Source organism: Pagrus pagrus (genome assembly GCF_965226575.1).
Source record: "Pagrus pagrus genome assembly, chromosome: 21".
NCBI lineage: Eukaryota > Metazoa > Chordata > Actinopteri > Spariformes > Sparidae > Pagrus > Pagrus pagrus.
In genome coordinates, this window is record NC_140208.1 from 20,242,805 (window position 1) to 20,360,812 (window position 118,008).

Sequence of the window (118,008 nt, forward strand, 5' to 3'; positions counted from 1 at the left end):
CTTTACATGTGTAACCTAAGTTACATACAACTGTCATTTTAAGTAACTTAAGTTGCATTATATACGTGACATACAGTAAGTCGACTGTTAGTAAATTAAAATAACTCAGTGTCAACTTTGGTTTCACACTGGACATGAACAGCAGTGTCCTGGGTGAAGGTCCTGTGATTGTTTCACTCGCCTATCCACCACATCTGCTTCCCTATGCATGCTTTGTTCGTCTTTATACTACTTCACAGCCTCTATACGGCTTTGCTGCGGTCATGATAAATACCACCTAACAAGAAATATCAATATGGGTCGTAATAAGACCCTTGCAAATAGTCTAGTGTGAGGTAATATCTCTAATGAGGGTGGGCTGGTTTGATGGATCAGCACAAAACATTTGTGTTTTCCTATGTTTACTGGAAAAAGTGTAAGTTAACGATGACAATTTAATTACGCCCTAGATGGACAAATATTTTGTCTTGTGATATGTATACAACCGCAAAGTTAAATGTATGATTAAGGCGAGCTCAAACTGATAAAATTCACCCAATGGGGTGATTGCAGACGATGACAACACCACCCTGTGTCCATCTCTAGATTTCTTTCAAAGACAATGACACAAAGAGAGTTTGAACAAGGTGTTGTTACTTTGGTGTGAAAATGGTTTAGGCTGTACTCTCTAATTGAAAATGTATCACAAAAGCAAAAAGGCAGCTCTCTTTTTTCGTTTCACTTCTGCATGGCGAGAGGGAAGTGGTGACTCATCATCCATCTTTATATACAATCTATGGCTGCCATGAATCTGTTGTCATGGTTGGTGCAGAGAAAGCAACAAGTGATGTAAGAGTTTGATGCTGCAGTTACATCCATCCAAACAAAATAAAGCTTTTAGGTAAATAAAGGAAGAGGAGAGGTGAAAAGGTAGGAAGAGACGTGGAAGCACTCTAACTACAGTCTGCAAGTTCTGCTATAGGACAGGAAAGCCTAAAAATGTCACACTCAACACATTTCAGATGTCAGCTATAGATCTACATTTTCTCTGCCTTTTGTCTTGTTTTCTCCTATGGAGCGCATTAAAGTTTCATGCTACTGTACTATATTTTTTACTTTTGCATGCCATCTATGCAGCACCAGCACCTGAGGGCATCTATACTCACATACAAATTAAGCTCTGTATCACATCTTGTAAATATTCTATGTCTGCAGATGAAAGACAGCTCCTCCTGAGATGGTTTAGTCCGTCAGAGGAAACCGCCTATGTGATTGGTTTCTTTTTTTAAGCACAAAGAACACGTTTCTTCCATCTTTCCTCTGTTGCCCGCAGGATGTCCTTTGTGTGTGTGTGTGTGTGTGTGTGTGTGTGTGTAAATGTCAGAAACAGCAGGTGAGCAGTTAACAGCAAAGGAAGAATGAGGAATTGAAAAGTAAAAGGATTTTATTTCAGTCACTACTCTGACTGAATGGCAACCTAACATTACACACTGCTTCAACACACACACACACACACATACACACTGGTAGGCTTGTCTGAGACCGCTGTTTGTGTATTATTCCAATTACATCGTGCCTATCACCAGCAAATGCTGCGACCCTCGGTGCTCTACTCTGAGTCACTTGGCACATAAGTCAGCACACATAGACAGACAGCTAGAAACACAATGGCTGTATGTAATGTAATCTCAGCTTGACATCAGACAGAAATCAATGACACCTCTCTCTCTCCCACTAACACACATGTTCGGCCACCCTATGGGCCAGTTTAACACATCAAGTGGATTCCACACTGCGGTTGGGTCTTTAACAAGTCAGTGGGGTCCAGAACAATGATTCCCAGCAGCTTCCCCCGGTGCTTCATCTCTTTGTTCTTACTCCGTTACCTCAGAGCACTCAGCCTCTAAATCTTGGAAGAAAAGTTTTCTTAATAAGACTCTGTAGACCAGTCTGCCAGTGACAAAGTTGTCACACAGTTGTTACTTACTGCTATTGCATAGGTTACAAGTAAATAAGTCCATTGTATGACTAAAAGAAACACACCAATGCCAAATATCCATCTTTAACAATCAATGATATGATTTTCATTCATTAGAAAAACAGTTTCAAGTTTAGGTAAAATAAATGGCTATATACTGTAGCTATTGCTGACTGTATTTCCCTGGTGTAATTTAGGTCCACTTATTTGAAAATTGGCCCCTAAAAAACATAGAAGACAGCATATCACCACAGTAACCAACAACTGCTGCTCTTTCCTAGCTATCGTTAGTTAATTCACTCATGGCTCAGTTACCCATAACGCCAGTGGCCCGGGAGCAGTGTTTCTCAACAGGGGCTGTACTGCCCAACAGGGGGCATTGGGAGAAGGCTGTTATCAGTGTGCTGTGTGCATACAAACAGACCTCCTCTGATGACAGTGCACTCAAAAGGCTGCTTTAACGTTACTAAAGCTGAAGCAGACAATGCTCGTTGTCTTCTGCACACAAGAAACACAAGAACTCTTTCTATATCCATTTCTTTCTTTTTTCTGGATCTAGCCAAGGTAGTATATAATACATAGTTTTTAGGCTACAGCTGTTATGATATTGAGTAAAATCAATTAAAAAGACAACAATATAATACGAATACAAATAAATATATAGATAAACGAATAAATAAATGAATAATTTTAGTTAAAGTTAATATGATTAATAATATAAATAATAGCAACAGTCATAATCATGATAACAATCCTAATTATTAACAGATTAATCATCAACATTCAGGGAAGACAATTAGCCTACATTTTATTTGATGGGGGTGGTAATGGAAACTGGATAATGGATTGGGGGTCCCTGGCCCCAAAAAAGTTGAGAACCACTGCCCAGTTTGTCTGGACCAAGACCTCGAAACACAGAGAAGACACCTTTAGCGACGGGGCTCAGCTCAATCAGATAAGGCAGCCTGATGTGAGTAAACATCCCTAAAACTAGGACTGAACACAGTCCTAGATTTAGGGATTGAAGTATGAAGGTGATTTACAGCTGCTGTGCTGGAGTATGAGAAGACAGATTGCCCCTTACGTCATAAGATTGAGTAAAACATACGCATGTATGTGAAGTGACTTGAATGCATGCAAGTTAAAGTGTCCTTAGGCAAGACATTGAATCTCAATTTGCTTCCTATGGTTGTTCTATTGGTGTGAGTGGTTGTGTAAATGGTTCAGCATATACAGTAAATATCATGGGGTGCTTTGGTTAGGGAGCACTGTATCACTTCCCATCAGCAGGTCAACACCTTGGCACACATACTGTATCAGATTCCACGGACATCCATTTTCATCATTTTATTTCTTTATCCCCCATTGTCTCCCCCTGGCAGACTTTGAGTTTCCTGTACAGTCACTTCTAAAGAAAGGTTAGGTTTAAGTACAGACCCACACCTCAATAACACCTTTCAAGCCCTATTATACAAGCCAATTTCTCAAGTTTATAGGCATTTTTGTTGATCCACACTCTTCATCCACACCCCTTCCTTCCAAACCTTTCCATCCCTTCTTTAATCTTCTCCATCCTTTCATTCAATCGTGTGCATACCTCTCCCATTACTTCCTTTTTAAGGCAACATCTGGTGCTCCAAGTTGGTGTGTGTGAAACGGCCAAGGAGAGATTTGCCTACAGTGAGTTTCTTCTTTCATCTGCACTAGACCACACTAAAAGTGTCTATTCATTGTATTTTCAAAACAAATGAGTTTGTATGACAGGCTGCCAAAAAGGCAAAAGTGTTCACAGCCTATAGTTGTGGAGAGAGGCAAGAATATGGTTCAAATTGGGATACGCTTCAGGACAAACTCTTCTTGGTGTTTTACTCAGTTTTACAAAAGAAAAGTGATGCAGGTTTTTTCTGTAAATGCAATGTCTGAATTAGGTAGGTGTAATGTTGGAATGTCAATTTCAGAAAATGTAAGAAACAGTCCCCCCAAGGTGTGTGTGTCTGTGTGTGTGTGTTTCTGCTGCTGTCAGATACTGTCTGACAAGCACTTTGAAGCATACTGACACCTTCATCGCCCCTTTTTCACCCATGCTCAACAATATTCAGCTACTATTGTGTCGTGGCTCCTTTATATTATCTCTATTACTGTATACATGTAAGTTACTCTTGTGTGATATTGTATTGACCAAAATCAGATGTCAGAAGGGACCAAAATGTACGTAATTTATACTTTTTATTTTACAGTCACTACAAAAGGAACAAGTGAAAGCAAGGCAAACCAGCGGAACAATCTTGTACCAAGAAAATCCATCTGTATCTCACCCCTGTGCCATTTTTCTTCTCTCAGGGCAAATACATTTTTACAACATAGAAAGATAAGATGACTTGATTGATCTTTGTGGATTTTTTTCTTTATCACATCACTCCCTGGCTACCTTTAGCCAGAAAATTCCTAGTCTGTATTTTTTGTTGCTGCCTTTACGGAATTCATAACAGAATTCATCATGTTTAAGTTTTGATCTCTGACATGTGGCAAGATTGGGCTCAGACTGCACAGATTGTTTGATAGAGATTTGATAGCAATGTGAGAAATATATGATTTGCTTTTGCCCCTGGATCATCTCTGAATTCGGCGCAGCATTATGGGATGATATGAGCCGCACTGACAGGACATGAAATAGGGGTAACGATGAATGTATACCCTGTGCATTATGACTTTCTCTGACTCCACATTACAGCGGAGCCTCCTGCTGTTCTACTCTGTGGAAGAGTAATGAATTGCATTGTGATGAGCTGCAGTTGTGCGTCCAAACCCACCCGAGAACAAAAAATACGTTGAGTTTAACTCAGATCCCCTTTCAAGCTGGAGGAATGATTTATGCACACACACACAATGAGCTGACAGCATTGCTTTTAGGTAAGTGTGTGTGTGTGTGTGTGTGTGTGTGTGTGTGTGTGTGTGTGTACAGGATGACGCAGAGGCACATCTTTATTGACACTGATCCAGGTGAGAGGCCTGACTGTGATTGTCTGTCAGTGTGATGAATGAACTGTGACGGCTGTCTTTACTGGCAAACCAACACTTGCATAACTCCACCTCTCATCTTTCGTGAGAAGGTATCCTCCTCTTTTTGTTCAGACAGCAGCTTTGGTGTGGCCAATAAGTCAGATCCAGTAATAAAGCTCTTGGCTTTATTCACACTGGGAGAAAGCCTTATTATGCTACGTATAATAACCCACCCACACAGTGAAGTGGACCGGGCTAAAGTGGAGTCAGGCTTTCCATCCACAGAAAAATAAGAAAGAATGCTCAAGTCTCACTGTAAGAGAAGTGTAACTTATACTACTCATAATACCAGTAATAATAAAGTGGTGGCTGATGCTGTCTGTCAAGTTTTACCAAATATTAGCAATGTATAAAGTACTTTTAAAGGGTACTTGTTCTTTCCATTTTGTGCTACTGCACTCTACCACATGTTTGACTGAAATGTTGTAATTACTCCACTCCATTTATCTGACAGCTATAGTCCCCTCAGCTAAACCCCGTGAGACAACGTGCCCTCAGCTAGTGCCATTTTCCAGCATCAAGGGAAAAAGGAAAAGTTATGGGAAAAAATGCAGAGCTGTCAACTAAAGTCCATTAATTCCAAAAAAAAAAAAAAAGCCTCAAGAGACCTGCCTTGTTTCTACAATCCCAACTCCAAAAGAGTGGGGATGCTGTGTAAACCATAGGAAGAAACAGATTGCGATGTCAGAGTGCCAATTCTTTTTACTCTGCTGTAACACATGCAGAACGCGGCCCTCAATAAAGACTTTGCCTGGATGGCAGCATATGTTCCTTTATGATTAAAGGCTGCGAGGCAGCTGGATTTGCAAGATCATGGCCTCATTGGTGGCAGGGTCCGCCTTTCCCTTGTTGGATTCAAATTTCCTAGCTATTAACAACAGAATTCATAGTAAATTATGCAGGCACGTACTTGAAATGATTGAGTAAACAAAGGACAGCGGACGTATTTGGGAGATTACAGATAATACGTGAGACAGCTGTCATTAATGACTGGAATCATTTTGTAGTTAGTATTTGGTATGCGATGCTGTTGCCTGTCCTTCTTAATGGATCAATGTGACATCAGACTTCGGTGGACTATAACTGGATTATGGTTACATTACAGAGCTGAATAGGCAACAAGTCAGCCTTGCCGGAGATATTTACATAACTCATGACAGCACACCTCTGACTGCAAATTAGTTTTTACTTACTTTTGTATTATACATGTTTAAATGATAAAGGTTTTACATTTAAAATGACCTAGATCGTTATTTAAATTAAATACTAAGAATATAGACACTCCAAAGTGGTAGAAAGTAAATATAGAGTAGTAGATTGAAAATAAGGTGTGATTCACTCATGGTTCGAGGTGGCACAGTATTCATTCCAGTATAAAAGCTGACCACAGGGCGCGAATAGTTTACCATATGGCTTTTTGAGATTTTCCATTTGACATTTTAATCAAACTCGCACCACAACCACCTCACTGTTCCTTGGGGCTGGATTAAACACACCTGCTGTTACCACGACCAGTATCACATGGTGTCACCAAATCAAACAAGTCTCTGTGAAACAGGAGCTAAAACATCTTTATTTTCAGTAATGTTACGCTTTTCTGGTTAAGTTGCTAGAGAGATTTAAATCCTAATTGTAAAAATGTTAAACTTATATTGAAGCATTATTTTGTGGAAAAGCATTTTTGAATTGTGTATTGTACTTTCACATTATGATCCTTCTCCTTTTGTTAAAAGCAACACTTTGTAGAAATTGGCATTTTGTGCGATTTGGCACCCCCCACGGTTTCTATTAAAAGACACTGTACCAACAAAATGATTTTGAAGCTGTTATTTCTGAGGATAAAAGGTACATAATGTTCCTTTGAGACAATGATCTGACGTCCCCCCAGGCAGGAAACAAAAGAACATCCCATCAATATTATTGCTCTCAATGTTCTTTTCCTTTTCATTTTTGGGATTCTGATCTGCCTTGGCTGTGTTTTAAAATTACTTTCATGTGCTTTCATTTTGAATTCCTTCCGCCTTATTTGTATTCCCCCATTATTCTATCATTCCTTCTCTTCTACTCCTCTCTGTCTGCTACATTGACAAACTTCATCCTTTCATCCACTGAACAAATGAAGAGCAGACAGCAGTCAACTCTGCTCTGCTGTTCATCGCATCGGAGGGGGGGATGCATTATGCATGTTGTACAACTTCAAATGGTACACAGACACGCACACCTGTCATTGAACTCTCTCTCTCTCACACACACACACAGACTCACACACGCCATCATGAACGCATTTAGGCATTCAGTCAAATAGCTATTTACCAAAGGCTGATTGATGCAGCTGCCCCATAGCCACGCGCCTAGCATTGAGTATGCTAAAGGAGGGTAAACATGCCGACACGTGCAGTCGCAAATATGCAGCAGAGCTGCCACTTTCTGCATTTGTGATTTTTTTATGTGTCTTGCGCGTTTGGCATGTGTGAATGTGTATGTGCGATGGCTAATGAGGCGGAGGTGGGTGTCATCCTGTAAAGCGATTGTAGAAATCTGTGACAGGCGGTTGCACTGCATCATTTACTGTGTAAGCACCAGCAGTTATCCAGTCCTGATCTAGTTACAATGGCTGCTCATCAGTGCTCCCCTAATCCCTTTACAAATAGTCTCTAATTTTATGAGGCTGACCTCTAAACACAAACACATACACACCATGAAGGAGCAATGTGACCCCTGCTGTGATAAGATCCCACAGACAACCCTTGTAAACTCTGACTACATTCCACGTAAATCCTCAGACACACACACACACCTTCCTGCAGAAGAAGAGTATTACATAACAGCTGATAATTTATTTTCAATAGTCTGTAAATAATGCACAGGAGAGGCTTGTTTGCTTTTCGACTGACATGTTTACATCTTGTTACACCTGCTGGACCCTGATAGGAACTCTTTGACATTAATTCAGTCATAAAAGTAAATGCATGTTGTCAGGAGGATTTGTGTCTCTCTCGTGCATCCCAAGTGTCTTTTCCAGCAGCCATTTATCATCTCAGTCCTGCTACCAATACGCATTTGCTGTAGTTTCATGGATACAACATTAGGGGTTTGGAAAACAACAGCTGTGTATAGGCTAAATGTATTGACTGCAACAAAGAGAGGCTCTATTGTTATAAATGGAATTCTGACCTGTGAGGTGAAAAGGTTAGAGCAGTAAATACAGGAGCATAAAAGGCCTTCAACAGAGTGTCTGTTTCTGCGTAAAATCAGTCTGCCTGGAGGTCATCTCTGATTAGATAAGTGCCAAATGACAGACTGAATGGGGGATAACGCTGCAGTCAGTTCAGCCTGTTATTGTTAGCCGCCCACTGGGAAAGACCATTCATATTACCCTCCTACTGGTACAGTAATAATAAATTGGAGCATGTGTGGATGGGATTTCCTGCCACTTGGCAAACGTTTTGGTGTTGTTTTTTTTAAATAGCAGTCTAATAATAATCACATTATGATGACAAAAACAAAAAACAACAGTTACTTTCACACCGGGAGAGTCGACTTTTACCTGCAAATACTGAGATGTGTCTGCTGCAGTTTATTTGTGGTTGATTTTAGACTAACAACAACGAAAAGAAGAAGGTGTTAGCCTCCGATTCTAACAAATGAGAACACAACACTCTGTCGGCCCCTGGAAAAAGTCTGGCTGCACCAGTATACCAATGCAATGCCTGTTCAAAACATGCTGTTCAAAGGGGCCAATAGGTTGGTCTGTAGTACTGCTGATGGCAGCATTCGACAAAAAGCTCACAGAGCTACAATTGACGCTGCTTCCTTGGGTACTGAGCAATATACCTGCAATGACGTCTGCTGCAGATGTAGGGTTAGGGTTAGACTTAGGTCAAGCTGGGTTCATGCTACAGGAGTTTAGGGATCATTAGATTCTGATTCACCCCTCCCAACAATCTGAGGAGAAATCTGGTCCGGGTCCTAAATGTGTACCGGTGTTTGGCACAGATGCGCTCTGTACTTTCAGAGCCGGACCACAACAACCACAGGGAGAGGCATCCTCGAGCAGCTCAGGAGAAGCTGAAAGTGCTGCCAAGCAACATTTAACACTCAAGCCCTTGAGGCTAACGTTAGCCAGCATACTACTGTTACCAGAAACTTAAAGTCTCACCTCCATTTATCACGGAAGAATATAAAACCTGTGTTGACCGTATCTCCCAGCTCATCCAGACTTATTTAACCATATGCTTCTGTTTTTCTCTCACTGCAACACGTTACTACAGCAAGTTGTTGCCCCGTGCTAATCCTCATTTTGTTTACGTCTGCTTCCCCATGATATCACATGAGAAGGATCACATGTGAGACCAGCTTCGGTCTGCAGAGGCATGAAGCCACAGCACTGAAACCATGAACCTGCTGCTGCACAGAGCGCTGTCTGTTTCAAAATGTTTGGATGTTTAATATGTCGCATGTTCAGATTGCATCAATTTTAACACTGCAATTTATTGGGTCCTCAGCAACAAACCTGCCAAGTGTGAAGTAGATCAGATGAGCGATTCTCTGGATATGCAAATTACATTCAGACAGACAGGAAGAGTAGTAGAACTGCAATGACTATTCACCAACTACTTTGATAATTCATTATTTCAGTCATTTTCAAGCAAAAATGTGAAACATTTGCCGGCTCCGAGTTCTTAAAGGGCAAGTTTGCCCAAAAACAAAAAAATACAATCATTAGCTACTCACTCTCACACATTGCTAGCTGCACCTGGCTAGCAACGTATGCTGTGTTTAAGGACAGTTTAGCAACTGACGAATCAAATTTTGCAGGAGGTCTAGTTCTTCCTGTTATTCCTTTCCAGACTCCTGTTTTTCTGTGTGTGTTTATGTGCATGGAGTCATTAAGCCTTGGGATATGCACTAATGACAGACACTGTTAGCTTCATTAGTCATAATCATTATAATCCTTGTAGTTGTAGCTCATGCTGATTCGGCTAAATGTGTGGTTACCTGGATAACACTAAGAATGTCTTAATTATTTACACAAGTCTGAGGGTTTTGTTCAAAGTGGAAACGGGAACTTGTGTATCTGTTTACTTTGCATGACGTACATGATGTACAATGTGAATGTAATGTGATGTGTGTTTGTTTGTTTTTTTGAGTGTTGTGCATGCGCCATGCCTCATCTCCTGTGAATCCCATTTACATGTGCAACATGGGTGTATTAAAGAGCACTGGACACAGTAAAAAAAGACGGTGCCCCATCCAAGGTGCTCACTGGGTGCATATGCTGCTTCCTTGCACCGGCCACTGCACCAAAATCACTTCACAGCCAAGCTTCCATGGGTTTGATGTGGACGCCATTTGAATTCAGCACAGGAATGGACTCCACCATTGATGATGCAACCCACCTCACAGAGAGGTAACTAGTCAGTGTAAATACGTTAAATGGCTATAGGAAAAGTTAAAACATTTTCAGTTCACCTCAGTTATTCTCTTTGCACCGCCCATCATTAATTTGTATGAACAGACATCTGCTCAATTATTTTCATATGCAATCATTTTGCCACCAAAATTGGCTTCACGCTCAGTATTAACCCACCTTGAAAAACATTTTTTAAGAGTTATTCTTATACTTATGATTTTGTTTTTAACACCGATTCATTGTTTTATTACTTTCCCCCATTTCATTTAAAAGGCAGTGTCAACTACCAAGGGCACACCCGAAAGCATAACGCAAACAATTTCATAAATGCATTGTCCCTTTGTAACCTGTATGAGCAGCGACAGAAGGCCAAAGGCATTGTTTAGCTTCGTCCCCTCCTGCAGTGGATGATGTTTGATGACTGTGCATAGGTGAATTGCTGCAGCGGTAAGTGACATTGACCATCTTTAAAATAATGGATACTGGATATTCCACACTGGAACAAATGGGAATTGTTGGCTGTCTTTTTAGCTATTGATTTATCCTGCATGCGTGTCAGCAGGGTTATTCTGTCAGTTTGTAATGTGCCTCAAGTGTGGCACATGCCCCCATTGCATGAAAATAGATGGCACAGGGGTTAGAGTCGAGAGAGAGGGACAGAGAGAGAGAGAGAGCAGAGCGCATTTCCTGCATACCTCTCTCTTGCCCGTTCTCTCCGTCTTCTCCCTCCCACTTCTGAGGGCTTCTGAGCGAGAGTGCCTCACCAGCAGAGCGCTCCTCTCTCTCTCTCTCTCTCTCTCTCCCTCTCTCTCTCCCCTCTCTCGCTCTGTACCTCTGGTACTCTCTCTCTTACTCTCTCTCAGTCAAAGGGGGGTATTCTCCGTAACCAGCTGTAGCTTAATGTGATCCTCACTTCTCATCACCATTTCATTGATGTTCTCTTTTTTTCCTGTTTTTTCTCTCCTGAATTAAATGACTCTGCTGCCTATGTCACAGCTGACATCCAGTGTCCGGATGCTACCAAGGTGCACAAAGGGTAGAGGGAATGGAAAGGAACTTTTAAGGCTGCAATCAGAGCACCTTTCTCTTGAACCTAGACTCACTGGATTGGTTCATGTGTTGTTGAGACACAAGTCAACAATGGCAGGATTTCTGTTGTAGTGGATGACTCATTTAGGTTATTTTCCCCCTCGAGACTGCTGGATATAGATTTTTCTTCTTTTGTTCCACCTGCGTATTTCCCCTCTCAGATACTCTGTATAATCTGTGGGACTCTTATGGAGTGTGAAATTTCTACAGCAAGTGCAAAGTTTGGAGGAGCAAAGTGATACGAAGCATGGCTGATGTCACTGCGGTTGCGTGTTGAAGTCTTTGGTCCAGGGAGGCAGACCAGGTAAGTCTCTGTGTGTTCTTATCCATTCATTTATTCTGTTGTGCTTAAGATGTAATGTTAATCACGTCTGACTTCATCTCTGCATGCATTTCAAACAGCATGTGTGGCAAAGGTAGAATACTTTCCTCAGTATTTCTGTCTGAATCTTGACAGCTCAGCAACAGACTGGATAAAGGGAGGTGTCTGTGAACAAGTAAAAAGTTCTCTGTGTGCCTTCAACAGTTGCATCAACTCTGATACATTTGGCTGTTTATTAAATATAAGTCCTGGGTACTTGCATCAAAAAAAAATGCATTGGTTTGCCTGCCTACTCTGCTTAGAGTGTAAGACAGAGCATTTCGTCATCAGCCTGCTGAAATTCTGCTGACGCAAATCATACTCAGATTATCACCCAGTGTGTATAGCTCTCATTTCTAGTAGAATTCCACTGTAAGATTTGCTAAATTTATCAGCATTGTGTGATCAAAATGCAACATTCAGAACAGTTTGCTGTCATTTTGTTTCTTAAATGCTTTCCTTTGATTCAGACTGTGTTCATATTCAGTCCAGACAGTTGCAGTTTATTACCCAAGTACTGCACTGAAGTACAATTTCAAGGTTCTTTAACTGGAGTATTTATATTATATGCTGTTTTACACTTCAACAGTCCTACATTCTGGAGTAAAATGTAGTTCTCTTTACTACAGTATATTTATTTGATAGCTTTAGTAACCAGTTACTTTAAAAAAAAACATGATTCATCTAATAAATTATATTGTTATTATAGGTTAGGCAACAGCAGTACATATACTGTATATATTTAAATATGCTAGATCCAGATTTTCATCAAGATCCGTATCAAAAAGTATGCCATCTAAATATGCCTGATTTTTTCATCAAGATCCATGCATTATTCCATGAGGAATTAATTAAAAAGTAGAAAAAAGTCACTTTATCTGGATCCCTAACTTAATCTAGATCTGCACTAAAACTTATTGGGGTCTATTCTGGGCCAAGACCCATCCTCCATCCAAGTTTTGTTGAAATCTTTTCTTAAGTTTTTTGTAATCCTGCTGACAAACCAACTAACAAACTCTCATTGGTGAAGACATAACCTTCCTAACAGAGGTAATTATAAACCACTAATTCTGCAAATAAGTACTTTGATTTTGATAATATATTTTAATGCTTATACTATGTTATTTTAAGGCAAAAGGTTAAGGGAAGCAAGTTTCCAGGGTCGCTGCTTCAATCCCCAGTAGGATAAATCTGGGTGGGAATGTGAAAAGCACCATTTGCCCTTCCCACATACATTGCCACCACACAGGTGCCCTTGAGCAAGGCCCTTAACACCAACTGCTCTAGAGCATCTGCTGAGTAGATTAGACTGTGGTTGTACCGAGCAGCTTCCTGGTGTGAATGTGTAACTGTGTGAATGGGGTCAGGGCATTCCTGAAAAGAAGAGCATTGCCCTCAGTGAACACTCTCTGAATAAACTTTAAGAAAAAGTTATATTTTGAATGTAGGACTTGCAGGATGCAGGACTGACTTGAAACAGAAATTTCACACTCTAGTCTTGCTACTTTTACTTCCGTAAAAAATCTGAGTACTTCTTTCACTACTGGACCAATGTGAAATGTGCCATCGAATAACCCTGAGATCAGAATCAAAGATACAGACACTTGAAATCCTATTCCAACATCTCATTTTATGACCGATTTAGGAAAACTTGAGTAACCTTGCAAGAACATGGTGTTTGATATTACAATTATAAACATTTAGTTTAAGTGACATAAAAGCTTGAAGCTGTTTCCAGGCCTGCTTTCCAAGCGATGACTGAAATGAGGGGTTTCATTTTCCTCAATATGAGTGAGTGCCAGCAGTCAGAGGCACTTCAACTGAAAGACGAAGATTTTACAACTGACTATTAGCGATGGAGCCTGAAAAGGAGCTTTGCATGGGTCGCAAGCTCATTAAGTACTTCCATGATGACTTCTGCTTCTCTCACAAATGGAGATTATAAATCAAATCAAACAGGCCAGTTTCTCCCTTGAAACGGTATGTAAGCGCTTTAATAGTCCAAGAATCAGGCCAAGTTAGAAGATAAGGGTTGATTATCAAATGCCACTTTTCTGTACAGTTAACACCCTCACCCCTTACATTTCTGTTCCCATGCATCCAGATATGACCACAGTATCCATGGAGCCTGTAGGAGTCCTCGTGGAAAGGGGCACCAATGCCACCGACCCCCCTCTGAACGCACATGAGGACACAGCCGCCACCTTTACCATCGGCACCATTCTCTCCATCATGTGCCTCGTTGGAGTCTCAGGGAACATCTACACCCTGGTGGTCATGTGCCACTCCATGAGGACTGCAGCCTCTATGTACATCTACATCATAAACTTAGCTCTGGCAGATCTGTTGTATCTTCTAACCATACCCTTTGTAGTCTGCACACACTTCCTAAAGGGATGGTACTTTGGGGACGCAGGGTGTCGCATTCTGATCAGCATGGACTTCCTGACCATGCATGCCAGTATCTTCACACTGACAATCATGAGCACGGAGCGATACTTTGCTGTGCTCAAGCCACTCGACACAGTCAAACGGTCTAAAAGTTACCGGAAAGCCATCGCTCTGCTGGTCTGGGTTGCCTCTCTCATCCTCACCCTACCGATGATTGTAAGCATTCAGCTAATGACACTGGGCAACAAGGCTATGTGCCAGTCCACCTTGTCAGCACTCTCCTACAAAGTTTACATCTCCTTCCTGTTTTGCACTAGCATTGTTGCTCCAGGACTGATCATTGGCTATCTCTACATCCAGCTTGCACGCACTTATTGGGTTTCACAGACGGAGACCTTCAAACAGACCAAGAAACTTCCCAATCAAAAGGTCAGTGCATCACGAGATAGTGTTTCTGTCTCACTTGAAGGGATAAAAGTGGTTCTATTTCACACAAGCCTGCTTTCTAATGGTGCTTTTGGGGCTTTCCAGAGAAGTCTTCAAATATTTCTGTAGATGTACATGACAACCTTATACTAAATCCTCCAAGTCCTCCAAGTAAGACAATATAAAATGTGATATGTTGTCCTCCAGAAGGACAAGTTATGCAGGGTGACCTGATGTGTCAGTGCCTACTGAAACTATTACAAATCTAGGTTACCTCTATGGTAAAGATTTGGTTAGGTTAAAAGTGCAATGAGTAAGATTGGTTGATTCCTGCCCCAACCTACCACAGAGACAACGTGGGAAACCCAAAGTGCCGCTGTTCGACAATCTGGGAATAAGACTCAACAATCCCGTCTTTTTCCACAATCACTTGATTAGGGTAAAGGAAACATCATGTTTGGGTAAAAATAACTGGTAATGACTAAAAAATAATGGTGACTTTCAGTGAGAGCCAGGAAATTAACAGTGGTCTCCAGTGTAAAAGTTTGACCTTTTGTTGACCCACCCATTTACCCTAATCTCCTTTCCTTGTGGACTTTCTGAAGGGAGGATAGTCTCTCCTAACCAATCTCAGGCCCTGTTCTGGGTAATTCCTTTTTTGGTGGGCAGCATCACCCTAAACGCTGTCCCTTCAACTCACCTAGGAATCTCATCAGGTAGATTCATCAGGTAGAACCTGATGAATAGCCAGAAAATTAGGCAAGCAATAAGGCAAACAAACTAGCAGCTCAGGCAATCCACTCATCAACTTAGTTTTTGATTTAGTCATACTCCTCCTGGAGACTGTACAAACTCCTGAGAGAGGGGTCCTATCTTGTAGCTCAGAGGCTTGTGACATTCTGTCCCACAGCTATTGTATGACCTCCTGTTTGGGCAAACTCTATCATCACAAAAGACAAACAGTTGCTATGTAAAGGGAGCCAGGGGGAACCAGCGACCTTCCATTTTCTAGACGACCCGCTCTGCCTTCTGAGCTACAGCCACCCAAATTTGATTGTAATATATATATATATATACATATATATATTTGTGTGTACTATCACCTTAAAAATAAGAATTGGCATGTTTTCATACCACAAACTGATCTTTTTATATCTACAGCGAGTGGGGGTTCTCTTCCACTGAGTCCGCCAAGTTGCTCTGCAATATTTCTACAGCAGCCCAGAGCAGACAAACCAAACACTGACTTCAGGGAGGGCCTTTGACACTATTAGAATCCATCGTAGGTTCTCCTATACACTTGGAACAGAAGGGTGAAGGGAAGGGTGTTCAGTAGATGCCACTAGATGCCATTAAATCCCACACACCAGACCTTTAACAGTAGATGACTGCAGCAGTACCAGATTGTCTCTCTGCAAAAACATCCAGTTATCTGTCCTCTAGCTGCTACTGCTGGTTTTCAATTTTCCATTCCCCCTTTTGCTTTCCGCAAATACACGCTGAGACAAAACCGTTTCCAATTTGCTTCATAGCAGGGCTGAAGATAGCTTCATTGTGTTTTATCAGTGTGATAAATAATGTGAGGAACGCTGCCTCAGTTGCTTTCAATCTCTTCATAGAATTTACTCGGACCCTAGAGCTTGAGAGAATGGAGACTGCCCAACTTTTAAAAGCACAGCTGCTTGCTACAGGAATAATTAATCTCTCTGTCCCTACCAATACTGAGAATCACTGTGATCACGCTGGGGCAGAGAGGCAGGGTGTGATAAGACATAATTTTCATTCACTGTTCATATAATAACATTTTTTGTTGAATTTGACATTGATGTACCACTATCCAATGCATTAATGATTCTCCTTCATGGTAAATCTCTGTGGTCTTATATCCCTGAAGGTGCTGTACCTGATCTTCACTATTGTGCTCCTTTTCTGGGCATGTTTCCTGCCCTTCTGGATCTGGCAGCTGCTGGGTCAGTTCCACCCCTCACTGTCCCTGTCCACCAAAGCCAAACGCAACATCAACTACCTTACCACGTGTCTGACATATTCCAACAGCTGCATCAACCCTTTTCTGTACACGCTGCTCACCAAGAACTACAAGGAGTACCTGAGGAAGCACAAGCGGTCCTGGTCAGCTGGCAGCTACTTCAACAGGAGGAGTCGCTTTCAGCGCTCGCCACGCAGGTCACCATCTTCAAGCAGTCAACAGTGCACCGAGAGCTTTATGCTAACGCACACAGCCTCACTGCGAGCACATAACAGCAGTTTGTAAGGTAGGGGCAGATTTTTTCTCGCTAACATTTGTAATTTTGTGAGCTGCTTAGCTGTAACAAAAGATAATCTCTAAAATACAGTACAAGACTGCCTAAATTCAGCTCAGTGCTGCAAATTCCAGTCTTTTTTCCCCATCTTTCTACTAACAATTATGCATCAACATTGTGGGAGCCAGTAAAAGCTTCAGACTTGGTGGCTTTGTTGGAGTTCTATCAGAGGAAAGTCTTGTTCTGATGGGTTATGGGATTTCAGATGGCATTGATTTCTGGCCTTGTGAAGAGGTCTGTTTAGGATTCCTACTTCCTGGTATGTAGTGTAAACATGGCCAAGTGGGACAACTGGTGCCTCTTGATGTTTATGTATGGAACTGGGTGAGCCAGTGAAATATGTTGGGCAACAATAAATATTCCATTGCATTGAAATTCACAAAGTTCAGGACACCAATGGGTTTCATTTGAAAAACTTTTTGTTTCATTGGGTTTCGGAGAACTGTCTCGGTCCTTAGGGGGCACAAAGTATGAATGAGTCATACAAGTCGTGAGACGATGTTAGGAGCATTACTCTGTTTGAGGAATATCAAAAATATAAATCAAATCTTTTTTTTTTATCATTCCTGATGTCATGATGGCAGTATGTCGGTACTGTATAAGGCACTATACAGCTGCTGTTTGACCATAGATTAAACTGTGTAATTCTATCTCAGTTGTCCTCCTGGATCCACATTCTTCACTTATATTTTACATAATCTACTTGTATTAGATAATCTGTCACTGAAATCTGTACACTGTACACTGGTCTTTTTTTTGCATGTCTGTCCATCCTTGGATCCCTCCTCTGTGGCTCTTCCTGAGGATTTTTCCATGTTTTTTCCCTGTTGCAAGGGTTTCTTTTACTATGGGAAGTTTTCCCTCTTTTGAATCAAAGTACAGAGGATGTTGATCACTGTACAGATTTTAAAGCCCACTGAGGCAATGCGATCATGATTTTGGGCTATATAAATGAAATTGGTTTGATTTATCAAAGTAAAAAGGTCTTTTCAGGGCTTACAAATGATCTCACTGTCTTATTTGAAGACTACATGGAGTAGTCGGTGGATTTCAGGGCTGACAATTATTTGTTTTTATGTCAAAAAATGCAATTTGAAATGTATTCAGCTTTCGTTAATTTGCATTATTTGCAAGTGGTAAACACTGGTTATCTACTGTATGTCAGTCATCTCAATCCTCTCCCTCCCTAAAGTTGAAGTTGGAGTGACAAGGGAAATCCTGATGCAAAGCACATAAAACACACTGGTAAAATTGTCAAAGCCTAATACATTTCATTGGCATTTGGAAAAACACAAACTTGACACAACTGGCAAATTTACTCAGAAGCTGACTTTCCTCTAATTCATTATAAGCAAAGGAATTCTGGGAGAACCTCAACAACTATATTGCATTATTTCATCTGATTCCATTCATGTAGAGGTTTGTAAATATGTTTTGTATGGCACTTTTATTACATTATTCATAAAACAAAACTTCATTCTACAGGCGCAGTCCCAAAATTTACAACATTCAATATAATGTGGAAATTCGTTTTTCCAGCTCGACTTTATACAGTAGTTGTGCTGGGTATTACCCATGGAATTTCTATTACCTCAAGAAAGCTATAAAGTTACTCCTGAAATATTATCCAATGAAGTTATTTTATATTGCCTCAAGTTTTCTGTCCCTATTCATTTAATAATAGGCTATACATTCTTGCCGGATGCTGCCTTATTTTAATTTTTAACAGACAGAAGTGCCTCTTTTAACAATCCTATTACTGTATTCAGTGACTGGATGATAGGTCTTGTTTGTAATTTGTATTAAATCTGATTATTTATTGGCTTTCCCCAGGTCTTGCAATACATAAATATTTTGCGTGTACTTAAGTACAGTATGTGTCCGTCAGTCTGTATGATTGCATCATACATTAAACAGGTTTTAGATGGTCCAACATGTTCCTTGCGGTGAAGGCTTGGGGACTGAATCCCTGTGCAGTAGAGGGAAACGGAGGATGAAGAGCAGGGAATGGGGAGAAGTGGGTAGGGTGGGGTGGAGTGGCAACACACACACACACACACACAAACCTCACACTTGCCACTAACTTGCCACTTGAGTTTTGTAGCACAGCCATATTTCTGTCATGCTGTGAAGAAGCCAGCTGAAACACAGCACAGAACCCTTTTGCTCTTTTGCAGATCATGGCATCTGCTAAAATGAATATGGATCCTAACTAAATCCAGATTGACACAGTAGGATATAATGGCTGAGCGTTTACATTTTTCCCCCCATAACATCTCCAATAAATTATTTTATGTTACAAAGCAATATCGCCATTTTTCCTAATTCATCCCACAAGAGGAAAAAGAGGGAAAATCCAATATTTACCAGCCTGTTCATGACATTGCACCCAGCTAATATATTGGTAGTGCTTTACCCTTGATTGCTGGTTGGTGTGTGTCCAGGCTGCCTGCAGAGAGAAAGGAGCAGCGAGTCATATATTACTACTCTCTGCCCTGGAATACAATGTGCCGAGTGACATCTACCATAATTCACAAGGGCAGAGAATATGGCTCCATATTTGTTCCAGCACACACAGAAACACACGTGTGTGCAGGTTTTCGCCAATAAACTACGTCCAGTGTGTGCGTATGTTATACTGACACACATTCTTTTCAGTGCTGGGCAGTGACGCATTACTTACTAGCACATTAAAGTAATGTGATTTTTCCAGTAACACGTAGTTGGCTTTCTCTGCTGTCTCACCTGGAAGTTGATGAAAGCTGATATAAATTTCCATTCCTGTGTTACAGACTGCTCTACGACACGTCAGCTTAACGTGGGTGCTAGTGTTGTGGTAGGCAGCTAACGGCAGCTAGCAAAAGAGGAGAAATGTGACTCCTGCGAATGAGCAATACACCTCCCCATAGTTCCAATGTGTTTTCTTAGCTGGCTTGCTAAAGCCACCAGTTAGCCTGCATTTAGGAATCAGCCTGGTTTTGGTTAACTGTAAAGGGAACTTCTTTTGAGCTAGGTTGATGGCTTTTAAAACCATATTTTCTAGTTTTTTTCCTTTGTTTTCTATAGCTGATGTAATGTGTGGGTATGAAGGCATTGGGCTTTTTAAAGGCACCTTTAACTGATCTTTGTTGCATACCTATGGGTGCATTGCTGAATAGTCACCATGAGTGCCACAGCTCACTCTGACACAAAAAGGACTGTTGGTAAATTTGCAGTGCATTTGGAATATACTGTTCAGTTATTCAGAGAGCCACACTCCTGGAGTGGCAGAGCGCAAAGAGCAGTCATTGTTTGATGAACACTTGAAATGGCAGTTTGGGTTAATACAGTAACTGTGGGCTAATGGGGTGAAAAGCGAGGTGTTTGTGTGTTTAACGATAGCTAACTGCTAACCGCCTGTGTTGCTAAAAGTTATTTTTATAGGCATATTGTTACAGTAGTATTTCTAATCTCTAAGTTCTTGCACTTACATTTTGTATTAAAGTACAAAGTTTACACAGTATTGGAACGTAACTAAGTACATTTACTTAGGTAGTATGCTAAAGTATAATTTTGAGGTACATGTACTTTGAGTGCATTTTCAGCTACTTTATACTTTCACTACATTTTGGAGGAAATGATTGTACTTTTTGCTACACTACATTTATTTAATGACTTTGCTTACTCATTGCTTAGCAGATTGTATGATTGTATGCCATATTTTAAGATTAATTTATCCTACTTGCAGTTCAATAAATAAAACACTAAATCCAATAATCGGCTAATATAATTGGTTGACACATAGTGTACAGTACGTAAATACATGTATAATTAAATTTTACTTGTATTTTTGACACTTAAGTACGCTTATTGCCAGAAAATTACTTTTGATACTTAGGCTACGTAGGCTACATTAATAGCCTTTTAATTATTCATACGGGTGACTTTCACTTTTATCAAAGTAATAATGTAACACAATATCATTACTTTTACTACTTTTAAGTATGGCATCTGGTTACTTTTTACAATACTGATTTACACAAGTACAAGTTTTTCTTTCATCTGTTTTTTGATGGTTGACCCACTCTGTAGTTCATACAGAAAGCCAATGTCTACAACTTGAAACAGCCAGGCTCTCACTTTAGTGTAGAGCCTCAGATTAGATTTATAAATGCACACTAAAGTAATGCAACGAGTAATGTATTACCTTTGCTGTTGAGTAAAGAGTCAAGTAACATAAATACTTTATCAATACGTAAATCGCAATATGCATTTGATTACATTTTTCAGTTGACTTCTCCAGTACTGTTAATTTCATCACATATAAACTAAATTTGCAGAATTACTGCAGCGGCACTCATACAATAGAAGCCCTGTTATGTACAGATCATAAAACATTTTGAAGGTTGTTGCTCAGCCCAGTCTCTCTTCCATTACAATAATTACAGTCCAGTCTTATGTGCTTTGATTTAAACCAGTGAGGGGATAACATTAAATTGCTGGTTTAATTTACCAGCAACAATATACAGCATACATTTTTAATTATAATGACATATAAACAGTTTATGTGCCCTGGAGAAAAAGTGTGATTTTGTAGCTATTACAGACATGACAACCCACCAGCTGGAAAATCTGCTCATTTGCTTTTATGGTGAGGGACATGAGAGGCAGAACAAGGAAGCCATAATATCAAACTGAGTCTGTGGATTGATTTTATATCGTTCTACAGTGGAATCACTGCCACTGCAGTTAAACTGCCTGAACAGACAGCAGCAAAGATAAGACTGGAGTCTGTGAGCATGAAGCAATAATATAATTTGCTCTATGTGCGCAATGAAAAGATGTCTTTTCTCTGTGTAATAGATAAAAGTTTTGCTGTCTGAGAAAAATGTATAAAACCTTTTCACATTTGGGTCTGCTGACTATTGGTGACTATTGGAAAATTGTGCATACAAAGGCCGGTTAAAGAGATTTTATCACAGCGCCTTTGGAAAATCAGTTTCGGAATAAATGAGCTACTGGGTCATGAAAATGGAGTTATGCGTTTTACTTCAAGTCTACTCTCTTTAAAGTATTTAAAATGTGCACGTTTCTTTCTTTTTATTGGTTTCCATCACATATGTATCATTGCCCTAAGTGGATTTTTGTAAAAGAGCCCCTTGACAATTCATCAGTGCTGGCTTATACGATTCTGTGCTAAATTCTAAAATGACCCATAAATGTTTCCTCAATGAAAAGTTTCAGGCTAAACTCATGATTTACATGGTGACAGCTGCTTGGCAGGCTATGTGGAAGTGCCCCAACTCCTCTGCAGGCTGATAACATCACATTTTTTATTGTAGCACAGGCCACACCAGGAAGCAGCCAGTGGACGTAGGAAACGGTAGGAACCATACATTTTTAGCAGGCGCTGTGGAAAACATGTACTGTATAGCCTAGTTTTAATGGGTTGTGGTTTAATAATCACTGCAGCAGCAAGGGCATATGGAATCTCCCCTTCACAAGCATAATTATTCCTTATAGAGGATACATATTTCCCACACACACAGGACTGAGACTACCCTGAAATGGGTTTCCCTGGGATAAAATGTGATGAGGACATTTGTTTAGTTGCTTTGGCATTACCTGTTTCTATCCATGGCAACTCTGTGCACTGGTATCAATTATCTACATAATAACAGTGTCTGCATAAAAACCACAGCCTGGGGTGTTAAAGCATAGAGAGGTATTTACATAATCTGTGCCTTCATGCACGTATATGATTATGAATAACCATTTGTGTATGACGTAGCACATTCACAAAACACAGTAATATATCTGATATTCTTATTGTCTTAGTGACAGGTCTAAACGCTTGCCCTTTTCCTCAGAGATAAGCAGAGGAAATTAGTCAGCAAAGGAAGTGGGAATTTAAATAAAAGAACTGATTCTCCAACAATATTTTTCTCGGTGTGTCAGCTGTGTTTGAATAGAACAGGTGAATAATTCATACAAGACACTAAACAAATCTGGAGTTTGTTGCTGGTCATTGCTTATTCAGGGGTTTTGCAGGATTGTCATGATTGCAGTGTTTTTATTGCTGTTTTGATGATTGTTCTTGTTTGTTGATGTAGTGCTCCTGAGCTTATGTTATTTTAATGTTTGTTTCTTTTTATGTCGTGCTCTATGCTGCAAAAAAAAACACTTGAACATACCCATAGGCCTATATTTTATTCATCAACTTATTACGTATTTAAATATAAATATTATATTATATTTAATATATTTCAGTGTTTTTGTAGCAATAAATGGTGATTTTTCTCTCAGGAAGAATCCTTTGCAGCATGTGGGCTATTAAGAAAAAGGAAATAATTATTAAAAAATGTTTGAGGTGCAAACTGTCTGTTGTTCACTCCCATTCACTGCCATTTTGGTCTGGACTAAAATATCTCAAAAACTGTGAGAGTAACATTTTGTACAGACATTCACCATGAATGTCTGTACAAAATGTTACTCTCACAGCTAGGGGGGACCATCTGGGGATGGTCCCCCCTCTGGGGACCATCCCCAGGGGGGGACCATGAAAATATCTCATTGTTGGACCATCACAATGACTCCTGAGACTGACGTGACACAATCCAAAAGATCACTTAACTAGAGAATATGTATCACTCTGTTGTTTGAACTGAAACACTCAATCCACTTGCAGTTCCAGTCAATCCACAACAGCTGCAGAGAGCACTTTAACCAGACGGCATTATGGCCTGTTTTGAAGTTACTCTCGACATTAACATTAATTAGTCACAGCTGCAATGATGTGCCTGCAGTGATGTTTGTCATTTTAACTGACAAAACCAATGGTCATCACCACTTAGAGGGAGATGATGCCAGCTGAAAGTTTTGCAGTGCAGACACACTAACATCTGAGGTGGACAGACACAGTAGAGTTCAGTAAAGAAAGGATCTGATATTGATCAGCTTTGTTTTAACTGATACTGGTCCATTAAAATATGTCAGAAACTTCTTTACATTAACACAATTTTCATTTGCTCTCAGAACAAATATATAAAATGGCTTCGATTCAAATTTCTCATTGAAAACTGGCTTAAAATGTCCAATTTAGAGATCCACACTACCACAACTGGTGACATTCCCATCCACAACGGCAGTACTTTGTTTCAATTGCTTATTACTGCAAAACATCAGCATGTTAGCATGCTGACCTTAGCATTCAACTCAAAATATTGTGGTTAATTACAACCTCACTGATTCTAGAATAGGTGTAGACTCTACTGGTTGATTTGATAAGTATATTTGTTTGGTTGTTAGCATTTATCAGCAAGGCTATCAAATGCCACAGCTTCATAAATGTTCTGTGCCTACTTGCAGCTGTGCACAAATCTTGCCCCATAAAGATCAAACCAGAGAAGCCTTGACCGCTATTAGAGCTGGCCATGAAATAATCATTCCCTTACAGACCAGACATGCTCCATCTTTAATTATAATTGCTTTAATCCCATGTCTAGAGCTGTACATGTCAGCCCCACTTTAAAGCCATCCTCATCTATCACAGGCTGTGCCGGAGCATGTTATAGAAATATTGATAGAGGACTCATTACTTGTAGCTTTCTCCTCATACAGCTTCCATCTCAGCTGCCAAATGAAATGGCACTTGGACAGAGGGTCTGTTGGCAAAATCAAGCAGAGTTCACCTCTGCAAAGGTCATCCAGAGACACACACTAACTCATTCTCTTTCACTCATGATGGTGAAAGGACTATTGATCGCCCGGCCAAATATATGAAAGCTGATTACATTGACTTGGCTCATTTTGGGAATTGGAAATGGGAATTGCTATTCTCTTCTCCTATGTGATAGGAAGCTTTGCCTGTCATACCTATAGGCTGCATTGTCTGGAAAAGTCCCCGGTGTGATCGATAAGCGCTCTGACTCACCCTCCACTGCTGTTCTACAAGATTATATAGGGGCTGGGATTGATCGAGTGGCCCCTTATGTTAGCAGGGTGCACGTTAATGCTCCAACCCTCATTTAGAAAAGTCTTAAGCTGATGAAACATTCTTTGATGATTTGATGCACATAAATGTATTACATATACTCTTTTTTCCTGGGTCACACTGTACTCTCATTAGATAAGAGCACGTGCATTTTAAAGGAGCTCATGCATCATGTTTCTGTTCCTTCACAGATTCCTGGCAGACAGCTCGTGCGAATTGGGAATGAAATGACAGTTTGTGCAGAGTTCAGCAATGTAAGCAGGCAGGAGGCGATGATAGGATATTCAAGTGGGTGACAGCATTTTATTTTCAGCTTTGTTTTGTGCTCTTCAACATTTTTGAAATATCTGCACTTTTCACATTTAAATGATAGGCAATACGTCAGAGTTATGAAATGCATAAACAGCGATTTCCTGCATCTTGCTGTGTATATATTTGGTTTCCGATTTCAATCTGTGGCCCCAATGAGATCCAGCAGAAAATATTTTCCTAGTACCATCTGAGTGTGCCCGTGGCTATATTAACCTTTAAGGGGAGGCTACGGGCATTTTGTTGTTGTTGTGCCCTCCTCAGTGTCACCTCAGATTGAGTGCAGTGCATACTATACACGGATGCTTACTGTAGTTGTTACCCGACCCAGGAACCAACTGATGCTCGTACTTGCTTGGCTCCAGGTTAATTTGTTAGTCAGTTTAATTAAACACAAATGTATTTTGAAATATGTACAATATGTACATATTGTTTTAGCATCCCAACATATGCTAATTAGTGCCAAAGGCAATGTGTAGCTGAGACTGATGGGAATGTCATTAATTTTGCAGGTGTTTGGATTGTCACAACCCAGTGTGAGTAACCGATTTGTTAAGCGCATGCAGGAGTGCATCTGCCATCTCAGGCAATTCGATACAGCAGCAACACACAACTAGGACAGCTGTGCGTGGTTGCCTGTTGTAGCGTAGTATATTTTTCTATATCCATATTGCTGTTATTGTTCTCTATCCAAATATTTGGACAACTTGTAGCCAATGCTCTTATGATGTGGCACCATTGTTCCTATATTCCCTAAAAAAAGCCTTCAATTTGAATTGAATTGGGGATAAAATGCTTTGCCATGACAGGCACCACGTGATACCGTCCAAAATAATCATTAGCAAATGTAACTATATCATAAATTAACTCAACAAATCTCTGATTTACTGCAGTCATATGGTTTGTCAAAGATGGTTCACACACTTGCGAATGTGTTACTCAGATCGGGCACCACCTCACATCAGGTAGGGACATGGCCCCTTGAGATTGGTCCCTCGGACATTGTCTCGTGGGATATTTCTTGTTCATTTTGATTTAGCTCTGGAGTGTAAAACTTTAGTTTAGGGTATTTAAAAAGCTTTAGGAGGCTCTTGCTGCTTGCCCCATTATATTTTTTTAAACAGTCGTGTTTACCGAACCCCTTTAACTGAGGTGGTAAGTGTAACAGAGAAGAAGATCCATGCTGAAAACGTATTGAAATTTTCCTTCAAAACGAAACAGCACTCCTCCTGCTGTAGTTGATACTGCACTTTACTGGTGCTAAGTCTTTACTTAATTTGCATTTAAAGAGGGATATATGTAAGAATTTTTGTGAAAAATATTTTAAAAATAACTGAAATTATAAACAGAATGTGGAGAAATAGCAATTTGATATTATGATGTCTATGTATTGAGAAATCTGCTGAAGCTTACAAGCTAACTTGCTAACCAGCTAACCCATCCTGGTCCACAGCGCCTGTGCTAGCAGTGCAAACACAAACATGAGCTCCGAGTTCCAACCGCTAGCTGCATGACTAACTGGGCTAACTAGCTAACCCCAGCTACAGTTAGCAGCAGTTAGCGGTGACTCTGGTGATATGCTACCCCTTATGTATTATTTGTTTGACAGGTGGCCAATATTTACATAATGCAGCTTTAATCGAATTACATGCAACTTATTGACACACACTATACCTTTTGGGATCCCTAAGGGCCCAGGGGCAGTTGCCTTCTTTGCCCAGTTGGTATTCCAGCCTTAGCAATCAGATAAGGCTGCTGAATAAGCCCACTTGCCTCTACCCAGACCATATTAAACCTTAATGGAAAAACTTACTGCACTGTGACCGCATGGGCACAGTAAAGCACATGAATGCAGGGGAAAATCAGACCTCTAGCCACTGACTCTTTCCTGACAAAAAGAGGGCTTTTGGACATGGTAGCTAAAGTGACAGCAAACCATGTTTTTCTTTTGGTAGCTTCTACAAGGGTTTAGAGGTTCTGCAATATGGACAAAGGCAAAATGAAGGAAGAGTGAGAAGAGGAAAGATAGAGAGGGTGTGTGTGTGTGTGTGTGTGTGTGTGTGTGTGTGTGTGTGTGTGTGTGTTACATATTTTAACAGAAGGATGAGCGCAGGTGAACTCTTTTCATTTGTTCTGCTGTCATGAAAAAGAATGATGTAAAATGAATGGAGAAGGCAAAAAATAGATTCAGTGAGAAGACAAGAAAATAGATTATGTGTGTCAGTGAGGAACAGAAACGCTGGCATGCTATACATAGATGACGCTTCTGAGTGATGAAACTAAGGAGAACATGGATTAGGATTGAGTAAAAGTATCGATGTGTGTGTGTTGAGCAATGTGACTGAACCATGACAGCTGTGTGTGTTTATAGTCCTCAGGTCCTCGGCTGCACACATGCTTGTAAATACTTATCCTCTGACCCTGAACAAAAGTGTCTGGCATCTGCAAACAATTTGGCATCCTGGTCTGGGGGGGGGGGCGGTCATTAAACCACTTACACAAGCAACACAAGACATTAAAAATCAGTCCTGTGCTAATTCATGTTAATCCATGTCTACTGTATTGAACACCTCTAAATCCTGCAGCGCCTCCTGCTCCCCTTTGTGCTCCTGTCCTGTTATAATAATGGAAATGTTTGTGCATTTGTCACAGAGGAGGAGGATGATACAGTTCACCATGTTCCAATGCACAGAGCCGTGACAGAAATTTAGCATTTTAAGAGCTATCTAGTTTCCCTTTGCTTTTTCTAAACAGAACTTGTGAGATGAACTGTGAAGATTCTCGCTGCAGCGGTGTCAATCAATATGAATTATTGTTGCACTTCACAACAGCAGGTAATGGAACTGCAGAGCCATCATTTTTCTATGTTCAGGCTGGCCTGCTGGGATGGATGCCGACCTTGTGAAATGAGCTATATACCTTTTAAAACAACTGGACTGGATTGATTGGGCAGTAGCACCACTGATGGTAAACGTTTGTAGCATCCGGTTTCTTCTCTTACACAACCCTCGCTAATATAGCCACTTCCAATCGAGAATATGTCTGATAAAAAGCTGCAAATGGCACTGGCAAAGAGAGAAAAATAAGAAGAAACTGCACTAAAGGGGTGAAATCATAGATATCACACTGACAGACTCAAGAGGCTTTTGTTTTTTGTTTTTTTCCTTCTCTTTTCTGCACTGATCCGCTTACCTGAACAGCCAATCAGAGTGATTTCTCTCGCCGACAAGCTGCTGTCGATTGTACATGCTGAATTGGCTAGAGCTAGAGACTAGAGCTTCCTCCTGACAAAGCTTGACACGATTTACACAAAACAGTACATCAGAGCTTATATATAAATATATGATATCCTTGAGGTGAAGTCACAAAAATAAGTCTATAAAGCTTGTTCGTTGATATTAGACAGAGCTATAATTAGAGAAGAAGTGCAATCTTTGCAACTTCCCGACAGCCCCCTGGGGAGCAGCCTCATCGTTAGAAAACTTCTGCTTAACTATAAAGTTTTTTTGTTTTAGGGGGAACAATAAACAGGTGCAATGAATTTCATTTTGGCTCTCAGCCATAGTTGGGCCCCGGAATTGGCACACCTTAATTTACACATGAAACACATAATTTTTGATATTCTTAGTTACACCTGAGCTTTCCCTGCTGTGACAATCAAAAAAGCCATGACGTCTTTGTCCTTGAAAGTAAATACTTGTACAGTATTGTCCAGCAGGAACATTTCCAAGGGAATCCTGGCAGCTTTACCCTGAGGTATCACATGGTTCGCACAAGTCCAAGATTTTTTAGTTTCATGTCAAAATGAATGCATTATTTATCATGGATAAAGGATTCTTCTGAATTAAGTGCATTCTGCTGTAATGGCCTCCCCAGGGCCAGGCAGGGTGAAGACCTGATACCTACATCCCTCAGCAGACTTTTCCCGGCTGCAGGAGCACGTTTGATCTTGAGGCCGGGAGGGCTCAAAATGAGGAAGATGCATTATTTAAACCATCCTGAAACAAAGTACTCCCTGTTTCCTTCTCCAGACTCTACCAAGGTCTTTTCACCCTCAGCTGTGCCTGTTTTGAATCACATTTACTGTTTCTCAATCTGTTCACAATCGGTCCATGTCACTATCCTCCTTTCGGCTCAGCTGCCTGTCTTGTGCGTCTCCGTCTCCTGGGGCAAACACGCAGAATCAATCGGAGTCGTTAAAGGACAGGTTGAACAGGGATACTAAGAAGCTATACTCAAATGTTTTAGTTCCTTTCATAATCACTTGTGGAAGAATGAACAGGTATCCATGGGAACAAAGAGGTCTTCTATTTCAGGAAACCAAAATGTATTTGCATATGTTTGCTGAGGGATCCACACTCCGCGTGGGCTAATCTGGTGCAATAAATCACAGCCATCTAGCAGTCATAAAAAGCTGATACAATCAATAGGATGTCTGGATGTGTGCTCACAGAACACCCTGTGAGCGTAATCTAACTATACAGCTTTCTCTCTCTCTGAACACGTACACTACATGGCCAAAAGTATGTGGACAGAAAGGTACACGCTAAAAGTCACATTTCTATTATTGGGAAAAATCAACTTTTCCCTTGCTTCAGCAAAACTTAGCGAATCCTGAAAACCTTCCAAGTTCACTCCATGGTTTATTTTTACCAAACACCTGATGTAAAACACTGTAAAATGTCATAATCAATAAAATAAATATACTCTCAAGTCAGTGTAATTACATGTTTTATATTACTATCTTGTTGTCACAATCAGAATTGTTTCAGAATTTAACAACCCCATCACGTCAATCTGAATAAATCTTTGCAATGTACCTTTCTGCAAAAAATGCATATGTTTAAACTTTACATATCTTTATGTTGCAACATTTACATTACTTCAGGTTCAGTTTTCAGTTTTTCATTGTGAAACCGCTGTACTTATGGTCAGGGTAGGTTTAGGCACAAAAAAATTAGAAAAGGGTTAGATAAAGATCTGTTTTTTACTAACCTGGATCTGTTGCTACTGCTGGAAATTGTCCCAGTGCCTCATTAAAAATATCCTGTTTTGTTGCCACAAACACGGCTGTTAAATGACCTGACGTCTTATTAAAAATATCCAGTGGTTTAGCACTGATCAAATGTTGAAACGCTGCCTTGAACAGTGGTCTCTGGCTTGGCAGCCTTGTCACCTAGCTGTGATATGACACGTATACTTGTGAATGTGATATGACAGGTATTGCAGAAATGTTGATATGTTATGTTTGACACATACAAATTTGAACCTCTCTGTGATTTGCAGAAACCAGTTTGTCGACTGGTCTGGAATTGCTTCATGACTTCAGCCTTGTAAAGATTTAACAGTGTTGTAAAAATGCTTTTGTAAGAATTTGTTGGAATTTTGTTAGAGTCAGTAAGGCTTATATCAATGAGATAAATTACAAAAAGTAACGCTGTATTACATGCATGCATTGTTTCTGTTCCTGTGAATCCCTTGATCTAGGAAGGCAATTTGAATCTGGCACAGAGAAGGTGGAAAACTAACAATACAGAAAGGTGATCAAAGAATTGATATACAGTGCATAGCTATTACTGAAAAAGACAGACCATAAATAAATAGGCTGTGATTCCATGAAAATCTCATGTATGATTTCATTTATAGAAGTTTTATTTATAGAAGTTTTCAAATTGAGTTGTTTACATACAGTATACAAGTTTGAAAACAGTAACATGATGGAAAATTGTAATGTGTCTTTATATGTTTCTCAGCGGGGCTAATCTTTTGATTAAAATTAAAACAAGTCAAATGACGAAATGACACAGATGAGTATCCACTTCAGCCATACAAAGGTGTCGGATGGAGTTGAGGTCCAGGTCTGTGGGCTTCAGTCAAGTTCTTCCACACCAAACTTGGAAGACAATTCTTTGTTGACCTGGCTTGTACATGGGAGCATTGCCATGTGGAAACAGGAAGGGGCCTTCCCAGAAATGTTGCCACACAGTTGGACCAACACCATCTATGTCTAAAATGTATCATTAAAATGTTCCTTTATTAGAACGAGGGGGCTCACTCAAACCATGAGAAACAGTCCTACATGAAAAGCAAACCATTCTGTGTGTTCACAAATGAAAGTTAATTAAATATTAGAACTTCCTTGAATTTTCCATTCTAGCATTACAAAACTGGCTCCCTGGCTCCATTCTTTTAAAAGTTGCGTGTTACTCAAATTACTAATGTCCTAATCCCAGCAAAGCTGTTGCAACGCCTGATTACTCGTGAGATAGTTTCAAAATTGTTGTTGAGTGTTCTCACTGTAGAGGCTGCAGTAACTCTGAATGCACAGACATGGTGCTGAAACAAAGATTGCACCCATGGATAAAATAAGCTAGACAGAAAATAGTGTTAACCAAAAATAAGAACATACGTGTCCTTTACTGGAAAAAAATGTGAATGACATAAAAGTAATAAATTGGAGTGCATGTCAAGTTAGAGACACAGTTTATTTAATATGAAGAAATAGACTTACTGGGCATACAAAAAATTATCTGCCTGAACAAATACTGTATTTTTCAGTAACACACTGCAGCATAGTGAAGCTAATGGTCAACATCAAAATGTTATCACAAAAGAGTCTGCTGTTGACAGTATTTGCTGAAATCCAAAACAATACACCTATATTTATGTTATATATAAATAACATTGTAATATATTTGAAACCTTACCTTGGCTGTTGCAATGACTGCTGGAAAATATATGTAAAGCTGCCATCCATAAGATTTTTAGGAAATCAAACCCCAGTTTTCACAGAAAAGAAGTTGCAGTAGCCCCCTCCAAAATCTGAAAATAATATGTGTGGATCCACCATTAATAACTTAAAGAGGCAAAGATAAAGAGTTTAGCATGGTACACTCAAACCTTAGCGCTTCACAAGGTTTTTTTTATTTATGCATTCACACACACATTCACACCCTGAAGACAGCAAGCTACCATGCAGGGTACTGGCCTGACCACTAGGAGCAATTTTGGGATCAGGGTCTTGCCGAAAGACACTTTGATCTGTGGACAGGAGGAGGTTAATCACATAACCTGTAATCAGTAAATGACATGCTCTCTTGAGTCACTGGCACCTCAATAGTTATATTATTTCGGTATTTGATGTTTTTAGTTTTTACAACAATGGGACATTTACATTAAATATAAATGGGGCGAGAAAAATAATGTTCATACTGTCCCTTACCAAAGTGAGAATAAATTACAAGTTACGTGTCTGTCCTCTGTCTCGCCATTTATTTATTTATTTTTTTTGTAACATTTTGCATTTATATATTTCCTCGCTCTATCTCTGTCCTTTTCCATCCCTCTCTTACTGACCTCCTTCAAATCATGTTGCTATCTACAATATTTTGCTATGCAGTAATCCTCCAGTTCAGTCATGTGTTTACACCTCTGAGACAGAATACAAATAAATCATTGCCCGTGTCACTTTAAGTAAGCAAATATAGGGATCAAGTGATCCATCACCTGGAAATATCCACGTTTTTCCTCACTCAAATTGAGGGTCTGAGGACAGAGGATGTTGTTTACTGTACAGATTGTAAAGCCCACTGAGCCAATGTGATTGTGATTTTGGGCTATATCAATAAAATTGATTTGATTTGAAATATCCAATATTATCAGTATTGAGCATAAAACGGAAACACTTAGATTTTCGTTTATCAATCTAGATTTAAGAAATGCCCTTGAGACTTAGTGAGATGCTGCTGCTTTTATTTAAAGCACTCTGTTAAATGTCTCTGTGTGTGTGTGTGTGTGTGTGTGTGTGTGTGTGTGTGTGTGTGTGTGTGTGTACAGCCCATATAATTCATTGCGCTATTGGTCCTGAGCCATATCACGGACAACTACTAACAAGTGTGCTTTGTTAGTATTAGTATTACGTGCAACAGATTTTTTACACTAACCTTGACACGTTGAGGCGTACAGGTACTGGAACTGAAACACAGAGTCCTTGTGCCATGTTGACTCAGTAGTATCATGCAGCTTTTGTTGACAATACAGGCAACATCCTGGTGTCATTTCAAAAGGCGTTTCATGGTTTCAAATCTAGGGACAAAACTGGAGTTTCAGTCATGTTCCTGAGCCAGCGCGACAACATAATCCTGCTGGAGGTCTCCATTTGTAAAGAATTGCCAGGGACATTTTCTCTGAGTCTTTTCTACAAATAATCAAAGCAGCCTTCCTTCGTTTTTTATTCATTTCTGATTTGAGCCCTCCACTATGAAATCTGTGGCTATGTGACTAAAATGAGACTATTATCACCATCAGCTGGCCTACAATAAAGCAATCACAAGGCTACCCTCGACACATAGTGTGGGATTTATTTGCACTCATTTTAAGTCTGTGAACGTGGTTTAACTTGAAAATTATTATATTTTTATCTTTGTCTACAGATATTGCAAAATAGGATAATGGTTACTCAGGTTACTGGCTTGATCACCCTTACTATAAATCTGAAACAGAACTCTTTATTACTATTATTTTTTCATAACATTTCCATACAACTTTAATTAACTTCTATCAAAAGACTTTCATTACAACACTGAAAAATAAATCACAAGCAAGGATCACAAATACAACACAAGGATAATTATCATTGTTTTATAGCTATTCATTTATGTGTTTTAGAACATTTAAGATCAATCATATTGCCACTGTCCGTTGAAAATCATGTATCTGGATAAAATTTTGTGATTTATAATTTTTCTTGTGAACTGAATTTTTTCATTGTGTTCCCACAATGAAAGTTTTCCCATCCGGGTTGAGAAAAGTCCCCTCCCTCTTATCCCAATTAAACTGACAAATCTGAGAAAGGCCTGTTTTTATTTTAAGCCAAACCACTACGTTTTCTTACAACTTACCAAGTACTTTAAGCGCCGAAACCTAACCAGATTGCGATTCTATGACAAGGTTAGGTTTAGGACCTATAGGTCACGTTGTTTAGCGAATCACTGACAATTGACCTATTAAGTTGTTTAGATATGAGAATGTGTTGGCTATTACATACAACTTATTGAAATTCCAACTGCATTCTGAATGTTCCTTCCGTTTCAAGTACGTCTTCTTCTCTCTATTCTGTAAAATCATTCCTAAACTTTAAAGTTTAAGTGAGAGTCGGCTCCTCAGGCTTTTCAGAGGAAATGGAAACAGACAGAAGAGAGGGAATTTGATGAGTTGCATGCTGAACTACTTTGCACATCACCTGTGTGCCGAAATGTTGTTGTTGAATAGTTGTTGCCTGAATCCTACCATTCTTTCAGCACTGTCATCAGCAAGGTATTTTGGCAACAGGGTTGCAGCTAAGTCCACAGACCCATTAGGACAATTTCAACGTGACCTGAGTATTTTTGCATTTTTCAGCTTGTCAGTGTTAATTACGATCACAATTCCAATGCTTTATTACTGATATAATCAATGAAGATATCATATTAAATCCATGCTTATTTTGCAGGATTGCATAAGTTCCAACATTACCTGATGATTCAGCAGGATTTTCTTTTATATCATTAAAATACTGCTTGCGTGTTTTACTTGCCCCCCTAATAGTCATATGTGCAGATTTGCAGTTGAGAGAACCAGTATACTTTGGCAAAATCACTGAAGATTTCAGGTTGTATGGTATCCTTACATTGCACTTTACTGCACCTCTCCATCCTGCATGCATCATTCATACTCGTGCCTTATTTTTGCATGAGTCACTGTCTGAGCATTTGAGCTGTTTGAATACATTTGTAGATGTAACTAATTAGTGGAGGGTGAGTCTACTGTAGCCTATAGTGTCTCTGTACTCTTTGGCCCATGGCAACATCAACAGTGTCACTGAGGTTAAAGCAGTGTGAGAATGTGAGGACATGTTAATCATTTATATTACTCATTCACTCAGAAAAATCGCTCCAAAAATTTCTAGTTTAAAAGATGTTGCATTTTAAACTAGAAAAAAAAACAACATTAGACATTTGCAGCACTTTAATTAGCATGAATACAGTAGCCTATGGAATAAATAAATGTAACTCAAATGGCATTCAGCAGTCCTCTTTTGCACTCACTCATAGATAGCAGCCACCTAAATACACCTATTATCTACACCCCTTAATATACACCCCTTATACCCCCCTATCTGGATCCACACCATAAGTTAATGGGGTCTATTCTGGGCCATCCTCCATCCAAGTTTTGTGGAAATGTGTTCAGTAGATTTTGTGTAACCCTGCAGACAAACCAACAAACAGACAGGTAATAATGGTAGTGGTTTCCATGCTGCCAAACTCACAATGACAATGCCAACACGCTGATGTTCGGCAGGTATAATGTTAACAAAGTTCACCATCTTGGTTTAATGTGTTAACATCCTAACATTTGCTAATTAGTACTAAACATATATCACTGTTCCCAAAACGACAGGACTGTGACAGACGTCATCCTTCGTCGAACAGTCGCAGTTTGACTAAGTTTAGGCAACAAAACTATTGGGTTAGGTTTAGGAAAAGATCATGGTTTAAAATGAGTATGTTATGTAACATGCTTACCTATCTATGGTATGTACGTAACTAAAGTTACATTAATATATATTACATTATAAAGTTAAAATAACTCAGTCTCCTGGGTGAAAGTCCTGTGTTTGTTTGAGCCACCCAAACCTAATCCTAATGCAGACTTTGTCGCTCTTTATACTACTTTGTCTTACTTTCTCCTTTGCAGCTTTAATAATTACTATGACCATTAGGGGTCGCCACCTAAAAATAAGCTTAAATATAGGTCGTAATAAGCTGCTTCCACAGTATGGTTGTTTTTTGATAAGGACAAGCTTTTTTAAATGCTCCGTAGAGTTGGAGGGAACTGCAGAATTGGGTAATAATTTTCTGTGGGTTCATCTTTATATATGACCCTTTTCAGATTACACATAGCCAGTATACCCGACTTTGATATAAAAACATTGGTTAGTGCAGCTTTTAACCAGATGATGGGGCTAGATAAAAAGTCAGATCATGAAAGCCAATACAGTACACATGTTCTACTAAATTAAATGACAATCCACCTATTATTTGAGATATTTCTGTTTGAACCGCAGTGGACCAACCCACCAACTGATATTCAAATCCCTAGAGTCCTAAAAAGTAACAAAAAAGTTCAAACTTCTATCTAGGTGACTATGAGTATATTAAGGCCTATATAGCAGTAAGAGTTGGTGAATTCAACACCATTTATGTTGGTTATGTAAGGAAAACAAGGCTAAGGGGGGTTCCAGTAGCTTTAGAGGGCAGAGCAGCGAGTTCAAAACAGGGCTGGAAAGCTCAGGGTCTGCTGTTGTGTTTCTCTCCTGAGGCACCTGAACCAATCCCAAGGTTGCTTGTGCTGTCAGAGGGCAGCAGACTCAAACAGGCTCTTTCTCTTTCACACACTCAAGTGTTTTTGCCATTAGGGGCCCCAGATAGACAACGAATGATAGCTGGAGCTTTAGCCAATGGTGAGGACAAATGATGTCTGAGCAGACTGCAGCCCCTTGTGCAGAACTTTTAACCTCATAAAACACTCTCACACACAAGCTGGCCAGCAAAGTGGGGAGTGAAAGGCAGATAGAGATGGGGGGAGAGGGAGAGTAATCAAGACATTTGAAGTGGTGAGGGATAGAAATTAGAATATTTGGCAGAGAGTACAGAACCTGTAACTTGAGAAATAAATGTCTCAGACAACTAATGAAAGTCAAGAGGGAGCACTCACTGGGTTTGATCTGGATGATTAATAATGCTGAATATTTTAATGTTCATCCGTCAGAGGCTGAGATTAAATGTCTCTTACTGATGGTTCTCACAGACTAATTGTGCTGTGAGACTCATTTCCTCAGAGAAGGCCACAACTTAATTTAGTATGCCACAACTACAAATACAAATAGAAGGCTTTACAGGGACAAGAGTATAAATGTTTTTTACGGTCATGAACTCTTTGTCTCCCACAGGCACACACACACACACACACACACACACACACACACACACACACACACACACACACACACTCATCAGAATCAGAAATCCCAAATGCATTCAAACTAATCTCGAATTCCTCTGTCATTATTCCATTTGAATAACATGAAAACAAGGAATAACAGCTTAGACTCACATCCTGGAGGGATGGAAACTATTCACCTCATTTTTAATCTTGAATCTCTGATTGTTTTTATTCAGAAAATTCAAAAATGTGCCAACAGGCTTTGAAACCTTCACTTATTTTAAGCACAAATCAGACACGTGACATAGATTTTTAGATAGACTTTTTTTGTCATTTAAAGAAACATATTTTGTGTTTCCCTAATGGAAATAAAAACATACCAGTCTGTGAGAATGTGGCCTCAGTGTACTGTCAATCTGGAATTTCAATCAAACCCCACAAGCAGCATTCCCAGCACATTCATATAAGTAAAGCTTCATGTGAGTTTTTCTTTGTAATTAAAGGTCCCATTTGTAAAATATTTGATTGTTGAGTCTCATTGCCAAGTCGTCAACTGATCTTTTTGATTGATGGACGACCTGGCCTATCAGCCCAATGCATTGGTAAGTGATGACTTGGGAATGAGACTCAACAATCAACTGTCTTACAAATCGACCGTGAAGTACAGTTTACTTGTTCCCTATTTAGGATCGGGATGCTTTGGAACCCAAATGTTTAAACAATATTTAAACTCAGTAATTCTGTGTAAATTTATGTTTTATCATCAACAGGGACAGAAGAAGAAATTCACTACAGTATCACCAGGATCTAGGTCAAATAATACCAACTTCTCCTTCCGCCTGTCATAGTCATATGCTAATAACAGCTCTAGATGCCATCTACAGCTCAGGTAGAGCCTTTTCAGTTTTCAGAACAGCAAGAACACTATGTGATATGGAATGAGGAATTGGAGTTAAGGAGGCAACACCACTAACTTAAGCCTCTGAAATGTAATCACAATACAGAACATGATGAGATTTATGCAGTGGTGGTCTAAAGAAGAGGAGAAGAGAGGTGCCTTCAGTCCTATTTTAATGGCAGACTATTATCCAGGTACAGCATGAGAGACAGTATTGCTTTTGCTGTCAAAGTGATTCACTATCAGTATCTTATTGGTATCAGTGATACCAGCCTGGGTTTTACTTGGTATTGGATCGGAGAGGAAATCAGTGGTACATCACTACTAATAGACTTACCTCTGTCCGAATCTGGACCCGGAGCTGTAACTGATCAATACAGAGTGCTTGATTTGTAAGAGCTTTTTTAGCTCACTACCTTGTATAGTGCATGTAGAGATCACTGTGACATTGCGGTAACAACAGTTACTTCCGAGTACAAAACTGGCCGTGCTCTGCCTTATCTGACATTTCTTTTGCCAGCTTCATGCTTTGCTAGCTTCTTTGATATCTAAACAGCAGAAATCTCAGACTAACTGCTAGTTCTGGGTAAACTCAAGCTGTCATTTTCTTTAATCTGTGGCCAAACAGTTAAATTAGGTCTCCAACATAACGTCTGTGAAAGTTTTGTTAGTATTAAGATATGACAGCATCAAACATGCATTTTAGATTGGATTAGAAGTATACACTTTGAGATAGCATCATTAAAAAAAAGCATGACGCAGGGCTTTTCTACCCAGGCGTTATTCTCAATCCCACACACACCGTCCTGCTGCTGGAAATACTCATGAATGCACCAAAGCCATGGCTGACAATGGGCTCTAATACATTTCATCCTGTTTGATTAATTTGCTAAAAAAAAACTACAATGACCAGCCATTTCAGAAAATAATTGTGCACTTTTATTCATTAAAAGTATACATTTGTGAGCTCTTCAGTTCGATTTATGTCTTCATTAATGGGTTTGGGGCTGAGTGCCAGATAACTGGTCATAAACCAAAGTGTTGGGCACAATGAAATTTTGACCCTCTTCTGGGACAACAAGATAATGTATCCTCTGTAGGGACCTTGAATATTTGCTGCACACTTTTGAACAATCCATGAAACGGTTTTTCAAGTTTTCACTCTGGGCAAAGTGGCAAACAGACAGACCAACCAAAATTGCCCCTCATTTAACCACACTGCTAGCATTGCTAAAGATACTAGATACTATAGTTCTTCTGCTCTGGGTGTGAACATTGTTGGAAACATTTGAGATAATGCAAGCACACAACTAAAAATATATAACAAAAGTCAAGTCATTTTAAGACATTTTAATGTAAAAATGTTACATATAATATATTCAAGTCTTTTGTTTTACAAGATGAATGTGAGTTATTGTAGCTACCATAGATCTCCTATGTTGCTGTTTCATGTGGATTGGATTCAGTTTATGAATAAAGTAACAGCTTTAGTGACTCTACTGGATTCTCCTTATGATGGTCTCAACTCCAAGGTCCATTTGGTCCAAACCAAGGACGTTTGTTTACTCTTAGCTGAGTTTAAAGGCACTTTCACCCAACATGATATTGACTCTGATGTTGTGTTTTGGCAAAGAAGTCATTCATCTCTCAGCAGCTTATTTTAATTCTAATAAGATCCATTTAACTGGAGTCACCACATTAAGATGAAAGCCTTGTTTTGATGTGAGCCAAAGCCAAAATAAATACAAAAAATTAAACCCTCACTCAAAAAAACGAAGATCAACAAATACAGAAAGGCACAGAGGACAGAAATGTAATGGGTAGTGGCTGTTAACATGCACTTGACTCAGGAGCTCTGTAATCAGAAAATTGGTCATAATCTAGATGGTAAAAATGTAAAGCTTTATTACGTATTTGTCTAACTGCAAGCATCTCAGCCTTCTGCTGCTTTATTAGATAGCATACAACAGCAAGTGACAAGGAGGGAGAATGACATTGAATGCAAAGTGTGAGCAATAAGTGAAAGGACATTTTGAGTACATCCTGCAAACCTTCACCTGCTGAGCCAGCACGGCCCCTCATAGTTCAAGCCCTTTGGAGATTAAAAGTCTACAGCAACAACCTGACACTGCGGATTATTCTGAATCAGACCCCTACACCTGCATCAGAAAATGTTGCATATAGGCACCTATAAATCTGTTTACACGCAGCGTGTTGCATCTCAATTATGGCAGTGCAGATGCTGCATAATAACTAAACATTCTCCTTGTGAACCCAGGCATGATGAAATCTCATAAACATCCTGCCAGTCTTCATCTCGCCCAGGTAAATAGATTATCCATCGGAATTAAGTAGTGAATCCAAGCAGTTAGGCATGATGGGACCATATGCGAGAGGTGGACCGAGCCTATTGAAAGATGAGCGTACAGCAGGAGGGAGGATGGTGGAGGAGGAGGAGGAGGAGGAGGAGGATAGCTTGAGGGAGGAAGCGGCTGATGGTAGACAGATGCAGGGCTTATTACAATCAGATCACACAGGGTGAAGGTTGTGGTGACTTGCACGTGCAGTTTGCTTAATGGGAACTTTTCCCAGCTCCCCACAGTGATTCTTTAAACACGGAGCCAAAACACACAAACAAACAGGAACACGCAGCAGATGCTGAGCCACACATTCCCGCACACACACACTTAAGATGTCAAAATGAAATTATCGGTGTTTCATCCAGATACTCAAAACTATACCGGACTTGAATTGATTGAATGACTTAACAGCAACTCTACCTGTGGAGAGACAAATTGGTTTGCTCAAAGAGCGGTGGGAGTGTTTCCACCAAAGGTCAACCATTCATACTGCAGCACTTACAGCCTTAAAACATTTTGTTGATTCACTATCTTCTCTCTTTCCTTTGATGATTCTTTAAGCAGAGTTAGAGTTTGCTAGAGTTACGATCAAAAAGAAGGCCTGAGACCCTCAGAAGGTTACATTCTGGAGATATGGGACAAATCTGGGATGTTGGCCTTCCTGGTTGTCCCTGGTGTCACCTTAACAAGAAGCAATCACCTCTTCTCCTGATTAATGTTCAGGACTGTTAAGTGGTAATAAAACAGCAAAGTACGCCAATCCTGTGATAATACCTATATGTAATTGAATTGATTCCATTTGCACCCAGGGCTCCAGACTGCTGGCAAATGTTCAACCATTTTTGGAGTACCTGTGTACTACTATGTGCTTCCTGTGATTTTTTTTTTTTTTTAATCATCATCATGTAAACAACAGGGGCAACATTTCTGCTGGTAACTTGTTGTTTTTGCCACCAAAGCAACCACATGTTATGTCCACATCATAAGGAATCTAATGTAGGCATATGATAATAAACAACGCAAACTCTATACCTATATCACATTTTTTCCTTTTTTGTCTTCATCAGCTTCTTCATAGGCTAGATTTGTAGAGTTTTTTTGCTTAATTCTATGTCCTTTTTTGTTGTTCAAGGACAGGCTCTGGAAGACACATTAAGGTCCAACCAATGTTTGTACTATATTTATATTGTTATACTTCCTATTGTGAACATGCACGTTTTGATTAATATATGACATTTTTCCTATCATGATGTTTTGAAAAGGCCCACCTTTTGTAGGCCCACAGTACCATGTAGTTCTACTGTCTAATTCAGGAGTGTTTTCAATCAGTAACATGACTTTATTGGTCCAGGTGTGTGTGATCGTATTTTGAGTGATGTAATGTGACCTAATTGGTCCACATGGGCCGACCAACCTACTTAAGATGGTCTCCCCCATCGTCTTGTAAGGTAACCTGATGAAATTCTGAGTACCAAACTGTTGTTATTAAAATGAATTGCAAGTGAGGTGAACAGTGTGCGGGAGTTTTTTCCTGACTGTGCTGGTGCTCTGAAAACTTCCAGTAAGGGGCACCAGTGCTACTAATGGAAAAAGTCCATCTGAAGCCATGACACTTAAGAGAAACTAGAATGAGACCTTGTGGTTGCATGCCTCCACCAACCAGTCAAGCTGCAGTTTACATCCATGTCTGTCCAGACTCATATAAGACTTTGAAGGATAAAAAAAGGCGTCTCCTTCTTGCAACAATAACGGCAGGCATGTGTGCGCAATTACGCATACAAACCGTTTGCACCTCCCTTTGAGACGTGGTAAATATAGACGCAGTTTCTCTGAGCAAAATTGCTGTCCGGTTTGATAAATCACTTTGCGTGTGCTAAATTAATATATTTACATTTTCTCCACCCACAACACGCACAATTGCGTGTAAACACCCCATGTTGCATATTCATTGCTGCAAACGTACTAACTGAATGCAGACGCGCTATTTTGCACCTTTTAGAGATGCAACCCTTTTTGCGCACTGTTAGTAAATCAGTTTGTACATTTTTTTGCATGTGCAAGGAGTTTGCACACGTTTTAATACACGCAAACCTTTAGTAGATCCGGCCCTCAATGTATTATTTGGCATTCTAAAATGTGGATGCTTCACACACATGTTCAACTCAGAAGAGTCATACAATCAACATGGTTAAACGTGGAAACTCAAGATAAGTGTCATCATCTGACCAAATGTGAAATATGGTCACAGTCTTCCCTTCTGTTCCTGAGTTATGTGAGTTATATGTTATGTGTTGAATAATGGCCAGAAAAGTGTTTTTTGCTGAACATTATGATGTCACAGTGACATTTGTGTGATATTTTGTCATAAATAGCGAATCATTTTTTTGAGTTATGCCCTAAAATGTTTTGGTGAGATCGCAGTGACTTTTGACATTTTACCACCAAATTCAAATCAGACATCCTTGAGTTCAAGGGGGAGTGCTCACGAGAATTGGACGGATAGATGGACACCTCAAAAACAAATTGCCTCCACAAATGGCTGTAGCCAGCATAAAGTCATTCAAATAAAATTTTAAAAAATGCATGGAGGAAATGACAAATGCAGATGGTTCTGTACGGGGCAGCAGGGCTGGGCATTATGAGTCTGAAAATGATGTAATTTAAAAGCTATGACCTTAACTTAATAAGGGAATATGTTTTGGAAGTCTGGTGGTGCAAATTCCATCTGCTGAGGTCTACATGGTCTTCGTGTGATGCAGTCAAATGCTCCAGAAAAAGTGGAGCTCGTGTAGGATTGTTCTGTCCGCTGCCTTTTGCAAGACCCAGAATGAGTTTTCAAACTCATTGACTTACATTGACTTGCTTTAGTTTCTCACCCTAACATATGTATTGATTAAGAGCTGACCCCTTGTGCTCTCAGTGAGTCAGTTTATTGATAATCAATATCAATTTCACCAGCAGAGAGGAGAAGAAATGGACATAAAGTCATTTTTAACTTCCCCACTTTTTCTGTGGAAAATAAGTTAGCTTAGTCTCGATGTTGAACTTTCTCAATAGAAGCAGTGTAACCTGGATTATTCTATAGTTTATTTGCATAAGATGGATATACCTAAGTGACATCACAGATAAGGCTTCAACAACATCCTTGCAGTCTGCAAAAACTCAGAGAAACAGCTTCAAAAAGTTGTTAGGGTTCCATACTGCAAGGAGTTTGTGACAGCTATCAGATGTTATTACAGCAGGCTGGTTTACCCCTGTTAAGATGCCACTCAACGCCGTCCATACAACTTTGATTGTTGAAAGAAGTTAAGGCTACACTGTACAGTGCTACAGGAAGTGTCACAGGCAATCTCTTCCCGGCGTTGTTCGTGAGGTCACCTGCAGTGCCTTTGCATTGATGTGGTGGCAAACTGAAGCAGCTTCCTGTCAGGACAGCTTCTCTTCTCTCTGTCCTCACTTGTTGTTACACTACATCAGACAGTGGAGTACTTTCAAAAGCCAGAGGCATGTTGTTTCCCAGAATTCATCGCAGAGTCTCCCAGGCATAGAGCAAGTCTTCATCTGCACAATCAGACACTTCAAAGATGTTGAGTTCAGCGACAGCAGGGTTTATCTTTTATTAACTAGGTGTTAATGATATATTGCTGCCTTTCTTCTCCAGGAATTATGACGCATACAGATGCGACTGTGACATTACTTGTGTTCAGATGAGAGCTAGAGGAAATGTTTCATAAGTAAGGATCTTTAAAATCAACCTGAAGTTGTCCCTGGAAAATGTAAACTATAATGATTTAAGCAATTTAAGATGTCTTTCCACTTATTATATTAGGCATTGTCCTGTTAAAGAGTAACTTAAAGTGGTCCTTTGTGACAATTTGCAGTAATTGCACATATTAATCACTTTTTTATCGGCCATATGTGAGGGGATTGTAGCATGACATGAAAAATTAGACCATACCCATCCCTCTCGGTTGCCGATACAAGCCTGGGGACAATTTGTTTCACTTGTTTAATGCAGCTGGACTGTGTTCTTTGTGAAGGACAAGTGTCTGAATTTCAGCGACAGTCCAAAGGATGTGCCTCTCTCCGCTCCACTAACAGAGACCAAGCCGATTTAACGCTAAATGGAAGCAATACCTCAGTCCCCCTCATACACCACACCTCAGCCATATAAACCTAGAAATATACTGTCAGTGGTGTGGACAGTAGTAGGAACATTTTAAGTGCTGTATTGTAGGCAACTAGATGTGTTTCAGTTTCTTGAAGATGTTTCAACTCTCATCCAAGTTTCAACTAACTGGAGGGGAGTTGCAGGCTTTTAACCTCTGTGTGGAAGTGTCCTCACAGAGACATTAAGGACAAATGTGAGCTCTGAGTTTCAGAGTCGTTAGGACCACTTGTGGGTCGTTGACCCAACCGGCCTTAATGTGGGTTGTTAGGGCTAGGTGAGCCCAGGTGTGAATGGTTGTTAAGCTGTCTGGGGAGAGAACTCAGTACTGTAGGTAGGTGTAGTACATTGTAGGTGGGTGATAAGTAATGTTGTAGGCCACCTCCTCTGTTCAAAGGCGGTTGACAGTTTGACATAGATGGATTCTTTTAGTCCTCTTTGCCTGGGTGTTTTGTCCCTATCCATCCTAAGGAAAAACACACAGTACTTAAAATCTGTGGTTACCCAAACTGGACCGTTGTCAAAACCGCTAAAAGATAAAAGAGCAGACAGAGAGGAGACGAGAAAACGTAACAACATCATCATTCCCTATGTTGCGCAAACATCTGAGAAACTCAGGTGGATCTTCAATAAACATCATATTCCAGTTCACTTCAAACCTACAAACACTCTGAGGCAGAAACCTGTCCATCCTAAAGACTAAACACCCAGGCATAAACAGAGTAATGTAGTTTATGCTGTTCAATGCAGCCAGGACTGCACAGATTTGTACATTGGGGAGACAAAACAACCTCTCCATAAACAAATGGCACAACACAGGAGGGCCAACTCCTCAGGTCAAGACTGTGCTGTCCACTTAGATCTGAAGGAGAAAAATCATTCCATACTTGTGTATTAGGAGGGTACTTTCACAAGGCCAATGGAGCCACTGCTAATAATGTTAGCTAGTTAACTTTCCTCTTTGGCAACTGGAAATTAATTTGAATGTTATTTAGTGCCTGCCTAAGGATATTGCACCAAATCCAATTACCAGCACTGACACTGTGAGTGTCAGAGAACACCAATTTGGAAGAAGCTAACAGAACAACATCACAGATATTCTTTCTAAGCAAAACTTAATTTAAAATTTAGTTTGACTTTCGAGAAAAAGGAACAGAAAAGATGGAAAAGAGGAACTGAACTAGTCTTAGTTCAGCCAGTACTCTGATTCATTGTAGAGGTGTTTTGTAAAAGGGGTTTAGTTTTGTCCATTGTTCAGAAGCTTCCTCTGAGTAACGACTACCTTCCGTGATAGGCTGGAAAGTTTTTTGATGTTTGATGATTAAATGTGACACAACAGCACAACTGGAATGTTATCAGCGAGGAGCATATTAAGGTTTGCCATTTCACACGAGCCAGGTCATCGGAAGGGGGAGCTTAATTGAGGATACACTTGTACAAACACACGAGACATGAGGCCAACATAGCACACATACCTCAAAATGCCATCATATTTCATTTGAAATGGCATAAGTTCATGAGGAAAATGTCATTAATTCATGTGCACATAGCTTGCAGAGGTGAAATGGATATATCTACCTGATACCTCAGCAATAGAAAGAATGTTTTAACATGCATGAATTTTCTTGTATTACAAGTAAATGGAAAAAGTAATTTACTTAATGACATGCAAAGAGATATTTACAAAGACAAACATACCAGCAAAGAGGAAACTACTGCAGAGATAAAGACAGGGAGTGTGTAGAGAACCACATATGTTTTTCTCACAATCACGATGGACACAAAGCATTAATGACAGGAGTCTGGTGATAAGAGGCCACATTTCCCAGACTGATGACAGATGTGGTACGGTAAACAAGTGGATGCAATTACTTTTGAGGCTTTACAGCCCCACACAGACATGTAACTGCAATTTATCACAGGTGTTGTTGCCCCGTTAAAGTATAGGGTGGGATGTATATGATGAGATCTGTGATTACTGGCTGCAGGTTTAGGGTGAGGCTAAACCCTCAGGAATGAGGAACATGAACTTATTTTCCTTTCTTTACCAAATCAAACGTTGGCTCTGTTAACTCTAGTGAAGCCCGTTGAGAGTCAGAGCCAAATGCTCTGCAGTGTGGAGGAGTTTCTACTCATGTTCATCATTTCAGTGCTGTGGATGAGACGGTCAGGACAGTCAGGATTCCCACAGAAGTAAATTGAGGAAATGTCTAGACCAGGAGCGTTAAACGTATTTTCATCCTGGGCCACATTAGCATTTTGGTTGCTCCCTAAGGGCTTTTGGTAGGTTAGCATACTTGGCTCTGTGTTTGGTGTTAATTGTATTCCTTTGGCACTGTCACTGTCTCATTAAAAAGAAGATATACCAGCTTGTCTTCATTGAGCACAAATCTGAATTCAAGTTCCCGTTTCTCATTAAAATGCCTTCCCTCGACATTGAACTTGTCTAGCCACTCAGCTTCACTTTCACGGCTGTAAAGCCCTATATTGATGATGACACACTATCTAACGTATCTTAACATGTAGTGGCTAGATGCCTTAAAGTAAGTGCATGGATAATCCAGATGCATGCAAGTATATCAGCTTTTGTACATTTACATACTGCAAGTGTTCTGACCTCGGTCACTACAGGCAACAGCAACATCAAAAGAAGCTAACAGACACACAGCACTGGCTGATTTTTGTATTTATAGCTTTTTTGTGTTGAAATGAGACATGAGACAACACATTATCATCATCATCAAGTAATGCTTACAGTCTCCTGAGTAATAAAGTCCAATATTTCATCTTCACCTATAGCTAGTAGATGTTTGACCTTCTAGCTAGTTGTTAACTTTCTCTTTCTGCTGTCCTGTCCTGATCAGTTGTTGTACAGCGGGCTTATCAGAACTACTTTGGTTTAAAGAGCAGCTGGTTAGAAATGGGGTTCATATGACCTGCAAGACTTACTCAAAACAGTAAAGTTGTGAGCTGCAAAACCAAAACAGTGAGTTTAACAATGCTAACCTAACTAAGGCAAGGGTAGAGTCATGTATCATATTGTCTATGTGTTGGCCACTGCATGCCACTCTTTTTACACTAGCCTATGCATAGTCATTTGATCCATTCCTATATATTAAATAGAGATTAGTGTAGCAGCAGGTAGCGGTGGTCACAGCTTTTATCATAATATAGCTTATGCATGACCCCTGTCAGATAAAACAAAGTCATTTGAGTCATTGTTGGTACATAAAACAGTAATTGACACAACTTTTGAGCATGAGGTGTCAACATTTTTCTTAATTTCCACATCCAGTGGATACGGAATATAGTCCTCTACCAAACAAAGTATTTGTTCCAAGTATTATGTTTCTAAATTCTGGATCCGAACGGACCAGCACAAATCCTACCCAAAGAAAAAAGAAGTCCAGAAAGAGACCCAAAGACAAAACAGGATCAATATATACTAAGATAAATAAACAGAGCCAAATAGGGAGAGAGCACCAACATTGACAGAGGCATGATGGGCCACCTTCAATAAGATGCGGCTGAATTGATTCAGCTAGGTATTAGACATATTGAGCCCGCAACAGAATTGGAACTTAGACCCAATCAGAGTGTGAATAATTTGGATACAGTCATGGTCACCAGTAACCTGTGGACCAGTGAAAACCACTAATTGTAATTAACTGTGCACATATGACTGTGTGCACACAGTGTACCATCATAATAATATTTCACATTCAGTAACATTTAACTTTGTGGAAAGCTTTTGCATTGAAATAATGACAAATACATTGTATCCTATTCTTATCACTTACCCTACTGAATACTGAATAATAAAAAAAATTGGATTCAGTTTGTCTCTGACAGCCATAACAGGAGGATAAAACATCTGATTTGGAGTTTAGATCTTTCAAGCATTAAGTAATGGAAAATGCCAGGCAGCTTGGTTCCATTAGAGGCAGCCCGGCATCACAGGCACCAACACTACTGACACACAAACAAAAAGTGATGAAAGCCTGCCTTTCATTGTGCACTGTAAAAGCCTGACCATGAACACTCAGCAATGACGTTTGAGAGGCATCTACAAAGCAGAATTTTCCCAGGCCATTTATACCTGCGTAATCAATATTGTATCACAAAAAGCATGTATACACCATTTGTATGCTAGAGAGCTGAGAGCAGTGTATAACTACAGGGCATGATGGAAGCACTTCACTCAAATAGAAACTCACTTCAGTACCCAACATTCGCCACACTGTTCAAAGATGGTTCCTCAAGGACACAAATAATGCCTCAGAGGATGGTACTATTGTTAAATCAACATGAAAGTTTAGATTTTCTCCACATTCAATGAACAAATTCCAGCCCGTTCTCTCTCCCAGTGCGTTGGTCAGTTGCCCTATGCTTCTAAATGTGATGCTGTAGGTACCCCTGTAGTGTCACTTCTTTAAGCAGGAAAAGTCTGAGTCAAAGGGTGGTTGGCGTAGTTGGGTTGGTCATACATTGGACACTTATAAGAGTCAAAAGCGACTAAGTTATGTCACACTTGTAACTTTCATTAGGTTAATCATGTATCTAACATCACTAATGTAACCACAATCCTTAGCCCCGACTTTACTTGATGTGCGATACGTCGCTTATGCAACTTACATTACGAGGCTGAATGTAGTTATTTGAACTTAAAATATAATCTTTTCCTAACCCTAACCAAGTTGTTTTGGTGCCTAAACCTAACTGAACCTCAATCATTTGACAACATTAATATCAGTCCAAAAGTCATGATATGTTAGGATATGATTCTAGAGGAGAGAATCATAGTTTAAAGCCTGAGGCCACTGACCAAGCTGTTGTATGTGACGAGTTTCACAGTACTCTTGATAATTGCCAGCGACAGAGCAAGCAACTTTTCTTTTTATCTCCTCTGTCCAGCCCTTCTGCCTCCCATTGCTAATGCTGCTGTTGCTTAAGGGAGCTGCTTTTGTGACCGACAGCCCTGCGCAGTGCTGAGTATTCCAAACCTCAGCTCAATCAGTGTCCATTAGCCAGCAGCCCCTGAGGATCAGAGGGAAACATTCCACAGGGGTCAACTCAATCAAACAACCCTGAGAAAAAATGAACGGAAGACTGTGATCAAGACAGTTTTAAAGTTGGTTGGTACTGCCATTCAGCTGGCTGTTTTGTCAAACATAATGAGAGGAGGATTGCTGAAATTAGGCTTGTGTTGATCTTAAAAGAGATCAAGGTGTCTGAAGTAGACGTGCTGTGCTGGCAAGTCTCATCCAGTCTTATTCGCCTCTGGTCGAAAGAAATGTGACACGTGGATATAAAGATATCCACGCTATACTCTTCCACCTTGACATGAATAGCCAAGGGGAAAGCCATAAATGAACACGCACACTGAGGAAAGAGTGTGTGAGAGAGCAAAGAAGGAGCAGGGGATAAAAGAGAACCAATAAACCTAACCTCCGATCTTCCAACAGTGAAATAGGAAAGCTAAGAGACAGTTGTTTAACAGTTGTGGAGAGAGACTAAAGGAACAGTTAATGGAGAAGACAAGACACGTAACATGGAAGAAGAAAATCTCTCCTGGGTCTCCTTCCACGTTTATCTTTTGCTTTGATCAGTTTAAGTGATTTTGATTTGGTTTATCAGATTGTTCTTGAGCACAAGCAAAGCATAGAAATTAAGGCACTACAATTACATCATGTTGTGAATTAGAGCAGTTTTGACAAAGTGCTTAGCAGTAGACCACACACAGTTTAGTAGACCCTCATAGGCAGACGTAGAATAGATACTCCCCTACATTTAAACAAGGTTGTGGAGAGGTCAAGAGCTTCCATCTGATATTCTATTCCAGACTTTACAGGGAAGGGATAATCTCAGTTTTAGCCCTTCACCGTCTAGTGCGTGACTTTTCCAAAATCCAGCAGAAGTGGGTGTGAGAAGAGGTGTCAGGGTACACAAAGGACATGGCTGAGGTGTGAGGGTGGGGTAGGGGCACATGCAAAGCTGGTGCGCCTGTAGTATTATGAGAAAAAGGCAGAAGACTGAAGACTACCTTACAGTTAAGCAGATTCCATCAGCATTAATAATTCACCCCAAATCAAAAAGCTAATCCAGTTCTGTACGAATGAAAGAAGAGAGAGAAAATTAACAGCTACAAAAGAGGTTAATATTAATAATGAATTGCATAACCACTTGTAACCCACATCCAACAATTAGAATCCAGCTCACTTCCCATCATCACAACAGAGCGCTATAGTGTCTTTCAGCTCATTGTTGGTTTTACAGCCACCAACCCACCCGGGAAAAGTCCCGGTACTCCCAATGGCCAATCCGTCCCTGATGCTAACTTCCTGTTGGTTATCCCTGCAGCGCTCTGTAAGCACCCATTCACAACTCAATTCACCAAGATGTTGTGCTGCTAGAGCCTTCGCCCTGGTTGTTTAGTTATGACCAGTAGCTAATATAAGCTAAAGTTAGCATAATGCCAGTTGCACATTGCTGTCTACCCAGTGTTTCTGAGTCTCCTCACTGACATTATGCCTCTTTTCTACTTTTGCTTATATACACTACATCTTAGCATGTCACATCTAGACATTTGTTTTTTATCAAGAGTAAAACAATAAACAAAAATATTGCAAAGGCATTTGTGTTCCCCGTTGCTTAAATTCCTCGCTGTCTTGTAGCAAGAACTTGAGGCCACAGTAGGTACAGTACTGTTTAGAAAGAGGAACGCAGCCTCACTTAAACCTTGAATACCGAGGTTTTTACATAAAAAATGTGAGGTACAGCTCTGGAGGGAGCCTCATCAAAAGTTGAGCTATAGGCACATCACACTTTCTTTGACTCGTGGGTCTGCTCTGGGACACATTGCACATTAAAAGCACCAAAACAAAGTCTAAGAAAACTTTGAATTCAAACATACAGTCATGTGTGTTGAGATTTCTTGTTGATGTGCCAGAGTTTGATGAAGTGACATTTAAATATGGGAAGGGATCAAAGAGTGCCCTTGTTGCGACGTTGAAAGTTTCACTCTGACGCATCCCTGGAGTGAAATAGCTCTCAGCGCTGTCCCGTCCTTCTATGATTCAGGCGTCATTACAATTTTTTATCCTACTTTTAAAGAAAGCTTTTTCAGCGACCTTTCTATACCTCCCTTTGTTCTCGAGAACAAAACCTCAGCCATACTGGCAACCTGTAAGAGCATCCAGGCAGATGTAGACATGAAGAAAGGTTCTTCTGATCTTTACTGCTTTCATAGGGGCTGTTCAGGCACTTGGAAGGGAGAGATGGGTGCATTATAATGCCCCTCTAGTTAGTGGCTTGGAGTCTCACATAGACATGCAGCTGCACAAAGACATAGCCTCTATATGACATTCCTAAACACTACAAAATACAAAGACTGAGACCAAAATAACACAAATATACAGTTCCCACTGGAGCACAACAGTGTAAACAGCGCAACACAGCTACTCCTACAGTAATTATGCAGTAGCCAAAAATATATGCAGCAGTTCCAGCTGCATTGTTCATGTTGATATGGATTAGCAACTGAAATGATCAATTAGTGGTAGTGTTCATACCTAAACACCGAAGCAAAATTATTACTAATGATGAATAGTTGTTTATATGTGTCTAAGTCCATTCATAATTATTTTTGGTCATGGTGTAATTTGTTGATTTATTAACTATCTGGTACTTTAACGTTAGCAGGGTGCCTCTCATCCAGTTTACAGTGTGCTTTTATCTTGGTTTGTAATTAGTTACCATTTACAGAGGCTTCACAGAGGCATACTTGGACATGCACACATTGTAATCCCCCCATCTGTCGTCAAAAAAATGCATAAAATCGGAAGCAAATATTATTAATAGGCTTTACAAATGTTAGTTTTGCTTTTGTGCTACACACACTGCATATTAATATGCAGCAACAGGAGTGAGTGACAGTGAGTGATTTTCTGTACACAAGAACAAGAAAATACCTAATGGTAATCAACAGTGATTTTGAATACATCTCATTAATGTATTTATTTTTGTAAAGTGGCTTAGTGAAATGAGACATATCAGATGGGATAAGACTACACATAACTTAATATACTGGGTGAAATGACAGGATTAACACAATAAGGCAAAAGATGCATTGAGAGTTTTGGTGAGTCTGTTGTTATTCATGTGTGTGTAGGAGAGAATGTGTGCGCAAGTGAAGAGGAGTAATGGGGGGTGTATCTACATACCATAATTAGAAATAACTCTATATTGAAACATGTCTGTTTGCTAAAATCAACATGCCATTTGGGCCTTTATTCTTACAGAGTTATAAATTACTCTATATGCTACTGCAGTGACAAAGTTTTCTCATCAGTCCTTGTATGGGGATCTGCACTTGCCAATTCAGCTGAGCTGCATTTATCTAAGACAGCCTTCTGTGACATCCACAGCTTGTTGAAACTAATCAAAGAGATAAAGTTATAATCCTTTAGATTTCAGTACTGGGTGATAATGCGACACCTGTGGCTACGGTGGTAACAGTAACAGGTAACAGGTGCAGTGTAATTCCACAGCAATTGCTCATTCATCAGCTACTTTTTGAGAAATAGCAACCAGTCCATCTGTTAAGTGAACAGCCAAACAAACTCACATAGTTTTAATAATGAAGTTAGTCAGTAATAGATCATCATGTCATGTTGCCACTACAACCCACACGTCTACAAGTCTACATTATATATATATATATATATATATATATATATATATATATGTATGTATATATGCTGTGTGCTGTGCTGCTATTTGGCAATATTCAGATGCTATAAAAGTCTCTCACCAGTTAATTGATATATAAGGTATTCATGCAGTGGATAATTTGAAAAACACATGTGTAAATGCTGGAGCCAGGCATTCTTCAATTGGGTAGTCAGAATGGAGCCAGCGGCACTATTATATGAACATGAATATGTGACTAACTAGAAAATAAGGTTCTGTGTTAAGCACTACAACGCACAAGTCACCATCATGTGGAATGTTTGGAATAGATCAAACAATCGGTGTATCCAACACTTTTTCTTATCCCAGCAGGTAATGTAGCAAAGACGCTTACACTAGGTACAAAGTACCAGAGTCCCAAACTACGGAGAATTACTATTGTTCTGATAGCTCTGAGAGTCTTTATCGTCATTTTTATTTCTATGACATAACACGCCAGTGCAAAATGCAGAATATGTCATACATATACTGTACCATCACAGTGACTTTTTTACAAAGGAACCAAGAGGGGTAAACATGAAGCTATACAGACTAACTCGTTGATTGGATAGTTTTAGCGATAGATTAGCGATTGATTGGATGGTTCATCCTGCATCATCAGCGCATCATCATGATCCATGTGGGGAAAGTAAACTCTGGTAACTGACAGGAGTTTATGCAGCATTTTAATGCCTCTGATGTGTTTATTTATATTCCCTGGTGTCACAAAGAGCTCTTAAAGAAATAGCTGATTATAAGCATTTATATTACTGGGCTGTAAATCAACTGCAGCTCATGATTAATGGCTAACAGAGACAGGATCTTGTACAGTAATGATTCGGGGCTTATTACTGTGGGAATGCTGTCACACACACTTTTTGCTTTTCATGGACTTAATGAACTGACAAAGTACACGAGTAGGATATAGCACAGCAGTTTTAACAGCTTTTGAAATATTAATCAGGGAAAACACTCACACTGATGTGCATTAGTGTACAATGGTTACCAAATGATTTTATGATTATATAGGCATATGCCTGACAGGTGGATTACAAGATTGATTCTGGCAGGCGTGTGAGAGGGAACCTGCATATAGTTTTTTTGACCGTGTTAGAGAAAGTGTGTTACTAAGTAGGCCTAAGTATTAGCGTTTTGAGTTAATGGCATGGATGTAAATGAATAAACGGGTCTTTGCACCGAAAGTTACAGCCCAATTGGACATTGGTTTATTGTTTTTCAAGAACGCGCGTCCGAACAAAGAGTTCTCCCTCATCGCCGCCTCAACGACGCAAATATATTAGTCTTTATAGGAAAGACTCTATATTTAAGTCATCGCAGGTGTGTGAGAGGGAACCTGCATATAGTTTTTTGACTTAAATATATAGTCTTTATAGGAAAGACTATATACTAACTTTTGAGTTTTTTTCCTCCGGTCATGCTCAGGGCTGTTAACTTAAACAGATATAGTCACAGATGGAACAACTGCGTTGAAATGCAATCTTCTGTCTGATTATTATTAGCTTACCTGTAATCATTTGTTGGTTAACTAGACTTGTACGGTCAGGTGCCCAGAGGCCCTTGCGGGTGCACACTCACATGTGTGTGTTGCACCCAAAATGCATCCTACTGTAGGTGTGCAGCAGCTGTACAGAAATGGTTCCACAGCTTAAAGAAAAAAAGAAGAAGAAAAACATTCTGGCCAAGAAAAAATGCTTCAAGAGGCAGTTACAACTGTGGTGGCCGACAGGGTTGCCAGGCTTCACTCCATGACTGCCACGGTTACCCCTGGCCAACCCCCCCAAATCTGTGGTTGGTAAACAGAGGCACATGTGTGCACACACACAATATCGACACACTGTCCTTATAAGTGGTCTGTGTGCACTGGTGTAATTGCATGTGAGGCTGAGGCCTGCGGTGCTGCAAGCCTCAGATAAGAACCAGGCAGTGGGTTGTGTGTTAAGCCAGGCAGGATAAGCCAGGTCTGTATGTCCTGCCAGAGAGGAAGCAAGCAAGAAGCAGAAGCGTAACAGCCAGAGAACCAGCAACACTGACTCTCAGGCCCTCATGGTGCAGAAATTGGAGCACAAACTCTGCTTTTATCATCTTTTGCCGAGACGTTCAGCCAATATCACCGCCTGGCCTAAACACACATTACTGCATTCAGATTTAACTTTCTGCACCTCCCGTGGCATATTTCATCCAGAAGTGAAAGTCATCTATTCCAAATATAAATTTGTTGCCAGCCAGGTTGAGTGTGGTCCAGTGTGTGTGAAATATATAACAATAACAACTGTGACAACCACAATATTTACCCTTTAAATCTTTCTCCCAGCTCTGCCGGGGAGGAGATTTATACCACTCTGCTGCTAATATGTTTCACTTCACAGTCAACCTTACTGAAGCTTTTCTTTAAAGGTGTAGCATGTTACAATAAGCATGCTGAGGGTTACTTCTGTTTTAAAACTAGGTGAATAATTTAAATCTATTGAGTTACAGGAAATGGCAGAGGAAACCACTCTCAGTCAATGAACCCTTCACTTCCTCAGCAGATTGAGATCCACTCATGGTCTCTGATGAGCCCTTTATGATGAGGCCTTGGCAAAGAGGGACAAACGTGCACCTCGCTGCCTGACGGCTGCTGCCAAGTGGGCCGTAAGGTTGTTTGGCTGCTACTGAGAGAGCAAAGGAGGTGTGGGGGAGCAGGACAGTAGCAAAAATGAGAGGGGTTTAGCGAGGGTAATGAAGGAGACACATCAGTGATAGGGCTCACAGCCAAATAGCAAGTCAACAGGTGGCCAATGAACAGCTGGACTGATGGCCTAGGGAGCAGAGTGACTCAGGTTTCTATTTTCTGCCCACTGCTATTCAAACAGCAAAATAACTTGACTTGCTGCAAGCATTAGAGTCAAAGAAGACAGTCAGCAACCTAATCTTCTCAGAGCTGTAAGACTTGCTTCTAAAGGAGGATAACCATTTTCCATCAAGTGAACCTCTGTTTTATAAAATGTAACTATAATTCAATTAATATCAGAACATTGCACCTCTCAAACACGCCACATATGTTACCATTGGCTTTTTTTCTCTGTCAAATCCTTTTCAACAACTTTATACGATGAAGTAAGAAAGTAAGAGATCTGCTTTTATAGTAAATTGAAGTATGTGTGATACTGTTGTGCAACCATTTTCCTGCTGTAAAAGGACTGACTGGACTATCTAAAGCTGGAAGGAACTAAGCCTATTAAATCACTACATATTTATCGTCTTGAATAACAGTAATATTAATTTAACTACGATAAGACAAACATTCCCATCCCGCGCAGTACAGATAAAGTACAAAAGCAGATGCAGTCAGTACAGATAGGGAACCGTTACAGGTGTACCAAACAGAGCTGAACTGAACTGCCTAATGAAGTGTCACTGAGCAAACAGATTAGTCCCATTTGTTCTTTATCTTATGAGCTAAAGGTGACTTTGTCTACCCATGGAAACAGTCATATACAGCTGGTTCCCTGCTTAGCACATGACCTACTACTACATACAGTCATATCATATTTTAAAGCAATATGCAGTTTGGGTGCAATATGACAGACTAACCAAAAGACCTATTATGTATTCTGTATAGAGCATCACAGGCTGTTTGTGGTGAAGGTAATCCATCTACCCTGCACTATCACAGCCATGTGATGGTGGAAAAGTTGGTTTTAGTGAATTGAAAGACACATATACACATATTTAAAGATAGATTGATCAGACAGCCTTAAGTATTGTGATTTGGCATAAATTACACCAGTATTCGATTTAATCATCTTCACTGAGTCCAAATATGTGAAGTGCAGGATTTATTAGATAACACAGACAAAGAAATTGGATTGGGGAAGAAATAAAGTCAAATAAAGAGAGAATTGTTGCTTATCTCTATCGGCATTTTTCATGGCAATGGCAACAGCACTATATAATGGAAAGGGTCTACGTGCCGCTGCTGTGTGCCAAGTCGTGTGCATTTGAGTGACTTTTCTGCACCTTTTAATGATAGAGCTCCGGCATTTACTGGGCAGGATAATACTGGATGTTCCAGTGAAAGCTCAGAAAGAGTCTTGTTAAGTGGATATGGAAAGAGTGACGTGAGCATCCCTTCAAATAGCACCTGCACATGCTATCATACACTCTCACGCCTTTGCACACATGTCAGTTGAAAGTAACAGTACGGTCCAGTTGTATCAGAAAGACATCCATTTTCTGTACATGTTATAAAACAAGCATGCGATCACTCTTATAATACAAAGAGTAATACATTTCCTTGAACATCGATGTTTTACAGATGTCTCTTTTATAACAGTGGTCTGGTGGTTAAATTGCTTTTTGCGCTTTCAAGAGATTTGTTCGTTCCAACATGTCAACTTGGATGTCCTAGATAAAAGATTGTACTGCCCCTCTATTTTTACATTTATTGAATAGTGCAGCTGAATATAGGAGACATGCAGCAAAGTGTTTGTAATTGTCTTACAATTTAATAATAAACATGTTTTATGATGCTATTAATAAAACTTATATAGTCCAATTAACACATAATGATGTGAAGTATGCAGTGTTATCTTGTTACCTTTAGACAGGGCCAGGCAATTTGTTTTTCCTTGTTTCCAGTCTCACTACTTAGCTAACCTAGCTAGCAGACACATATTGTATGTACAAATCCTGACTTGAAGTGATGTAGAGCCAGAGATGCTTTATCTGTGCAATTTCTTGTTTCTTTAATTAAAAAATATCAAGAGTACCTTCCTGTTTTGCAATCTCAGTAAACATGATGTGAATGGAGTGATGATGCAGTACTATTAAACTTTCAGATCAAGGATTCAAATATTATTATTCAAATGACCGGCACAGGTAATATTATGGTGATCGGCATTTACCTTCCTTCTTCAGTTCATTTTCTTATGCCTTTACTTGCAGCAGTCAGAAAATTAATTAATACATGAGGTTTTCTTTATTGCGGTGAAATTTAATTTAATTCAAGGACCTTACTCTGAGTCCCTGTCAGAGTAAGAGCAGTGATGTCTGCCAGTCCTCTAGTTGAAAAGGAAAATTAAGTTGGGAGTAGAACATAATAATCGAGTTGATTATAGATGCCTTTATTCAGCCATGGGTAGACCTGACTTGAGCTACACTGAAGGAAGAAGAACAAGAAATTCAATAGGTCCTAAAGTTATCCAACAGCAATGTCAAACATGACCGCTGTCACTTGCCATCTCAGATTACTTAGTGCTGTTTCTCTTCACATCTTGCTGCATAGAACCTGCTGTGATTACTATGCTGTTAGTTTCTGTGAGATTAATGATGGTTGATGTGAAGTCTTGTATGGATGCCACATGCTGTATGTGCTATAATAAGATATCTGTGTGCATCAAAGCGTGGGAATTGTTCATTAACTATTTGGGTAGTGGGGATAAATTTCATGAAGCAGATGAACAGTCACTGAATGAATACATTTGCATCTGACCCACTTTCATTTGATTTAAATAAGCACAAAAGAAGTTAATATGTGGATACAGTTGTATAACCCTAACCCTACCCAGCAAAGTTGTTTGGAATGTCATGACGCATGTCTGGAGGCATACATGTGGCTACACCAAAAACATTACAGGCCAGGGGAGAGCCTATAATACCCCCCGTCTTCTAATTCATGAGAGATTCAGTTGAGCAGGCCCGGAGCTGTTAAACTATTTATTCTTACTATGCTATTTTCAACAACAGTACGGTGTTTCTGCAGCTGCACTACTTCCGGTACTTCTTCTTGGATTGTTGATTTCAGAAAGCTACATAAATTGTCAAACACACACCCCCCATATTTAACATCACAAATGTGTGGTGGTATTTGGACACCGTTTTACCATCTGACAAGAACTTCATGATTCACCATTTTTCTTGTTTTTTTTAATGGAGCTAAAAATAGTTATTTAGCATTTTCAGTTGAAACTGAGTTATAACTTTTAGATAATTACAGTAACAGATTATATATTTTCTTCTGTCAAAAAATAAAAAGAATCTGTACACCTCTACAAAAAGTCTCATTGTGGAAAGACATGTTTAGTCTGAAGCATTTATACATAATGTATGATGATAACTGTGTTTGGTGTGAACGAAACACCTGAGGGATAATGGCAGTGGAACCAAAGACACTGTAATCTGATACTGCAGGGCAATCCTGTTAACTCTGCTCTCTAAATCGTGCTGTAATGATTTCTTTGAGTTAGAATTCTCCTCTTTCTTTGAGTGTGTGTGTGTGTGTGTGTGTTCTGCCTACCTTTCTGAATGCAGACAGGAACTCAAAACTGCTTCCCTGCTATTTTTACCAGCACTGTTTCGAAAGAGAACAAGCAATGCAAACAGTTGGGATTGTGTGTGTGTGTGTGTGTGTGTGTGTGTGTGTGTGTGTGTGTGTGTGTGTGTGTGTGTGTGTGTGTGTGTGTGTGTGTTTGTGTGAGTGTGTGTGGGTGTTCAGAGGATTTACAACTGCAATATTAATAGCCTGTCCTGTGTCTCCCTGATACAGATATAGCTGAGCTGTGCTGGCTGAAGGAGAGGAAGAAAGGACAGAAACCTGTTGGAGATGACAACACAGTAGCAGACCCTGAACTCCCCATCATCACAACTGTGGAAGAGGACGAAGAAGTTTCTTTTGTATTTGTATAGTTGAGTACGTGTGGACACTATAGGATGGCATGAGCACCAGCAGGAACTGAATGAGCTGGTAGCTGCAGTTGGAGACTGTGTGCAAACTAGAAGTCTATTTATTTGTCACTCACAGAACTTTCCTGTGTCCCAAGAAGAAAGATCAGCGTCTTACATTACAAAAATGAGACTTTTAAACTTTTGTGCTTTCTCTTATGTTTACCCTCTGTCCCTCTCACAGTGCATTGTGTCTGCCTTCAAGTGAAAGTGTCTTTGAAACTGTAATTTCTTTGTGATGGAGAGAAGTTGGCAACAGGGGGGTTATGCTGTTGACACACAGGTGAGATAAGGGCAGCATTATCGAAGCATCAGTGGTTTGATTCACAAAAAAAGGAAAACTGTGTTTAAATGTCAGTCAAGCTGAAGTGAAAAAAAGTGTCTGGCATGTGATATTTAAATCCATGACAGATCAAAATGCATGAAAGAGCTTTCACTGTAACAAATGACTGCTTTTAGAGGACATCTGGAACGCTCGTGTTTTAATGATACGGCAGAGTTCAGACAGACAACAGCACTGCGTGATGTCATCCAGCTGTGATGCTGCTATCATATAGGTGCAAAGGCACAAGTACATGACTGTGAGAGTACAGTTTTTCCACTGTTAAGGGTAACATAATTTTAACCATGGCAACTCTCTTTAATTGTAAAATCCTTTCTCTTGGTATCACAAATCACCATGCAGTGTTTTGGCCTCTGATAAGCCTTTTAACTCACTGATCTGTTTCTCAAACTAGACTTTTCTGGATTGCATTTCAGTGACTGTTACATGCAGCAACAACATTACAAGCGCAACAACAACTGAACAGCTGTTGTCCGTCTGAACAGCTCGTAAAGTTGGCGATAAAATGTATTTTTCTTGCTGTCATGAAAAAAACAATACCAACAATGACTATTAAATGTGTAGCCAAAGCCTGCTATATCTTTCTCTGTGCTGTAAATCGCAATTATTATATTAAATAAGACTAAGAGTATACAGTGAAGCTAAGAAGCTATGTGAGACCAACGCACCCTCATACCTAAATTACTGAATTGCCAGTGACTCCCAAAATGACATATATCACAGTTCCCAAAACATAATGGCTGTTGGAGTGTACCAGCGACGGGCACACCGGACCAACTGTCGCAGTTTGGTAAATATTTAGGCAAGAAAACTACTTGGTTAGGTTTAGGAAAACCTCACAGTTGGGTTAAAATAACCACAATTATGTAACGTAAGTTACGAATGTATCTACATTATGTACGTAACTTCACTTACATAATGTACATGACATTACTTAACTATGTTAGTATGATAAAATAACACCATTGTGTTTTGGCTTCACATGAACAGCAGGTTAAAGCCCTTTGTTTGTTTTAACCCAACCATCTGTCCCTGACCTCCTCCCTAAGCAGACATTGTCGTTTTTTAAACAACATCGACTTCCTCCTTTTGCTGCCATAATAATTACTATGGCCACTAGAGGTTGCTGCCTAACAAGAAATCTCAACATGAGAAGTACTAAACTGCTTTCAGTGTTGACGTATATGGTAATTTTTCTGAGGACTGGCTGGTGAGATTGTACTAAGACAGCTAAATGCTAACATCAGCATGCTAACCTGCTCACAATGACACAGATAATATGCTTATGTTACGTTAAACATGTGCATCATCTAAGTTAAGAATTTTTTAAACAATCTGACTACTAGGATCGAGCAAGTGCTTGGCTGAAACAAGTATTCTGTACAGATAATGTACTTTTACGAGTATGCATAACATCCGAGTTAAATGTGTCAATATCTGTACTCTGGATGAAGGAGTTCATTCATCCAAGTTCATAAAAAACTTCTTCTGTAAATAGTTCTCTAACTGTTGTGATCAAAAACATTGATTTCAGCCTTAAATTAACTTAATCTTGTTGACCACATCCATTTCCGGTTTAAGCTCCACCCATTGTGAGGATGATGAGATATGGATACAGATAATTTGGTAGATAAATTGGTTGAACAGACACAGATACAAATAATGGTGTACTGGCTCATCCATACTGAATATCATTAAATATAGTATTTATAAGTACAGCTGAAGTTGATGGTAATGTCTTTAACTGCATTAAAGTATTGGACAAATTACATTTTTAAATGATGAAGCTACATGAAGGTCAGAGGGTCACTAAAGATTTTACAATTCATCTGTGTGAACCTAATGAGCTACACATTTTTTACTAGCTGAATTGTTCCTTTATTACCATGAACACTGCAGATATGTTGAGTCACTCCTATATCTGCATTTGGCAATATTCTGTATTAGTCATACACAATAGTAGCCCATAGTTTCAGAATACATAAACACAAGCTTTTCAGTATGTGAAACTGCACCATCCTTGTTGAACCACAGTAAAAGCAGTTTCACGTTTGCTGCCCAATCATCTTTATCCTTACTATCACTCTTATTTGTTTCTTTTTCTGTGATTTTTGCTGCAAATCATTCCCATGTCTTGTAATTGCAACCCCATGATGCTGATCAGTCATGTAGACTGCAAGACTTACAAGACAGAAAGCTCTGTAGTGTGACCAAGGCATTAGAGAACACTTAAAAAATAAACTATATACTCCTGAACCATTTTTTAAGATTTATGTCTTCAGTATAGGCCTAGAGCTGAGTGACAGACAGGTCAGGAGAAACAAAAGTATTGAGCGATGGCCTTACACTATTGGTTTTGGTTTGGGGTTTTACAGGGGATTTCTTTCTCTTGAACAAGGAAAATAAAGAGAAATGACAGCCTTTTTCCATGTGCAAATAAGGTGATCATTCAAACTACGAAAACATCAGAACCTTGCTTTGAACTTTTTAAAATAAATTGTAAAAAGAATTGAATATATTGTTGAGGGGGGGAAAAAATTCCGGTAAAGATACTGTTACTGATGTATTTCATCTGATGTATTTCATCTGTTTACAGATATTTGAATTTGTTTGCATGTCATTGCTGCTATTTAATGCTACCGTGCAATGCTATCATTCATAAAAAAAAATGCTTAAAAGCCAAAAGCTCTTTTGGTGTGATTTCTCAGATCTGCAAGGCTCCTCTGAGGCCGAGTTGATCATGTTTTGGCTCCAATTCTAATACAAGAAAGGATACAAAGAGTGTGAGCAGGTAGGAACCAAGCTGTTACATCTCTATTGATTTAACTCCCAGAGCAGCTGGAGACAAGCTGCAAACATCGCCTGGCTGATGCATATTTAACCAATCTATCCTCTGAAGAAATCATGTACTTGGATTTGGGAGGATTTGTATGCAGGAGCTGGAAAAGTGTAATAAATTTACACAGATCTCGCCATGGGATCTGAAGTTTTTCTTTAGATGTAGCCTGCTGCCTTTGTACTCATGTACACTGTGCACTTGAGAAATCAACACCAGCTGTGCTAATACGCAGTCAGGTAATGCCAGATTTCATAGCTTGTGATTGAGTCTCAAATGTCATAAATAAACCAATTTATTGGCCGCAAATAGAACTGACTGTCATGACAAGGTTTGGTTGCTTTCTATCTTCTTTGATAGAGTAGGAGGTTACTTGGAATATATGAGAAAAGGAAGCGATAATAATGATGGTGTATATTAGCACTGGGTCCCATTATGAGAGCTGGACTGAGTGTTTCTCTTTTTAAAGCTTTTAAGTTAAACACTTCAAACTTCTTTGAGACTGACCTTATGCCTGCATTGTAAGATATGTTAAAATGTATATGTATTATGTAAGCTTTAAAAGGTCCACATTATTATTCATGGCGAGGTGCAGTGACACCATTTAATAACAACCAAATTTAGATCGTAATCATAACCAATCATAGCCTCTGTTGTTGTGTTTTTTTAAAAGGTTAGGACCCAAATGCAGAAACACACGGGAAGCGGACAGGATTAGGAACTGTAAACAAGCTTTATTAACATCAAGCTGAAATTATCCGCAAACCAAGAGGAGCAAACACCAAAATACAAAGTACCAACTAAGAAGAGCGAAGAAGAACTCAGGCAAAATATGAGGAATAAAGCAGAAACATAATGACAGTAACAAAAAACAGAAAACAGACCACGGGGTGACACAGGAAGACACTCGAAGACACTGGAACAGGCTTGGGGGAATAACACAGGTGGATGGTGTAGAGGGAACATAGGGAGGGAACACAGGAACGAACTGACAAAGACCACACACAGTGCTGATTAACAGGGCACAATTTCAAAATAAAACAGGAAATAACAGAATCACAAAACCAGGATCATGACACTCTGTATTGCCTATCCCTACTGCAGAGAAATTCAGTCACATTTTCAGCAACCCTCTATTGTCCAAGGCACAAATAACTTGCATTTAAATGTATAAATTCAACTTTTGTTAGGTCTACCTCAAAAGGGCCACTAAAGTTCAGTTTGCTTGTTATGAGGAGTTCTGCACAGCCTGGGAAAACAGTTGTATAATGTCCTCTGTTTCAGGGGGCTTTGAAAGTCTGAGAAAAATAAACCTCATGATTTCATCAGGGTTATCACAGCTTGGGCCTGAAGACTCCTTCATTCTTGCAAACTAGGGGGATGGACTTCACCAAGAGATTTACTAGGCTGAAAGGATCTAACAAGGATCTGACATTTTTCGATTTCTGCCCATTCTTGGTCTAAAAGCATATCTGGTTCTCTGCTGTTTATATTTTTTTTGTTTTAACTCTTGTAAGTTTGATTTAATGTAGGAGATTATTATTGTAGAATATGAGTAACTTAATAGCACTTTAACGGCGGACCAAAATCAGCGCCTGTCTTCTGCAATTGTTGACTCACAGAACTCACAGAATTATACTATTTAGCCAAACCTTTCAGGTGCATTTCCACAAGTGACAAACACAGTTTCACCTTGAATCACCTTGATTAAATTACCACCAAATATGCAAGATTTCAGCATGAGGCTCACAGGTGGAATGCCTCTGTATAAACGCAATGACCCTGTGCTATGCCATTCTTCCAAAACCCCAGTAGTCTAAAAAACGGCCCATTGGAAGGAAAGCCCAGTTGTCTGACAGCCTGTTATCCCGAAAAAAACAAATTCCTCTGGTCCATTATCCTTACATACAGAGCTTGACCGATATAACTAACATACTTATTTAAAACCAAACCACAAGCTTCTCCTATACCTAACCAATTAGTTTTGAACCTGAACCTGACCAAATGAACTCCCTGTTTATTATTGTTACCATAACAACACAGGTCATCTGACTTTGATGGGAAAGGTGACCTTACTATTGTTGTGGGCTTTTGCTTTCAAGAAAACAGGCTGTCAAACAAATGGCCCTTGGTCTAATGGCACATTTTCCGTACTATTTGGGTTTCGGAATAATGGACCAACAAACAATAGGCAGTCCCCAGTGTCCCTGATTTGATTCTGATGGGGGACCTCTGTTACATGTTATGCCCTCTCTTTCTCTACCCTTGTTTCCTGTTTAGCTCTCCATTATCAAGTTAAAAAAAGAATACTAAAAAAATATTTAAAGTGAAAATTGCCATCGTCAACATTCTAGGAGAATTCAACCTGTCAATACCTTTGTAGAAGAAACAGGGAATAAGTAAAAATATGCATGGGTATTTAAAGGTGCAATAAGTAAAATTGAAAAATGATCTAAAACATCGTTAACTGAATGTGATGCAATAACAGTTCTAATCACATGTCAAAGAAATCAATGTATTGTGTTGCAGAGATATCTATTGATGTTAACCAGCTAGCCCAAAACCACTTTGTCTCTCAAGAGGTGATAGTCCGATAGTAAAGAACACTAACACTCCCTGTACTCCGAACTCACTGTCTGGGCAGAGTCAGCTAACAGGAGTGCTAGTTGCATGGCTATTTGAGCTAACTAGCTAATAGACCTTTTTCACAGCAGCCATTTTGACATTAAACAGCAGGGTACACACAGGTGTTACCAGTGACACTAATTAAGATTCTGTTCCATTCAGGTCAGACAGAGTCAAGGTGCTGCTATTGTGCATGTTGGCTAACTAGAAAGTCTCCGCTACACTAAATGGAACGGAACCCTCTTTTGGTGTAACTAATGAAACCTGTGTTTACCCTCTATTTCATGTCAATATGGCTGCTGTGAAAAAGGTCTATGGCAGCTACAGTTAGAGGTTACTCTGGTGATGTGCTGCCCGCTGTTTGTTGACATGTGGCCATTTCTTACATATTGCACCTTTAACCTCAGGCTACATTGAATACATTTTGACCACTAGGAGGTGAAATTTTAAAATAAAGCTGCAGAGCAACCTGATCTCATAGGAGTTGTTTTCAAAACTTTGCCTTGACAAGTATGAGGTTATTCAGGCCTTCTTTTTAATTCGGTATTAAATGCAATGCATTAAGTTATTTTGTTGTAAAAAGTGTAATATTGTAGCAGCATCAATATACCAGCCTGTCTGTTTCTGTGTTTAAAGTTAATCTTACAACTGATTTCATCACTTACAATGAATTTATGAAGGAAGACAATATCTGATTGATGGTAAACATGTCAACTTTCAGACAGTGACTCATAAAGGCTACTTCGTGTCGCCTGTGGAGAAAGTCCCCAGACTGCTCAATTTTGTGAAAACTTTGTGAAAACAAGCCCGTACAGCACATTCTTAACTATTTGGGCCTTCTTGTTAATTTTGTAAAAATTGTACATGAAGATATTTCTTTATTTGTGACACTGATCTGTTTGTTGATGCACATCCTTATTTGCACATAGAGCGGGAAGTGAGATCCAGTCAGAGATGCATGTTAATGCGAACTAACAAGTGTAAAGCTGTCAACATCTGTATAGTCAGTACATTGACTGCATGGGGCAAACAAACACTTCACAATTCATGACGCAAGATGAAAAATTTGCTTTGCTTTCTGTCTGAACACACTATAATATGGGATGACTGAGGAGGGCTCTCTTTTCATTACATCTTCTAAATGTAATCTCAGTAATCAGAAAATCGAGTTTTCCCTGACATTCTTTCAGTCCAACATAATCAAACTCGGGATACATGAATTACATGGGTTTACAACAGATTTCTTCAAGCATGTTAATGTAGCCAGTAAGAATAGTTTTGTTCTAAAATAAGGGCTCAGACACACGTCCAGTCATGAGGGGGTGGTTTGCCCTTGGCTGATGATTATTTATCTTTATTTGTATTCTCCCTAGTGGTGACATAACACCTGGAGCTACAGTGGAACACTAATGCTGTTATTCTGTTATTCTGAATGAAAGACAATGACTGATGTTAATTATGTGCACTGTTATTAAAAAACAGCTTGACCTCTCTGACTCAGTGTCTCTGTGTCCTTGGTAGAATAGTTATTAATCTCTATAATTAATTGGGTTAATCATAATTCGTACTTTGCATTGCACCACTGAGGGATTATCTGACAAAACCTGCTCAACATCCTTAATGATGCCACAGAAAAAGTCCTTTGAGGCATTTTCCATTATCACATATCCTGCAGAGATGTGCTGACTGGAGGGAAGCAAATAAAAAACACATGTCAGCAGAGTAAAAACACTATCATATGTCCTGGTGTACCGAGACAGAGAGAGAGATTAAAAACAATCGAAAGTGTTAAGATGTGACAACAAGTTAAGATGCAATGCAGCAACGGACAGCAAAGCATTTATTTTCAACTGCTGTACAAAATAATTGACAGATAACAATGGAGCTGTTTTGTCTTCCTTTCCTTCGGAAGAAACCATTTGTTGCTTTTATTTATCTACCAAATGAAAATAATTAAGAGTAAGTGTGAAACAATCCTTAAGTTATTTGTGTCAAGTGCTGGACAGGGCAGGCATGATAAAATGTTCACATTTGTATGTCATGGCTACACGCCCCATTGATATTTCTACAATTCGTTTGTTGCATGGCATAGTAGAGGCAATGGTGGAGGAGTTACAAGTGAGAAAGCCGGTGACCGCAGTTCAAGAGATCGTTTTTTGTCATTTTGAGAGCGCAATCACCCCTGGGTATTTTTAAGCAGACCTCAGGACAACTTCCAGTTGTAGTTTTTGTGCCTAAACTTAACCAGACCATAAGCACAGCATTGCCAAAATATAAAACTCCATTTTTAATTAATATTATGTTGTTATTATTATGTCCACCTGAACTCTGGATGATCATATTCGATTGTGATGGTCAAAGGTCAGGTCAATGTGAACTCACAAAACACATTTTGGGCCATTAGTCACAATATATATTATAATTATGACAACATTTTACACAAATGTCTACACAATGACAAACAGGCCTTAACATCTATAGGCCTTAACACATATTTAGGAGACATCAGTAACTTATAATTCTAGTGTATGCTGAATACTAGTCTATGACCCCTTAAAAGTGATTCAGCAACTAGAGTTACTTGTTAGCTGTTCATTAACTGTTTGTTTCTGGCTCAATTGTTGGTAAATAAAAGACTTATACATGTTTTTTAAACTGTTAGACTAAAAATATTGTTTGCTACATAGGGAAATATAATTATTTGAAACCTTTATTCATTCAACAGTTGTTTTTGCTGATATGAAAAACATCATTTGCTAAAAAGATTTAAGAACTCTCTCACAGAGTCAGGCTCAGCCGCCTGAGCACAATCACATAAATGTTGTAAAAATGCAGTCACTGGTTATATCATACTGAAATACAGCCTCTAAGACCAACCCTATTGTAGCATGAATTTGATCTCAGAAAGCATGGATTAGCCATGGCTCATAGTATATTGTAGATTATAATCATTGGGATAATTTGATTGCCTTCACTTGATATCAATCAATCAATCTTTATTTGTATAGCGCCAGTTCACAACAAAAATCATCTCATGACACTTTCCAGATTGAGCATGAGTCACTCTTGATACAGTCACATTACTGTCATATATGTGTGAATTTTAATAATAATTTAATTGTAATACAAATTCAAATGTGAAGGTATATATATTTATTTATGTGTGTACATATATACAGTACAGACCAAAAGTTTGGACACACCTTCTCATTCAAAGAGTTTTCTTTATTTTCATGACTATGAAAATTGTAGATTCACACTGAAGGCATCAAAACTATGAATTAACACATGTGGAATTATATACTTAACAAAAAAGTGTGAAACAACTGAAAATATGTCTTATATTCTAGTTTCTTCAAAGTAGCCACCTTTTGCTTTGATTACTGCTTCGCACACTCTTGGCATTCTCTTGATGAGCTTCAAGAGGTAGTCACCTGAAATGGTCTTCCAACAGTCTTGAAGGAGTTCCCAGAGATGCTTAGCACTTGTTGGCCCTTTTGCCTTCACTCTGCGGTCCAGCTCACCCCAAACCATCTCGATTGGGTTCAGGTCCGGTGACTTTGGAGGCCAGGTCATCTGGCACAGCACCCCATCACTCTCCTTCTTGGTCAAATAGCCCTTACAAACCGGATGGAATAGCATGCCGCTGCAAGATGCTGTGGTAGCCATGCTGGTTCAGTATGCCTTCAATTTTGAATAAATCCCCAACAGTGTCACCAGCAAAGCACCCCCACACCATCACACCTCCTCCTCGATGCTTCACGGTGGGAACCAGGCATGTAGAGTCCATCCGTTCACCTTTTCTGCGTCGCACAAAGACACGGTGGTTGGAACCAAAGATCTCAAATTTGGACTCATCAGACCAAAGCACAGATTTCCACTGGTCTAATGTCCATTCCTTGTGTTCTTTAGCCCAAACAAGTCTCTTCTGCTTGTTGCCTGTCCTTAGCAGTGGTTTCCTAGCAGCTATTCTACCATGAAGGCCTGATTCACACAGTCTCCTCTTAACAGTTGTTCTAGAGATGTGTCTGCTGCTAGAACTCTGTGTGGCATTGACCTGGTCTCTAATCTGAGCTGCTGTTAACCTGCGATTTCTGAGGCTGGTGACTCGGATGAACTTATCCTCCGCAGCAGAGGTGACTCTTGGTCTTCCTTTCCTGGGGCGGTCCTCATGTGAGCCAGTTTCTTTGTAGCGCTTGATGGTTTTTGCGACTGCACTTGGGGACACTTTCAAAGTTTTCCCAATTTTTCGGACTGACTGACCTTCATTTCTTAAAGTAATGATGGCCACTCGTTTTTCTTTACTTAGCTGCTTTTTTCTTGCCATAATACAAATTCTAACAGTCTATTCAGTGGGACTATCAGCTGTGTATCCACCTGACTTCTGCACAACACAACTGATGGTCCCAACCCCATTTATAAGGCAAGAAATCCCACTTATTAAACCTGACAGGGCACACCTGTGAAGTGAAAACCATTTCAGGTGACTACCTCTTCAAGCTCATCAAGAGAATGCAGATTGTGCGCAAAGCAGTAATCAGAGCAAAAGGTGGCTACTTTGAAGAAACTAGAATATAAGGCGTATTTTCAGTTGTTTTACACTTTTTTTTTAAGTACATATTTCCACATGTGTTAATTCATAGTTTTGATGCCTTCAGTGTGAATCTACAATGTCAATAGTCATGAAAAGAAAGGAAACTCATTGAATGAGAAGGTGTGTCCAAACTTTTGGTCTGTACTGTGTATATATATATATATATATATATATATATATATATATATATATATATATATATATATACAGTATAGTTCCAGCTAAATGTACATCATGGAAAGTGTACTTGACTTTGTGACACAAAGTGGTGAGTGCTCTCTCTCTTTACTGAGGGCAGTCTCTTAGCTGGTGTCCCTGGGGTCCACTGCTGATAGGCAGGAAAATATATGCTTTACAAGCCTAAAGCAGAAAATAGCATAAAAATACAAAAACACATGATGAATACAATTGGTATTCATTGGACAACATTGTTGCTAGTTGTTTGTTTTGTTCAACAACTCCATATCCACTGAGGGTTTTGTTTTTGCTATATATCTGAAAGTGAGGAAATGGCATTAAAAATTTAGTATAGCTCAATGTTTTACTTCAGTAAGTGATATTGACTGCCAATCCCCAGTGGAGAGGAGAAAATATTCAGCCGCAGCCTTAATGAGCTGCTCTAAATCAGCGCCAACATTCCCCTTTGCCGCCCAGGCCTATAATTTATTCCTTCACATGTATGTGTGGCACATATTAATGTGTGCAGTCACATAGGTGGTAGGAGCAGGTAGTCCTTTCCCCTCTCTCAGTATCTACTGTCAAGATGTCCTTGATCAAGGTTTGTTGTGACCCTGAATTATTTGATGGATGTGCACAGCAGTCAAAGGTATGAGAGTATGATATGAATATCTACTGCATGATTGTTCCGCTACCTTTAAACTTCAGACCAAGCTGGAGACTGAACCTACAAAGACTGTTTTGACTGACTTGCACAGGATTATTTTAGTCTTTGACAGTCAAAAAGGAGCATACACCTTAAGACTGGGTAAATAAACTTAAGTTCTACAAGTTAGTAGCAACAAATAAAGAGAGGCTAAATCAGGGCTGATGATTTGTACCAGCTGAAGACATGAGATTGTTTTACACTTAACATTACTTAACATTGAATACAATGAAATACAATAATCCACCCAAGATGATATAAAAGCATATGTGACCTTAAGATCAGGCCGAGAGAGAAGAGACACAGTTTTTGAGATGCTCTCCAGTTGAGAAAAACACATTTGGGATAGAACTTGAAGGACCAAAAAGGATTACATTAATTCTATATTAAGACTAAACAGAAAAAATAAGTTGCAAGAAAGTGACAACTAGAGGAGATATTCATTTATTAATATAAGGATTCTTCGACAGGTAAAAACTGATTTATTGTTGATTTATTTATTAAGTTTATTATTGAACATGTTGCTAAGAGGTTGAGGGCCAAACTTTAAAAATTCATATCTTAAACAGTTTTTGGAGACCAGCTATAGGATTCTGCAAGGTCTCATGAATAAAAGTAGTTATACAGATTTTTCCAAGAAAATCCATGATATAAATGGAGAGGGCCCAGATAAATTGATATTGACAGACCCTTTAGCAACAAAGCTCATGGTATCGGTCCATCATCTATCAGAGAATCACCTTGGTCCAATGACTCATCATTGTTCTCACGTTCTCAGAGGCTGCTTACAGCCCCAGTCAGGAGGTTGTTGGCAGAGGTAGTTAGCAGTTAATTTAGAGTTGAGGCAGAGCAGCTGGAGGGCATCAGTGGGAAAACCAGAAAATATTTTGGATGCAAACTTAGTATTCACCCCTTGTTCCTGTTCTTTAAAGATGCTTAAATCAATATTTTTATAATAAAGTAACAATGGGATCAAATGTCTATGTGCAAGAGAAAAGGAGAGTCATCCTTAAAAACCAACCAAGGGACAATTATCACTATCACAACAAATCATCACGGATAAAGTTAGCGACTAGCTGCTGAACATGATGGAGCATTTAGACGCTAATCTGAAACTTTTCCTCAAGAGTTGGTTGAGAGCAAACCAGAGCTAAAAGAAGAGTGAATATCAGCCTTAAAATGTGTCAGCTGACCCAAACACAACTTTAAGTGAAAGCTTACGTTGCTTCTTCTTTTCTCCAACTACCATTGTAAACATCCATCAAAGTTACACCTTGGTTAAAATGACCTGTAGTTGAGTGCTCACTTTCATGTGCAATAGGGATTGTTAGCTAGTGTTTGGTTATGCTCACTGTTGGCTTGTTTACAACCTGCTTGATCATTTGGACACTCCAATACCCCCAATCTTAGCATTACTTTGGTGAGAATAATGTTATCATAACAGATGGAGATAGGAATCCTTCAGGGGGAAGTTCCATCAGACAACAGCGAGGACTGATTTTGTTTACCTCCACAGGTTGTATACCTGCTTGTGTCCAGGATTATCTTATCTCTCGACCTCGGTGTGTCACAATGAATAATTATGTTTCTTACATCATCCTCTCTGAATTTAAGCGCTCCACTGGTTCATTCTTATCTCCTTTAATTAACTCAGTCCACAGTTCACCGCAGGCAGACACAGTGTCTTGTGATGTCCAAATATTATCTGCCCTTGGACAACTCACATGGCAAAGACCAGATATATACAGCAGAGGTAGAGAGATCAAACTGGAGCAGAGATAGCCAATGTTTTTAAAGATCATTGTGTTGTTGGTTATACATATCTGATGATCATGGAGATATGAACTAGAGTAGATATGCTTTCTATTCTTCGACTATTTAAGAAATAGCAAATCTTCCATAAAAGTTGGGGAAAAAAATCCCTAATTTCTGAAATTGTTCCAGCAGTGACTGAGCAGCGTTATGCCACACTGTCAGATTCTATGAATGATTTTTTTTCCCCTGCTGGCACTGCTGCTTGTATATGGTTGCCTTGGTAACACATGCAGACTGATGAAAACAAGGGGGAGTCTCTCTATCATGGCCTTGTGAATGCAGGTACAGCAAACACAACTGGACTGTTTAATATAAATGTCGGTCAGACAAAAAAAGGGAAGATCAAATCTTTCAGGATATATTTTGACTCTCGTGCGGGGACATTTTATTTGTATTCGCCTGCTAGCTAGAAATTCCCTCATCTGTGGTAAAATGATTTGCAGATGGTCGGATGGAAGATCAAGAGGAACAGTTGTTTGGTTTGGCACACGTTTAGTAACATCTGAATCCATGGCAATGAGACAATTAACACCCTTTGTGTCAGTAATGATTTAGATTAGACAGTGCATACACACATACGGTACACACTCTCACTCATACACAAACATAAACACATACTTTTTTAGAACTCTGGGGGAACTCATGCAGAAGCTAGTGTTGTGGGTGCTTGAACGTGTAGAGCATTAACACTGTGAAAAGGCTTGGTTAAGATTCAGCCAATACAGAGTCATTTTACTGTTACTTTAGCAAAATTAAGCAATTACAGTCGAATAAATTGCCTCTGAGCAAAACAAATCAGGTGGAACAATGACCTAGGATAAGTGGATAAGTCTAAGTGGAATTAAAACATCCAATCTACTCAGTAATCAAGCCAGAGAATAAATACTTGTTTTACCACTAAAAAAAAGTTTACTGCTCAGTGCAATTACGTTTTTCGTGTTTTCTCTACTGAGAAAGCTACCTGCAGTGCTACACCAGATAGGTGAGAGTGTGACTAGCAGTAATGTCAATCATAATTCATAGATTGTTCTCTGTGGACATCTTGTGCAAAACAGGGTTAGGGTTTAAATTACAGCTACTGTCATTGCTAAAGTGTTTTGCCATCTAGGGTGCAATGAGAATAACGACTCCAGATGTGAAAGCCCCACAACTCTACTTTTGATTTGTCAAAGCAGGAAAACCACAAGCAGAACTAATAATATTAACAATGGCTAGGTTCCAGCTCTGACAAGTCAAAATGTCTGCTGTGAAAAAGGTCTATTTTTGCAGCCCATTCTCACTCCCAACATGTCAAATACTGCAGTCTGGTCTAGTTTGACACTGTAGTTACCTTAGCGTCACTTCTTTAAGTGACCTTCTAGTGCAGTAGAGTATAAGTAATAAGAGTACAAGTATAAAGAGCTGATGAACGCTGATGAACGCTAAAGTCAGGAGGTGGTTGGGGTGGTTGGATACAATAATCTCAATCTTTAATACCTTAAATTGAGTTACTGGTCGCTGAAACCATTCCTCCTATCCTGGCCATAAAAAGATCAATTTCCTTCTCTAATGGAAGAGTTAGGGGACAAAACTCACTGCTCTCATTCTGTGAATTCTGAAGTTCATAAGCTAATAAAGGCTTCGGTGGCCGAGTGGCTATTCCCCAAAGTTACAGTCTTGCTAGTAAAATGCCTTTTTTGTGTTAGTATCTCATTAGCACAGCTCAGCAAGGAATCAATGTCCACAAAAACTGAGAGACAAAGGTTGTATGTAAAAGGCTGAAAGGCTGCACTTGAGCAGATACCCACTTTTTGTCCAACTAAGACTAATGAAGCATCATATTGAGGGTATTATTGCCGCCGTTAGGTCAAGATTTGAATTGGTCCAAGTCTTTGGTAGGTGACCATATATCTGCAAATCCAATGTACCTCAGCTGGTACTCTGTGATTAGTACCAAATAGCATAGCATTTTTGTATGCTAACATGATAAACTAAGGTGTTAAACTCACTACACATTATACCATGGATGATTTACAGAGTTGGACATTGCGACATCACTCAGCCTTGCAGCCAGTTTTTGTGAGTGGTTGCTTATAGTCGCTGCAACAAAAAAACACAAACAGAACAAAAAGCAAGGAAATAAACCTATAATTTTGTAAACTTTTTTAGCAAAGGCCCTTTGAGAGCACAATGTATATACCTGCCAGCATTAGGCTATGAAAAAGAGGGAGTTTTCAGGGGTATTGACAAAAGTTAAATTAACAAGCTTTTGCCGACAGAATGAATTAAATAATTAATGTTCTCAAAAACCCAATAACGGGAAAACTTCACTCCCTCAACCTCCCGGGACAGATATTCAAGGTCAGTGCTCAAGACAAATTTGGGCTCTGTGGTCTTAGTCAAGGTTTGTTTGTATTAAACAAATATCTAAACTCCAACTAGTGTAGTTATCGAGTGTTTTGTGCTTCAGGCTATGCCAGAATACCTAGATGGTACCTGGTGCTGTGATGGAGGTTCTCAAATAGAAGAGTTTTGGAATTGATGTCTCCTGCAGCTGTGCTCGATCCACTACACTGCATGTGTGGAGTTATAAAGAAGCAAACTCAACAGACCTCTGTAGCTGCTGCTCACCTCTGCATCTCTGACTCTGCTTCATCCATTTTGATCCCTTGTTTTTATAGGTCAGTTCGGGTTGGACAATGTTATAGAGTATAATGCTTAATCAGTGTGGTACTCTTCAAAAACACACAGTAGCTGTGAATAGCTGTGATTGTACAATTTCATCTTTTGTACTGCAGTGACTTTTTGTACCGTTATACCAGTTGTACTATTTCTGCTGTATATTCTCTCTCTCACTGTGGTGCCCATGAATGAGGCTTGGAACAATTTTGCTCTAAAACATCACATATGTACCTTTAAAGTGTCTCCGCCTCAACTATTTTAGTATTCAGCAGGAAGGGCTGACCTATGAATATACTGTAGTCAGCTGCCAGAAGTCTTTAAAAATGTGTCCATTACTTGGAAAGGCTGAGAGGAAAAGCTCAGACAACCCATAACATTATGACACGTGGACATATTTATTTTACATAAGTGTGCCTTTACGACCCGGTTGACAGCAATCCAGAAGAAAGAGAAGAAGCAAGTTGAGAAAATGTCGTTAAGGTGAGGACAAAGTGGGAAGTGAATACGTGAGAGACTGTCACTGTCTTTATGAAATAAGCACCTAACCCAATCTGCTGAAGGGCCATTACCATGGTTATACGACAGCGCTGATGTGGATGTTCGTCAGAAATGCAGTTTAGTTGCAGTAGCCATAGAAACTGTAACCAAGATGTTGTCTAGTGCTTCAGCATAATCATAGGCGAAATAGTTTTATCTTTATCCTTATGTGCACTCGCAAATGTAAAAACAATTTCCATTGGTTTCTAATGATTCTCTGTTTACTGGCTCAGTGCATCTGCTGGATGTATACACACTGATGAGGTTTCATAAAGAACTGAAGAGGTGGTAGTTCCTGGCTACGCACACACTAACTCCCCAGAGCTGCTCCTTATCCAACACTTAGACACACACGCACAACAGTCGCAGTCAAAGCAGGACCGATTTTCAGGCCATTTAAAACATTGAGTGTAATTATTGTTACTAAAAAATATCTACAATATGTCCAATTCAGTTTGATAAGTTGTCAAGTGTTTACAGTTCAGTGACATTTGTTCACAGGAGGTTTCAGCGCAAAACAGCAGGCACATGAAAACACATTCATAATTTAGGAATAATTGTTACTACTGTATGTGTAAAAAGAGCCACAAGGCTGAGATTCAGAGCCAGTGGCTGGAGAAAGATCATGGAGGGTCAAGTGGCCAAGCACTTAACAGCCACTTGACCTAAAAGAGTTAAAGTAGCTATTTGAGTTGATAAAGTACATATTTCAAGGACACTTTTAGAACAGCCCTCTTTATTCTAAAAATATCACACACTATCAACAGTCATGCTGACAGTAAAAACTTGCTGTGTGACACAGCAGGTGTTTTGCCGTGCTGATGTATGATGCAGCCTCTACATGAAAAAGAATCTACTCTATCTCTTGAATTAAACTCAAATATAGTGGCAGTGTAAATTGATATAAAAGCTTTGATAATAAAAAAAAAGAATCTTTCCCTACTCACTGCCTAGCACCAAAGTGTGCCCCAAAATACCTCTCCGCTGTAAGCAGCCGTCATGGTGGGTCAGTGGAGTTTTTCAAAGCAAACAGCAGACAGATATATGGGAGGAAAAGCAGTCACGGTCCCGTAATTTTCTGTTGTAATTCATCATGTTGTCAGACACATCACATAGAGATTTACTGATCTCTGTTTAAGGTATTAGGCTCAAGTCTGAATGAACTGATTATCTCATCAACTTCACATGAGAATAAATATGAAATGAAACATTACTTCCTCTGGCAAAGTTTGTTGTCATGTGAAACCACCTAAATTTCATTCTTGGTATTTAGTTTTGTCTCCTCATTGCCATCCACTCCTCAGAAACCTGATATGAATCCCATTGATTTGACAGTAATGACTCTCTTTCTTTCTTTTACCACTTCTCAAAAGTATTTTTCACTTTGCACACAACTTTCTGTTCTAACTTACTTCAGGTCATTCTGCCATTACAGCGGGATGAACGAACTTCCCGCCAGCTGTTAGACATTTTAGTTAAATAAGATCTTATCGAATGTCAGAGCAGTTCCCTGACAAGAAACCCCTGAGTCCCTTTATGGGGATTTTTTTTAAAGATGTTTGTTTTTTTCTGTAACAATAGTCTGAAAAAAGCAAGAACCTTACACAAAAACTATAGGTACTCAATCCGTAGAAGATTGCTGTGCAGTGAGCAAATGTGGATGTTTAAGTACTTGTGGTTCAGGATTCCTTGGGGAGCATCTGATTATGAATGTTTTCTTTCAGCAACAGCAGGAAACCTAATCGCTCACTGCTCTACCCGTCAAAGGAACAAAACCAAAGGCTTGAATCACACATTCATGCACGCAACGGTGCACTTTAAGAGCATCTGATACTTTTCAGATGCACTTCAGATTCATATTTTTTTATGTGTAACCATATGCCTGACCTCCACCTAAAACTGCTGCCCGGCATTTTAAAACTGACATACCCTGGAGCTCTGTGGGTTTGATGAATTTGCCAGCAGCACAGATCATACCACAGCAGCAGCACATTTCCCCTGGCCAGCCCAGAGCCATTCCCACTGGGAATTTAAGTCTGTAAAAAAATGACAGTGGCTAATCTTCATGAAGTGTCCACCCTTGAACCGAACTATGTTCCCTCAGGGCTTTAATGATGCGGATGGGACCTGCTTGCCGAACAATTATTTTCATTTATTTATTAATTTTCCCCAAATGTGAAGGCAGAATTTAGGGAACAACATCCTCTCGACATACACTTGCCCCTTCTGATCTAATGTAATTGAGTTCATTAATAATGATAGAGTCGCAAAACATTTGTGATGTTAGTCGAGACCCAGAGCCATTCAGAAAATGGTGTTGATTCATGGAGTGGCAAAAGTATGGCGGTAGTGGAGGGTAAATGAACAAATTCCATTTACAATTTTTATGCAATTTTAGTCTCTCTCAGTTTCTTCTGCAAACTCTTGAAGCACTTGTGTCTTTGGAACACTATTCTGTTTACACAAAGATCACATCCACCCAACACTCAGTCAACATGAGAAAACTAATAGTCTGACTGGAACTGCATTCATTACTGAGTGAACAAATGACATTACACAACCAATTAAAACAAAGAACCATGAAGTAGGTAGCTAGTTACAGGCACTTTATTGAAGGCAAAGTTGTCTTCAGTCATGCTAGCAGCCTGGCTCCAGAATAAAAAACTTAATATTGCCATGACATTTGAAATAAGAATCTGCTCTTCTTACTGGCACCACCTGGAGGTCCAAATTCCCACTTATCCTAACTCAACATCTAGACACTGTCGATAGTGGCACTCTTGAGGGGAAGTATCTCAGAAAATGGAAGATACTGATGCATGAATGCTTAACTTTTTGTCTCTCACTATAATAAGCTCAAAAAAATACTTTTGTTTATAATACCCACAAAGACAGCTAATCAACAACAAGCAAATGTTAGCATGCTATCATGCTAAACTAACGTGGTGAACATAATTATCCTTTCACCTGCTTAAGATCAGCATGTTAGCACCAAAAAAACCTTTTCCTATAAGCTTACATTGTGAAAGAAGCGGCTGTTAAAAGCTGGATACATTTTTTTTCGACTAGAATTTGAGCCGTTTGGTCTGATGCACCAATAAATTGTTTTATAATCATTCTAGTCAGCGGAGTGCTAAACAGGACTAGCCACTCATGGGTTTTGAAGATCCAACTTTTCAGGCTCCATGTGACTCTGAGCAGCTTTCAAAAGAATGAATGGGGCTCCACCTTTAACACTGTATCCAAATTTACCTTAATCAATCCATTTGGGTCATACCATAGGAAAACAATGGTTGCTGGTGGCCCATTTCTAGCTCTGTGTCTCAGTGGCCACTTAATGTATTAGTCTACAATATGTTTTAAATATTATAGCTTATGATCTATATTCCCATGACATTAAAAAGTGTTGTTGTAATTCGCACTATGCATGACTACATTTTAACACAGAGATCTTATATATTCAGAAAGTAAACAAAGGCATTAGGAAAGAGAACACAGAAGCAAAGGGAAAAGCAGGATGCAACAGTGCAGAGGTCAAAGAGACATTCCAAACATTGATCTAACATCTAATAAAGTTTGTATTTGATTAGCGTTTTCACAGAAGACATTCAGCCATGTCACAGTAATAAAAGCACAGGTCAATGAAGACTTTTTTTCAAAGGTTTACTCAACCTTTTGTTGTACCACCACAGCTCTTACCCCAAAGGCATTATTGTGTGCAAGTGTATGACAGTGTTAACATACACTTGCATTCAGGCATCAATCAGTATGCATGCGTCTCAGATGCTAAAGACATTAGGAACCCTAATTCTTCAATGTGATCTGACATGATTTGATAAGTGACTGATGGGATTTTAATGCTTATTGATCCATGACAAACACTTTGGCATCCTGAGGGTAGACTCCTAATGGTCCCCTCCCTACCAAACACGGGATTAAACAGCACAACAGTAAACCCACACCAGACACATGTTAATCTGGCCAACATGCCAGATGGAATGGTGGCACTTCAGCAGTCCACTATGTCACAAGAAGGCCATAGCATGATGTCAGCCAAGAGCGGACTGAATAAATAAGAACTGGCACAAATCTGGGCCACATTCATTATATTCTGGTGGCCAGTTTTGTTTTGTTTTTTTCGGTTCACTCTTGGCTGACATACAGTATGGCCATGCTATGGCCTGCTTGTGGTTCAGATCTGGCAAACAGGAGCAGACCGCCCAAGTGTCATCATTCTACCATTCCATTCCACAGTATGTGGACAGGATGAGGGTGTATGTTACAATTTTGCAATCTGGAATTAGATCTATTACAATACAAACTGTGGATCAGCATCCATCTAATCATATTTTTAAATAGTTACATCGTTAGATTATCATGAATCTTGCCTATAGCAAAAGAAATGACCTGTTCGGCAGCTTAAGAATGGTATTGTTCACATTATCCAAAGCTTTTAAGTGTTACTGGAATGACTGCTTCAATTGCTGTTGGATGTTGAACCAATCTTGAGTTTGGCCTATATATTTATTGAAACAAAACTATTTCATTGACACCAATACTGGCTGAGAAAAAGACTTTGTGCCATCTAAAATTGGCTCAGTGCAAAAATATCACATCTCCAATGTCTTTAGAAATGTTTTTTACATAATTACAAAAAATAAATCCAAGCTTTCTGTTTGCAGATTTTTACAAGTTTATGTTAAAGTATTTGTAAATCCTGGTTTCACAGCTTAATGTTCCCATTTTCATGTCTGGCACTTTTTGTATTTGATTCGTTTTTCAACAGAAGGAGATGACAAATAATCAAATCCAATCTCCTATACAATCTGGTACATAATGTTTTATAATCTTATTCTGTTGATTGTCAATAAGTTTATTTGTTAAAGTTGTTTTCCCTTTTCAAAAAGCTGGCTTTATCAAGGATAAGATCAATACAAGATGTATGAAATCTAACTGAAATGACTATATCCCATCCATCCCCAGCCTTGACTGTAAAGCTATGATATATTTGAAAACCTATTATTACACATATATGTGCTGCTGAAATACCAAATAATGTAATATACACTAGGCCTCTGTGTCCGGATGCATATATTAACCTTTAGTAAGAGAACAGTAAACAGTGAACAAAATAATTCCCTTTTGAAAAATATGCATTTGTGAATTGTGCCATGGCAGGGGAGTCTCAAAACACCCACGTTCTAAAGCAGTGACCTTCACAAATGACAAATAGTTTGTAAGTGAGGGTTCAACAATCAATGTAACAACATCCAAATATGTTTTTGATGGAAATTGCAAATACTTTTATAAAAATACATTTATTTGTGGAATTCTATTACATATATTTAAAACAAGAAATATTTGTGTGGATCAGAAATACATTTGTGAGCCTTTACTTCTTCACATTTACATAGAATGATTACTATTTTGTGTGCAAAATATTGAAAAATAATTTTATGGAGAGTCATTTATATGTAAATTGACAAATTCAATTTGCAAATCTTCCTGTGAAAATTCATAACAGTAGGAGAGTGCCATTCAAGGGTCTCTCAAGGGTCACAAGATAAATCTGATGGGCTGTGAGATTACTATGCTAGGGGAAAAAAGAAAATAGGGTGAGCTATACACATATCCAAGAACCAATCTGCTATCATCTGACAATGATTAAGCCTCTGGGGGCAACAGCCAGTGTTGGGGCTACAGGTGAAACCTAGCTATACCTGAGGATAAGACTTCCTCTTCCCTGTGCCGGTCATTGTCTACAGTGCAATTAGCAGCTTTAGACAGAAGAATGGAGTTGGAGTTGTGAGACATCTTGTAAAGCTAATAACAAGCTAAATTGTTGTCAGATCATAGCCAATGAGATCTAAGATTGCATTTTGGCCAAATACCTCTTTTGCTCTCAACATTGTTTACCTGCATTCAACCATGCCACTCCTCAATGTGACTGGTCAATGGACTACAAATGACTATAAACAGAAACTAATCTTGCCTACAGATTCGGCATTCATATGCAGATTATCTGTTTACGGAGATTACACACTTACACACAGACAAATGTATATGGACAATCTGAAAATTAGCTAGCAACTGAAAGCAAATAGCGTAAAAAGTGTAGTTAAGTCAAAAGTTCAATATTTAAGTATGAAGTATCAAACACTGCACCTCAAAATTGTACTTAAGTGCAGTGTTTGAGTTAATATAGCCTAGCATATATACTGTACCATGTAGATATACCGCCCTGGCATTTGTGAAGAGATCGAAAGCTTGACAGCTCTGCTGTTCCAAGTTGCAGTTGCTTTATAATTTCTGATTCCCTGTGATCACTCCGACAGTATTCTAAAAATGCCAACTGAGGTGAACTGGAATGCACCCTGAAGCTGTTATCTGGGATTTTTCAGCTTGCCATACTTCATCTCACACATTAAAACCAATAAAAGTTCAAATTCCAATACTCTGTCCAGGTGCTGCCTCAGCCTCTCCATTTTTTCTATCTTGTCCCTGGAGCTAGAAGGAAGGCAGTTGACAGGTGAAAACTCACAGGAAGGACATTACTACATCTTCCTGTTTTATGTATGTCTTTGTATCCCTTTTGAACTGTGGTCTTTTTGCGAGCAGCAGGTACTGTCTGATGAGTTACAGCTTCTCATTAATAACACAGCAAGACTCCTTATTTCCCTTAAGTTCACCACCTTAAATAACATTGAACAGCTGCTTGCCATGGTGCTTTCTTTGGACCTCCTAACTTTTGTAGATTCTTATTGAAGATGGCATCAAATGAGAGTACTTCTTCTAACTGGCTGATGGTGAAGAAGGGCAGGCTCACTTCGAAGCCTTTCCCTGGTCTCTACCCCTGCTTGAATAGTTCCATTTATCATCAGCAATTTCACAGGGCATACACATTCACACATAACCCCATACAAGGTCTTATAATGAAATAGCCGAAGCTGTTCTATTACACCTCTGACTAGTTTCAGACAATCCTTTCTCATAGAGTCACCCAGAAAACAATGCCAGGCTGCTCTCTCGGTGTGATCTAACCTGACATTCGCCTATAAACCATTAGACTTGACGCTGTTATATTTTACAAAGAAGAAAAAAAGCACTCCCATTCCCTTGAAAGAAAAATCTCATGTTTGCTCCTAGAGTCTTTGTTCTGACTTAACTGGAAGTCTTATTGGCAATTTTATGGAGCAAAACATTAGGTTTTCATTTGTTTTCATAAACTCATCACAGATCTCAGCTCAGGAACACTTAAAGGTTCAAAATGTGTATTTATTATTTACCTCTAAACTATATGACCATCATCCAAGTTTTGTTTTTTTTACGAGTTGTGATAAAATATATTAAACACAGGGACCATAACACATTGGGCCTCAAACATATGGTGATAACCAACCATATAAATTATAAGATCAGATGGATGTATCAGTGTGCTAGTACTGTTTTCACATTGTGAGCCCCGGCATCCCCCCCAGAATAACACAGCTTGTCACACTTTGCTATTGTCAAATTACTATTAATTCATCACCGCACTTAGAGATGAACCTACGTCTTTTATTTTGCTCGTGTTTTTTGCAAAGGGCTTTAACAATTACAACAGATCTGATGAAATTACTAAAGTAATTTATAAACAGTTTAAAGTACTTTCTCACATGATCATGTTTACTATTGTTTTAGTGTTTTAACATTACAACCTATGATGTTAATTATTTGACCACTGGCTCAATTATACTAACTCGCTTGCCATTTGCTAGCAATATGAAGAAACCAACTTCAAACCCATGCCTCATAGCTTAGTTATAGCAACCTGGCAAACCTTAGCTCAGCTTAGGTTACAGTTAGCTAGTTGGCTGCCCCTGCCTTGCATTGCTGTTGGCCTGTAAAGCACAATGATTAGTGTTACATCTTTGCGTTGTACCGGAACATTACTCACTGTCGACTAAAATCAAGGCTGTTTGTCTAAATACATAAGTTACCATTGATCAGGTTAGCTGGTGAAGAAATTTGGCTTACACATCCTCTCAGATGGTAGCAAGAAGGTTTATTGATTTTAGCCAGATTATTAGAAGATTAGCCAGCTAGCTGTAATTTTGCTTTGTTGCATGGATCTGAAGTTGGTTGGTTTGTAACGTTAGCTGATAAAGTTATTTGCAAATGGCAAGGTTGCCAATTTACCCACCAGATCAGCCCAGGAGTTTCAATAAATTAGCTGATGTCTCACAGAGACTGTATTTTGCTAACCAAAGGACAATATTACGATATAATTCACATGCTTTGCTGTAATGTTAGCTTTGGCTTTCATGTTGGGAATGTGTTGTGGGATGCACTGGTCATTTGTGGACTCATGTGGACCCTTTTTTTCTCTCTCTCTTTATAGGTTTTTTGAACAGAAATTAACAATGATATAGCAATAGTAATAACATGCTTCTTTGAGTACAGTATACTACTACAACCTCCAGTTCGCTCCCATCCATCCTCCTGGACCCTGCTCCCATCCCCACTGGATGCTTCCCTCCCACCTTCTCAGTACAGTGTCAACATTTACTAAAAGGGTTGCCAGATTTTGTAGCAGGTTTTTAGGGTGCCTCTCAGGTGGAACCTGTTCCTCTCAAGCACAAGGCTTTGCAGTATCTACCGAATCCATTTATTATGAGCAGGTAGAGAGAAGTTGGTCCATTTAAGAATGAGCCTCCTGGCAAATAAGTGGTAAACCTAATAACTTGTGGTGAGGCTTTGGGCACGTTATCTGCACAGCAGATTCCAAAAAGGGAAGTGAGAATTTTACAATAAGGGTCACAAAGAGCATTCATTAATGATTAATTGTGGTTAAGTAATGTTCAGAAAGAAGTTGTGGATCTGATGACATACATGTTAACGAAAGTCTGACTGTGAGTGAACTGTTATTTCTCCATGAATTAATGTTAATTCATGTGTCCTTGGGATTGTTGTTACTATAAATAAACTGCTGAATAATGTATGAATAAACACCTTAAACAACATGAACACCATAAGTAAATAATTACGTGACACATCAGTTACTGTTAGTTAATGGTTATTACTCCATTCATCAATATTAATTGATGTATAAACTTTGTAGTCATCCCTGGGTGTTCTTGAGCCTGCCTTAGCCATCACTTTTTGCATGGGGCTGTCTTGCCTCCTCCTGCAGAGTCGGAGTCTCCATGTTATAATTACTATCTTCATCATCCATGTTGCCATTTTTTTGTCATAAAAATGTTCAGCTCTACCTCCCACCTGCTGCCTGAAGCCTTCCTGTAATCTCATCTATATCCATCCACAGCTCTCTCTGATGCATCACTGGGTCCATAGCTTAGCCTTGCTGCCTCTATGTGGATATACCATTTCCCTCCTCTCCTTAATTTATCCCTACCTCCTGTTGGCTTCTTCCTAGACCCAATGTGTTATCATGGAAGGTCCAGGAGTCTAGCCACACTGCTTCATTTGAAGTGTGTTAGTGATAGCTGTAGCTGATCTGAGCCTGTTCATATTCTGCATGAAAATTGTTGCAGGCTAAGCTAGTTAAATACATAACTGGTCTAAGTGTTACATCATGAATAGCTTGACTTGAAACAGCATACTTTAGTGAGAAAGTTCTAGCTCCACCTTCAAGCCAGCAGCAGGACAGAAAGAGATGATAGTCATGCTCATGGATCACATTAACCATCAGAGCCTACTCTAAGCATATTTGGCTTGAATGGGTCACGTGAGATGTCGGATCATATCAGGAAATAAAATGAGACTGTGTATCCCCTTAAAATGGTCAAACTGACTTTGTAAATGATTGCACACATACAATAATCATTGTACATCTGCTGCTGGTAAGGGAACTGGGATCTACCTGTTATGGGTTTCTCTCCATAGGTGAGTCATACCCATGACTGAATAAAATCTTCATGTTTGATTACACTTGAGGTGCTGTGAGGGGACCAGTCATACAAGTGAAGTCCACATGCTAGCTAGCTTATGGAACCAACTAACTCTACTTGTGCATAGCTGTAAAAACACCGTCAGACTTTCAGTAATTGTCCCCTCTTTTAATATTTTTGGTGTGCCAAGGTGATGGGCAAGTCAGTGTTGCAAAATGATCTTTTCTTAGCTGATACATGAAGTCCATGGCACAATTTAAACAGGATCCAAAAACAATGTGTCTCTTGCCATTGACTACCGTATTTTTTTTTTTCTGAAACAAGGTCTTATGGGGGATACCAGAAGGGGAGAGATCTTACCATTGAACTTAGGCTCAGTGTCATCATGACCCCCATTTCTGACTTGGTCTTAACCCAGGCTCCTCTGACCTTGGTGTTGGACTTGGCCCAACCCAAGCAATCTTGTCTGCAGCCTCCTTTCAGCATTCTGTTAAAGTAAAAGTGTGTCTTGAAAGCTGTCTCTGTTGGACTCAAAACTAAGTAAATGTCTTTACTCCAAACACTGCAATCCATCAAAGATGTAGGCCAGAAAACCTATACCCCCATCACAGTAAGTGCCTCTCACTAAGCACCCACAAAGACACCAAGCTGAGCTGGGATCTTGAAGCAATCACACTTTGAAAATTGAAAGCTATTCAAGACATTGTCTGGCCTTTTCATGTACACCTTTAACTCACTATTTCACATTTCCTCTGTCTGAGGACCTGACTTAGGGACAAACAATAGGAGCTGAAGAGCTGTCATTGAAAGCCTGGTGGAGAAATCCCAAAAGAAATCCCAAAGCTTCCATCATTAGAAAACTTAAATCTTCTAAAAGGAGACAATTATAGAGTGAATTGAAAAGGCAGGCTCATATGATTGTGAATAAAAATAAAAATATCAAAAGCTTGAGGACTAGTGGCAGTTTTCACCAATGTTGTGATTTAATTGAATTATTAAACCAGTTTTCTTCTTCCCAAATGAAATGTGATTTTACTCATCAGTGATATATTTGTGACCAAAAGAAAACCATATGACTTTGAAGCTTCTTGTTCAGACTGTCAACACGACACTCCAACTCAAAAATTTCCTACCACCTACTACAAAAGCTTCAACAGAACTCCACTTAAAGTCGGAATTCCTACTTGTAAACTTGGGGCAGATCCATCTACCAGCACTTCAAATTGTCTTACATCAAACAACAAAGGCATCACCATGACAAGGGGGTAGGATGTAGACAACAGTATTTGTATTAGGCTAGTGAATGGAATATTGGTATAAAAATAAAAATGCTGCAAAGTAAAAATTATAATGGCATCTGTTACCTCGTGTGCCGTTTCTCCCCTCTATTACGTTTATATATGCAAGGATGTTCATCAGCCATGAAGTCTTTTTGCAACTTTTGGTGTCGTGCACTTGAAGGTCACAAGATAGAAAATTTAAACTTGGAAATTCGGACCTCCGACATTGACTGGAACACAGCGAAATGGCAGAATGTTTTTGTTTTTTATAGGAAGGACTCCAGTATCTGATAAAATATTAAAGGGGAACTACCATTTTTTACAACCTGGACCTTATTTCTAGCATAAAATATTATCATTTACTCACCCAGATAACTTTGGTGTCATTTGAAGTCGTTAGATCCAGTGTAGCACCGCTATATCCATATAATGCGAGTGACGGGGCACTGAAACACAGCCTCTATATAACGCATTATCTGCCACGAAACTAGTTCATTTCACCAATATTTTGTTATGATACACTAGTGCTATTCCCCTCTGAGTCCGGGCTTGTCTGTTATCAACATCCGGGGTCAAACTAGCAGTAGCAGCTACAGGTAAACAAGCCGGCTGTCGCGGGTGCGCGTGCAGCCTAGCGATGACATCTTCCAGGACAGAGGTAGTAGGTCAACCTACAGACCCCGGATGTTGATAACAGACGAGCCCGGACTCAGAGGGGAATAGCACTAGCGTATCATAACAAAATATTGGTGAAATGAACTAGTTTCGTGGCAGATAACGCTCATAGAGGCTGTGCTTCAGTGCCCTGAACACTCGCATTATATGGATATACGCAGCACTCCACTAGATCTAATTTCGTCCGAACGACGCCAAATGACACCAAAGTTGTCTGGGTGAGTAAATCATCGTATTTAAGCTAGAAATAAGGTCCAGGTTGTAAAAAACGGTAGTTCCTCTTTAATACCTTCAGGTGGCCCAGCATTCACAGGAAAGTGTGAACTACAAAAGAGAAAGAATGCAGGCTGGGAAGCCACTCAGCCTGATACTCTGCATGGAGCACATCTTTGCTATCTCAACCCATCGCTGGTGTGGCCATGACCTCAGCTGCATACTAGGCCGCAGCTTTGGACTTCATGCTGGAAGCTGGTTCATCAGGATGCTAACTTCAGTAGCTATCTCTGCAACACAGTACATAGACGTCTTTGACATAAAGTCAACACTGTTGTTTCTTCACACTCTGTTGATGAACGTTTTAAACAAACATTTTGAGATGTCCTGCACATTGCATCATTAATTGAATGGATAAAGATGATGCTAGTGCTTTACATTTAGAATAGATGTACTGAGACATAAATTATGCATTGATGGACACAAGGGGAGACCCAGTGGGTAAAATGCTGGCAGGGAGCTGTGCCAGAATGGGCAGTGGGACCGGAGACGGGTTCTGCAGCCTCCCAGTGAACAAAGCCAGACCGGGACTGAATACAGAGCCATGCCAAGAACGATGGAGGCAAGTTTGACTACAGGGAATACCGAGTTGATTTACAGCCACTCATACCAGCATGATGACAAAAATGCGGTTTGGATGATGTAAACTTAAATGATTACATATTGCTCCTTTAATCTAAAGGCAGTACAAAAACAAAATTCCCCTTCCTCCTGTTATCGTTACATGGTTGGATGGATAGCAATACCATTGCTAATGATGCACTCTGTTATCGATCACTCCAGCAAAAATCACTCATTTTGTATCATGATCACTTGTTTGCTTGCTTAGCACACTTCATCATAGCTAAATGTTTCATCACACAATATCACACACTACCCAAGTAACATATGAGACTGCAATCTGTGCTAAACTGACTACACTTGCTCCCTTAGCTATTCAAGGGACTTACGTCAGACACCAGCTGATCTCAGACCAAGACCTTGACGGCTCTCAGCCAGACAGACCAACAAACATGAGTTCAAAGGAGAATCCCAGTGACAGATGGGGACAGTGAAAGCCTGGCGCCCGCTCCCTGATTCTCTAAGTGATGTGACTTGTTTGAACAACAAAGCAACCCCATATTCTCTCCCCAAACTCACCATCCTCCTTATCTCTGTTCTACTCCCATAGTTCTGTTTTTCAGTAATTGTGGGAGGTCTATATATGGGGCCACTCTCCTGCTGAGCAGGTAGTGTGGGTGCATGACAACTTTGTCAACTTGCCTGTGACTCAACTGTCAAATTGGACTACTAATAATATTCTTTGGGGTTGGTGGCAGAGGAGAATAATGTGGGCTTATAATGGTTTCCACAGAGATATGGAGGGAGAGAAAGCTAAGAAATGAAATCAGCCCAGCTTCTGGTAAATGGTCCCCTGATTGGCTGAAGGCTTTTAACAGGAAGGAGATGAGAACAGCAGAGAAAAAACATGGTCTGATACCATTCAATCATGCAAATACATATTGTTTGCAGGAAGTTGAACAGAAAGCCGAAGTTTGTATTTTGTTTTGTTTTTTTTAAATTGACGTCAATGTAGCAGGCTAACCTGGAAGCTGTACTCATAATTCCAAAGCAACAAAGTATTTCATTTTGTTAACCCTAAAAAGTACAACCAGCAACCAACATATTAGCTACACCAGCCTGACAGCTTGAATTTTCTTAATGCATTAAATGCTTAAAGTGCTCCTTAGAGATTATCCTCTGTGCTGACTCGACAGCATCATGCAGTCCCTGTCGTGTGTTTGCCTGCACAATGGTGGCTGCTTGATACTGAGGCAAGTGATCTTTGTTGCTTCACCAGTACCATCCTTTCCATTCAAATGTAGCACATATTTAACCATATTTCCAGCTGGAGTGGTACTTAGAAGGGCACATACCTCCGCCAGGGCCCAACAGTTTTGTGCTCACTTAAGGATACAGGGCACCTAAATACGCACGATTTTTCTCATCAAGATTCCTGGATTAATCCCTTTATCTGGACCTGCACCAAAAGTGAATGGGATCTATCATGGGTCAAGACATCCTCCATTCAAATTTCATGGAAATCTGTTGAGTAGTTTTTATGTACTGTAGTCCTGCTAACAAACTATCCAACCATCCGACTAGAATGGCACTTAGCAATGTGCATACCTCCACCAAGGCACCACTGCAACCCTGAATTCAATCAAGGCTAATCCAATAGCAAACCAAGCGTAATTAAATCCACTATAAAATATAAAATATTTATTTGTATAACAACCAATTAAGTATGTCAGATTTTTTTTCATCAAGATATATGCATTATTTCCGCAGAAATGAACGGAAATGTCAATAAATCTTGCATACGTTTCGCAATAGAAGTAAAAAATTCCTGGATCTGTCCCTTTATCCTGCAGTACCAAAACTTAACAGGGTCTATTCTGGGCTGAGACCCATCCTCCATCCAAGTTTCATGGATCCAAGTTTCATAGATGGTTTTATGGAGTCCTATATGATGTTATTAATGCATTGGCCACGTGTACAACTGTTCAAGGCAATCTGACCATTTAGGTTCTATATAAACAAAACTTTCCCTATTCTCTTTGTCTCAGCGGTGCCGACAATAATATCCCGTGCAAACTCTAGGGGTACATTAGGGATTTAAATGTAACTTGTTTGAATCTTTTTGCTTTACAGTGACTCATTGTTTGGAAGCATTTGCTTTCTGTGTCACCATTGAAGTAAACCGCTGGAGTCTGACCTGTTATCTCATGATCCCATGGTTAAGAATATCATTTGAATGCCTAAAGTATAAATGTAATAATCCAACAGGGGGCCCAATTAGGATGTCAGACATTGCTCAAATAATTTACTCCCCAGGTATTCATCCAGCGAAGATTTTGCCACCGCATGATGCTCTGATGTCTGTTTGCTTATACATTCTTCAGCTACCAGCTCCAATCCTTTTCCTGTGTCTCAGCATAACCGAAATATCATACATGTGTTAGTGCATGTGGTGTTGATCCTTGACACACCCAAGTCTTTAATGCTTTTAACCCCTGCAAGTCCTTCAAACACCCAGTTATCCATGACGTTATTATGCCTGGCACAGATTTCCATGCCTCTCTCTCTCTCTCTTTCTCTCTAGTGCGGCATCAAACTGAGGTTCTGCATATGGGTTGTCTGAGGTCGTCATGGTTGTGTGACAGCTACATGACCCTTTTTTTGACCTCCACAGCTGGACAGAGACCGCTGTGGATCATAGCAGTCTCTGCTAAAAAATACTCCCTTATGAGTGTGTGTTTTCATCAACCCCCTTATCAACTTTCTAAATATTGGCCCAGGTTTTAAAATGCATAGACAAAAAGAGATGAAAAACAACGAGTTGACGCAGGTCACAAAAAAATATAAGGGTCATATTTCAGTGGAGGAGGTAGATCAAGAAGAGTGAGTGTCACATGAGGCGACATGGCTGGAAAAGATATTCATTTGAAGTTCCAGAAGATATGCAACAATTTGAGGGGAATCAGTCACTTCTTCATTAAAGCACGAAACTTGGTAGTTTGGGGCCCTGAACACATTGGGGACCAGCATGAGGAGGAGGTGCCAGGCTGTTGTGGCTGTTTATGGTTCTTCCACATGCTACTGAGGCTCCACCAAACAAGAGTCAATAGCAGAATAAGCTGTTTGGCAGAGAAGATTTGGCACATTTTTAATGGGCGCAACCCACATACTCACCTCTGCAGCAGACCCACAAATGTTCCTTACAAATGTGGCACCATTTAAAAGGGAAATAAACAGGCTTTCCAATGGTATAAGATTTATTGCCAAGAAGCATTGTTACAACAAAGAAATAATTTACCAAACACAAATTTCCTTACTTTTTGTGCTATGTTTATGACCAGTAAGTTAAAATAAAAATTGTTTTACTATTATCATATTAACATCATTGATTGGTGAAGTCTGAGGGTAGTACCAGTGGGCGCTGGTTATACTGTTGAGCCCCCCAAAGATTTCATGGGCCTAAATCAATGAGACATTGAGGGAGGAGGTGCCGATTTAAAAACCATCCAACACAGCCCCAGTTTAGAGGGAGGTACCTGAAGGTAGGGCTCAGCTCGAGTACCTGTAAAAATGAACCGGTTTCAATGTTCATATTAAATATAAAGCGTGTGTGTGTGTGTGTGTGTGTTTGTGTGTGTGTCATGGCAATATGTTGTCCTGGACACCTACTGTAGTGGGAACCAGTCACAGAAGCTGGTTTGAGTACTTTGCCAGGTGATATGTCATGTCAGGTGAACACATTTTGTCAATGTAATAGCACCATAACTGTGCAAGATGCAGTCATGAAACTTTACAGGTGTGTCGTTGAGATCAAAACGAAGGGTGAGTTTGAAGATGAGTGTGGTCTGATCCATGGTTACGGAGAACTCATGTAAAAACGTGGTCTGTTCCCATTGCAAGATGGTCTCTGTTTCCTTCTCACAATGTAACAGAATTCAGCATTAAGTGTTCACATATACCATATTATATTTCATAGCGAGAGCTGTGAAGCTCTGTCATTGATCAGCAAAGCCCAAAGTAAATCTTGCATGCAGTTAAGCCTTTGTCGGAGCAGACAGGGCCTGAGGTTCCTGCTGCTCGCCAAGTTTCCTCTAGCTTGTCTTTTCTCGATAATAGACTGAGCTGACTCAATTAGAGGGAAGAAAGCTGCCAAAGTAAAAGATGTTAGAGGAAGAAAGATTTTTCTCTACTATGCCTGCAAAAAAGGCAAACAATGACAAACAAGCAGTAGCACATGGTATGTAAGGGATAGTAACTGTCTAACTTTTATTTAAAAGGGATACTAACTTGTATTTAAAAGATTTATCTCATGTCCTCATGTTAAGGAAATGATACACACTGTGCCAAGAGTTACATAAGAACATCCTTACCACACTCATATTTGTTCATTAAAAATGAAACGACAGTTAGGAGATCTTAAACTCAGATTAGCATGACGATGCAAGGAGTCAGGGTGAAACAGATTGATTGGCTCTGGCCAAAGTTTTAAAAATGCACAATATTTAACTTCTGCTGCTAGGTGGCTCTCTATTTAGACAAAACAAAAGACTTTTGCAAAGTGCTGTGTGGAGTGCCAGGTGGAAGGGGAAGAATGCCACTGCTCAGAGCCAGCCATGCCATTGGGACCGTCTGCTGCACTCCTTGGAGAATACGCGCCAAGTGACATAGTGCATCAGTTTTCAAAATAAAACACTGTGTGCTAACCCAGGACCTACAGCAGATACATGTCAGAAATATTAACAAAAAACACACTTAAAATGGACAAATAACAAAACGATTTAACTATGTAGCCTACTTAACCACATTAGGAGCACAGAAATCAAGGAGAAATTATTTAATACACACAATCTGAGCAAGTAAACAACATCAGGCAGACATGATGCTCTGCTTCTAAAATGCTGCCAGTGAGATGTGAATCCGCGTGGAGGACGGAACAAAACAGTGTAGGACACGCCAGGTAACAGAGACATGCCCAGTGGAATCAAGGAGCGATACTGGATTCTGCTCTGATCCAGAGCTGTTTACCGACAGGAGGAGAGCTCAGAGATTACATTTTAACTTTCTGGATTTAAAGGTGGATTTATCCTCCCTCTTGTTTATCAGTTGGACTGCAGCTATCTGTGGAGGTGACTTTCATTGTCCGGTGTTTACATACTGTACTGTTGACAGCAGACTTGAGCTGGAGGGGGAAAGTACTTTCCTTCATAAACAGAAAAAAAACATTACAGAGAGGAGAGGGGAAAATAAGAGATGGAACCTGGGTCTCTGGTGAGTGCTGAATTGGTGTGTGCTGTTGCTTGCACTGTTAGCTTATTGCTAATGCAAAGTAATCTGGCTGTTTGGGGCTGATAAACACTGTGTTGTAGCAACCACCGCTGTTGATGAAAATCTATTTGAAGAGACTTAGTATCATCGTTTATGGTGGGTTATTGTTAGGTTACCTCAACTTCTATCCCGTGTGTGCTTTTATAGCAGCTCACTGAACCACATTTCACGTCTCTCAATATGACAGCTTTAAAGGAAGGTGAGACGACGTGGAGGTTTAATGTGGAAAGTCCAGCACCGTGTCACCCAGAAATTACACGGAGCACTCAAGGGCAAAACCTGTGTTCATTTGAAACACTCCAGTTTCAAGGTTTAACAAGTACAGCAGTGATAAAGGCAAGGTCTGTGGAGGTCAGATATGAGCTGGGAGGTGAAATAGGGTGCAATACAGTAAAGGAGAAAGTAATAGGGCAGAGGCAGACTGTAGTGGTGTCAATCTGAACAAAGGCCAAGAGACAAGGACAAATTGAGGAAATGGACTGTGAGGGATTAGGTGGCAAAGTATGGCAGAGAGGGAGATATCGGAAAGAGGCTGTTGGAGATAAGAGGGATACATGGATAGTGGGAGGGATGTTGGCTGAAAATTCAAGTTAGATGAACTAGGTTAAAACATATGGCAGTTACACACTATACACTATATCCAGACTTGCAGCCTCCAAAGTGATTACAACTAATGTGGGGAATTGAGCCATGAGGGTCATGATACCCCTATGGGCAGACAGCCACACACCTGGATTCTGAATGTACTGTATATAATGCTTATACTATACAGTCATCCATACAGGTGTACATAGTACACTTTACATGCTTACAAAGTACTGATATGGTAACCCAAAAAGTAATTAATTACTTGTTGTGTTGTATATTGCATGGTTCTAACAAAATCCCACGGCACGCCTGGACCACTGAACACACCAACTCTAAAAAATGCCTTCCTCTTAGGTTTCCTGCACAGACCTGAGTTGATTATTGCAACACAGGCTTGTTTGAGGGAGAGAAAGGAGGGGTCCTAATGGATTAGCCGCGGTCGTGAGAGGTCACCGCAGCCTGCTTGGAGGCAGAGCAGGCGTGCTTTGGACCCACTCCAGAGATGATCCATCTCAGATGCAGCTCACCTTAACTCTGACTTTGACTTTTTTGTTTCACATGGGATACAAACAGTGTTTACCTGAAAGCCAGGGTGTCCTGGACCTGTCCATCCACTTCGTTGTCCTCCATATGCAGACTTTGTCGCTCTTTATACAACATCACCTGACATACTCCTTAAGTCCTGTCATGATTTCTATTGCCGGTGCCGAGTAAGGGAAAAAAAAAAGAGTTTTAATTAGTTCCTTGCACTGACGATCTACAGCCATTTTACTGTTGACGACAGGCTGTACAGAGTACAAAAGCCACTTTAGGTGCACACAGATCTTTCCAAAATCCCAAAAGCCATAAGCTGCTACTCACTAAGCAACTGGCCCCTTACCTGACATAGACTTACATCCGCCTGAATTAATACACCTCCCTGGTAATGGACCATCCACCAGTTGTGGTATATGGCTCCTCAGTGCTTCTCTAGTGTCAACCAGTATTTCTAGTGTGTTTGCTTGTGACCTCTAGTGAACTAACTTGTGTCTCTTTTGGCCTCCACCAGTGATCACCGCACTCCTGGATTTCCTCTGGCCTACCACGACCCAGCCTCCCTCTCCTTTGCCACCAGCCAGCTTCACCAGGTAATCCCAGTGCCACGCCCCCGACCTCGAGCCCCAGCCTTCTCCTCTGTGAGCTGCACCACCTACTCAGCGGAGCTTCCAGCCTCCTCCTCAGTCCCCCTCTGCTACATTCATTATTGTGTTCAATAACTCATCTCCTAACTTCATCTCAGCTTCTGGTGTCCACTTTTGGGCCCCTCTACTCCTGCCACCATGCACAACATGGCAGGCTATGCACATACTGTTACTCAGAAAACTGCTACTTTAAATGGGTTTTCTATTGCATTCTGAAAGCATATACTAGTTTCCATTATCACACTAATACAGCACATGGACACCCTCCCAAAGATCATTTCAAAGGGGCAAAATTAAAGATGGTGTTTTATATGCTTGATGTCTGGAGTGCTGTTAATATGGTTTTTAGATAAATGACTTCTCTTTCATGCTAAAGTTAGCCTATCTTTGACATGGTCCCTGCGGCTGTCAGAGAGAAACACCTTTTAATTAGGGTTTTTGCTATCTTGGCTCCACAGACAGACCATTACAGCTGCAGATTATTGAACCAGTCACCACCAATGAGAGATGTCCGCCAGGTAATTTTGCCACAACATTCTCCTCAACAGTTCTGGTCTGAGGAAAATTACCCACAGACTTCAATTACTCACAACCCCGTAGAGAAATCCTGATTGGGTTTGGTGCAGCCAGTGCTGTCTAGCATTCACATTATCAACTCAGTCAGTAATATCACTGTGGACCAACAGCGGGGTAAAACAACAAATGTCCTTGCTGTCCTTATAAATAACATAAATAAACAATTCTGCACTGCATCTTAGGTTCCCTTTAACTTGCAATGGACAACTTTTTTTTGCTTTTACTTAGAATTCTGATAATAATCATAATAAAAAATGTTGTTATAATTATAATTGCAGTGGAAAGGCTGTAGAAAAATGACACCATCCATGTATAGATACGTTCCCTATAAGCCTCACTTTTATTGAGAATATTCGGTATGCTAGCTTCCAACAGTGTTCTGGGGACCTTATTTTCCTTTTGAGAACAGCTTCTTTATTCAGTTATGAGTTTGCATTATTACCTCATTTATGTTGTAAATATTGTTGAGTTTGAATTTCTTGTCCAAAACTACATAGTGCCCCTTTAATTACATACATTGTTTTAATTGCTTGACAGCCCTTGCTTTAATCTGCATTGAATAAGCAACTGTTTGCTAACAGATTAACCACACAGCCAACAGTTGAGGTTAGGGAAAAGTTAGCGATGTCACTTCATCTCCACCCTGAATGTAAACATGTGATGTACATTGTGTTCTGTACAATTGTTTTGTATGAGCTGATGTGGATTAATATACAAACTGACCTAGACTCCAGATTGGCCAGATTAACAAAAAATTAAATAAAGTTTTTGCAAATTGGGATTGTCCCATATCTGCTGCTTAGGGACAGTCCCCCCAGACCTGTAGTACAAATCTCTGGGAATCCTCTCGTCTTTCCTTGACTAGGCCTCATTTTGTAATTAGAGATTTCATTTATCTAAAAAATTGGCTGCCAGGAAATCATAAATCTGCTCCTTTGAATTTTAAAGAGTAGTGACTTCAAAAGAGGTAGTTCTCATTGATATGCAAGCAAGACCAGCCCTCACTGGATTAAAGGATAAGTACCGTTTTTTACAACCTGGACCTTATTTCTGGCAAAACATATGGTCATTTACTCACCCAGATAACTTTGGTGTCATTCGGCGTCGTTCGGACGAAATTAGATCCAGTGTAGCGGCGATATATCCATATAATGGGAGAGACGGGGCAGCGACACACAGCCTCTATATAACGCATTATCTGCCACGAAACTAGTTAATTTCATCAATATTTTGTTATGAAATGCTAGCGCTATTCCCCTCTGAGTCCGGGCTCGTCCGTTATCAACATCCGGGGTCAAACTAGCAGTAGCAGCTACAGGTAAACAAGCCCATATGAACAAGCCGCGCTGTCGCGGGTGCGCGCGCAGCTCAGAGACAACATCTTCCAGGTCAGAGGTAGTAGATCAGCCTACAGACCCCGGATGTTGACAATAGACGAGCCCGGACTCAGAGGCTAATAGCGCTAGCATTTCATAACAAAATATTGATGAAATGAACTAGTTTCGTGGCAGATAATGCGTTATATAGAGGCTGTGTGTCGCTGCCCCGTCTCTCCCATTATATGGATATATCGCCGCTACACTGGATCTAATTTCGTCCGAACGACGCCGAATGACACCAAAGTTATCTGGGTGAGTAAATGACCATATGTTTTGCCAGAAATAAGGTCCAGGTTGTAAAAAACGGTACTTATCCTTTAAGGTGTGAGTAAGAAAATCAGAGCTGCGCACAAGGCATGCCTGTAATTTCACACCACAACAATATATTATATGATTTTCGCAGTTATTGCTCATAAAGCAGCTGTTGGAATGCAGTGTGTTTTCTTTTCCGAGATGATCCAGTCCCAAATTTTCTCTCTTGGCTGATTTTATTTGCACCCTGGGTTAATGTGACTTCACCTACGGGCTTCTGGATCACTAAAAAGCTTTTGAACTGACAACTTTGCTGATGTAAAATAATATTATGTTCTGCAGAAATAGAGGTTGGTTTCCCTCCTCACAAGTGGATTTATTACCTATTCCGCACAAAGCCTGTTCCACTGTCCAATTTACTGATCCTGGAGCCCCCAGGGGACACTGGAGACACGAGTCTCACCAGCTATCATTCATTAATGTTCCTTTTACAACTTGGAAGGGATTCACTTTTCACGGTTTATGGGATTTGCCACTTAAAATGTCAGTGTTACTCAGGTATTGCACCATTTGTGGGTCTGACTTTGTACTGTGTGAGTACATTACTGTTTTAACAGTATATTACAAGCTTTAGTTACGTGTACAGTATGTGTTCAGGTGTGTGTTTTCCTGCAGGCTATGTCACAAACATGTCACCAAATCCAGTTTTGTTCATCAAGTAATGTGAGGTGAGTATAGAACTAATGGTGTTGTCCAGGGTGCACCTAAATCTGCCAATGAATATAATCTACCGCTGACGCACTTACTCTCTCTTGTATCTTTCTCACACTGGCACTGATTTTGTCATGATATGCAAATTGACAGAGTCTGAGTGTGAGGCCACAGTGCCGTCTCTCTCTCTCTCTCTCTCTCCCTCTATCTCTCTATCTGTAGCTGTCTTTGTTGCACTGTGAATGATAGGCAAGACACAGAAATGACAGAGTAAAGTGTCACACGATTAACCTCGACTTCCCTGTCAGCTGCTCGAACGTCACTCATGGATGATCATATAAACATAAACAGTTTCAATTCGATGTGAGTAAGTGTACATTGTGACCATATTTTTCAGCTCTACCAGCTTTGTTTAAGTGACAACACATTTATGACTTTAAAATCTATTTTTTTTGCATAAATTCATCATGTCATTTACCCTTTCCCATCATTTGTTTTTTCTGGTGTGTTCAGGGACAAATTGTAATGTTTGACACCACAGCAGACATTCAAATAATAATAATAGCTTTATTTATATAGCACCTTTTGTAGAGCAGGACGTCACAAAGTGTTTTACAAAAGAAATAAAGGAAAACAAAAGTGGCAAACAAAGAGACGGAGCAACAGACGTGAGAAACAGCTAGCTAAAAGGAAGAGCAGAGCAAAAGAAAATTAATGAAAAACTAGTTAATCAAAACGAAATCAGAACAAATGGGTCTTCGGCTGCTTTTTTTGACAACAGTGTCCACAGAACATAAGTCCAAAGGGAGAGAGTTCCAAAGTGTGGGAGCTACTACCTCAAAAGCACAGTCTCCTTTTGCTTTTAGCCTGGAGCAGGAACAGATAAAAAACCCTGAATAGTGGACCTTAAAGTCCTGCCTGTATTATATGGCAACAGCAGCTCTTGAATGTAGACAGGAGCCTGCAGGCTTAGAAAATGTGTAATTCGATATCATCACCATAACAATGGTAGGTTATATTAAAATTTCTTATTATCTATCCGAGAGGAAGCAAGTACAAAGCAAACAGCACTGGGCCCAGGAACGGAGCCCCCTGCAGAACAAAGATTCAGTTGATGAGGCGTAATTGTTAATTTATACAATCTTACATTCAACTTTCTGAATATTGATTTGAAAAACTTTGATTCTCATTTAGAATGAGTGTACAGTGTACAGTATTTACAAAAACAAAACGTTGATCAATTTTAACATTGAATGTCTTCACTTTGTACTGCCTTTGATACAATTGTAAGACAAAAAGGATTAGAGATTCCTTGTATTCTATGTGTATTTACATTTTAATCATTTTAATCATTTTGAGATTGTTGAGATTGTTGGGTGATAAATTAAACTTTCACTCCTGTAATGTGAAAAATTAATGTATATTTGGATCCGATATACACAAGAGCGTGCTATGGCACCCTGGGGTGCCCTGTGCTTGAGCCAAAAATGCCACAATTGTTCATGTTACCCCGATTTTACCTAATAAAAAACAAGGCAATAGTGTACACATGAAGTATTTTTTATATGATGCTTGCACTAAAACAGAGGAGGTAAGCAACAAACGTCAAAAACATTGAATTACAACCAGGTAATGTGCAGCTAGAATTTGCACAATGACAGCACATATTTGCCTGCTCTCACAGGTCGTTCAACATGCTTTTCCAGATGCACAGCAGTTAAAGTGATTATACCATGGTAAAATACAGCCCAAAGCAATGCTCAGATGTATCAGCACTGTCTGAGATGACTGAACAACCAAAATAACTCATATCAGGCCTCAAGCTCCTTCACTTACAGCTTTTTGTGGATATGGCAAGCCAGCAGTGGCACAGCAGGATGCCTCTGTAGGGATAAGCTTTCAAATGTGTCAGTGGTGCCATTTTAGAGACTCAAAAGACAAAAAGTATCTGCAAGGAGATCTGAATACAGGTATTGGGTGTGGGCCGTGGTTTAAAGGTTTGATGACCACTGTTCTAACACATATTTCACACTTTTGCTACAATGAGGCAGCTAAATATAAAAACAACTATGTAATTCTTCTGTGTCATACATACTGATTGAGGGTTCAGACTAATAGTGATTCACCCCAGTATCACAGCAGTTCATCAAGTACTGACAACATTTAAATAAAAGGATTTGTGTAAATGTGTGCATGATTGAACATATCCATCCTTGGTCTTACACATGCTGTTTGGTTAGATTTAGGCTGGGTTAGGTTTAGGAAAACATTGTGGCTTGAGTTAAAATAACTGCGTTACCTATGTAGCTTTCATTACAAACATACCTACTGAAGTTACGTTTTGTGACATAACTCCATTATGTATCCATTATCTTATGGTTTCTAACTGGACACGAATCTTCTTTCTCACTCTTTATACTACTTCACCTGACTTCCTCCTTTGCTGTTGTAGTAACTATATTAGCCACTAGAGATTGTCTAACAAGAAACCTCAATATTGGTCATTTTTCAGATGAGGATTGGCCCTCACAAATAGTGACACCCAACACAAATTTAAAGTGGAAAATGTATTTCCATGTACACAAATTATTTAGTTGAAAAATCTCATTTTGAAAATAATTCTGAATTGATATTTGACACTTCATTCAATAAACAAAGCCACATACCACATTCATTTTAAGTGAAAACACGTCTTCAGTCAAACAGACTGGAACCTCTAGACGAGGCAACGCTCATACAGCAGCGTGATTTTTTTTTTGTTGAAAGCCAAACTTTTTGTCACATACAATATTTCTTTTAGAGAGGATTGTGGATGTTTTATTGTGTTACAGTGTATCACCTATTTATTAAGTTGTGTGTTCTATGGGAATCCCTCCTGTCACTGTGCTTTCTCTTTCACACTCCCTTCCTTCCTTTATCTCTGTATGCTGCAGGTGTGAAAGCACAGCTGTAATTACAGAGAGCCTGTTGGCTGGCTCGAATGCTGGCCCGGCAGCTGCTCTCTGCCCTCTTCACTACAAATCCCCGCGTCACCAGCCGCTCTCGGCAAATGAATCATCTGTCTAATGTATTACCCCAGCCTTTTCGCATCTTTGAAAACCTGGCTTTGGCACTGAAGAGGAAATGTTGGAGAATAATAGACTGTTCATGGGTGTTAATGTTTTTCATTTTTATTTCAAGCCTGGTTCTTTATATCATTGATCACAAAGGGGGAGAGCCTTTATTCTTCCACATTATTATTTCTTTTCTTTTATAATAATAGGTTTATTGTTAGTAGAATATTTATGCAGCTTTTTTGACTTGAGGGCAGCACATTTCTGAGAATTATTGTACCTTCCAGTACTGAGAAGCTGGGATTGAAAAATGAACAATGGGGTTAAACTGCTCAACTACTATTATATTGTGCTGACTTACACTCCATCACCATGATTCATAGGTGTCTATTGAATGTGCTCTGTTTCAATTATATTCTCCTGAAAAGTTTCCATAACCCTGGTGGTATTAAGTATAGTTCACTTGATCAGTGAGTGATTATGTGTGCGCTGTTGCACATTGTCATGAAGTAGACAATACCAGAACATTTTAACACTACTTGCAAACTACTGGAGATGCACGATTCATCCCTGTTGATGAAGGTTGTCATCAAGGTCATGGTAATTATAAGTGCTGTATCGTAGGCAACTTGAATTGTTTCAGTTTCTTGAAGACGTTTCACCTCTCATCCAAGAGGCTTCTTCAGTTCTAACTAACTGGAGGGGAGTTGCAGGCTTTTAAACTCTGTGTGGGAGTGTCCTTACAGAGTCGTTAAGGACACGTGTAAGCTCTGAGTTTCAGAGTTGTTAGGGCCACTTTTGGGTTGTTGACCCAAATGGCCTTCATGTGGAGTGCTATTATTCATCCCTGCATTCACTTTCTGAAACTGAGTGATCCTATCACAAGTTGACAGCTACAAGTACAGGCGTAAATGCCCCCAGGATGCATTCTTTTAATATTGTGTACGTAGCACCAACTCAACTGACTTCTATTTGGTTGATTGAAATGCCAAATTACTTGTTTGGGCTCTCTTAACCTGCCAATGTTAGCAGCAGATGTCTGTGGTCATACTGTCAGTTTCAACTGATCCAACCACTGAATTATCAATGGCAGCGTCCCCAGACTCCCTTACAAAATCATTCAGTTTCGAGAGTTGATCAGTGAGGAGCAACTTAAAACCTTTGTGAAATGGCTGCAGCTAATTCTGAATCATTTGTGTAAATTTGTTAATAAGAAATTTGGCATGAAATACATCATATTTGGTTGTTGGTGAAGATTCTCAGTCATCCAGGTCATGGTAATTCTAAGTGCTATATTGAAGGCAACTGAACTTCAGCTGTTTCATAAATACAGCAAATGCTATGCAATAAGTTATTTCCTTATTTGCATGTATATTTTTGCATATATTTATGTATATATTTGCATGTAGAACAGGGAAGTGAGATCTGATCATAAGCAAGGTGAACTGACAGACTTAGAGCTGTCCACTTGTGATTGTATCACTCAGGATGTATTGTAAGGTCAGACCAGCCTTTTAGACTTGAGAGAGGCCGACCCGATAACAAACAGCTGGTCTGAAAAGGCATGACTCTTTCAGGGCCAAAGGTGTCATGTTGAAACTTTCTAGTGTTGTTAAGGACAGGAGATGTCATGGTGACTCATGTCCTCCATCTATTCATCACAAGTGACATACAACAAGCTGAGGCACCTGGATTTTGTTAAAAGCAAGCCTGCAAAAAGTAGGAAATCAAGACTGCCCCTCACTAGTAGTATAACAGCATTTATTTAGTGGTCATGAAGTTGCCACTGGTTGTCTGGCAACTGCTCAGAGCCAAAAAACAAAGAATTTCCCAAAAATTAGCAAATCATTTTGGAAAGAAATGTGGTCATGCTGAGAGGTACAAAAACAATTTAAAATTCGTATCCATGCACACTAATCTTGTATATTATATTTTGTCACTATTTCACAAATTGCTGTGACACTGTGTTGTAAAATGCCGATGTTCAGCTATCAAATGGCTAAAACATCACTGGAAGTAGGTTTAACATAGAGTTTAACTCGGTAACAGGGCTGACTGATCAGAAAATCCTTTTATTTATCTTTTTGGAACAGCTTTGGTAAATATGTTGTTTTATAGGGCAGTGTATGGGGCACATTGAAAGACAGTGGTTCTACAGTATGTGTAATATGTGGTGACCATTTACCTTTAACAATACAATCTTATTTTAGTGTAATGTGTAATAGTAATGAATAATTAATGTAATAAATATTGACAGATACTGTTCTGAAAGTAATAAGAAGCTACAGTGCCCCTGCTTTATTATTGCTCATCATCAATCACTATTCACAGTGACTTGTAATTTAAATTAACCTCAATTTCACTTACCCCTGAGTTTATCTTCATTTAGTTTGTGCCTCACAGACTGTTTTCCCTCTCTTCCACGAGTCATTGTTTAATTTATGTCTATGCAAATTGTTTTTGGGTTTTTTTTTGTCTCTGCAATTTCTGCATGTGTTCCAGTACCAATTAATTTAATGGGCTTTCACAGCCAGCGCTTCTCATGTCTGAAAAATCATTTTCAAACACATCTGTTACAGAGCTGTGCAGCTTTGTTAGGGCCTTGTCACAAGCTGAAGACAACACACTGTATTTCAAAGGCACACTCATATAATTTCCAATATATTAGTGTCCAGTCCTGTGAATTGGAATGACAGTAATAACATTTCCCTGTGTCCTTCACATTGTTCCACCTACATAAAGATGGCAGAGAAAGTATAGATGCTGTGAAAAAATAAACAAATCTTTTGTACTGTTTTTTTTTTGTCAGCCGGACCTGCGCTGGTATATACTGTACCGCTTCCAGGAAATAGCACAGCCCCGCACTTTGAGCACCTCATCGACTAAAGCACCCACTTTCTCCCACCTACTCGCTTTTGTACATTATTATATCTAAATGCCAGCAATCAAGATGAAATCCTTACAAAGTTGTGAAAGCTGACTGTGCGCTCTAGTGTGGGTGGTGACTGACATTTTAAGCTGCATTAGTGGCTCTTGGGATGGCAATGTTGGTGGGGTCATCACTTGGTTGGTTTGCCATTATTGGTTGGACTACCATCAAATTTGGTGCTGGCCTTCATGGACCCCAGTGGATGAATCCTGGTGAGTTGAGTGATACAATAAACTAAATATCTTTAAAAAATATCTGAGGAAGTCAAATCAAATTTTGTATAATCACCTGAAACTATGAGTCATTGTCTTTTTGTTACCTTAATATCTACAGAGGAGAAGGTGCTCTTCATAGATTTATAACAGAAAGCAGGAGAGGCAGTTGACTTGACCACAGTCCCAATCCACTCTTTACATCAGAAAAACATATATCTTCGGTCTTAAAAGTCCCCAGCAACATCTTTTAGCTATCCAGTGATGTTGATAGGTTTTCTGTCTATAGCAAGGCCCCGGGACCCACAGGTGGTCATTTAAGTGGGTCCCTGGGAAATTCAGTGGATCCTAAATAAAATAAATGATTTCTGACTAATTGCATTGTTAAACTTATGTTTGCTGTTATATGGTTCTAATCATGGTTATTTTTATGTATGTTGAAAATGTATCTGAAAATTAAATAAATGAAAAATAAAATTCTGAAAGCAAAACACTGGCACATCTAGGGCTGCCCCCTGAAAGTTGATGAGCCAGTCAGTACATTACATAAACAAGATAAAACATCAGAGCATACAAAAATGCACAGTTTGAATTATATATAAAGATACAACCATTAATACACTTTAAATTAATTATGACACATACTTTAATATCAGCTGCCGCACTATGCCGGTGGCTGTAATTGTACAGTATATGTCACTACATCTAATACTACTACATTCAACTAATTTGGAGGAACAGACACTGTTCATATCAAGTACACAAATCTTCACAGCACTTCATTCTTAATATTTCTGCAGCAGTGCCTGCTTATTGTCACTATTAAATAATGTATGAATAAATAAAACAGAAGCAACTTAAGCAAATAAACAGATTTATAAGCAGCTGCTGCTCCTCCTGTCTTTGTAGTGTAGACCTGAGTGGAGTATTCAAATAAAAGAGCCCATAAATGGATGTTCCAAACGATTTAACAATTCCCAGGCATTTCTAAGGCCCTGAAAAAAATGTCTATTTTCTGAATTGAGTGCTGTTTACCATATTTTGATAGAATCTTGTCTCTTTTTGCATACTGGCTTCCCAAATGGGAATTCTACCTTGAAATCCAGCCATCTCTCTGAGAGGCGAATGCAGCTCTCCTTTGAGTATCATCTCTAAAGTAGACATGTACCCTTACTGTATGTTCATAAAATGATCTGGGACACATTCATGGTTACTACTGTATTTCCACTTAATACACTTAATTCCCAGTGGGGCTGTGGTTCATTCTGACAAATTCTCTTTTCTCAGCTACAGGAGACAGTCATGCCCAGGGCAGGGAATAAAGTGTTTCCAGGAGTTATTTGTGGCCACGAATAAGCACGAGATGAGTGACAGACTTCAGCAAGTCAAACACATTCTCATACTCGCAGTCTGGCAGGTGCAGGTCAGCGTGGCGATAACTCCCAGTGGAGTTTGTCAAGCCATTTGCATGTCCTGGAGAGTTCCTCGATCCATCGCAGCAGGAGAGTGCTGCCTCCGCTGAGCTCTGGAAGAACATTTGTGTGTCATCATGAATAATTGGATTCTTCAAATGAAAAAGTGACTGAATTCTTTGGGGCAACCCAAACACTTGCAGTAAATTCACATCATTTCAAACGTGTTCGTCCTCAGAATGAAATCAGCCTCTTCTGGGTTTTACAATGAATGTTTTATAACATTCATTCCCTTGTGTTTTCATGTATGCAATTTGGTGAATCTATTAACCCACAGGTCACTCCTGCATCTGCATCCACTGTGTATTTGTGGTGTCTATACTCTACTCAGTGGATACAAATTAACTCATGGTTGGGGGAGCCTGGCCATGATCATCAGAGGCAAAATGCAGGGGATCTTTCTAGACTGTGATTTAAAGCACAAAGGGAAGAAAACTTGTATTTGTAGCCATGCAGTGTAATTTACAATATCGTCAACAAAGGCAAGACAGGATGAAGATTTATTGCAGACATGGAGGGGAAGGAGTGAATGTCAGCAGAACATGATGCTATGCAGAGTGCAGTGTGAGGCTACGACATCTGGAGAAGATTACATGAGATAACAGCGGGGCTCATTTCACCTCTTACTGATAATCTGCTATTATCTGTCACCCAGCAGAATGGGAAAAAAGTTTTTACATTCAAAGTATATTTTTTAGTATAAGCTTTTTTTTATTAAAGGAAAATCCAGATTAGACAGACTTCGGCTGTGCTGTAGTCACATTAACTGTGGCACAGGAGCACTGGCGAGACTGAGACTGGTGAAAAGGGTGTCTACTCCGAAATAAATTCCTGTTGTTATTAACATTGATAGTCGGTGATGTTATGACTGCTGTTCCGTTTTCTTTAAAGCAACTGCTAGTGAGTAAATGTTATTTCTCTAAAATAAGTGTTAAATAGCTCTATATTCCATCCCTGTTATGAGTGTTTGGTCCAATTCAATTGCCAGAATATGTTAACTAAGTACGTTTCTGCAAAACTACATATAAGTTACAACTAAACATTTGATTATGTTTCAATTTTATGTTTCCCTAGGTTGAATCTGCTTATTCTCTCTTGTCACCATGCTGTGCTTGTGCTCTGCCTAGGTTAAGGCACAAAAAACACTTGGTTAGGGTTAGCAAATCATCATGGTTTGGCTTAAAATAAAGCTTAAATAGCTGGTTTTGGTCACCTAAGAAATCCATAGAAATGTTTTCGCAGGTCTCCTTAAAAAAAGCTTTTCACACAACAAAAACAGCTCACATCCCCAGGTATCCTTAGAAATATCCACAGGTGTGACTTGAACTGCCGTTGGCTGTTTGTACTATCAAACACACAAAGTAAAAAAAAAAAAAAAAAGACAAAGGCAAAGAGACCTGTCACAGTCAAAGTAAAACTAAAGTATGAAATTGTGTTGCCCTTTAAGGTCAGTTTGTTTATTCAGTTCAGACAGTCACAAAAACAAAGAGAATTTGTTTTGGCATAAAAAAGTCAGCCAATAAATGTAATTTATAATCAATAATGATTTATAATCATTATTGACATAATGACAATTACATTCATCTTCAGTCTTGAATTTGATAGAGCAACCAACAGTACCAGCAAATCCCAAACAGTCCTCCCACATCACTGCTGATGTGTTGACTATTTTGACTTTTAACATCAACACTTTATAATCTGTTGATGTTATCCTCAAATAGAGGATGTGCACCATTGGCATTAAAATGACCAGATTGTAGAGCAGTGGAGCAGGACAATACCAAAATGGACTGCTAAGCTTCAATGTCTGTGAACAGGCAGTGAGTGCTTCTGGCTGCAAGCTCTCCTATTGATCCATGTGAAGGAATGGATGGGCATGTCTTCAGCCCTCATTGGCTCATCATTACCAAATCATGGACACGCACACACACAGAATCACTATTAGTATGTGAAGAGGCCATGGCTCAATGCCAGTATCAAGATTATCAATCATCTTGTGTTGTACTTATTTTATGAAAGTGCAGCTGAACATTAAAAGGCCAGAGGGGTCAAGCTCCTGCTCCACTGCTCCTCTCTTCCTTTCTTTTATTCTAGCTTTTCCCCAAAGAGCAACCAAATGTCACATTTGAGATCCCGTGGTGGTTTGTGGCAAATATTTAACTGACTAACAAGGTTGACATTATAATTAAGAACATCCTAATTGTCCTCTAGATAAAGAAAATAACAGCACGTGGCTCTTCAGGTGCACTACTGCTTACTCACCTCCTGTCAATGTCAGCTACAATCAATGATCCTTTTTGCTTGATGAACTGTGTGGAACGTCTTGTGGAAATTGCTGCTTGTTTAACCATCATTCATGCCTCATGTTTCATCATGTTCCATATTTTTCAAGTCCCTTACCATTTCTTTATTTTTTCTCCCTCCTTCATATTTCTCCTCTGTCCTTTTCAACTTTCTCTGTTCTGTTCCTTATTCTTCTCAATGACAAGGATGGTGAACAGTCCTCCAGTTGCAGGTCTTATTATTGTATCTCAGTAGGTTTGGGATTCTATTCTTGACAGGTTCCAGCACTGTAGAAAGGCCAGGTTGACAAGTTCCCATCCTATAGCTGGAGAATGTAGCCTATATGTGTCTATTTGCATTAACTGCACATGCTTGTTTCCATCCAAGGTCACATTCTGCAGACGACAGCTAAATTCGGCCATCAGCTGCCAAGTATTGACTCTTTTATCTCCTCTAGAAGTTTTTCAAATGAGACTCCTTCCTGCAGCACATACTTTTTAAAGCCCCTGTCTTTTGGAGGAGCAGCAGAATTCCAGATGCAAAGCACACCTGCAACCACTGGCCAAACACTCAGGAATTTGAATCTTGATCTGATTATAGCAAGTCTGCGGTATATAGGTGCCAACTACTCTACAAGGAATGCTAGTAAATATCCTCTAATCTGTTCCAGTACATTTATCCTTATGCCCTCTTATCATGGACATCTCAAAGATAGATACACAATATAACTTCTGGCTATAAAAACGAGGTGATGACATAATGCACAGACAAACGTGATACAAAGAAATTATCAGCAGTTGTCAGTGTGATGCAGTTCTCAGTCAAGGAGAGATTCTACATTTTGCTGCTGTAAATTGTGATATATGTTGTTATGGCTACTCTTGCATTCAAAAAAGGTCAAAAAACTTCAGAGTAGTTCCTGAGGAGGAGGTCTACGACTCACTAAATAATAAGCACTCGTGGAGATGTTTCCAGTTTCAACAAAAAGTTTTGAATTTATTTACATAAACAGAAATATTCTCCGGGTTGACTTCAAACAATGAGCAAATAAAAAACGTAATTTAGTGGTTGATAAACTGTTTCACTCCTCACTCCTTCAACACAAAAAGCAGACGAAAGCACAAACCAGCTGTCCTCTCTCCCTAATCACAGGAGGAGGATGGCCTGACTAGGAGGAGGGACCTGAGCAGCAAAACGATCATAATAAATAATAGTTCATGTACAATATATATCCTGAATAGTCATCCTCATCATTAGCATTATTTTATACCATTACCATATACCATTTTCCAAATAATTAATACAAAGAATCAATAGGCTCCAACATATGTTGTTAACAGCAAGGTGAAGAGGTTTAATAGTTGATAAAAAAATTATTCTTTAAATTATTTCTTAAGTACTGAAAACGTTGTCTTTTTATGAGTCTAATTATATTGTAACGATCAAATAACTACATCTGTTGTACTTTTATTTACCTCTTTATGCCCAGAAATTATTTACAGACCCTTTCTGTGTGAGCAACAGATGTGACTGGTGTTGCCCAAAACAATGTGCTAATAAGGACATTGTAGCATGCAAATTGAGATAGTGAACATGATAACACCAGATAAATAGAGCATTTTACTGTGCTGATGTTAGCATTTAGCTAATGGCACTCTATGCGCAGCTACATAGAGGAGCTAGCATGGCAGTAAGCCCAGACTCTAAGTTGTTTTTCAGCCACTTAGGGACAGCACGGAACAAGCTGTAGACAAATTGTTAATGTGATATGACCAACATGTTTGCAAATGCTACCATAGCTTTTTCACACCAACATTAGCATTAGCATTTTGAGTTTTGTTTCTGGCCTCGCTACACAGCCAGTCACTCCCCTGTTGGCTCTGGTGGAGTCTACATCAACTCCTGAGGGCAAACATCTGGCTCTTCAGCTGTTAAATCCTCCACTTTGTACACAATCCAGGTATTAACTTTGTCTGTGTGTCATTTGGTACCAGGCAGGTGGTATTCATTTAATATCAGAGTTTCTATGCTTAACACAGCTGAAAAAAATGGGTTGATGAGAGCAGGGAGACTGAAGCAAAACAGTAAAGTTAAGGGGGCCTTAAAACCAAAAAAATAAGTTGAAAGGCGCTGACAAGCACCCTGTAGGTGTCATATTTTAATTCTATCCAGGTCATTTGATCCATTGAGAAAGGCCCTGAAAATGTCTCTCAAAGAGCTTCTTACTATGCACGATAGTTTCCTTCCCTTGCCAGACAGATGGTTTCTCAAGATCACATGATCTTGCAAATCGTTCTTGCCGGACTTCAAGCTATGTGCTACTGTCAAAACCAAGCCCCCAGGAAGAGCTCCAGGCTTTGAAGCTTTATGTAGTGGCCAAACCATATAATTAAAATGCCACGTGATGCACTGGGGCCCAAAAATACTTTTTTCCCATTAGCTTACATTGTAAAAGAAGCGTCTGTGAAACAGTGAATAAAGTCTCACAAAGCCTGCTTTCACGTTAGCCGGGCAGTAAGCCAGAAGTTAGCTAGCTTGGTTGGCAGAAGTATCTAGTGCAGAAGATCTAGGTAATTTAATCACCTCGAAGTCGAGTCGTTTTGGCTCTTCACAGCGCCACTGAGCAGCTTTCATAGGAAAGAATGGGGCTCCGTCTATGTGTCCAGATTTAATTTAACGTCCTTGGCCAAACGTGGTTGGGACCAATCAGTGTCTCGTCTTATGAGTAACTACTGGAAACCATGGGTATGGTCAGAAGGTGATATGAGAGGGGACAAGAAGGGACACCATCCCTTTAGTTACAGTAGCTAGATGACCAAAATGCGTCTCTCTTGTTAACCTGGTGCCCTGCTGCTGCTCCGCCACCCAGCTTGTCTCTTTGTCTACTTAACGAACCCAGACTACAGCTGCGACAGCCAAAGTGACAGTGTGTTTACTGAGGGCAACTACAGATCACTATCCGCTGTATCAGCACCGCCGCCGTCTTTTCGAAACAACTGGAAGAAAAACACAACCACAAGCCATTAACACCAGACAACCACTGAACATACAGTTAGGAAATAATAACGTGTCAGTTACACTGACAGAGCTTTTTGTGACCCTGGTAGTCTGCTGGATAACAAGAGTGAGGGTGATCGGTGGGACCGAGGCATCTCCCCTGAGGCAGCATCCCTGCTGTTAGATTTTGACAAATCACCCACTGCGCGTGGTGTAGTTGTGACAATTAAGTGGGGTGACTGTTGGGGAATAACAATGTTGCTATAGCATCAGTTCTAGCAGAACTGGAGAGTAAATTTCACTGAAAGAAAAGCAAAGAACGGCACTGAAGGCTTCTCTCAAAGGAAAATATTTGTATTCGCTCTTCGCTCGACTGACTTCAGTAAGAGGAGAGAGTTTGATTTAACAACTGGCTCCGCTGGTGGTAGCGCTCTACCACAGTTGATTGGATGAAGTTAGCCCATAATAGACGGTGATAGACAGATGGTCCGTTCATACACCTGCCAAGTATTTTTTGTAAATGACTGCCCGTTTCCAAACAGTTTACAGGATTGACATCTGAAAATGAGTCAGGTTGTGGGTTTTGTCATATATGAAAATGTCTGTATTTCTGTTTTTCCATGTGCTTTGCTCATTGGTAGGAAGTGGCTTTCTTCCAGTTGGAAAAGGTGGTATCACCTACTTCCACACTCCTACCATGATTTATTAACATTTAGATCAAACTTTGATGACAGTTATGTGGTTGTTTGATTTTGTTGCCAGCACTGCCAATCAAACCACACCCACACAGTCTTTTATGAGTGTTAAACTGAAAAATAATAAACTGTTTTTTCTAACATTTGATTGTTGCTTATGTTGTTGAAAATATGTAATGTTATGCCTCATTCTTTCTATGGGGCTTTGAGAATAGAATTCTGATTAATGCAGCTTTCATTTGTGAACTTTGGCACCTTTTTGACATTCATTTTGCTCATAGCTACTATTTTGGTCCTCTGGAAGATCAAAACATTTGGTAATTAATCAGTACAGATGTCTGATGATCCCAGGCCCAGTATAGCACCTTCCCTCTGCTGACAGGAACTGTGACAAATTGATATGCAAATCAGGATCTGAAGTCACCCAGCAACAGATCTTTTGGCATTAATTAACAGATACGTTTGATGTGTGAGTGACACTATCATTCATTCATATTTGCACAGATTACTCAGTGATAGTCCAGATTACACTCAACATGTTAATGAAGTGATGCATTTTTAATAGCGATTCTTATTTTGCAGAACTGAAGAAATTAAATGTGTGCTAGATCTGTCAGAACAACAGATACACCAGTTAATCTAAAGCAGAAATAATATTTCAAGAGGAAGAGGCAATTATTGATTTTTTTTTTGTTTGTTTAGGTTAACTGTATAGGTTTAGGCACTAAAACTAACTAACGAACTCGAAAGATCCAAAAAATGGAACAACAGACACAGAACACAGGTGACAAGGGTGAGACAAGGGTGAGCTTTCACAACTGAGAGAGAGAAGTGGCAGCCCAACGAGACCCAGCTCAACCCTGCAGCGAGAGGAAACCAAAGTGTTGTGATGCAACGCTAATGCAGCGTCAGAGCGAGGAGCACTGTAAGTACACTTTTACGCCTTTAGTTATACTCTGGTACATGAAAATGGCAGTGTTAAATGTTGCAGTGTGTGTACCCATACTGGCAGTGTTTTCACATGTACACTCCTTTCATGTATATGTGCATGCCTGGCACTGCTAAGACAGAACGGCTTGAGGCTACTACAAGGGTCAGTGACCAGAGCTGCCTACAACCTCAGGACGGCTAGTACTGGTTTTACTGTGGGCTCTGAACTATGGTGCTGTGTAACTCTTTTAGAAACCTGTAAACCTTAGGCACTTGAACTACTTAGCTTTAGGGACTGCAACTACTTCATTAGTTTTAGAGACTTAATCTATTTAGTGTCAGGTACATAAACTACTCGGTTAGTATTAGGCACTAAACTTATTTGGTAAGTATTAGGCACTAAAACCACTTGGTTATTTTCAGACACTAAACAACTTAGTTTTAGGCACTTAAACTACTTGGTTAGATTTAGGCAATACAGTTACTTGTATAACTACATGTGCAGAGGCTTTCTCTCTCTCTGCCATTTCTTTTCACACTGGACATGACTTAAGTTATGTTACCTACTCGACTAATTTTAACTCAATTTTTTTTGTTCCCTATACTGCACTTTAACTACACCTGACTTCCTCCTTTGCTGCTGTAATTATTACTACAGCCCCTAGAGGTCGCCACCTAACAACAAATGTCAATATTTGTCGTAATAAGCTGTTTTCTCAGTCGACCTATACGGTTGTTTTCCTGATGTGGTCGGCCGTAATATGTACTCAGAGCCAAAGTGACAGAAGACACAGAGATGGACTCCATTGTATGTGTATTTGACTAATTCCCACTAAGTTCTTACAATCTTGTCAAGGATGATACGAGGAGACTATGAGGCATAATTAAATACATTATGTGCATGTACCCCTTCATTTTCCCCCCCGTTGCAGCTAAGGTAGCTTTATTCTGCACTGCCTCTTGCGCTGTTTAACAAGCCCAAAATAACTAGATAGTCGGCTGAAATATAAAAAACAATGCGCATTGATAAAGAAAAATATAAGATAATGATATTTCTAAGGGAGTGTGATCTCTCTGACCTTGGGTAAGAGTGATGGGTGTGTGCTTTGGTGTGTGAGTGAGAGAGAAAAGAAAGAGAAAGCAAAAGGGCATCCCGATAGAGGCAGTCAGACAAGAATTGTCCTTTTTTATTTATTTATTTATTTGATCCTCTTTTTCCATCTTTGTTCTCACACAGCCAAATGTGAATCCTTCTTGCTATCAATCATCCTCCTCCAATTCATGACAATTTACATCTGAATAGATTTTAATTTACGTTAGTGGCAGTGCTTTCCCTGGGTCGAGATGAATTTCATTTCCCTGTAATCTCCTGAAACATAATGACATACTATCCAGTAGCTTCCCCGCACTCTATTCTATGTCCCAAGTTAAACATCCTTATTTACCCTGGTTTGCCTCGCCAGAAACTCTCCTTCCTTTTGATGTACTTTATCTTCTTTTCCAAAGGGCACTGAGCTGTGACTCCAAATGGAGATCAGATTCTGTCTTTGGGGGACAGCAAAACAAACAAAGGTGTGTAGAAGCATTTATTAAGTGACTAAGATTGAATCCTTTCCTGCAGGAAATAACTGCATTGGAACCACCTGAAAATGTGGGGCAGCCAGTCAGGCAGAAGTGAGAACATGATCATGCTAACTACAGGAAACAATCCCAAAACAAAGCGTTGGGAAGACAGATGCTGACATCTGGTAGGCAGCAGTTCTTTGTGCTTAGAGAGCGTAGCTAAGCAAATGACCTGAAGGCAAAAACTGCAGTCTGGGCTGGGGTTTATTTGTTCATGTGTTAACTGGAACAGACACCAGTGGGGAAATTATTGCGAATAGCGCAAACAAGTCCATCATGCTTAGCTAAAGTGATAGTAGTTGGAATCAGATCTGTTGTACTGCAGTCCAGTACTGAGTAGATTTTACAGAACAAAGCCTCCACTTTAGACTAGGATGATTTAACACTGAAATTTTACGTGTGCACTGCTGAAAATTGAAAATGTAAAGTGGTTTAAATACAATGGTGCTTGAAAGTTTGTGAACCCTTTAGAATTGACTATATTTCTGCATAAATATGACCTAAAACAACATCAGATTTTCATGCAAGTACTTAAAGTAGATAAAGAGAATCCAATCAAACAAATGAGACAAAAATATTATACTGTCATTTATTTATTGAGGAAAATTATCCAATATTACATATCTGGGAGTGGCAAAAGTATGTGAACCTTTGCTTTCTGGTGTGACCCGCTTGTGCAGCAATAACTGCAACTAAACGTTTGCGGTTACTGTTGATCAGTCCTGCACATCGGTTTGGAGGAATTTTAGTACATTGCTCTGTACAGAAAATCTTTAACTCTGGGATGCTGGTGGGTTTCCTCACATGAACTGCTCGCTTCATTGTCCTTAAGAATTTGCCGGTATAATTCAGAATTCATTGTTACATCAATGATGGCAAGCTGTCCTGGCCCAGATGCAGCAAAACAGGCCCAAACCATGATACTACCACCACCATGTTTCACAGATAAGGTTCTTATGCTGGAATGCAGTGTTTTCCTTACTCCAAACATAATGATTCTCATTTAAACCAAAAAGTTCTATTTTGGTCTCATCGGTCCACAAAACATTTTTCCAATAGCCTTCTGGCTTGTCCATGTGATCTTTAGCAAACTGCAGACAGGCAGCAATGTTCTTTGTGGAGAGCAGTGGCTTTCTCCTTGCAATCCTGCCATGCACACCAATGTTGTTCAGTGTTCTCCTGATGGTGGACTCAGGAACATTAATATCAGCCAATGTGAGAGAAACCTTTAGTTGCTTATAAGTTACCCTGGGGTCCTTTGTGACCTTACCGACGATTATACGTCTTGCTCTTGGAGTGATCTCTGTTGGTCAACCACTCCTGGGGAGGGTCACTATGGTCTTGAATTTCCTCCATTTGTACACAATTTGTCTAACTGTGGAGTGGTGGAGTCCAAACTCTTTAGAGATGGTTTTGTAACCTTTTCCGGCCTGATGAGCATCAACAACTCTTTTTCTTCTCTTTTTCTCTTAACTTAAAGAATACTCTGACACATCCAAAGATAAGACTGAAATAATTGTTGTGGGAACCAAGGAAGAACAACTAACAGTCTCTGCTCAGCTTCAATCTGTAGTGTTGAAAACTACAAACCAAGCCAGAAACCTTGGTGTAATCATGGACTCAGACCTGAACTTCAGCAGCCACACTAAGACAATTAAAAAGTCAGCCTACTATCATCTTAAGAATATATCCAGGATAAAAGGACTTATGTCTCGGCAGGATTTAGAAAAACTTATCCATGCATTTATCTTCAGCAGACTCGACTACTGTAACGGTGTCTTTACAGGACTCTAAAAAATCCATCAGGCAGCTGCAGCTGATTCAGAACACTGCTGCTCGAGTACGAACAAGAACCAAAAAAGTAGATCACATCACTCCAGTTGTTAGATCTTTACACTGGCTCCCTGTCTGTCAAATAATAGATTTGGTTTCTAAAGCACTGAATGGTTTCAGGCCAAAATACATTTCTGATCTGCTGCTACATTATGACCCATCCAGACCTCTGAGGTCATCAGATACAGGTCTGCTTTCAGCCCTTAGAGTCAAAGCTAAACATGGAGAAGCAGTGTTCAGTTATTATGCGCCACATATCTGGAATAAACTCCCAGAAAACTGCAGGTCTGCTCCAACTCTCACCTCTTTTAAATCAAGACTGAAGACCTTTCTGTTTGCCACTGCTTTTCACTGAAGCAATTTTAAGGCTTTGAACTGCACTGTGACTTTTATTTTCTAGTCTTGTCTCTTTTACACCTAATCTATTTTAGCTTACTTTCCCTATTTCTTAACTTGTTTTAATGTTTTGTTTCTTGATGTCTTTCTACTTGTTTTTAATGTATTTTAAATGCTTTTAATGTCATTTTTATGCCCCTGTAAACCACTTTGAGTTGTCTTGTGTCTGAATTGTGCTATACAAATAAACTTGCCTTGCCTTGCATTCAAAATAACTGCCAATCCTAGAGGTTCACATACTTTTTGCCACTCACATATGTAATTTTGGATCATTTTCCTCAATACATAAATGGCCAGGTATAATATTTTTGTCTCATTTGTTTAATTGGATCTCTTTATGTATTTTTAGGACTTCAGACAAAATCTGATGATCTTTTAGGTCATATTTATGCAGAATTCTAAATTATCTAAAAATTCTAAAGGGTTCACAAACTTTC

General features: G+C 39.6%; 1 protein-coding gene across 1 annotated transcript; it reads left to right on the top strand.

Moving 5' to 3' along the window:
- The first annotated feature begins 11,321 nt into the window (after positions 1-11,321).
- On the top strand, positions 11,322-63,229 carry uts2r (urotensin 2 receptor). Its single transcript, XM_084341391.1, has 4 exons — positions 11,322-11,823; positions 13,985-14,700; positions 16,592-16,970; positions 59,988-63,229. The coding sequence occupies exons 2-3, from the start codon at positions 13,987-13,989 to the stop codon at positions 16,967-16,969; spliced, it is 1,092 nt and encodes a 363-aa protein (XP_084197517.1). The 5' UTR covers positions 11,322-11,823; positions 13,985-13,986; the 3' UTR covers position 16,970; positions 59,988-63,229.
- Positions 63,230-118,008: the final 54,779 nt, after the last annotated feature.

Bases quoted from the DNA above. Each gene is read 5' to 3' on its own strand.
- uts2r (XM_084341391.1), top strand. From the start codon at position 13,987: ATGACCACAGTATCCATGGAGCCTGTAGGAGTCCTCGTGGAAAGGGGC. The intron at 14,701-16,591 runs GTCAGTGCATCA...ATATCCCTGAAG, and splicing joins AGAAACTTCCCAATCAAAAG to GTGCTGTACCTGATCTTCAC.